The 144179-nt window shown below is 32.4% G+C and overlaps 1 long non-coding RNA gene across 4 annotated transcripts; it reads right to left on the reverse strand.

The window, feature by feature from the left end:
- Positions 1 to 3117: 3117 nt before the first annotated feature.
- On the reverse strand, positions 3118 to 81381 carry LOC143253240 (uncharacterized). Of its 4 annotated transcripts, XR_013029468.1 has the most exons (5): positions 81218 to 81381; positions 80468 to 80569; positions 22288 to 22339; positions 4293 to 4435; positions 3118 to 3420 (listed from the first exon to the last, which is right to left on the reverse strand). It is a non-coding gene; the product is annotated as an uncharacterized LOC143253240 (long non-coding RNA). The 4 variants fall into 4 exon arrangements; XR_013029466.1 differs by lacking the exons at positions 80468 to 80569; positions 81218 to 81381 and adding an exon at positions 59619 to 59839; XR_013029469.1 differs by lacking the exons at positions 22288 to 22339; positions 80468 to 80569; positions 81218 to 81381 and adding an exon at positions 5370 to 5784.
- Between the last annotated feature and the right edge of the window lie 62798 nt (positions 81382 to 144179).

Raw genomic sequence — 144179 nt, forward strand, 5'->3', positions numbered from 1 at the left:
CGAGGGCTATCTGTGCTAGCCGTCCCTAACTTAGCAGTGCAAGACGAGAGGGAAGGCAGCTAGTCATCACCACTCACCGCCAACTCTTGGGCTACTCTTTTACCAACGAATAGTAGGATTGACCGTCATATCATAACGCCCCCACGGCTGGGAGGGCGAGCATGTTTGGCGCGACGCGGGCCCGAACCCGCGACTCTCGTATTACGAGTCGCACGCCTTACGCGCTTGGCCATGCCAGGCCGACAAGATTAATCAGTCCAATTGTACATACTAAATTATTTAAGTTAAAATAAAACGTACCCATTACAAATTGCCTTACATTTAGTTTAAATTAATATGAATAAATTATCTTATTTACTGATTTGAGTTTTTAAAGCAGTGTTCAGTAATCTGCAATACTCTGAAAGGTTACCTTTAAGGGTAACGAGTTTACAAAAAAATTATACTATTAGTATATTAGTTATAAGAATGAAACAACAAAATTGAAATAAGAGAAAATACTGCATCCAAAATCAGTTTTTTACAGCTTTATAGAAAAAATCAAGAGTCTTTGTTTATGTAAAATAATGTTTAAGCATAGTACCAGCATTGAAACTTTATAATCAGTTTTGGATACTAACTAGTTGATTTAAGTTTAATTTAAGCATAAGTTACTTAAATGTGAAAAGCGGAGTTAGAAAATATCTTGAACTCGAAAGCTGGTAAATCTAGGAGCACAACTTGTTAAAGGCAAGTGTTGGCACTGTTGTTGTGCTTTAGATTTCTAAGTTGACAAGCGGTGTTTAACTCTATTCAACTTCACAAAAATTATTCTGACACTTTACTAAAAGCTGTGAGTGCGTTATAAGAGTGAAAGTAAATCCCTTAGGATAAATGGTGTGTAATAGAGTGTTATTGACTGACTGTCTGCCCTCTAATAAATAGTTCAAAATTAGGAACGACTTAAAAGCTTCAACATAAATACAAATACCGAAATAGACAAAAACCAAATTATTGCAGTATTAAAGTAAATAAATGCTTAAAACCTAAAGATATAACTAAATTTGAAAACATGCAGTTCGATTAAAAGTATTGGATTTAAGTAATTAGACATTTAGAACCGCTAGTACCTTAAATAATCTTCTTGTATATGTTCTATGTTATTTATCCTTTACTTTTACTTGAAGACAAATATAATTAAAACCGCATAGGCGACATAAATAACAAAACTAAATAATAGGTTGAACAATCACCAAGTTTTTATATATTTTTTTATTCTTATAGAAGAATGACGTTTTGAGCTAGCGATCTTCGTAGAGTTTAGAACATAAATCCTAATTAATAAGTCTCTCCACAATGAGAAAGTTGTGGATTGCTTGAGCCATAAGGAGTAAATAATGTAAGCGTTCTAGATCGTTCTGTTTCTAGTAGTGTTTATATACAGAAAAGATTTCACCGATCTCACATGTGACGGAAATAAGAACCACACATGTTTATTATAAGCAAGTAAATTATGTTTTATCACGAGTATAACATGAATAACCTATTACTGGCTGAAATCCAACCATGATATTTGATATCAGATGTAACGTCTTTTAGTTATTATAATTTTTTTATTTTGCTTTCACTTATAAGTTCTTGGAAATAAAGGCTATCTCCATTTGAAGCTCTTACATCAAAGCAGGAGCTGGTCACCCAATATGTGACTGGTATTTCCAATGTCACACTAGGAGCAAAGGTAGTGGAATGATGTAATTATCGTACATTTGTTTTAAGCTTAAACTGTCATCATATACGAGCAACATGTACTTGAAGAAGCTTGTCAGAATTGGATAATGTTGATAATAATTATACATGTCATTAATAGACAGTACTGTAGATTCTTTGGAGTACTGGATAGCTCATCTAAGGCTAATATTTATTTCAAATAAATGTTATGTAAGGGTTGCTTTTGGTTTAAGCGTAACGCTACTCACTCTATGGGCTATCTGCGATATATTCATGACGAAGAAACGAACCCCGGACTTTAGTGATTCCAGGCATTAAACGTAACGATGGCTTTCAGGGAGCCACTACGTAGGAAAAACACACATTCACTGCCTGTTTATTTGGCTAAAACTGTCACAAGAGAATATGATTATGCAAACACTTTAACTTAAGACCATATGAGCCAATATTCAACTTTTCTTGTATCTATTTCAGTAATAATCAACACATGATATATCATGTACTAAATTAGTGGTTCCTATACGCCATAAGCATGTGGCGTGTTATTAGAAATTTGTTATACTCCTCCTATATTTTTGCAAATTTTCTTTCATATTTTATAGAGGTCATTATTGGCACAATCCTTTAAATTTCATCCATTTTTTTTCTTTCAAAGTTACTACTTCAAAGACTTTAAGAAAGCAAGCCACATCGTTTAGGAAAGTTTTAATCTTAAAAATGTTCATAATTGTATCTTAGTCAGAAAATTTTTAACATTCAAAACACCTTTTGAGTAGCTTTAAAACTACTAATTACCTTTACCCAGAAGGTATTGTCTTCAAACCTCGAAGACAATAGTATGTTTATCTGACACACTGAAAATGAGTTCTCTTGAGCCCAATCTTCCAACTGTACCGTAGTTTAATGTTTACTAAAATACGTGATTATTTCAAGTACCTTATATTGTCTTCCTGCTTTAAAGAAAAGTTTAATTTAAATTAAGTTGTTTTCTCGTTTCTGAGATTCCCACTTAACTAATAGTACTTTTTAAAAAAAATAATGAGCTGGTTTAATTACAGTTTAATTGCACACGTGAGTTGTAGGAATTTAAACATGACAATACGTGCCACTAACACTAAAAGACTTAAGAACACACGCTTGTTAATGGTAATTCTCAAGGGGTAGGTGACCTTGCTTTTAGAAAGTAAACAAAATCGCTTTGTCATCAAAGAAACATGATAAATTATTACTTCATGATAACGTTAAATAGGTTAAAAAAACAACATGCGTGTGTTAATTTTTATAAATGATCGATTGGAAACATGAATAATTTATTTGAAATGAGAGAAAAAATACGGATACTATTATTTAAGGCATATATTCAGTGTTAAATAAAAATAGACAATAATATGACTACAAATGTTAATTAACTGAAAGAATAGTTCAAACTTTCAGTTTTATCTGCTTCTTTTTTATTATAGAAATACTGGGACAAAAACAATAACTGTATTCGACAAATAAGGTAATTACTATTGTTAGGTTTCAATTTGTTTTCCTAAAAATTAATTAAATTTAATAGTATATTGGAAGTTCAGTCAATAGAACACATTGTAAATATACAATACTGTAACAGAATCCGAATTGAAATGAAATCAATAATATTGATTTCTAACAGGCATATTTTTGTTGTTTCTCTTCTCTTTCTTTCGACAAATGGAACAAAACGTGAGCCAGCTATGGGGATAGAAAATTTATTAAAATCACCTAAATAAATAAAACCAACAGAAGCACATTAATAAAATTAGTAGTCTCTGGATTAATTAAAGATTAATTCAAAAAGTAAAGAAAAACTCTGCAAAGCAACTAAACAAATAAAACTAGCAGTCTTTAGATTAATTAAAGATCAATTCATCATAAAGAGTACAGGTATAAAAATATAATGGTACTCTAAGCAAATAAAACTCATCAAAATAATTTAAAAACTCATTAAATATAAAAGGTTGCTAATTGTTAGAAAGAGAAATTAAAATGATATGCTACAGTTCGTTTTTATACTATGAACAATCAGATTCTCAACAACTTGACTGAATTCTTACTTGTTATAAATCTGGCTATTTAAAATTTAAGCAATATATAATGATACTTTGGAAAACAACAACATTGAACAAACATTAAATTATTTTGAAGTTATGATTAGATAATGTTCCTAAAACCCTCATCTGTTCTCATCAACATAAAATAATAATATTTAATATTCTCTCATAACAAAACACACCTAAATATGTACAATAAAAGGAAGATGAAAGTATTTTTAGTAAGATATCTGTTACAAACGTTTTTATGGTTGAATAAACATGGGATGGAATTTTTCTAGTTTGTTTGTTGTTAAGCATAGTGTATGTAGATGAAATAGTAGTTTGAACACAGAATAACATACGAAGCAAAAATTTCGATATTTTAATGAGATTTTTATTCACGATTTTAAAAGATAATTAGTACAAGTTTGCTCGTTGTTAAGCATAAAACAACACAACGGGCTATCTGCGTTCCGCTTGCTGAGGATATCGAAAACTAGTTTTTAACGATATGAGCCATCTTAGACTTACCGCTAAGCCACCGGTATAGAATTATTTTCACGTATCAGGAATTACAGCTTCCCCAGCGGTACAGCGGTATTTTAGTGAGCTTCCAACGGTGGAAAATGGGCCTCGATGGGTTAAGCACAGATATCCCATTGTGTAGTTTCGTGCTTAAATCCAATGCAAGAAAAAAACAGCAAAAATTACCATTATTTCAATTATTGGCTATTATAACTCAAATATTTTAACACAATCCATGGGGCGTTATCAAAAAATTTAAATGCACAAGAAATAAGAAGACACAAATGAACACTTCAAGTGAAAGAATTACAATTTTAAAACTTGGACGTACACTTGAAAGTAAATTTAAAATGGGTTATCTGTTGTAGAAGGAACAGGTAAATATGTTACACGAGCCGCGTCTTTAAAGATTATAATATTTCTTGTGATGTGTTACTAAAAACGATGGCTTAACGGCTTACAAAGCTAGAAATCGTGTTTCAATATCGAAAGTGGACCGATAACAGATATCTAATTGTGTAGCGGTGCGATGAATTAGAAACAAACTAAATAAAACAAAAAATGTGTGCGAGAAAACCTCATAAAACATTGTTTTTTTCTGATTAGTTTAATTCGTGTTTTTTGTATTTCAATGCACTATGGTGAAGTGATATAAAGATTTACATTACTAAGTTCTTTGTTTATCAGATTTACCGTAGATTATATTTAACATAACGCTGTTATTATAAATTATTTATTTTACATTCTATATTAAAGCATACTTAAACCGATTTCAAGATCGCTCATACTTACCATTCGTAAGACGCTTTTAACTAATGTAATAAATAGCAAGAAATATGATGTGTGAAGTCGAGTTGCTCAGACTTTAAGTTAGGAATCAGCAGAAAAACATTCTAAGCCAATATTTAATTTTTTGTCTTTTTTAGAGATTTGTATTTAAGAGTTTAAAAGATGCTTAGTGCTAGAAAACAAGTGCATATTTATTGTTGTAGCGTCGTTAATGTATTAAGTATGTTCGAAATTTTTAAAGTTACCAGTCGCTGGAATAGAGGAACCTTCGTTAACATTTACTTCTGTACTTACATATATACATATGAACGAATTATATTTCTCCTAACTTCAGAAATAAGGATTCATCAATTAAATCTTTCAGTCTTCCTGATAATCTTCCTGATGTACAAACATGTTCTCGAAGACGAATCAAAATTGCGACCGGCAGTAATAGCTGCACGGCAGCCAACATCCAAGACACTTCAGATCAAGGTTAAAAAATGAACCAATGCATCCCTTAAGTAGACAGTACATACGAGCCGGTGCTAACTCTAGATCTTCTCACAAGTAGATGAGGGTGTTTCCACATTTCCCATACATAAAATGCCCTTACATGACAGGTTAACCCCCAGTAATCATCTGGTATAAATTTTACAGCTGGGTAAGCTGAAGCAATTAGGGTAAACTGTCTTACCCAAGAACTTGACGGCTTGCCGCGCGAAAGCCTCAATCCTGCAAACTTTTGCCTATAAGTCCAAAGGCCTAGCGACTAGACGATGCCGACTCCCACGTTTTCACTCTCCATATGTATATTAGTAACAAGAAACAAAGAAAGTGTCAAAAGATTTGTATCCAAGAGAAGAAATATTTAATGCAAAAAATATCAACCCTTCACACACTTATTTCTTTTCGTACCTTAAACTGCAAAACGCACTTTACTTTGTACAGGAAAACCAACCAATCCAAAACCACCAGCAGCTTTGAAAATTCAATAATTCCTAGTTTTTACTTATTAAACGAAAAAGCGTATATTTATTTTCCATGTAAAACTAAAACCGTCACTTTCAATTTTTTACCGGTACTATAACTATAACTGTTTCAAGTGATATTAAGTCCTTTTATAAGAAGTATAGAACTAATATTTTTACTTCATTTCATGTGGTATATTAAACTAGTTTTGACAATATGCTAGAGAAAATGAGAGTTGTAAGCACTGTGTCACAGATGTGGTTCCCTGCTGATCAATATCAGGTAAAAAAACAAAAAAAGGGTTAACTTCTGGAGAAAAGTTGCAGTTATAGAGTTAAGCGAAACGTATTGATGGCGAATTAAACGAGAGAAGATAATATGGATAAGTTGGGTACTTTTTTTTTCTTGTAATAGAATTACCTCAAGATGTCTGACAGTTCGCCCCTAGTTTACGGTGAGAATTTCATTCTACCCTACTTTTATGAAACTTGGAGGAGTTGCTTTTCACTACAACATCTGTGTTGGAGATTTCTGGTCGTAACTGTACTGTGAAAACGAGACAGAACAAAGTAATTTTTGCTGTATAGTAACACTTCATTTGTTTGCATGTTTTGTTGAATTTCTAACAAAGCCTTTGTGGACTATCTGTGTTAGCCGTCCTTAATTTTGAAGTGTTTTATTAATAGGGGTATAGCTAGTCAACACCACCCAGCTAACTCTTAGACTTCTCGTTATCGATATATAATGAGATTGATCTTCACGTTACAACGCCCGCTTCGAAGAAAGGATGAACGTGTCAGGTGAAAGGTTTCGATCCCCTGACTTACAGGTTGCAAGTCGACAACCCTCAAACATCAAGTTATCCAGGTCCTATTTATACTTGATATCTTCTTTTGAAAATATTTTTAAGAATCTTAGAGTGTTTGGTGTTTTACTGGAAGTCGCTGTGGATTATAAATATATATATATATATGTTAGATTCCTTGTTATAGCAATCTGGGTGGCTCAAAATAACACAAGGAAGAAGCAGGTACAATAAATAATACGGTAAAACAAAAACATCAACGTAACAAGAATTCAAATTATAAGTCCTGCAACCTTTAAAACACTTAGTTCACCTTCTACACACATAGTTGTTTTCGAAATTCCAAAACTCTTAGAACACATACTTTTACAAGTATTTTATCTCACTCCTGGCTACAATATACTATTTTCGTAAATACGAGATCTGGAGATTTGTTATCATTTAATATATAACTCTATGTCGACGAGTGTCATCTGAATAGCTTTATTTTTAAGAAATTCCCACACCTTATTTATTTATCGTCCTTTTACTTGTTTTTTTTTTGTATATTATAGTGTTGCGGATATTTAACAAATCCCTAGTTTTGGAAAAAAAAAAATAGTGTACCCCAAAATTAAACGGTCTGTGCTGTTTTTAATATATTACTTTTATAATTTATTCGGTCATTATCAAAACCAAGCATTTTCAATTTACAAGAAACTCGGTAGACATCTTCTAGTAGATAGTTTTATTAAATTGTCTATCATTTTGGAAGCCCAGATAATAGCTATTCCAAATTCAAATATCCAGTACTATTATTTACATATTACTTTGTAATATTCTTAATATAATTACTAATTCGTCACTATTAACTTTGTTGAAACTCAGCGTAAATCCATCACACTTAACTGTCTATAAACTTGTTCGAAGGCATGTTTATTGATAAAATAAAGAACAATCACAACAGAATTAATTAATAAGAAATATGCCTTAAAACTTAATCCTATGAATTACTTCAAGTTCTCTTAATCACAAAATGTTTGTCAACTTTAGTGAAACTCATAATATATCAACCTCTTATAACAGTTTGTCGTCGTGTTTAATTGCTTAGCAGAGCAAGCTATGTTTACTTCAAATCAAATATCAACAAATGTTATTCATTATTCTCAGTAATTCAATCGGAGTATTCAAATCACCTTATCTCCGTTTAATCTTATTAAAGTTACGCAAATATCAAACACATTTCATAGGAGCTACGTGCAAAACAGCTTGGTAACATAAGAGATAGCTCCCCAAAAATAAACCTGTTCTTCAAATGTTTTTCTAAATAGTTTATTCTAGCTAGTCTAGTTGATGATATATGTATATATACGTACATATCTGAATCTGACAAATAATTTTAGTATACATTCTTAGTACGTTGAGTAAAACTATCTAAAAGTAAGGTATACGATCGATACTCAATATAATTTAATTCAGGTTTAAATAAATATTACTTTCTGAATTCGTTACAATCTGAGATTTTTGTTTTACGTTTGTAATTGATGTAAATGTTCCACAATCTATAAGTTATTGGCAATAAAAAAATTAATCGACCAGAGTTGCGAAGATGGTTAAATACAGATCACCGATACCTCATGTAAGCAATTAATTGTATGAGATCTGAAAAAGCGAACATGTGATTCAGTAGGATAATAACTATCAATTGTACCATTAACATATTCACTTGCGTGAAGCTAACATATATTTTCAATCATTAAACTAAACTATTATTAAGTTAATAAGCTTATTTTTAACTGAAATTAATCAAGTTTCAATGAAATGTTACAATGTGAAAGGAAAGTACAACCCATGTTAAGAGATAAAATTATAGTTAAACAACAGAAACTCAGATTGTGTTTCTTATAGCAAAGCCACATCGGACTATCTTCTGTGTCCACCGAGAAGAATCGAATCCCTAATTTTGATGTTGTAAATCAGTAGACTTACAGCTATCCCAGAAAGGGGACTTAACTCTGGGAGTTTGTTTTCTTATTAAGCACAGAGCTTTAAAATGGACCATCTTTGCTGGGCTACCACGGGTTTCGAAACCCGATTTAGTGGTTTTAGTCTTCAGATTTACCATTGTGCTAGTTCCGAGGGAACTGTAGAAATGAATATCTATTTCGTATATGTCTAGTACTGAAGTAATTTTTAAAAAAACAATCACGGTTGGTATGTCACAATATAAATTTGTGACATGATATTAGTTTAGTAACGTAAATGAGAAGCTAGCAGTTAAAATTCATTGTGGTAATTAGTTGTTATGAGAACAGTGTACATCTTTGCAAAAATCAAACGTTTCTGCATTGCAGTCAATACTTTACTCGAGTATTACAAGACATTATTCTTAAATCTTTTAGATCACACTAAACCATGATATAGTAAAATACTGAGTAATAGAAATTGCTGCATGTAAAATGAATAAAGTTTTTCATAGGTTCCAAACATTTGTTTATTCATTTCCTAGTTAAAATAAATGTTGGATTCTTATTAAGCTAATTGTAAATGGAGTGTTTATTCGTGTAAAAGTGTATTATGTTGCAAGATACGTGAATTATGTTTTATAACGAGCTAGCTGTTCACTGATGTCTCTACATCCCATTTCTAATTAATGGAAAATCGATTGAGGCCATAGTGTACTCAAATTACTCCTAGCTACATAAAGTACGAAAAGCGTCAAGTATCAGACCAGCACCCGTTGATGTCACCAATATACCAGCATTCATTATGTTTTAGGATTTTGTTTAGTGAGAGGCTTTCCCCGCTGATACAGCAATAAGTCTACGATTTATAACGCTACAATTTGCCCGATGTGACTTTGCTATAAGAAAACACTCACACATTGATGAAAACCTCTGAAAACAAATTCTGTAAGGAAACACAAAACATTCAAGCTAACAGTAGTTTCTATGTTCATATCTTTCAGTTTCTTTTAAGTGATGTCACTGAGATGGTTACTTAACTTATCAATTACGGCATACCTTTACGAGTATCTGTAACTGTATGCACAGTTTAAAAGTATGTATTGAATTTAGTACATTCACACAGTGTAAACAAGAAAACATTGAATTATATAGTAATGGATCACGTTATTATTGTGCAAAATCTTTTATTACGTGTGAAACAGAGAAACTGTTATCTGAAAGTTATGCAAACTTAATACATTTAAAGATGTGTCAAACTTAAAAGTTTTGAGAAGCACGTTATTCTAATGGTTTGCAGTAGCGAGATTATATTGAAATAAGGAGAAGACTCTAAAACTATAGCTCTTTTTATTTTAATAATGTATTGTTAGAGTTACAAAATAACGGTCTATTAAAGACACATAAACGGGGTACTTTCTTTGTCTCCAACAACAATACCTTCATTTTTCAGTTTTGTTACATAAAAATCTGCTTCTGTACGTATTAAATCCAATAGCTGCTTCTATTATTGTTTGCATCCAGGCAACAATGTCAGTTAATAGATGGATATATGGTTGTAAAACATATTTTGTTATTATAATACTAATATATGTGTGTGTGTGTAGACTGTTCAGATTGCAAGGCCAAAAAAAAAACTATTGCTTGTAAAAGAGACGCAATTAAAACTGATGTATCTCTACATTTTCTGATAACTGTCTTACTGATATAAATTTTACCTTGTTCATATTGTAGTTTGAACGTTGGTTTTACCCGTGTGTTTTTTATGTGGAACGCTTTTACTTTCTAGGCTTTTTGTCAGAAAACGTTGTTGTAAAATATCATCCAACGTAAAGTGACGTTTTTTTCAGAGTTCATCTTCTTTTACGCATGTTTTAACTAGCAAAACACTTGTATATATGCATATCATAGCGAATGTTCTTTTTTATTTTGGTGTCAATGATAAATACTCAAAAATATTTTAGTGCTTTTGTGTGGCCTTGGTCATTATTTACAGGCATTGTATCTCATATTGATTGTTTTTATTTAACCAATGGAGGTGTTATTTTACCCGAAACTAGATGAATTGCATTGGTAAATGCGGTGAATAAAACGTCAGTAATAAGTTTACTCAAATTTCAACAGAATAATTACATTTTAAACGAACTCAGTGTTTATGCAGATTTAAGACACTACTGGATAAGTCTTATTTCACCAAAACATGAAGCACATAAAAGTTTAGAAATTATCAGCAATAATTGTTTTCAAGTTTATTGCTTGGTATTCAACGAACTATTTCACTAAGCTATTATACCGTGAATTTCCTTGACGCTGAGAGAACGTCACCAACAGCAATAAAACTCATAAAATCTCGTCCTCTCTACCAATTATCTTGATAAGATGTGTAGAAAAGCTCAAACCCACCATGAACATAAATTTATAATAGCTGGGGTAGTAAAATGCCGAACTTCACAAACTAAATATATACAATTTCGAACTTGTAAAGACAGAGTTGCTAATCTAATCTATTTTGATAGCAAACATTTTGTTTACTTATTTTTTGGTTGTTTTTTTTTTCGTCTCTTTCAAAATCCTCCAGTTACAATATTTGGCTTGAAAATGTTGGCGAAGTACATTGTGGAAATAAAAACACAATTTATGACAAAGAATATACTACAGCGTTTAAGGAGAAATTTCTAGCACCCAAATTTACTAAGTTAGGCTTCCCACAACGAAATGACAATATGATTATAAATTACCTGACTAAAAAGATATATGGCACAACCTGTTTCATTTTGCAGAAATAGCTTCATCAGTTCTGAATATAATCTACAATGCGCCAAACTTGAATAAATCACTTAATACTAGATATTCGGTGAACTTCTCCAATAATGTTAAAGTAGTTTTCCTGTGTGAGGGATATATTAATCTAGAAATCTCTATAGTATAAAAAAAAAGCTCTTCAAATGTTTTAAAATCATATGTTTCTGACTTAGTGTCTGTGACGAATAAAAATTTTATCTTTTAACTAGCCGTTCTGGAATAATAATTGCAGTGAAAATCCTAAACTATTTTGGCTTTATTGTATTTTTTGTCGCCAGTATTTTCATATGAGGAGCTCCTAGTATTGAATTTCATATCAAATAAAAAAATCATAATGGCCACATCCATCTTTAATATAAACCAAAGTAATCGTGTATATTGATTGCTTCTTCACTTTTTCAAAGCCCCATGCAACTAAACTCAACCTAATGGGTCAGCGGTTATTTTACGAAATTATAATTCTACGATGGAAAGTACGATTCCTCCTGAAGAACACAGCGGAATGAAATACACAAATGAGAAATTTAAGGCTCTGACTACCACAATTACAATGTGTTATTTTTTTATCCACTCTGTTCTTAATATAAACTGAGATACAGTTTCTTTAATAGTGATTATTTTTTCGTTTTTTTTTACTGTATGAATAAGAAATCAATATTTCACAAAGTTTAACACAACTAAGCCATGAAAGAGTTTTTTACTTGTAAAGATGTTTTAATATTAGATATATGTATATTATTATTTTTTGAATATTTATAGATGTTTTAATATTAGATATATGTATATTATTATTTTTTGAATATTTATAGTTTTTTTAGTAATTTGCGGTAAAAATAATATCTCAGTTCAAATATTGAAATACAGTATTTATAAAATTCATCAATAATTACAATAATTTTACACAAACTTCAATCTGTTTTCAAACATTCCATTCTTATCTTTTTATTATTAACTATTAATAATAATTCTTAATTTCTGGTCAAAAAAGATAAGACATAGTAAAGATACAGATATAAGAACCTAACATATTATGAATTTGCTGTGTACCAAATTGAAAGTAGTTTATATAAATCGTATAAGTGATAACTAGCATATCTTGATTACTGACCGGTTACCACCTTGAGATATATGAAGGTCGTTTTGAGTTTCAAAGTGTCTCCAATATATAACACATTTTATTAAATATCTCAGATTCTAAATATAATCGTAGACATTCTCATGTAGTCAACGAATCCCTTGTAAGTAATGCCAATTTTCTGCAATGGAAGCCATCTTGTATTTCAGAATGGCTGTCAAACATCGACAATGCTTGTAACGGTCATTATCATATAATCCCTATCTTTTTTTAATACTTATTCTTTTAGGTCAGATTTATTTATAAGATCTTAATTTATTTATTCTTGTGCTTATTTTTGGATTTCAATATAACAGCCATAATTAGAAGGAGACTAAAAGATATATGTAATGCCAGTAAAGTTGATTTATCTGGTTTATTCGTAACATTTGAGCACAATCCATAAAGAAAATGTAACACTTAATAATTAATATATAGCATCTAGTAGCTGATATCTAGCATTTAATAGCTAATATCTAGCATTTAATAGCTAATATCTAGCATCTAGTAGCCAATATCTAGCATCTAGTAGCCAATATCTAGCATTTAATAGCTAATATCTAGCATCTAGTAGCTATTATCTAGCATTTAGTAGTTACAAAAATTGGAAAGTGGGAAAGGTTCATCACTCTTGATGAAAATAAAAGAAGTCTCAAATTTTTCCCTGTGTAAAGCTTGTATAGAGACATCTTGATGTTCCCAACTAAGAATTAGTTTCTAGTGTAGGCTTCATAGAAATCCTCATCTTAAACAGATATGAATGCATCTATCTTGATATCAAATCATGAAGAATTAAATTCGCAGATTCTGCGCCATATCCAACATACCAAGAATTGTTTATCTTCATGAGGTAAACTTCATCAACTGTTGCACTGATGCTGTAGTGCTTTATAGCTTATATTTCAAACCTTTGTTAAGATGTACTGATGCATGAAGTGATAAAAAAAGAATCGCTACATTAACAAACTCATAGTTCAAATTAGAGATACAGTAAAAGCATTGTTCATAGTCTTCCATGCCTTAACTAGGTGTGGTTCAACAAACCAATCTTTTGGTTTGTTCTGATTTGAATATACTTGAAAATATTAGTGAATACAACTCCCCAAATGAGAATGTGCTTTCCAATACAAAATATTTATCTGCAAACTACAACACTCATCAAGTAAATCAACACCCACATTATTATTTTATGATAATTTATTTTATAAAGTTAAGAAATATCTTGGCTCACTATCATTAACCAAATATGCATTGTATAGTCGCCTTCCCACTAGTCTTACACTTCTAAATTAGGAACAACTAGCACAGATAGCCCTCAAGTAGCCTTGCGCGAAATTAAAAAAACAAACAAACAAAACAAAAATATATATTTTTCATAGTTTATTCAGACATTTTAGAGGACTCTTGAAGCAGTAGAACACTACTTTTATCTTTAAAGCTGAACCAAACAATTATACATGATGGCCACCTTAAATTACTCTACTCAAAAGTTTTAGCAAGATATATAAACATATTATACCGTATTTTGTCGTGACTAATTTATTTCAGTTTGAAATTTTCTAAGTAAATATATTTTCAAAAAATTGCTAAATGCGAAACTAATTCTTGCCTTTATTTTACTGTTATGTGCCACACCATTTTTCTTACTCCTAGGCGAAGTAATATGGATTTAGATTTTCAAATATAAAAATTTTCTGATTTTTGTTTCACGTTAATCACAATAAAGAACAACAGTAGTGTCACTAACAAAACTAAATGATTTTATCACGTTGCGTTTATGACTTGGTCTGTATGGCTTAGTGCAATATAACTATTTCTTTTCTCTATTACAATTAATATATTTTAAAGTGTTACGCGACAATATCTGATATAAACGTTGGTTCTGTTCCATCTTACCAGATTCGTCAATGTAGTAACATCATTTTGCATTTGCTTTTGGCAAAGCTGCAAGATATTTTTTCAGAGTCACGAAGCCATTTTTCCTTCTTTCCTAAGACGCAATTTACTACGGTTATAAAATTCGAATGGTTCCAGCATTTGTATGTCTGAACAATCTGTTGAATCATTTATTCAATCCTAATGAAACATGCAGAATGAACAAGGCCGTTTTGTTTTTTTTCATATGTTGAAAGAATCATTTTAATGCTCCTTTGGGACATGAGCTATTAGCAAGGAAGAATGAAATAAAACTTTTTCGTGAATTATTTACTTAAACGTTTTTCATACAAAATTACTTAATAAAACATTTTCAGGTGACAAACTAAAATGAGCAGCAATATTTGGATCAGCCATTACTATTTGTGCAAACTTTATTGTTCTCATAAGTGACCCATTATTTAGCAGCAAGAATTACAGGATATTATGTTTTTCATAAGGCTAAAAATCTAAAGAGGAAATTATTATTTTTTCTACCTCACCTTATTTATTATTTATGTTTTGAATTATTGAAGTGAGAGAAAAATAATATAAAAAAGAATAAATTTAAAAAATATCATTCAAATTTTAATTTTTTTGCATTTCAAAATGTTTGTTTGTTTGGAATTTCTCCCAAATCTATACGCGGGCTATCTGCGCTAGCCGTCACTAATTTAACGGGTAGTCATCATCACACATCGCCAACTTTTGAGCCATCCTTTTCCCAACAAATATTGGGATTTACCAAAAAAGTACAAAGCCTCCATAGCTGAAAGGACGAGTATGTTTGTTATGACGGGGATTCGAACCTCAAATTACAAGTGAAGCGCCCTAATCACTTGGTCGGGCCGTTTCAAAATGAATGGCACAGGCTGTAGTACTTTATTTATTGCAAAAATTATATTCGTGGCAATATTATTTCTCTTTCAAAAGTTGTTCTTACTTATATATCTCACCTATTCAACTATTTAAAACAAATCGTACATAAACCTCAATATTTGATAGCAAAAAACACAGATAGTTTATCAAATTATTTCTGAGATCCACAGGTAAAGTTTAGTTCACCTTGGTTTATTTAACTTAAACGTATTTATTGCGTATTTTCATAAAAATATGTAGCATTAGAGTCTCTGCTAATGTCTTAAAAAAAACCGAAATACAGTAAATTATACGAAAAGTACAATGAATGTATGGGATTTTCGATGAAAATTGCTTCTTTGATTCTAATTTATTTTCCATGAAAAATATATAGGGTTTATTATTTGAACTTACTTGAATAACGTTTTAAATTAATTATAGCTTTGTTTCTGTGCTCATTTATGGTTAATTATGCTTCACAAATGTCGACAAAATTGGTCAAACAAATAATAATAAACAAAGGCGCGGTAGAGCAATTAAACAAATACTGACAAAGGAAGAGTACATCTTGCGCTTCTTTAAAGTAAAGTTAAATCTATTAACACGTCTGAAAGGATCTAATTTGTCCAAAAACACAGTTGTTTTATATCTACTTATTTAAAGTGGAATGGAATAATGAATGTTATATACATTACATAGGCTCAGCTAAATGAATTCTACTTTGAAGCTATTTATACCTTGATAAATGTTTAAATCTTGGATAAATACTTTCCTTATTACACTAGAGTATTTTTACTACACTGTACTGTAATTCATGTATAATACAAGTTTACTCATATTATTACAGTGATTTCCACGTCCCGATTTTTTCGTTTCTTTCTCTCTTTTTTTTTGAGCTAGTACCTCATCATTAAATAGCATTTACGCTATTAAGTTTGTAAAGCTAGTATCTGAACACCAAATAGCATTCACTCTATTACCTTTGTGGAACTAGAATCTAATCATCAAGCAGCATTCACTCAATTACGTTTGTAGAGCTAGTGCATCATCACCAAGTAACATTCACTGTGTTAGGTTTCTGGAGCTAGTGTCTCATAACCAAGTAACATTCACTGTATTGTTTGTGGAGCTAATACCTCATCACCGAGTAACATTCACTGTAGTTACTGTACTTAGTATTATTAGGTAGTCAAGTTATCCTTATATCTTGAGCAGGGTTAAGAGAATTGAACATACTTCTCCGAACACCCAGATTACGTTTGGCTATGGGCTATTTTTTGAGCTTAATATCAAATGGTTTAAAATCAAAACACCTTCCAAGGTATAGCATAGTATTACATCGGGCAATTTAAAAGAGAAAAATGGAACTTGCAAATATGAAAGGGTGCTTCACAAGAACTTCGAAGCTGAATATACACTATGAAATTATAGTATTCAAAACTACAGTATATGGATGTATTTGCAGTCCACCAGCAATTTTAAATAAGGTAAAACTGCGTCACTGGCGAATAAGCATCGAGGCTAATAGACAGTTAGTTGCATTGTAAACCAAGCAAACAAATAAATGTGTAGATGGAACGTTAAAGAGGAAATTTAAGTGTCAAGTAAAAGTCTGACAGATGACTGAAATTACCATAACTTGAACTTATACAAAGTTTACGATCTATAGAAACGTAATTGAATAAATAAACGAATGAATACATGAATAATATACAGACAGCTGGAACACGAGTTTACTTTATTGGTGTAAGAATACGTGTATGAAAGAAAACATTTAAAGGCACTTAAGGTTGTAATTATTATAGTTTCATGTTTGGTAGGACGAATGTAATTGTGGATACTCAATGAGCTAAATTACGGAAGGACATACAGCTGGAAGACTGACAAACAAAGTGATAAAGTGTGTACACCAAACAAAAAGTTACTTGTTCTGTGTAAGTACGTTGGAAAGCTGATTACAAACAACTACAATGGAAACAACACAGTCGAAAAGCCTGATGGAACAACTACGTAGCTAAATAAAGGGAATTTAGTTGTATTAAGGATGGATGAACATAAATATGAGGTGGGTAGTCGACTAATGACCAATATGTTTCGTAATTAATAACCTAATATATTTTTCTTTATGTCTGGTTTCGTCTAATTTAATTGATTATAATGAGTTTTGATTCTGTTTTTTTAGTTATAATTACAATTATGAAAAATATTTCGCAATTTAGTTTAATGTACGGGATTAGAAATAACTTAAATTGATTAAAATAGTCGACTTTCATGGGATGCTAGTAAAACGGCAGCTGAAAATGCAGTTCCTATGCCGATAATTCTGTACAGTCGAATCATTATTGGTTTTCTGGTTTATTTATATACAGCACTAATTATTTCTAGTCACTCTGTTATGCGAAATTGTCTTCATTAATGCCATTTTAATTTATCACATTTCTAATGTATCTAATTAATTCACTTTCGGTCAAAAACTTTTGATAATTTATAGGTTTTGTATATTAATATCTAATGTAGCCGCTATGTAAACCTATTACGAGAACTTTGCCTAAAGCTTTGTGTCGTTCAGAAAGTGTTTATAACTTTGTAATTTATTTGTTATCTATATATTAAAGTCCCAGAGTAAATGAGTAGCAAATTTAATCTCAGTGAATATGCTACAGTTTATCGGTTATTCACCACCAGTTAATATAGAATAAACTTTGACCAAGGGTTAAATGCCAAAAATTATCAGTTACGTCAGACAATTTCAGTGTTTATCAGCTGTACACCAAATGTTAGCCAACAAAGATAATTACTCGTGAGACTGGTACTAACAATTATAATGTAAACTGCACACTTGTAACATTTATGATTTATGTTTCTTTACACAATATTTGTGTACAAAAACAATTCATAGACAAATGAAAATATTTGTAAATGATAAAGTTTATATCACATTCACTACTTACCAAACCCACAAAATTAGGTCGTAAAATTATATCACAACTTATAAAAGGAAAATATTGAAACATCAGCTGACAGGTAATAATGCTTACAGAGGTTTCTTTCGTTTTATTAAGATTATTTTGCAGCCTCACCACGTCCTTACAGACCATGTCGCCTTGTGCAGTCATTCTCTATCTGACAACGGAGCATCTTGAAGATAGCTCTTTAGCGTAGTTTTCACTCCACAATGCTCCTTTGTAAGGTTATTATGTCAAAGTGCATGCCTTCCTCTCTGTGTGGTTTTTATAAGTCATCTAATGTACAAGGATTGTGGTTTCTCAGTTCCTGCTTCAATGATCTGATCTGATTTAATCGTTTGTTTGGAATTGTGACAAAGCTACTCAAGGGCTATCTGTGCTAGCCGTCCCTAACTTAGCAGTGTAAGACTAGAGGGAAGGCAGTTAGTCATCACCACCCACCGCCAACTCTTGGGCTACTCTTTTACCAACGAATAGTGGGATTGACCGTCACATTATACATCCCCACGGCTGGGAGGGCGAGCATGTTTAGCGCGACGCGGGCGCGAACCCGCGACCCTCGGATTACGAGTCGCACGCCTTACGCGCTAGGCCATGCCGGGCCCTGATCTAATCATACAGAAATTTATAGGAGCTTACTGAGTCCAGCGACTTGACTTGTACGTCTAAGTATGGAATAACATGAATACCTGTATCATTCTCCAGGTGCATCAAGTAAATTGCAGTCGAGCAAATATATCGTGGAAGCAGCTTGTGTCACTTTTCCTTATGAAGATCTTTCTTTATTATGTAACGTACTATTACCTCTATATAAGCGAATAACTTATGCCACTGGTTACTTTTATATTCATGTACTCTCATAAGCTACAAGACACCACTTATCACGACTTTTTACAAGTTTCTTTCTGTATTGTCCTGGTGTCCCAAGTTGATCTGTATTCATTCCTTTGTTTTCCAATATCATTAAGTACAGAGGATATCTCCAGGTTAAAAATTATAAATTTACCGTCTCAAGATAACTTTTTGATATTATTGTATGCTTAAAATGCATCTGGAAAAACTGTTATAGATCCTGTCCAAAAACGATGATTTCCGACAACATCGCACAACGTAACGCCAAACAATATCAAATTGTAGTTCTGATACATTCCGCTCTACTGTGACTTTATATCGGCTGTGATTGTCATGTAATTTCCTTAATGTAAATTCAAAATAGTTTTGATATAACGTGCTAAACCACGGGCATACAGCTGTTTATATATATTTGTTTGTGTGTGTGCGTGTGTGTATAATTGCGAAATATATACCTAATTGTCACGTTCTGTATCCTCTAAACAGTTAACTAACAAATATATATATATATACACCAAAATGCTTCTTTTCAAGAGCACATTAGGGGAAAAGTATTCCTTTTTTTTTTTGCAATTTCAAAAATTGTATATCAACTTCGTTCCGTCAGTCTTCGCAAATACTGAATGGCCAATCTGGAAATAAATTAAGAAAAATGTTTCTTTTTGTAAGGGAATTTCGCGAAATAAAAAATAAATGAGACTTCTTCTGTCGACTGATTGAAAGAAATATTTCATAGATAGGAACGAAAGGGAAAAAAGCATAGAGAGAGGAACATATTTGAGTACATATTTGTTATTGTTCAGTTTAAAGCTGTTTTTTCATGTCGGTATTATATGCATGCAGGGATCTACTATGCCATTTCGAATAGATTGATTTGAATTGAATTGCATATATTTCCTTTGAAACTTCTTACAGGTATGACAAATGTCAAAAACAATCACTTTGGTAGTGGTCTTTTCTTGCACTCAGTAAATGACAAGGATTGGTGGCATCCGGAACAAAATTCCCTTCTGCTATTTATTAAACCTGTACGCAAGACTGTGTTGGCTGCACCCATTGTCTCTAAACCTAAATATTTTTGACAAAAATGCATTGTGGTCAGTCTCCTTTGCTCAAAAACAAACGCAATGTTAATTTTCTTTATTCGCAAAAATAACACAACACATACAATGTAAACGGTCCACCAGACAATGATATTGCATATACTCGAAGGATTAGGTTGACTGCACATTCTATATTTATTCGTGATTATTTTTAGGAATATTAACGTTGAATTGTTTAAAAGGAAATCTGGTAGATAAATTTAAAGGTAAACAAATGCGCATAATTGCTGCACACAACATTTGTATCTTTTGTTATTTAACACATTAAATCAACTCCCTGTAAAACATAATAGCAAGACTGTGTTTCTCAATGTGGGAAACTGTATGTACCTTACGTAATGTGTCCACAATTCAATATACATATATTACACGCACACATTTATGTATATCTACACACAAACACACATATATATTGATAGATAGGTGTACCACACACACACATACATATATATGAGTGTGTGTGTTTTTTTTTATTCCATTTGAGTGTTATTATTGCACAGGGTATCCATATTTAGTTTCATCTGGTTTGACAACAAAATTTTTATGATATACTTTTCACAACAGAACATCATAATTTTGTCTTTATCAGGATTATAATATCAAGCGATAAAGTATGTCTACTGAAACAATAAACATTTCAGAAAGTGTTTTACAAATAAAATCCTTTTAACTGTAAGACAAGGTGAAAACATTTTCAAGATTTTCCACCTACCAATCGCTAAAATGTGCACTTCTGCTTCGTGTTGATGGATATTTTTTCTTAAGCGTGTCTTACTCAAAATTAAGTTCATCTTCATAAGCTTACGAGTTGAGCACTCTAACCACCTGGCCATGCCAGGCCATTTGTGTTAGGATTACCAACATAGTTTACGAACATTTTGTTTTTAAACTATTTTACAATTTAATACTACTCAATAATTAGATGCCGTTAGCATACGTAAAATAGTTTTTAATTATTGTGCTATTTAGTAGTTTTGCCATTATTTTGTTTTTTAAAGGTTTTGAAGTTTTACATGGTTTATACTCTTGAAAGCTATGAACAAAAGGCTAAAATCATCCCATTTCTTAAAAACAAGTAAATAAAAATTTACAAAATAAAGGAAGTAATGTAGGGATCCTTCAAAAACAATGGAAACAATACCGTAGGGACAATATTTGCATCTTCCCTATACAATAGCACCGGATCAAGATGTACTAGAATGTTACATACAAACATAGGATAAATTAAACTCAGTTGTAATTGAATAGTTTTATACATACATAGCTATATGTTAATTCGTACCTAATTTGTAGGGCTGATGCGAATGCCATATCTACTATCTTGTTTGAATTGGTTTTGAAGGAATGATATTAGCCATCCCTATATTTGCTTCATTTTTGAAAATTTTCGTCTTTACTTGTTTTTAACTCAATGTTTCAAGAGACATAGGAAGCTTATATTTATAACCAAGTTCTAAATACAATGAGGTTCGAACTGTAATATTTATTGTTTATCTATTATTGGCTGATAATTTCTTTTTCATCCTGAGCTTAATGTTCATATTAAAACATCAAATATCTGTAAAAAATAAACTAACTTCAAGGAGTAATGATAACATCACTTATATTAGAATTATGATTAAAAAAATTACTGGTTAAAAATGCTTAGAAAAGTAGATAATCCGTTTGAAACAATGTCACCGTAATGAAACTGGTTCACATCAGTGTTTTGGTTTTTGGGTTGATATTTAATAAAAAAAAAAAGAAGCAGAATAAACAAGAACAAGAAATTCAAACATTTTGTTTGATAGTTGCAAACTTTCACAGAACTTGTAGCTCAGTCATTACATAGATATTATTATAAAAGGAAACTCTGTCTAGCAATTTAAAGTTTTGTTGGCCCATTAAGAATATATTTAAAATACCATTCCAATAAACAGTTTGAGTCTCCTCTATTCCGTCTGTGGTATCGCCGACCTAATAAAAGTAAGAGAAAAAACAAACTACATTTATAATAATAAGAATCCGGGGTGATGTATAAAAATTAAAACAGCTTTAAATTATGTAATCATACAGCTATCAAAGCATCACATTTTTAACCAGTTAAGCACAAAGTGATACAATGGGCTATCTGTCCAGCACGGGTGTCGAAACGTTGTATCACTGGGACAGAAGCATTGAAAAAAACCTAATCTTTATTTTATGACGCCATTGAATCACTGACTAACTCTTATTTACAGACAGCTCATTGTGTAACTTTATGCTTAATTCCAAACCATCAACACTCCTGCTGCTCTTATGTTATTGTAATACACTTTTAGTAAGTTATTTATATTATAAAAAGTTAAGAAACTTCAAAATGATTTTTATGTTTATTACGTTTTATACTTATTTTGATATATTAAGCTCTAAGTAGTTCGTTACGTTCAACTTAAACGAATATATAAAATTTTATGAAAGGGGTTCCTGATAGGCAAAGATTTATCTGCTTATCTCTTTCTATATATTGAACAAAGGCCTTAAAATATCAAAATCATAATTTATGCAAAGAAGTTGGAAGCTGAGATGGTAATTATTTTGCAAAGTGATAACCCAAAACTAAAATTTATTTAACGAATATTATTCTGATGCTGTCAAATTATTGATTTTTGTACACTTGTCACTTCGTGTCGCTAAGTAAGTTTAAGAGTAGCAACAGCACCTTTCTCTGACAATTTGGTGTCATCTATGCCGTGTAAGCAGTTTTTCTTTGTATGACCATGAGTAATTAGGACGTAACGTGGCCCGGCCATTGGTTAGTATGCCAGTCTGTAGATTGGAGACTCCATTAGTTTGCACACAGTTGCCGCCAAAAATAACAAAACAAAACATGTTCAGCACTTTATGGTCCTGGATACATTATAAAAGTGGCAGCTAAATCCCATTTTACATATCATTTCGTATCATAAAACTGAATTTGCAATTAACCCTTTTATCTTTCAACGAAGCAAACAGTAATTGAGAATGTTAATTTACCATCTCTTTTTCGTTGACACGTATGAAGCAACGACCCTCAAAGTTTAACTTTTTAATGATTTCAATCAAACAAATTAATAGGAGGTGTAAAACGCCTTACGTTGGTTACAGACATGAAATCCCATCAAAATAAAATAAAAATGTAATGTTGGATTCCATTGGTTAGATTTAATATGGGAGAGCAAAACTTTATTTGAGTTATAACATTAAAAATAATTAACAATGGCATTTTTGTGGTTTCTTTCCTCAGTAGATCATACTTTAAAAAGTTATAATTAACCTTAATTATTTCTAATATCTCCATAAGGGCCACAAAAACAGAGGCTTTTTCTATGTAATACGATCGAACGAAATATTAGTTTGAATAAATATAAATCTATCGTATAGATAAATACATTCAATTATATATCTTCTAGTTCACGTGCAATGTCTAATAATTGTTATCGAAAATGAACAAAAAACGCATAGTATTGTTTATATCGAAAACCAAATCCTCATCAGGCATGATTAAAAATATAAACGCTAACAGCTTTCAAGCAGTGAATATCATATACAATTTATTCAATTTAATCTTCTTTTTTTTATAGGAGGTCATTAATCTCTGTAAGCTATCTCCGTTCTGCTATATTTTATATAAACAAATCATAAAATTCGCTTCATATCCTTCATATTGTTTTTATACAAAATACCTATTTTGTTTATTACTCTCACGAACAAAGTGTATGTGTGAAAGAGAAATTGCCAAGTAATAAGTCTTTCTTATATAGAAACGATCTCGTAGGTAGAAAAACTCTTTGTCCACTGTGTTGAAAGGCTTGATAATTATCATTTTGAGCATGTCTCGAGCTAATTATTACGTTTGTCAAGCCCACTGTTGAGTGAGTTCGAATGTTACAACTTCTTTTTCTTTCTTTCGTATTGAGACAGCTTATCTCAAACGGTTTTATTTGATATTTTGCCACAGTTCTTTCTTGCTGATTCATTCCTTAACCAGAGAAAGACAAGTAATTACTTCAAACCCCCAATCTCACTTATAGGCCAACACATCACACAAGGATGCTAATGAAGACAGATCGACCAAGAGATCAACCGAGATCACCCTGACAGCTGACAATTGGGGGAATTTCCTAAGTCCTAATTCTTGAAATTACCAAGCAAAAACTTCCGAAAGATTGGTTAACGTTATATCTTTTTATCATTATGTGTTTAACACTGTATGGAAATGGACAAAATAAAAGTGTAAATAACTTGACTTTCTTATCACTTTTTCGTTTGCCGAAGTTCTCGTATTGACCGAGAATTTATTTTATATTTCTTTTTCACCACAAAAGTCTTTGCTGAAAGCCTAAATCTGATATCCAGCTTGTTATGTTATTGTCATGTTATAAGTATTAACACTAGTCTGCTTATTAGTTTGATTGTAATATTTAATTTATAAATTATGACAGACTACAAAAGTGCAAACACTAGCACAGCACTATCGTGTATTAGCGTTATATGAATGTATCTACAAACAGTACAAATGTAAGAGTATAATAAATAGGTAATACATTAATATTAAGTATTAATATTAATTCTTATGTTATTAGTAGTTTTTAAGTTGTATGAAGTTAGTTTTTATATTTATTTCTTGCCAAATACTGTATTATGTACACTTTTCTATGTGTGTAAATTATTATTTAGGCTTATGCAATGTTGATTCCTAATAATAAAGCAAATTTAATTTTGCGATTTTGAAATTAAGTACAAAAGTAGCTACAGTTTGATCTTGTCCTCACAAATGATGTATTTGTTGTTTTTTAATTTGTCATGGCGTGAACCCTAACAGCACTACTAAGTCAGACAAATGTTAGTACAAATATAAACGCAGTTTATTTCACCCTTTGATTTCCCTTTTTATTCGACTGTGCTCAATATTCCCAGGTACACTAAAATAAAGTAAAAAAATAATTTTAACTATAATAAATATGACTACACTAATTAAAACGACTAATTGGTTTCCGAATCAGATGGGTTTAGTTATAAGCATTTGTCTTTTTTCTTTCTTCTGAAGCGAAAATTTACTTTAGGTTTTATAACTTAACCAATCATAGATATACCATACGGTCATTATTATTATTAATTATCATAATATTATTCTGCATTATTCGTGTATACTCTAAAATTTCTTCTGATATCTAATCTTAACTCTGGTTTCTCACTAAATGAGTTCAAAAGTATCCTCCACAATAACTAGAACTACGAAAATATTATTTTCTACGATTTTTGCTTATCAATATCTGTTCATTGTAAGTGAATTTAGATTAAATATACAACTCATAAATAAATAAAAATGTCCATTAGTGAAAACAGTTTGATAGTCTTTATTAGAAGCACATAAAAAGTAGTTTTCATTTTCACTAAAGAAAAGTTACTTTCCCTTAGAGGTAAGACAAACAGTCAATCTTTCAAGTTTTTATCTTGAGTCACAGTTGAAACTTGTTCTATCTCTAAAGACAGATTGAAGCAATAAACACTCACGGAAAAATTAATGTGGATGTAAGAAATGTAACATATTCTTGTTTATTTCAGTTCGTTTTCTTTATTTTTTAAATGCTGTTGTGAAGTATCTCATTTGAAAATGTCCCTCCAGCTGACAAAGACATCACAGCCATCAGGTTTCAGTGCTTGTTAACTTTTGTTACTAACGCTTTGATTGCCGCGAATAATTTATTCGCGTTACTTATCAGGCCAAATCTTCAAATAAATATCTTCATATTTTTAAATTTCTAAATATTTTGATAAGTTTGATATTTAGAACATCGTGACAAAATTTCTAAACTTTTTATCATGTTAAATAGATTTATCTGACCGATAATTTATTTACAACCAATAATTTTGCACTTTCGATAACGGTGGTCACATGTGACTAGCACTCGTAAACACCTTCCGATGTAGTTTTCACATTCCTCCTGTTACATGTTATTATTTGTTTCTGACGAGTCTCCGATTTATTATTCTGTTACGTAGGATATGTATTATTACTTCAATAGCCCGCAACTTTGAATTTGAGCTTAAATGGTTTGTTTTGAATTTCGTGCAAAGCTATACGAGGGCTATCTGAACTAGCCGTCCCTAATTTAGCAGTATAAGACTACAGGGAAGGCAGCTACTCATCACCATCCACCGCCAACTCTTGGGCTACTCATTTTACCAACGAATAGTGTGATTGATCTTCACATTATAACGCCCCCACGGCAAGCATGTCTGGTGGGATGGGGATTCGAACCCGCGACCTGTCCATGACAGGCCTTGAGCTCACTAATTAATTAAATATTAATATGTATTAAATTTTTGTTATTTGCCGACAGGATTGATAACACAATTTTCTTTTTTTAACACAAATGTATTTTAATATACAAACATAAAAACAATACAATTTATAATAAAATTATTAGTAGTAGTTATTACAAATGATGATTTATATACAACAGTTTTACAAACCTACAAACAACACAGAGTTTTATATCCGTTCTAGAACTGAATATTTTATCGAAGGTCCAGGTCCACGACGAGTAAATTAATTCTGAGTTGACATTGTCACGCCTCGTCTGAGCTAACGCTATCTTTTTCTTAACTAGCCTCACATCGGATACAATCTGATTGCTGCTGACAAAAATATTTAATGTCCTCTTAGAAATACTAGCATCCGAAGTAATTCACTGAAACTGAACGGTTATAATGTTCGAAATGTATAACATTCCTGGTCAAATTATACGGTTTTCCGATTAACCACAATTATAGCTTCCTTGACCTATAGCGTACTAATTATAGCTCTCCAATAATATTATCTTCCGTCCCTCTACTAGCCACTTTTTATAAGAATCACGCGAGTTTGTAGAAATTTAGACAAAACTCTCGCGCGCTTTGGTCAAATAAGTATTGTTTATTTTTACACTAAAGAACGTTCTACACATTTCGAAAACAGGCGGGAGTTGCGCAATACACCGTTAAGGATATACGTCACAAGCGAAAAAAGTAAAAAACTATACAGAAACAAGCGTAGGAACTAAAATAAATGTATAACTGTAAATCTGTAACAGTACAGAAACGTTCATTGATAAAAACCCAATAATTACACTGATCAGGAGTGGTGGTGCTGCAATTTCGGAAACATCAAACCCAGTATTTTCAGTAAGTAAACATATCTGGAAAGGATTAACATTCTTAGTGTTTCAGTCGATTATTCTGGTCTCATGTAATGGATCTACAAGTGATCCATTTGACTTACATGATGGACACACCGAATACGTTGATGAAGATGATTTTTAAATATTAATGTAGAGGATATAATTGATATTAAGTGGATGCATCTGTTCAACAAGACCTCCCATGATCTGACAACTAACAGTGGACTATTTCGGAACACTTTCTCCTTACACAACCCAATACCATAAGATGTATACGTGATATTTCTTGAACTGATGAGGTTCATCAAATTATGGTAAATGAAACTAATAACTATGCTGCAAGAAACCTTACAATCCACCCACAACTGAAGCATGCATAATTGAACAAGCGGGTGCCGACAACAACAAAAGAAAAAAAACTCTTAATAGGGTTGTTGATGTATATAGGATGCATTAGTATGCCTTCAATACAAGTCTACTGGTTACGCTGTAAACTGTACACTAATAAAGTGAATGATGCAACAGTGAGTCGTAATTACGGAAAGGCGACAGGTTTTAAAAGTGCAATAATCTAACCGTTTTGTTACTTACAAATTTTCAAGGTGCTAATATCCCTGGTCATACTATAACTGCTGACGAATCTCTCATGCTATTTCAAGGAATACTAGTCTTTCCAGAGTATATACCAGGAGGAGCTTACTACAGGGTGTTCGGAAAATCACTATGCACTTATATATTTATTGCGATGTGGAACAAGTGTATCTGTGAATTTTTCAGCAAATCGCTGTAGCACCACCTTCTCGGAATACGTGTTTGACGTGCCATACACGTTCTTCAGCTGTTAAAACCATATTGGGATCAAAATCTAAAATATAATAACATATTATTACAAAACTGCACAGAGACTTTCCGAACACCCTGTTGTATGGAGTTAAATTTCTTAACTAATATGATCCTTGTGGATACTGCTATTCTTGGATAGTGAAAACTAGCAGAAATACCGTTGATACTTCTGAATATGGATTATTCACAGAAATTAATCTGGATTTATCTTAGAAATAACGTAGAGAGGGATGGTATCTTCATGTTGATAATATCTACAATTCAGTAATTCTTGCTTAACTTTTGTTAGAAATGAATTGCTAACTATACTGGAAGTTTTCGATTCAGCAGGAAGAGTAATCTAAAGGAGGTCAGAAACAAAAAAAACGAATAAATGAGAAGCAATTTCCAGAATAAACAGTAAAAACGTCGCTGTCATAAAATGAAGAAACAGAAAGGATGTTACAGTAACATGAACATATCACCATGATGAAACCTTTGCAACTGGGAAGAAAAAATGAAAGAGAGATGACATAATGAAACTTGACATGATGGTACTTTACAACAAGGTTAATATTGGTAGTTATATAGTCGATGAAATGTCTTCCTATTTTTCCCTTAGTCAGATGGTAAGCTTAAGTAGCGATAGAACTATTTTTCGTATTACAGTTGTCAATTCGCAAGGAATTTACAATGAACTTTGCATAATTCAAGAAAATGAGATGCAGATTGGAGTTTCTGTATAGAACTAGTTGAAACACTGATGGATTTAGATGGGAAAGCTTTTATATCCCAATAACACCAAATCAACATATGCTACATGAAAATGAGAACATTTCGGCTAATGAAAAACTTTCTTCAAACTATTGCAAGAAACTGTTTGAACATCACGAGCGAAAACATACACAAAACTATGATGGAAATCCATTAATTTGTTGAAGAGAATCATTAAGAATAAAAAAATATCATTTATTGCATATGAAAAACGTTTATTTGCGTTACAATTTCATTTTAATTCAAAACATACAGTTAATAAAAAAATAGGTTACTGATGTTATTTAATCTGATGTAATTATACTGTTTGTATTTAAAAATGCGTTGTAAATGTTCAAGACTAAAAATAAAATACTCTTGAATAACAGCCTCGTTATTTATTTATTTATCTTTACAGATACGTATGATAAAATCATGAGCCATATTGGTCCCTTGTGACCAATAATCACAAACCATATACAAAAACTTCAGTGAACATGATTGGTAGGCCACATGCAAAAACTGCATGCCACAAGCAAAAGAATCCTTTACATATACAACATTTCGTATTGGACACGTGAGACCAACGCCGTCTACTATCATGGAACTGTGTTTGGTATATATAGCTAACATGATAGTCAAAGTATGAACTCAAGTTATTTTAAGTTTTCATAATGTTTATCATATCTGCTTACAGAAAATAATCATTGTTATCTATATTTTCGTCGCGCACAATGATCTTTCGACATTCATAACTACATATATTTGCCACAATTAGCCAAGCGAACTGTTTTTAGAGACTAGCTCTTCAAGGCATCAAGCAGATGCAGTTATTGGTAGTAAACAACATACACACATACTAACAATAAATCTCCTTTTTTATTTTACAGAGCAATATCTATAAGATAAAAGAGCAGCTAAACGAATGAAACTATAAACCATTTAGTTAAAACTTTTGAATGAATTTGACTATCCTGTTATTTTTGTTTGTTTTTAACGCAGCATCTTTTGGTATCAGTTATAAATAGTTACCTACTTAGGTATCTAAGAAAATTTATTTTTTAGAGCAAAGTCACATTGAACTACTTGTTGTGTTAATAAACTTACCAATGTTTACAGCTTTCAAAATCAAACAAAGGGACATACACCAACTTCAGAACTCCTGTTTGAGCAAATTATATTAAACTTTTTTAAGTCTTAAAGTTGCTTTTTGATTCAAAACATCAGTTATCATTTACTGTTCATTTCACGATTCCCTGAAAAAGCTTAAAAACCTAAAGTTAGGTATACCATTAAAAATATTTTAAATACAGTATAATGAATCAAGTTTTAAAATATCAGAAAACCAAAAATATACATTTTTAAAGATTGTTGCGTGCATTCGATTTCAATATATTTTCAAGTAAAGGAGTATGTGTTTGGTTACTCATATATAAGCAACCAAATTAGTAAAAAAGAAAGAGAAACCTACCTTATTAAAAAATTAGATCATTAGATGGCACTTCTACTAAGCATTTCTCAGTACATAGTATTTAAGATGTTAGAAAAACAAGTAGGTTCAAGAAGTCTTAATAGACATGAATAAAAACCATATAACCCGAGCGCTTTCGAAAAGTAGGTCTTTCTTTTTCAGAAGCAAATTGGGGATAGGTAAATAATGCGTTATATATAAATGAATGTAAAGGTTCACCACATCAGTACAGCCCTATATCTGACGACTGTGTGTCTTAGCAATAACCCTACATCGTACTCTCCATTACAAAAGATTCATTCGTAAAGATGTCATGTCCAAAGAATATCACTCTTACCTGCTTTCTTTCCAAAGGCTTCTAGTGTACAAGGATGTTGATGCCCAGCACCAATTTCAGCATACCGAACGTACCAAAGTCTAAAGACGTTTCATTATCCAGATGGAGACGCTTCTGTATTATGTAGTTTAATGTTGCCTGGGGCACATGTACGGTTAATGCCAATGACTTTTTTGTTCGTGGATACTCAACTGTTACAAGATGCCGCACTTTGTTTAGTTCGGCTAACATAAAACTTGTTGTGGCTCTTTTTTTCTTTTGATGGTCTTGTTGCCCTAAGTTGGTTTACATTCTTTTGTTTCTCAATACTGTAATGTAAAGTATATTCTAAATCACCTCTCTGACACATCTTTACAGTCTAAAATGATGACTAGTATGCGTCTGAAAGTGATGTTACGCCCTTCTTAAAAGCGATCAGTTTCTAATAGCATCACTAATTACGAACGCCAAACAATGTAAAAAATCAACGTATGATATATTCCGTGCTACCATGGCTTTATATTGGCTGCGGTTATCACGATACTTTCTGATTTCAATATTTAATGTCTTTTTAACATAAGGCAGCTCGACATGGCTTAGTGGTTAGAGTGGTTTACTCGCAATCCGAGGGTCCCGCGTTCGAATTGCCGTCATACCAAACACCCTTGACCTTTCAGTCGTGAATTATAATGTGACGATCAATCCCACTATTCGTGGATAATATAGTAGTTAAGAAGTTGTCGGTGGGTGGTGATCACTTATTGCTTTTCCTCTAGTCTTACACTACTAAATTAGGGACGGCTAGCCAAGATAACCCTTGTGTAGCATTACGCGAAATTCAAAAACAAACAAATAATACAAGGAACTCAACTTTTATCTATTGCATAGTCGATGATAAGTTGAATGTTTTCCGGCAAGTTCATGGCTATAAATTTGAATAGAAATACGAAAGACAAAAACAAAATAGCCAAGTGGGTCGCGCGTTAGAATCCCCGTCGCACCAAAGATGCTCGCCCTTTCGTTAAGTTCCACTTCCTCAAATACGTTTAGTAGTTTTGTTTAGAAGTATCACTTAACCTTGGAATATGATAAAGTAACAGAAATATTTAATATACGTAGCCTTGGGCTAGTAAATGATTGTGAAACTAAATATATAAGTGTTTTTCAACAGTACTTAGGTCTGAAGTTCGTAGTTTCTACCTTTCGAGAGTGCTGATACAGAAAATCAATATCTTTTGTTAAGCTGTGCTATTCCTTGTTACTAAATAATTAGCACACAGCTATAAGACCATGAAATGGGAATTATGATTTGGCTGGTGAAATCTGGTATAAGAATCTATGGTGGTCGAAAGAAGAAGACAAAATAATTACTCTTTTGTTCATGATTACAAATAACACAAATGCATGTTAACAAAACATTGTGGGTAAATTACACTTACAATAACTGAATGAAATGATTTCGTCTTAAAGTAAACTGTACGCTAAAATAAATTAAGGTTATATCACTTACTTTGACAAATAAACTATGTTTGTATTCCAAAATCGTTATCCAGCTGGTAAAGGCCAATAGTAGTTGAGTCAACTACTTTAATTAGTTTTATTTCAATAATGACCACTCAATCTTCCTACATAGTTAATTTAGTGGGCAACAAAGCTAAAATGACCAATAAAAAGACAAATAGTTTAGAGTGACAACAGTATTAAATACGCCATCTCTGAGGATTATATCTGTTGAAAAAAAGAACTCCATGCTTCGAAGCAGAATCAAAGAAAACTTACAAAAGTTTGAAACTTTTTCAATTAAAACCATGCAAAGGTTTAATAAACGATATTATATACTAGAACATACCCGAATGATGTTTTTGCTTTCTCTTTATATAGATTCAGCATCAATGTAAAATTGAGGTTTATATAATTTGTGGGAAAATGATAGAAGTAACAAGTAAATTTCAAAAATTCAGATAGCTAATTGTATTCCATTATAAAGTCTTTTAGGCAGAAATAGAGTAAATTAATCTATAAGACGTTGGGCACGGTCAAATATATCAATGGAAAGAGTTGACCAACTGAGTACAAAACAGTAATTATATTTCAAATCTGTCTAGAGATGACGTAACTATGAGCTAAACGTTTGTACGTGAAAGACAAAACAAATTCAGAGCCAATCTATGAGCAGCTATGCCGTGGCTGAAAAACAACTAAAATTACAGAAACAAAACTCAAAACAATCTACATTTTTCAACTGACCCAATCGATCATCATTAGAAATTTATGTATATAAATGCACTGGCATGTCTCCACAGAAACGATTGATAATACTTTAGAAATATATACATAAAACTATCCAACCTCTTCCAAATAAATGTTGCTAAGAGTATATTATTGTTAGAAAGAGAAATATTTCTGAATAAAAATTTTCAAACAACCAAAAGCTTAAATGATAATGGACCACGGACATTTTAAAGGACATTATACGCACACACCTGGACAAAAAGCAAAATCAACTAACAAAAGTAAATATATCCTACGAATTACAAAATTACGAAACCGTATACTGCTGCATATCATATATTCCCATCACCATAAAAATAACCAACATTTGGCAAAAACTGGTAACAAAATATGACATTCCAGTTAATACCAAATTTATTCATAAACCAGGCACAAAACTGAGGTCTATACTATGTAAAAACTATACTGGCAAACACCACACCAACATTATTTATAAAATACAATGTGATAACTGCCCGACTTCAAAATTGGAGAAACAAGTAGAAAAATAGAAATCAGATTCAAAGAACATTAAAAGACACCTTCACACGTTTTCAAACCCTGCAAATCAAATAAACACAACATAACCAAAGAAAGCACCCAAATATTAAATAAAGAAACAAACTTAAACAAACGCAAAATTAAAAAGCCTTACTTATACGACAACTGATGCCCGAAATAAACGAATACAAAGGAACACCTTTACACCTATATTAATAAATATAATCAAACATTTAGGCTCGCTCTCTACATTCCTCTTTTTTTCCTTTGTGAGCCTGACGATAACCGAAGAAGGTCGAAACGTTCGCTGTTCGCTCCTCTACATAAATTTTTTTTAAAACCAAAACCAGCCGTTTATATATATATATATATTAAAGAAATAAACTTTCACTTTTTCCACTCGAGTAAGAATTTTGCGTAACAGAGTATTTGACAGGGAAACAAGCAGCGAAGCCAGCCTATAGGAAAGCGCTCATCAACAGTTAAATTAAAATACTCTAAACTCCAAATAAACTATTGTGATGAAGATAATAATATTTTCTGACACTGTTAACAATAAATAAAAAGTAGATGGTATTCACGCAAGCTTAAACTTTCATAAGTTTCCAGCAACAGCTCTAATTAGGATCTGTTTTCGTGAGAAAGGTGGCTCAGAAACGATATTTCTAGCAGCTCCATTCAAATACAAATTTCTTTGAACTTCAAAGCACATTTAAGATACTTCTGTACTTTTTATTTGCTTAATTGTGTTCTTAAAATCTGACATCAACGTACAGTGAAAGATCTGTGAAACATATTTCAAGATGTAAGGTCCAATACTGACTTTACAATCCTTCAGAAAAGTTGATTGAAATGGAAACTGTATTCATTGCCATCATACGAACACAGATACCTCAGCAGCTGTCATTAAAATTACTGATGATAAACTATTTCTTTATATTTTTCATGAATTCGTTTTAGTTTATACAGTATTGCTTTGATTCTAAACTTATCTTCTTTGCTCTTTGGAATAGTTCTAGTATATCTGTCCTCAGTTTGCGTTCCTATTTCTATTACTTGAATAACTTCTAACCCAAATGTATCTGAACACAGTTCATTAAAGGATCTCTGATAATTTTATTGTATTTTTTTAAATGCTATATTGGTATTTTCTGTATCTCTGTGTCAGCAAGTTAACTACCCTATCTTTTTGGTCTTTTTTCTCTTCTTCCAACTCGAACTTAAAAATTTCTCTAAAATCAATTGACTATTGCTATGATTTAATTTCTGTTTACACACTTACTGGTTCAGAGGGTATTGATCCATACTGTTTGAAACTTCAAATTCAACTCTTTTTACCTTATTATTAGGTACTTCCTCTAATACGTCAGTTCTTTTGTTCATTCTTTCCAGAAATTCAACACATCTTTTTTCTACTTTTTATTTTTTTCCAACTCTTTTTAGCTTCTTTTATCATTCATGGTGGACAAAACTAGTGTACGTCCTCTCTCTGACGGTAATAATTTTATGTTCAAAAGATGTCAAATTGGTGCACTGACAAACAAATATGTCCTTCACAAAGGTCACATCCTCTCACCTGGCTCTTACTATTACCACGTTTTTTGTATCGCCCGTTTTTTGGAACAGCAGCAAGTTTTTGGATTTACAACGTTAAAATTAGGGGGTTGATTCCCTTCTGTGGGCACAGAAGATAGCTGGATGTGGCTTTATTATAACAAAACACACACACAGAGATTTCTGATAAAAATATGATGTATCTAAATATTTATATTGGTGCCAGAATCATCCGCTGTTCGCAAATTTTTCCGAGTCTCATCCTTGTCATTTTTCTTTGCTAGTGATATTATAAACTTTTGCTTCCTTTCACATCAGTTTTACTTTCAGTAGTAACCTACATTCTTCCCCTTACTTAATTATTCTTTAATTTTTTCAGCAATTTATGCAATAAATCAGTTATCAGTTATTTATGATCTATCAAAGACAAAGCTGTGAAATAGAAGTAATAAAATATGTTAAACTTGAAAATTAAATTGATCCAACGTTTCCATTTTTCACATAATAAACAGTTAACCTGAAAATGATCTAGGAAGATAAAAACATTGCTCTCTGCCGTTCTGAGATACATAGAAAATATTAAGATTTTAATTACTTCAATAAAATAAGTAAAAAAAATGCAAAACATTTCATTATTATAATAAAAACTAACACGATTCAAGTTTCCGTATTCGTTTGTACATCTTAATAGTAATTCACCAGTTTCAATGAATTTATTTCAACGTAGAAAGTTGAAAAATTGTATATATGTAAACATTTACGATAATTTGATTGCTCTGCTAAATCGTATGATATTCACTGTTTAATGTTTCATTCTGCCTTTGCTTTTTTTATTTTTCCCGATTTATAAATATCTTCAACATTCAGATTGTTTTAAACTTTCTATTGTTTTTTTAATGTTATACATGACTCAAATAAAAAAGTGAACCGTACTCAAACATTTTATTGACACACAAGCTATTTTTGCTTAAACGTGTAATATAAACCACTGCACTCTGTTAATTAGCTCTGGTTTTTTCAAAGATCCAACCTTGTTTTCTTATAACAAAGCGAGCTTGTGGTTATTTCCTGTTTTCACCAAAATGGGGCAGGTTTTGTTGAAACACAAACTGACCTTGTCCCTGGCCAAGTACAAGACACTAGAGCTTGTTCGACAGAATATCATTTACTGTTTTTGTTTTAGACATGCTTAATGAGATGTACAGTGTTAAGCTATTTCCAGCCCTCAACGTTACCTCTAGGGTTTCACATGTTGTAAATAACAACAAAAATGACATTACTTTAAATACCTTATATTTAAATAAAATATAACATAAATTAGTAGCATCTATTCTATTTATTATCCACATACTTGTGTAAGCATCTGGCTTGCAGTGAGTAAAAAGAAAGTTAAAACCTTACAGAGAGAAAATATAGCTCTGCTAGGGCGTTTTTAGTAAATCAGCTGCATAAGTATCAGAAACTAAAATACTTCTCATGGTATAAACAAAAATACAAATTTGTAGTTCGATATGTACTTGTTCAAAAGTAATTTAGTGATATTTGAGTTTGCTGCTTTGATTTAATTATAAATATTTAAATTCAAAATGATTAAAAATGGTTTTATTAGTAGTGTTGTCCACATCAGGTTACTCGATGATTACGATAATGTGAAGTTCAAAATAAGAAAATATCTTGATAAACTACACTAAGGTTGAACCGCTACAAGTTTTTTTTACGTGTACTACATGTCTATATAAAACAGTTCAGACTGTTTTCTATATTATTACTTGATCTTTATACATATGATTAGCTACCGTCAACCCAATTCTCTTGGTTTGTTAGTTCTCTCGTGCTCAAAGTAATTTCATGATATAAGAATACAACTTAATGTGGTAGTGCTACGGATTTACAGACATTGGACCAAATGTCAAATAAATTACTAAACCTGATTTCATTTACATTTCGTAGATCATTATAATTAGCTTAGGGTTAATTTAGAAAATTAATATCATTTTTATCTTTAGTTGAAGTCATCGTTCATACCACGTGGAAAAGCGCTGGTTCTGGTCATCGAGTGCAGACGTGTGTTTTTGAGCTCCGTAATTTGCTACTGCTTATATTTTGCTAAGCCTCGTTTTTTGAATATTAATTGTTTCTTGTGTTACTAATTGTTTTTGCTGTTTATTCGCCGTGTGGTAGCGATGTCTTCTAATGACGTTGATGTGCTTGATGTTATGCGACGTACTGTTTTTGTTGAATGTTCTAATGCCAGCCATGGTAAAGTTATCCATGCAGTTTGTTCAACTTTTGGAGCGGCTTCAGTAAATTCAGTTGTTCCATGACCGGGTGGCTATGAGGTTGTTGTTTTTTTTAACTGCTGATGTCGATATGGTGACTGATTCTGGTTTATTGGTTAATGGAGAGCATTGCTTCACGAATGGGGTTACCAAACGTACAGTTACTGTTTCTTTCATGGATGTACCTGAGTATATCGACGATGCTGTACTTTTACAGAAGTTGAAGGACTTTGAATGTGAGGTTAAAAGTCCTCTTGTATGGAAACGGGACCAAGGTATTTATTTAGGTGTTCGCCATGTTCGTGTTTCGTTTAGTGACACATGTACATCTTTGCCATATGTTGTGGTTGTAATGCTTAAAGTAAAACATGACCGTCAAATGAAAGTGTGTAATTTGTGTTTGAGTGCGGATCATCTGTATAGAGATTGTCCCCAATTAATATGCAGGAACTGTCATGAGCAAGGTCACGTGCGTCATCGTTGTCCTGAGCTTGGGGTTTCCCTACCTCTTCCTCGCGATAGTGCTGTAGTGGCTCAGGCCCCTATTGAAAGTGTACTCTCAATTAGGGGTGATCGACCAACTGACGTTCCACGACAAACAATGGAGGTTCCTCTCCCGATGAAAGAGGTGGCTACCCATAGTGTCTTACAGGACAAGTCTTTTCGTCGTTCGACTGTCTATAAAGGTGCGAGGGAACGAGCTAAAAGTCAACCCTCTGTTGGACGCTGACATTTGGACGGCCACTTTCCGCCCTTACAGGTTCGAGGTGAGTCTGCCACCAGTGCTGTTGTGGAACCTGTTTCTCGCCGATGGAAATATGCTAGTGTGGTGGCGATGGACAGTGCTGAGACCACGAAGAAAAGTGGTGGACGGAAACGTTTATCGTACCTGACAGTAGTGCGTCTCTCTAAGGCGAAGCCTAAGACTGTGTCTCAACAGTAGTTACCTATTTGCTAATTTTCTTCTACTTTTTGGTGTCATTATGATATTGTTCACGTGAATAATGTACTTTTACATAGTGCATTTTCTACTACATGTTGATGTCTTTGTTCATATTTTGTACTAGATTAATTTGCCATGTTTTTTTATCTTAGCATGACCCAATCACTTGGGGCATAATGTCAGCAAATTTTCTTATTTCTTGGATTACTTTCTTACTAATTTTGATGTGAAACTTTTTTTACGAAAGATTTTATTGAAGTGGCTATTTTGTAACAGCGATATTTGAGTGGCAAAGTTACGCTTGATTTCTCGGAGGGGGTTGGTCGTGTGTTAACGTTAAGATTCACATATACGAATTTGTCCTTCAAATTGTTTATGCACCATGTGGTTTTTTCGTTAATTAGAATTTCCATTAGATGATTGTTCGGATACCTGTTATGTGCTTTATTAAGATAAAATATGTTCTTTTCAACAATTGAGTTTTCTTCTTTATTACAAGTGGTCCATTGTTTGCTTTGTTTTATTAATGTTTTTGGTGAATTTTGATTTAATACTTACCGCTAATTATTACTTCTTTTATATCTTCTAACACATTTTATACCTTTTATGTAATATTTTAACAAGGTGGTATCTTCCAATGTTTTCTTTCCATATGCTAATTATTTAACTAGTGTTTTATTTGATGTATTTTTGTTTATACCCTCTCTTTGAGGTGGGATGAGTAAAGAGAGAAAAAAAAAGCCGGTTTTCGTCCGATCACCGAAGCTAAGATACGTCGGGCCCGGTTAGCACTTGGGAGGGTGACCACCTGGAAATACCGGGTGATGATGACATTTGGCCAAGCATGTTAAGGCGTGCGACTCATAATCTGAGGATCGCGGGTTCGCAATCCCGTCGCGCCAAACATGCTCGCCCTTTCAGCGTTATAATGTTACGGTCAATCCCACTATTCGTTGGTAAAAGAGTAGCCAAAGAGTTGGTGGCGATGACTAGCTGCCTACCCCCTAGTCTTACACTGTTAAATTAGGGACGGCTAGCACAGATAGCCCTCGAGTAGCTTTGTGCGAAATTCAAAAACAAACAAACATTAGTTAAGTCAATTTGGAACTATGTTTTATAAATTCTTTTACCATAAATAACAATTCCACTGTATCGTGGAGATATATTTCGATTATGTAATCGACAACTTTATTTATTAATTGATTAGATTTTAGTTTTCATGTGAATTCTATAAATAATGTGTGTAGGTTTTTGCAGAAGTTTTTCTTCACGTCATATCATGTCTGTAATGTTAAAGACCTGGAAAGATCAATCCGATGAGAAAGATCAGTTTGAATCACATTCTGAATATAGATCTGATTATTTTTCACTCTACACATTTAAAAAATATTCAATGATGACAGAATATAGCATTTTATTAAAATTTTGTTCGCTTATGTAAAAACTACTTGAAAGTTTTCATTGCTTTTTTAAACAAATAAAATTGTTAAAGTCATTGTAAAGGAAAAACAATTACGAGATCAACGATCTGGACTAACAACCAATTTTGGGACTTTTATTTGCCACTTAGCAGATCCTCGATAGCACAAGATAATCTGTATTAATAGCTACTTTTACAATAGTTGAGCTACGAAAACTTAATTGTTCTATTAATAGAGTGTTTATTATTACTATTATTCTGAGGTAACAAATTCAGAAGATCATATTTTAATTCAACAAAATAACATCAAAACTAATACGATTGAAATGAAGAAACATGTATATATATATATATATATATTCAAAAGCGTAGTATCAGTACTTATATTTGTTTATTCATCACTGGAAGTTAACTGTTATAGATGGCTGAAACCAGTTGTCATAGCATTTTCTTAAATACATATTCCTCCAGTGCACCTCTCAGTTGAAAGTATTTAGTGAATGGTAATCAAAAGGCTCCATCCAATTTAGAGGTAATAATTGGGGAGTGAGATATCACGTGATTTTACAGTTCCAGAGAACCAAAAAGCGGAAAGTTCCATGATGTACTATTAGAGGAGAATAGTTCCAAGGTACGTTTCTAGGGCGGTAAGTGATGTGGTTATTACCAGCTTAATTTATAATCTATTTTTCGTATTAACATTAAACATTCAACCTCTAGATATATAAATCGCATTAAAACATTAAGTAAAGTTATATAGCCAAGATAAAACAAACAGAACCATTGCGTATTCAATTTTTAATAACAAAAAAATGTTTAAATAAGTAAAATTATTATTCTGTTTCATCGAACTGTGTTATTGTTTGACTGTTGCAAATTGAAGTTAATTCACAATCTATGTATTCCCCAGCTGAAACAGCGGTAAGTCTTCGAATTTACAACACTAGAATAGCGGTTTGATTCCTGTCGGTGGACACAACATATGGCTCGATGTGTCTTTGCTGTAAAATAAAAAAAAAACCCACTTAACAGTTTAATAGGCCTAAAAACATTTATGTATACATATTTTGTCCGAGTTATATAAACTATGAGTAATATAGTATATTGCAACTCAAAATATGTTGTAATAAGATTTATTGTTTGTTTGTTTAGAATTAAGCACAAAGCTACACACTGGGTTCTCTGTGCTCTGCTCACCACGGGTATCGAAACCCAGTTTTTAGCGCCGTGGAGGGCGATTTATTATGACTTAGATGTTTTCAATATTATTACCTGCGAAAATAATGTTTTTATTACAGTTTAACTATGTGTTTAGTCTCTTTCAAGCTGAAACATATATCAGTTTAACTTAAATACATTTAGTGGACTATTCTCCATATTAATGCAAAACATCATTATCCAGCTACATATCATATAAGAACATTAACTATAATTGCAAGTATAATGAAACTCGGGCGTGCTATTGTGTATTCAGTTTGTCAAATGTTGTTTTATACATAAATTGTCCAAACTATGGATATTACCACTTATATCATATGAACTAAAAGTGCCACAATAGATCTAAATGGAAAGTAAACACTGCAACCGGCATGTACTTCCTACGTAACTCAGCTTTCGTTTTTCTGAATTTACCCTATTGTTATTAAACTTTATATGAACGTTTTGCTCCGACTAAACGTAGTGAGGATGCAATTATTTTCTTCAAATGTCGCTAGCACAAATCACAGTGGGGATTTGTAAAGCACGATTCATTCCAGAAATAGCGATCCAATGATAATGCAAAGTGGTTTTACTCTAATGTTTTTCGGCATAATAATTCCACACGAGTGATACTACAAAGTACTTCAGTTCAATATGGAAATTATTTTCTGCACTTGTTGAGTATTCATCAAATTCTCCATCCAGGATAGGCCCTCATCTACAAGATATGATGTCATTTATTTATAGCTCTAATAGTTAACTAAAAAGGTATGTTTTAAACAACTTCCCAAGATTCATCCAGATGCTGGTTTCAAAATGATAACAATATAAGGAGTAATGAAATTTGTGTTACAATATCTTCTTTGTTTATCAAAGTTCTAGTTTCGAAGTTAAGCAGTACGTACATATAATAAGAGAATGATAAAAGGTGTAACAGAATACTTAGGGAATTTCAAGAATTTCTCTAATTTATAGCTCTTCCCTTTTAAGGATTAATGTTACCATCTCACCTGGCATTCTCTTTATTTGGACAACTGAACTTTCCATGCTATTTTCTTGTTAGATGAGTCACAGCTTAAATTTCTTTGCAAACTCTAGGAATTAATGGACATGTCTCTTCAAGTTGGTTAAAACATTTATGACAGGCATTTGTATGTGCAAAAAGAATGTTGTTTGACATGATCTTTAATTTTAACACTTACTAACGCTTTATGTTATACATTAATTTTTACTTTGCATTTCAAAAGATAATAGGTAAGTAAGCTAAATATTTAGTATATAGATAAAACTATCTTCATATAACAATTGATATAGAGGTTTTACAGCTTAAGCGCCAATAAAATACTAGAAAACAAGTGATGCTCATTGTAGTGATGGAAATACGATAAGTTATAACACGATGCGTTATCTTTCACTCTAATCAAACAACCACAAAGTTGAGCAGCTCAAGATAATCCTCAAGTGTTCAAAAAAATTAAATTCACTACCCCATCAAATCGTCAGGTAATAATCTATTTTCCAATAATTCTAGGTTTACAATGAAAGATAGTTTGCTTGTGATCAAATTAAAATCTTGATTTTCAGAGTATAAAAATTTGTTACTCTTGATAGTTTTTATGTCAGGTAGGAAATCTTTCTTAAGTGGCAAAGTGCCAGAAAGCGTCATTTTGTAACCTTCTGTAATAATTTAGTTAGTTAGTTAGTTATCACCATTAGATTCCATCTAGAAACATAGGGCCGCAATCGCTTGCGGATTCTTCAACAGGTATTTAAGTGAGCAGGTTGTTAGCCCTCTTCACCGAGCCGTCCCTAATTTAGCAGTGTAAGACCAGAGGGAAGGCAGCTAGTCATCACCACCCACCGCCAACTCTTGGGCTACGAATAGTGGGATTGACCGTCACATTATAACGTCCTCACGGCTGGGAGGGCGAGCATGTTTGACGCGACGCGGGCGCGAACCCGCGACCCTCAGATTACGAGTCGCACGCCTTACGCGCTAGGCCATGCCAGGCCTCTGTAATAATTTATGTTCGAGTAATCCCAAAACTCAAAATGATTGCGATAAATACTATAATAAACTTCAAGCAACACGTTCAGCATTTTTTACTCTTGGAAACTCTGTTGTCCATCACCGGGATAAATCTTGGGAAGTTGTTTAAAATATACCTTTTTGGTTAACTATTAGAGCTATAAATAAATAATATCATGTCTTGCAGATGTGAACTCATCCTAGAGATCGGAAAAATTGACAGATACTCAACCTCTGAAGAATATGATTATGTTTAATCATTGATTTATAATAAAAGGTGCTTTTCTCGGTCCACAAAATTCTTTGAAAGATAATGCCATTAGCAATCACTTAGAGTTGTGAAAGACTTGATAAACTCATTTTTCTGAGCACTAAGGTCGAAGTTCAGTGACGTTATAGATCCGTTCATCAAGGCCCGGCATGGCCAAGCGCGTAAGGCGCGCGACTCGTAATCCGAGGGTCGCGGGTTCGAGTCCCTATCACATCAGGCATGCTCGCTCTTTGAGTCGTGAGGGCGTTATAATGTGACGATAAATCCCACTATTCGTTGGTAAAAGAGTAGCCCAAGAGTTGGCGGTGGGTGGTGATGACTAGCTGCCTTCCCTCTAGTCTTACACTGCTAAATTAGGGACGGCTAGCACAGATAGCCCTCGAGTAGCTTTGTGCGAAATTCCAACAAAACAAAAAAACAAACCGTTCGTCAAACTGTTAGGATAAAAATAATTTTCTTTTCTTTTAAAACATGTTTTACATGAATAGCACAGTATATTAAATGTGATATAGGAATATGTAGAATAATTGTGTACAAAATGATATTAGTCATGTATAAACTAAATTAAAACTGTACGAACTTGCATACTCAGCTGAACACTTTTGTAGTAGTAGTCGTGTAGAATTATTGTTATGTCGAATAACATTAGTGTAGGACTAGACTTTGCATTATCATGTAATCACCATTCCTGGAATGAACTATGCTTTACAACTCCCCACTGTTATATTGTCAGTAACAGTGCCATTTAAAGAAATTTTGAACATAGCAATGTTACAGTTTCGAAGTTTAAATTAAAAGTTCTATAAAAATTCATAGAATTGTCATATCCTATCCAATGGCATGATAAAGATAACATCGTGAGTGTTACAATAAAAGAAGACAGTATCATATGTGGCAGTTTATTGAACGACAAAGAGAACAGAAGACAAACAGAAGTCAACAGAAGACGTACAGATGTGTCCTAACTAGTTTCTCTAATATCAGGACTTCTTGTAATTCTTCTTTATATGTGGTATGTGCTACTATTTATTTTGTGCTCTGTGTTTAATATAGTAAAGGTGATTTTGAAACGTTTACTCAGCTAATTGGATTTATCGTGCAGTAAACCATTCATTTATTTAAGGAAGATGGTGGGTGTCACTATATTTTGTTGTAGTGAAATGTTCAAATAGTGTTTAATAATTAAAATATAAGATCCGGTGAAAAATTAAAACAGAATTATAGAGCACATGTTGAATTGAATGTAGTCGTATAATGCAGTCGTGCTTAAGCATGCAACTTCAATTCATGTTTTTACGTGATGTGTAACTAAATTTTGATTATTTTATCCAACTATTGAAAATTGTCTTCTAAATAGACTGTAAGTTAATCTAATACATTTATGAATAACGTTTTAAAAAATGATAGATTTAATGCAATTGTATTGTTTATACATGTATATTGTACATACTGTATTGCTTTAGTTTTATATGATTCAGACGAAAATAAAAACAATTTGAACATTTTACTCGTAAGACGACACAAAATGTTTTTCGTTTTTTTTTCAAATCTGTCTCTCCCCTGAGACTGTAGTAAGTCTACGAATTTATAACTATCCAATCAGGGGCTCAATTCGCCTCGGTGGACTCAGCAGATAGCCAGCCCTAAGTGGCTTTGCTATAATAAAACACACACTCGGTGGACACAATAGAGAGCTCGATGTGGCTCTGCTTTTAGAGAAACACACACTTTACAGATCTACATAAAATGTGCTTTATGCTAATGTAGAGAAATATAATTATGTAGATTTTGAATATTATACGTTAATACGAAAACAGTCCATTCCAGTGATATGTTGTACATTGTAAATTTAATAAATATATATATAACGAAAAATAACAACTTTAATCACTGAAACACTTTGTTATTACAAAAGGAATACACAATTGTACTATTACATTTTATTTGAACATAGAACTTTAATTTATGCTTTAATATGTAGAATCTCAATTTGTTTTTATCTTAATACGAGAAATAGACTTCTATCTAGGTTGTAAGTTGAAGTAGGGGCTGACATTTAATATTGAATACTTGTTGGTGGAAGTTCAATCATTTTTTTTATATAAGTGTATTTCCTAGCTGCTGCGTTTCTTACGATGGACTAGCGAATTCCACTCCATGCGTGTGTATATGTGTGATATCAGAATGACACGAAACTAAGCAAATGGATATTGTGCTGGCGTTATCACATGTACAGTACTCCCGTTTAAAATGATGTTTCTGCTCACAACATGTTATAGACTTAGTCTCTTGGATTCACTATATCTCTTCAGCTTATCATTATCACGACTTCAGAAGGTTATATAAAGCTTTGCAGCTTTGGAAACTGAATTTATTAGCAGGTCGTTGCACTATGTGCTACTGGCATCAAACTGCTAGCCAGTTAATTGTAAGCCAAAGCATTTTCTCTACAAGCATGAAAAGAAAAAAAAATGCATTTGGAAGACCAACTCAAAGAGACAGATCAGTTTATCCATAGAAACCACATTTACAGAAAACAAGCAAATGCTACAATTATTCAGAAATAGACTCACAAGCTCCTACGATTCGTATAAGAGTACTTACTTTACAAATATGTCTATATCAAAAATTCTGTTCAATGCTCGGCTTACAATTAGCTCCTTAATAAAGCTCGTATAACCAAAATTCAGCCAGCGCCATCTTCATCAGGCAAGAGAACCAATAAGAAGAAACGCACCATTGTCAGTGTGCTTCTACTTGAGATCCATAAACTATGGAAAGCTGATTAAATTAATAATAAGTCAAATATTTATATTGAATTGTGTTTTCAAAGATTAATAAAAAATTAATTTATTGCATACTAACTAGTTTCCAAACATCTTGACGAAACTTATTAATTCTATTTACTTATTATAAATATTGGAATTTAAGTTTAAAAAATTCACATTAAACGTCAATCCTCTGGAGTATAATGATGATCAATCACTCACGTCTTCCAACATCATATAATTATCCATTCCTAGCAGCACAGGCCCGGCATGTCCAGGTAGTTAAGTCACTCGATTCGTAATCTACGGGTCGTGGGTTTGAATCCCCGTCACACCAAACAAGCTCGTCCTTTCAGCCGTGGGGCGTTATAATGTGACGGTTAATCCCATTATTCGTTGGTAAAAGAGTAGCCCAAGAGTTGGTGGTGGGTAGTGATGACTATCCTTCCCTCTAGTCTTACACTGTTAAATTAGGGACGGCTAGCGCAGATAGCCCTCATGTAGCTTTGCGCGAAATTTCAACCAAACCAAACCTAGCAGCACAGTTTGGGACTATCCGTTCTCTATCGCCATTTTGTTGAGCCATGAGGACGCTTTCTGTCTCAGTATCAAAAGATACCCCTGCCCCCGCTGGGCAGCACTCTTTGATCTTTACTGACCGAGATGATTTTTTATGTGGTAAATGAGAATGTTAACTACAAAAGTTAGAAAACTAATTATTAACTGGGCTAAACTGCAGGTTTATTCATGTACATGGATTGCTCTAGTAATGTAAATATTCTCTAAAAACAGTATTTGAACTGTTTATTCGCAACTATTTCCTACTCTCTAACTATCTTTTCTGGTTTCAATCATTGCTGTAGATCGTGACTAAAAAACTTATACAGGTTTTTAGGATCGGTTATTGAGAATGATCTAGTCCATATCGATATTCGATACTTTCTACATTAGATTTTTAATATTTAAAGATCAAAATCCATATCATTTGTAAAACATGATATTATGGAGAATATACTTCAGAATCTATACAAATGATACCATGACTCCAATATCACCATCAGAAGACGAAATTCAAACTTTCACTGTTGTATAAGACTTATTTTTTTTATTCTTAAATCAGGGTTCAGACTAGAAAGAACAGTACAATTATGGAATAAGTGCTTGAAAGACTATCACAATACAAGAGCTTCACCACACGTTATTGAGAGAAATTTGAAGTCTTACCGTATATAACCTTAGAAATATTATTTTGATTTTCCTAACCTAAAAACCGATGCAGTTCGTACCCTGTGTATTATAGAAAAATACACTACACGAGAATAGTTTTTGTTTATTTCTTTAAGAGCAAAACCACATTGGGATATCATAGCGTTGTAAGTCCGTAGGCTTATCACTGCTCCATCGGCGGCCGAGCATTTAATATACTCGTACAGCATAAATTCGATTTCCCTTAAGCTTACTTCATATTAAGATGACAGTTGTCAGTTTTGAAGTGATTGCTGATTTACTTATTTATTACTTCTATTAAATAATTCATCGATGTTTAAATTTATTTATAACATGTATGTTGTTTTTCATTACAATGAAACTATGATTTTAATTTTACTCAAATGTATTTCTATTCTTTTTAACTTTAATAGGATGGACTGGTTACATAAGTATTTGTGTTGGGATAAATACAAACTAAACAGCAAAGTTGACAAGTTCTTAATGTCAGTCCTTTTGTTATAAGGTGCATTTCCAGAAATCATAGTTCCATTATAGTTTGCTTTTCTACCATACATTTCATTCACCAAACACTTCATTTTTCAGTAGCTCAGAAATGAAGGTAACGTAGCTGAATGATTATCCTATTCATGTAAATATTTTAGTGAATGCACAACCAAATGATCCTTATTGGTACAGCGGTATGTCTGCAGACTTACAGCGGTAGAAAATGGTTTAAGTATCTGTGGTGAGCAGAGTATAAATAGCCCAATGTGTGGCTTTGTGCTTAACTTCCAACACAGGAAACAGAATGATTAGTCAGTCCCTCATTGGCATAACGAAATGTCTGTGAACTCACACTGCTGGAAACCAGGTTTCGATAGCACGTGGTGATAAGAGCACAGATAACCTATCTTGTAGCACAAATATATTTTGTGTGTTAGTGGCGTGCTTCACGTTATTGCACTAAACTTTGCAAGTGCAATTTTATCACAAAAATATATAATAAGTTAATTTCGAAAATGTACGTGTAACTTCAGAGCAAATTTCTACAATAAAAATGACATTTTCTTGTAAAACAAAACAAAAAATTTGTTTATTCTTTATTAAGCTTTAGCTTTTGAACACATACCAAAACGTTATTTTTATTATTAAAGTTCATTTTTGTGCTCTTTTAATTTTCTCTTACCTCTGCACAGCTATGACTTCACAACTGTAACATAACCTAAACACGGCCCAGCATGACCAGGTTGGTTAAGGCGTTCGACTTGTAATCTGAGGGTCGTGGGTTCTAATGTCTGTCGCCCCAAACATGGGGGCGTTATAACGTGACGGTCAATTCCACTATTCGTTGGTAAAAGAGTAGTCCAAAAGTTGGCGGTGGGTGGTGATGACTAGCTGCCTTCCCTGTAGTCTTACACTGCTAAAGTAGGGACGGCTAGCGCAGATAGCTCTTGTGTAGCTTTGCGCGAAATTAAAACACAAAACATAACCTAAGCCTACAATAAGTGGAAGAATATCTATCCAGCATGTTGTGTTTATAGTGAGTGTGCAGTGTCTCTGAAATCATTTAATCAGTGATACTTTATTTTCACTTATATCAGCTGTTCAATAACACTGCAATATATCACTGCTACTTAAACGTGTTATTGTCCCAGAAATATATTTAATGGTGCGTTTTCTTGAAAATAACTCACATGCCTCAATTATGTCAGTCCTGGTTACGCAATAGCCTTGGTTTTGATTTTGATTATGAGCTGTCAGCTTCATATTAATGGAAATGAATACGATATTTTTATCAACAATATTTTTCTTGTTTCATTCCTATCAATTATTTTTAAATTAAGAGCACTTACTCATGTTTGTTATATAAAAAATTTGCCACAAGCAGTTCAACCATTTTTTCTCTCATAATTTTGTCAAACTATAGATTTCTTCTTGCTTTATTTTTGTTTGGTTTTCATTTTGTTTTTAATTTTGAAATATTCACACATTAGGTTTGGTGTATTTGACTTTAACCACAAAGCTACAGAATAAGTTATATGTGCTCTGCCTACCACGGGTATTAAAACCCGGTTTCTAGTTTTGCAAGTCCGCAGACTGTGTCACTGGGGGGCTTCTCATGTAGTCTCTCTCTGTCTCGTTACTTTAAAAATCTTTATTTTCGGATTTTAAAGAAGATTATTTTCTTCTTCTTTTTTTTAAATTTACCTAACAGACTTAATGACTTTTATTTTATTTCAGGATTTTAACGCAAAATATTTGCTATAACATCACATGTCCTGTCGCACTTCCATCTTATGAACACCCAGGATCAATTGCAGTTTTATTTTATAACAAACTCTTTAGATCGATCCTAGAATTAGTGATATTATGATCTAACTGATCTCCCAAAACGTTGAACTAAAATCTCTTAATATCTTCTGCAAACAAAATTAATAATTGTATGTAACAATTGTTGCAGTAAATAGCATCAGTTTTATCAAGATTATTTTCTAGTCTATTATTACCAATAAATAACTTTTAAAAAGTTTCATATGGTAATAAAATATATTTTCTTTAGTAACAATTTTTCTAACTTTCATTTGTACTTTGTACTATTCATCGCTCTGATTTATTTTACTTCCGCGAGTTCAAGATTGCGGTATTTAACCTTGTCTTAATTTTAGTTCTATCTTCTGTTTTAAGGCTCATATTTGGATTAAAAGTTAGTAAAAAGAAAATGTTTCTTCTTTTGGTTTTGTCCATATTATTTTACGTGTACTACCAATCGTCGTTTTGTCATATATAAATTTAATGGGATTGCATTAACCGAAGTTTACATAGAATACACGTTATATACAAATTTTCATAACTGCAACCGAGCACAATTTTTGTCCTATCTGTGAAAATGTTTTACATTAGATTTTACGCAGACAACAAACTAAATTTATTTTATAATAAATTTGACTGGATAATTATTTATTATTTTGCTTATAAAGTTTTGGCATTTATAACACTACCAAAAAGATGGACATATTTAGACTAAACTCACATGAATGTAACATACTTTTATTAGCCATCTGGATGTTACTGATATTTCATTTCAATCAATGAGGATTTAATAATGTAATCTCCTTAAGGAGATTCTAGCCTGAGTAGCTTTCTAGTAATTATTGCTGCTACATTTGAGATTACGATGAAGATTACATCGTAAACGAAAAGTCTTATGAATTATAATGTTGAGAAACATCATACAAATGATTATTAAAAGGTAAGTCTTCAACTACTAATTCTCTGCTTTTTAAATACACGTCGTAACTGTCATGTCGAGCCTGGGAATAAATTATTATGAAATGGATTGGATTTCGGAACTATATTTAGTGATAAAAATAAATTTTACTATATTTTTGTTTGGTTGGAATTAAGCACAAAGCTACACAATGGGCTATCTGTGCTCTGCTCACCACGGGTATCGAAACCTGATTTCTAGCGGTATGAGTTCGCAGACGTATCGCTGTGCCACTGGGTGGCAAATGTTACTGTATACGTTGCTGATCTCATTAGACAGTGTTTATTTTATCACACCTCAAGAGATAATAATGTACCATTATTTTAAAGTAATTTTAGATTTCTTATTGAGTGTTATTCATACCGTGTTTTCACTTTTGTGGCTTTAAGAAAATGAAAGAGGCATTAGAAACATTGGAACTTATAGTGCACCGTATGGTAACATAAAATATGATTATATGAAATTCCTCTGATAGATTGTTTAAGCAGAATACTCATGATGAAACTTTGTAGAATGGACGGCAACTGCCTAATGCCGTCCATTCTATAAAGTTTCATTATGAAATTCCTTATTTACGAATTATCAATACCATCACGGCCGTGAGCTGAACGATATAATAAATATAGGTAAATATCGATGCCGTCGTGATTACAGGCCAATAAGACAACACTGTAATATTTGGACTTTGAATGACTTTTAAATTAGATTCTTTATGATGTTTTCTATAATATCTAGAACGTACTACTTTGAGAATGTAACATGGGACAAATAAATAATTCAGATGTCTAACAACTATAGATCTATACAACTATACATCGATTCAAAAATTCGTTGTTTCAATTCATTTCTACTCTTCAAGTTTATCGTGTACGACTTCGACCACATTTCTCTTCATTTTAAATCTTTACTTAGATTCAAATCGGTTTGAATGATTTTTGTTCGAAAATTCCTTTCCATAATATTTAACCTGCCTGGTTGATCTTTGTGTGAAATTTATTAGTTTCACCTAATTATAGCAATTTTTTCTGCTGTTTACAGATTCCTTTTAACTCTGGTTTTATATTTCATTTCTTTAATCCCGGGGATTTAATTTTATATTTAATTATAAGGAATTTCTTTACAACGTTTTATGATAATGAAATATGCTGCTACACTAATGCTAAGTCAAACACGATCCGTATCGAAGGCATCTTGAGTACATAAGAAAGAATAAACCTTCCAGCATGATAAGATGTCCCAATAACAAGTTTAAAGAGAACGAACAGAATAAATATATCATAAAATAGCAAAACTAGGTAGTTCTTGTTTCTTAAGTTTGTTTTTTCAAAGTGGCTGAAGTTCACGTAAAATTAGGAACCCATGTGTCAAGTTCTGAAAGATGGTAAACTTGTGTAGCCTTCTTCACAGTTTCCTGCTAGCTTCGCCTACTACACGGTTTCTTCAACCAGCTGCTTTATTTAGCAAGGTTTGCTAGCTGGACTAGTTCACTCAACGAGATACTTTGTGCCTTATCTCCGAAACAGCCGGTCTATACGTTAGTTGGTTCTTTATATAATCAAGTAGCTCTTAGTAATTCAGGCTATTTCAAAGAAAATAAATAATATTTTCTCTGGAAAAAAAAAAAAACAATTTTAAACTTTTTCGCGAAGGCGTATTATAAGAGGGCCTTATTTAGATACAATAATAACGAAAAACACGTGCCATTCTGAGATGCAGAATATAGTGAATCGTTTATTTAAAACAGTCTAATGTTTGAGCTAAAGTCTGTTTAAGTAGAAATACTTTTCTGACTTAAACAGTTAACAACTATCGTGCGTCTCTTTTTCATTATTTTTAACTCTCTTTTTTCGCGTTTTTCTATTTGGCCTTATTAGTTTTTGAATCATAACCGTTTGAAAGTCTGAATACAATCTAAAAAACCTTTTTCAGTTCAACGTCCAATAATTTCAAACGATGCAATATGACATTTCTTAAAATTTACTGGCCAACTAATTAGGTAAAACAATATTCTAATTTTGCTATTTAACAACAATATCAACTTTACTCCTCTTGATTAGCAAGAAAGCACAGTGAATTAAAATCATAGTACGCTCTGAGGTATTCAGCACGTTAAAAATAGGAACTACCTACAAGAAATTGTTCCCATTAGCTTTCGTAAAACAGTTGTGTTTTTTTAAACTCATAGCTCAAAGATCTTTTATCGCTTAAATAAGCAAATCGAAAATTCAATGCAACAAAAATTTTCAGTACGTTGTTTAGATTACATGGTTCTTTGTGACGTTAATTTCCAAGAATGTTTCAATGCATATAACACTTGTGACTGTATCAGTATATGAGCATAACTGAGAGAGTTTGTAAGATTTCTTTTTGCAGACTCAACTCATTTACATATAAAATGAAGGAAGCGAAGTCTTTTCTGGATTACCGAAACCCGCAGGTTCTGAAAACAAAGGAGAATCATTAGCTGTTTTAACGTTTTATGTTTGGTCCAATTCATATCCTTGAGCACGATCCGCTACCATTGAGGAACATTATAGTGTAGAGAGTGTGATCTAGACTACAGCCACTCATTCCTACTACATTCGGATTCTGAGCGAGATTACAAGCATTGTCTCTAAAGCTTTTCATTACCCAAACGAAACTATACTATATTCTATAGAAAACACTCAAATAACCTAAAGAATCAAATACACACACACACATACATTGATGTATATATTCATTTGTTTACAGAGTAAGGAGAAAATAACTTGCCCCAATTATTGGAAAATAATAGTTATTTGAATCTGTTATTTATTGGAAAGTATTTGTTTTTGGATATTTTCGTTATTAATGATATTTTGAGCTGTAATAGCAATGAGAGCTTAGACGATTTAGGCTAGTCCTAGGTCCACAGTCTAAGCTAGCAATGAAAAACAATTGTTTAAAGCAAAAGTTGATAATGAAAATAATATAAAATTAGACTAATATGAAGTATCCGACTTATGAAAAAAGTGGTTTATTAAAATTTATTATCGGAGCAGAGAGAGAGCATACAAATAAATCGATATAAATAATATTATTTATTTGTTTTTGAATTTCGCGCAAACCTAAACGGGAGCTATCTGCGTTAGCTGTCCCTAATTTAGTAATGTAAAACTAGAGGGAAGGCAGTTAGTCATAACCACCCACCGCCAACTCTTGGACTACTCTTTTACCAACGAAATGTAGATTGAGTGTAACATTATAATGCCCCCACGGCTTAAAAGGCGATTATGTTTAGTACCACCGAGATTCGAACCCGCGACCCTCAGATAACGTGTTGAGCGCCTTAACCACCTGGCCACGTCGGGCCTTTGTTGGTTTGAAGTTAAACACAAAGCAATACAATGGGCTATCTGTGTTCTGCCCACCACGGGTGTTGAAACTTGGATTCTACTATTGTAAGTCCGCAGACATACCGCTATGTCACTTGGGGACAATATTAGAAATTAACCAACACAACTAAAAAGTACTACGAAACACTATGTTAATCATTGCGAAGAGAATGAAATTAGTCGATAACATTTTAATACTATATTATTTTTGGGGCAAGCTACGTTTTCTTTGCCCTATATTTGAGTAAATTCATTTTAAGATTTTTACGTATTTCTTTATTATAACTGTTTTTATCGCACCGGCTTTATTTTCCGGTATGGATCAGAATGTTGTTCCAATTTTCTCAGATAAAAGTTTTCATCGATCTTAAAATTTCTAATATGAACTAAATTACTAAATTCCTGGCACTCCTTTATCCACACAGCGACCCAAAATAGTCGACTAATATGTCATGCCCTGATTTGCATTCGTTTTAGTCGGGTTTTAAACGAAGTCAGAATTTCCTCTACTTTTTAATCAGGGCTGTTTTTAATATTGAATATTTCAGACGAGAGAACGTTGGGATTCTATCTTATCATGTTTCATCCAGTTCCCAGTTTCCAGATCAATGTTTTCAGTAATGCAAAGTTAGATCATGCAGACGGCTCATTCGTCTTACGTCGAGCTTCTTTTGCTGAAAATCGATCATTTGAAATTTCGTGACATCATGCATGTGCAGTGTTCTGTGCTTATGTTTTTGGGTTTTATTTTTATTTTGTGAAGATGAGGGATTTAACTTCATAACATTCTCTTCAACAAGACTTTTGTTTGTTTGTGTTTGTTTATTTGATTATTCGTCCGTGCTTATTTATTGTTCCAAGTTGTGAAGTGAGTGACAAGCGGTTAAGTATTAAATTAACTATTTCTTAAATACAAAATAAATCAGCAAATAAGACGAATATTGATTTAATGATGGCATTAACAATAGATCTTTATATGAAAACAAAAACAATGAAATTGTGCTTTTCACTTATAAATCAATGAGAAACAGTAACATGGAACTCGTTTTAATCCGATTTTCTTCACTATCTACTGTTTTGACAAAGCAGGTATAAATCTATTTCACGTTATATGTTGCCACACATATGAATATTTAAAACTTAAGTCGAATATTTCTTTACATACGAGGTCTGTTCAGAAAATACGCGGACTGTTTGAATTGCGCGGCTCCAGTTGGTTCCAGGGGAATCCGCTTGGTGTCGCTAGGTTTGCACAGATCAGCTGATTACGACGCCATTTCCCGATTGCAGATATCTTCATTTGTGTATTAGCTACGCGGTTTTAAGTGAAGTGCGATTTTTTCGTTTGGCGGATTTCAGAATGAATGACCTGAAGGAGCAACGACTTGCTGTGAAATTTTGTGTTAAACTTGGAAAATCTGCGACTGAAACTTTTGCTATGCTTAATACGGCTTACGGTGATGTTGCTATGAATCGTACGGCATATTTCAAGTGGCATGAACGTTTTAAGGATGTTTGACAGTCCATTGAAGATGATGAGCGTCCTGGACGTCCTTCCACGTCAACTGACGACCCACACGTCGACAAAATCAACACCCTGGTGCGGGCAAATCGACATCTGACTGTCAGGGAGCTTGCTGAAGAGTGTGGGATATCAGTTGGATCTTGTTACGAGATTTTGACCGAAAAATTGAAGATGCACCGCGTTGCTGCGAAATTTGTGCCTCAGAACTCGTGAGTTTTTGGCCAAATACTCGATCACTGTTCTTCCCCACCCCCCCCTACTCACCTGACCTTGCTCCTTGCGATTTTTTCTTGTTCCCCAAACTCAAAAGACTTTTGAAAGGAAGAAGATTTGAGATGATTCCCGAGATTAAGGCAAATGCGACGTTACAAAAGAAGCGTACCAGGACTGTTTCAACAAGTGGAAACGCCGTTGGGATAAGTGTGTGCGTTGGGGAGGAGAGTACTTTGAAGGGGACCCAGACCTGTAACTTCTAAATAAAGTACATTTTGTTTTATGACGTCAGTCCGCGTATTTTTTGAACAGCCCTCGTATTCAATATATTAGAACTGCATTTTTTCCTATTTAAGTCTTCAAACCCCAAGTAAAAGGAACTCAAACATCCTGAATTATATGTAACATATATATAACTGCATATATTTTTTTCCGCAAGTTTAATCAGTTTAGAACATGTACTATGTTATGCTGCAAGATTCCATGTGTATCGAAAGATGGATGTTTTTATGTTTATTGTTGTTTTGAATTAAGCACAAAAGCTACACAATGGGCTATCTCTGCTCTGCCCAACACGGGTATCGAAACCCAGTTTTTTTCGTTGTAAGTCTGCAGACATACTGCTGAGCCACTGGGGAGCTCTTTAATTGTAAGCAAAATATTTCAAAAAATTATTAACCATAGATTTTTGAACTTCATTTTCAAAGATAAAGATTAGCTGTATAAAATCGAATTATACTTAGACACGTCTATCAAAATGGTCTAAGGTGTAAATGATATAAAAATTGACTGGGAAAATATATGCAAACGTCGTCAATTACAATAATTAAAGGAATTTATGCATTTTTAAATCAATATACATGCTGACTAATTATGTTACTGTTTTAAACCTCAGAAACTAGTTTCTGCGAAATAAGCCTAAAAGTTATAAAAAATACCAAATTATCTTTTGGTTTTATGCTCTAGTAGAGCTGATATACATTACAAAAATTAAACATTCCTTGAGTTGTACATCTTGAAAAGATTATTATTCTTTTCAGAGAAATACACACAGGTCTATTTTAATTTCACAGAGTGCAATTTAAACATCTATTATTGGGAGACGGCCCTGTATCTTCACTAAAGAATAACGTTGGATGGGCATTCAGTATTATCAAGGGAAGAAACTAGCTTTCCTCGTGTAACATGTCGTACGTTTTATGTATTTTTTTCTTTATCCAGAGAGAATAGAATCACATGTTTCTTCCTAGAAATACCAACTTCAAAGTTTCTTAACTTTGTGTATACTTAATAACAAAATCCAGTTTCGGTCTTCGAAACGGCGATGAGAGTAAAGACAATAATGTTGTAATGTTCTTATTACGTCATATCTTCTTTTTTAAAACTGCAAAAAACATGAAGATAACTTTAAATATATGGATTCATATGATATGCAATTAGTTCTTCTTCCAAGAAGCATAATAATAAAGCAATATGACAATTAATGAGGGTAGAACATTAATATTTGTTTCTTTGTTTACTCACGCTGCTAGAAACTGAGTTTCGATACCCGTGGTAGGCAGAGTACAGATAGTCAATTGCGTAACTTTGTACTTAATTCTAAACAAACATATGTTCAATGAATTTTTTAAAATATATTTCTTCTACGCCCTGGTGCTCTCGCTGATAACAATATTTTCGTAATTCCTAATACATCTCATAGGTTCAGCTAACTCAGAAGATTTAGATACAGATGTCAACCTAACAATATCTATATTTAAAGAACGAAAGATAAATTTACAAAACTGAAATGCAATATCATTCAATAACACTATTTAACAAAATTTTTACATTCTCTTGTTATTTCCCAAATGCTTACGCTAAAAGTAAATGGAAAAGACCTATTTTTTCTTCAAACGTTGCTTTTACGATCTGGATAATGAAATTTTAAAATTTACCCATTTTTCAGAACATTCCAGGTAGATTCAGTGCTAAGTAGCTGATAGAGAATTTTCAAGAACTTTCTAGAATGTTGTAGAACTTACAAGAGTTTGCTAAAATATTGTAGAACTTACGAGAATTTTCAAGAACCTTTAAGAATTTTCTAGAACTTTCCACAGTAATATATATATATATAGTGGCTCACCACTTCAGTTTAGTTTTAGCTGCCTAAGTGAACATATAGACTTATCTGATTTTATCAGAGATGGCATCCAGAAGCTGCAAGCACTATCCAGACGCATTCTGCTATGTATGTGGCCAATTTATCAAGACAAGAGTAAAAAAGTACTTTGTGACAGCATTTGCTGAAATGTGTGAAGCCTACAAAGCATATTTCGGCATGCCTGTCGGGAATGAACACAAGCCCTAGGCACCTCACTTTACTTGCGAGTACCGCAAAAAAAACTCTAAAAGGTAAAATGGACAATTTTTGCTTGCTTCAATAGTAAGATTTTATATTATATAAATTTTAGATCTTTTAAAATTTAAACATCTTTTTTTGATTTCCAATAGTACAGAAAAAATATTACATATAAAATATTTTTCATGAACATATAACACATTTGTTGTGGATGAAATAAATTTATTCTTCATAATAATACTTTTATTTTGCTATTATTCAAGATGGTACAGGGAGGAAAAGAGAGCCATGAAGTTTGCTATTCCAAGAATGTGTCGTGAACCCCACTGATCACTCAAAAAATTACTACTTCTGCATGATGGACTCTCCCAAACGTGGGGCTGGCAAGAATGCATCTGTTATCATGTATCCAGACTTTCCATCATTCAATACCCAAGTGCCATACTGCCCTGAGCTCCTTGTACCCACTCCACCAAAGAGAAAGCAGCAATCCTCAGTAGAAATCAGCAAATCATAAGAGGAGGTAGATGTTGAAAATCCAGATCACAATTTCAAAGGTGCAGCTGCTGAGAGAAACCCATACTTTCCCAACGAAAGAGACCCCAATGACTTGTTTAGTGATCTTGGTCTAACAAAATCGAATGCCGAGCTTTTGATATCTGGGCTCAAGGAGTGGGATTTGTTAGATGAAAGTGTGCAAGTCACAAGTCAGGGAAAGCGTCACCGATATTTTTCAAGCTTCTTCATTCGTCAAAATGGGCTCTGCTTCTGCCACAATGTATCCGGTCTGTGCGAGGCAATTGGAATTGCCTGTAACCCGAACGAATGGCGCCTCTTCACTGATATCTCATCCAGAGGCCTCATATTTTTGCTGTTCCATAACGGGAATAAGTATCCATCTCTATCCCTGGCTCATTTGGTGCACATCAAAGAGGAATACAACAGCGTCAAGACCTTGCTAAAAGCCTTGAAGTATGATGAGTATGGCTGGGAGGTTATCGGAGATTTCAAAATGGTGGTATTCATGATGGGTCTCCAAGGAGGCTGTACCAAGTTTCTCGAAAAACTACTCACTTCTAAACATTTTTCAATAACTCTAGTATAAATACATGTAAATCTTGATTAATATGTTGTTCTATTCAGACCTTATGTAAATGAAAATGTGCAAATTTGCCCGTTTTTACATAGAAAAAAGGAATAATGGCCATTTTCTGTACTTTTACAACATAAGCAATTAAGAAATAACACATACTATCCAGGAACAAAATTTGTGTTACATAGTGTAAACAGTTGACTTGAACATTTTTTTTTCATTAATTGATAATAAAGTTAAATATATAACATTATTGCTGTATTTGTGTTACTTTTATATTACGATGCGTTTTATTTTTTTCCAACGAATTAATTATTCTCAATATAAATACGCCTTTTTGATATCGTACACATATTTTTATTGTATGTTCTCTAGTTTTGTTTCTCACTACTACATAGATTGCAATCAAACTTAGAAGAATTCAGATAAAAATATATCTGGTTAAACAATAACCATGATAAAACATTACCTATTCCTATCATTTCTGGTGCTCCTGTCCTGATGAGTGGGCGTTTTTCTCTCTAACCATGAATCCGATAGGATTTACTAGAATTAGTGCAGAAGAGCAACATATATATTGACCAACAGCTACCAAGACCTTATTTTTCCAGTGAAGAAATACGGAAGCCCCATCGAGTCTAAATAATTCTCATTTGTTGTATGGCTTCTCATCTCTATATATTTACTAGGACAAACAAAATGAGTACATTTTACGTGAGGAAAAAATGCTGACATTAATTCTGTGGTAAAAAACACACGTGTTAGTAACACTTTTCAAATCATCCATACAATTACTTAATAATGCAAACTAATTACTTCCAGCAATACTTTACATTCATATATATATATGTCATGTTAAATTATAGTATTTTTAATAGCTATTCTCAGCTTATATTTACAGGTAATCTGTTTTTTAATGCATACCAAGAGTTTTCTTTGAGAAAAGATCAGGTAGAAGCCTTTGTAAATATACAAAAGCACCTAATTTAATCATCACTAAAATACGAGACAGGGACCGCTTTTTGTGTTTATGTAGCACGTGAATGCTTAATGACATGTCATGCCACAACACAGCATAAAAATTCAATATTTGAGAATTAATCAAGAATTCATTAACGGATTGATTGAAGTGAAACATGTCCAAGAAATTTATTTAGTTTCACCAAATACTTGTGACGTCTCTTCTTGAGAAGTTACTACGAACTTCTAATTACGTAATTGGATTAAAGGAACGTCGGAACTCTTTTGATCGTAGGATTGTTTCAATTTGAGAAGAACAACGCTGTTTGTTCCTACTGAACATAACCTGAAGGAAGTTAGAACATTCACTTTGTATATAGATGACTGAACACATTCGTTCATCCTACGAAATGATCTCAATTATTTTGTTTTCTAATAAAAACGACTGAAATTATAATCGATAGAATAGAAAACTGAAACGGTATATGAAGAGATACGCTCGTTTTACAAGTAAGATATAATCTTTAGAGCCAACAACTTTATTTTTACCAAAAAGTGGCATCTTTAAACTTAATATGCGATTTTTTTAATCTGCAAAATTCTACGTTAATACATGTTTTCAGTTATATATACATAATCATTCAAAGTAAACTGACTTGTCGTTAAGCTAACATGTTTTGTTTCTACGGTAATAGCATGATAACATTACTTGAAAACGTTACTAACAGATACACTTTTGGAATTAATAAATACGTATGCATAAGTTACTATGTGCCAGAAAAGAATTTTAATAACTTAATTACTTTCTTTTGCTACTTAACAGTGGCTCTAATAAGCTAACAACATAAATGTGCTCAACTTTTATAACCAATACGTTATTATTTGTTTGTAAGCACGAAGGTAAACATTAGGCCGTCTATGGTTGCCCACCACATGTATTGTTTTTTCTTTCTTTGTTTTTCGAATCTCGTGCAAAGTTACATGAAGACTATCTGCGCTAGTCGTCTCTAATTTAGCAGTGTTAGGTTAGAGAGAAGACAGTCATCATCACCCACCATTAACTCTTGGGCTACTCTTTTACCAACGAATAATGAGATTGATCGTCACATTATAATGCCCCCACGGCTTAAAGGGCGCTCATGTTTGATGTGACGGGGATTCAAACCTGCGACCCTCAGATTACGAGTCGAGAGCCTTAATCACTTGGTCGTGCACACGTATTGAGAAATGTTGTTTAACGTGATATACATACAGACTTAATGCTGACTCCTGGGAAGCATTAACCCATTCATACATATTTAGCTTCAATAAACTATTGACTGTTCTTCTAGATTTCCTTTTTTTACATTAAAAAATAAGTGCTGCAATAAAATAATGAAAAATAGAATATAGATTTTTGTGAAATTTAACTAAAAAGTAATTATAATATGCTTTGTTAAGAAAAATGGTCATAAACGCTTTAAATAATTTTAAACGAAAATTAGGAAATTAAAAATTGTAAAATAAATGGAAGAATGACCCAAACTGAATATTTTTCTCTGTATTCTTTATTGGATGCAATTATATTTAATGAACTTTTCCTGTGACATAAAAGTAAGATACACAAATTAAGATAATCCTTTGTTTATTGGTCGATCCATTTCCCTAGCCATATTTAATGGTTTTTATTACACATTTTAGTACACATGCAGATTTTTTTTATATTCCTTAGAACACTATTTCTTTCAGAATTTAGGCGTCATATTCTGGTTCTAGAACAAAGAACAAATAATATTTTAAGATTTTCTAGTAACTATTCTCCTAGAGACAGAGGCGTAGATTTTTTACACCCGATGGGGGGGATGATTTTTGCAACCACTTATGTGAACTGTTCAATTTGCAAATTGGTAATTTCTGATTACGTGAACTTGAAAGCTGTAAATATGCAGTTACAGAGTAATCTTGTTGCCACGATACTTGCATGTACACTTAGGCCTACTGACTGATACTTACGAACTATCGCTTAGATGGAAAACCTTAAAAGCACGCCTATATTAAAGATTGTCCAAACATATTCGCTCATTCTTTCTTAGGGACATCTAAAATGTGCCTGGCAATCCCACTGTTCGTTGGTGAAAAAGTAGCCCAAATGTTTGCAGTGACTGCTGATGAATAGCTGCCTTTCCTGTTGTCTCACATTGCTAAAGTAGGGACGGCTAGCCCAGTTAACCCTCGTGTATCTTTCCGCGATATTCAAAACAAACCAATACTTTAACATGTACATATTTTTAACAATTGGTGTCGTTTTGAATTTAAACTAAATATAACAATTGTCCATTACATTTTCAACATATATAATTTTTATCACTTTTATGTACCATTATCATATGATACGGAGAGTTGTACTGAGCGGAAAAATTATAATTTCGGCATTTGTATGTAAAAAAAAGTAATTTTTGTTAAGAAATCTAATCTTGGGTTTTAGCATTTTAAGTTCGTAAAGTTACCACTAATTCATCTAGTTACCTACTAAAAAATTTAAAGTTTGGTTCCATCTATTCTTTCCTAAGCAGTTTGATGTCGATTTTAAATTTCGTGCAGCCTATGCGAAGAACTGTCTGCTGTAACCGTCCCTAATTTTGATGTGGTAGACTAGAGAAAAGACAGCTGGTCAACAACATGCAACGACCAGAGACGTTGACAGTCATGTCATAACACCCACACGGCTGTAATGGCGAAAATGTTGGGTCACAGGGTTTTATCCTAAGACACTGATTGTGAAACAAGCGTTATAACCATTAGACCTACACACAAATTACGAGAAAAGCGTAATAACCACCAGGACATGCCAGAACTCTCGATAAAATAGCTCTCGTATCTATATGTGTGTGTGTGTGTATGTGTATGTACGGATGTATGCATATCTATAGAAAAATTGTAGTTTACGAGCCCACCTTTCACGCCTATATTTTGAACGAATTCAACCAACCTTGGCATGCAATCTTAGTTCCCCTGGAGAGTATTTCACTAGGTTGGCATTCGGAGCTGACGTCCTTAATCATCACCTGGTGGGACGTATATTTTCACTATGCTTTTCTATCTCTAAAAAGTTACAATAGAGGTGGATTTTTGTGTTCAGATCTTGCTTCTTTATATCACTCATTGGGGTACACTGTGCCTTTCCTGTGCATGAGTGGCACGTCAGCTAATTGTATATACTTTTCTACCTTTAATGCAGAGTGTAATTCTAAGAGCCTTTGTGTAAAATTAAAAAAAGAATATATAATTACATGTCAAGGTAAATTTAAACAATTCATCTAACTGTATGGGTTACAAATAGAGAACGGACAGAATTTTCAAAATTTATTCAATCAAAATATATTGTTGTAACAGCAGCTTGAATGTAGTTTCAATATATTTTCATTCTTACGATAAAAGCTGGATACCTCGTTTACGTGGTGACACCTAAGAGCTTAATTTCATTATTTATTTCCATACTACAAGATGGCCGAACCTGTTTCAATTACCAAACACATGGGTATTCTTGTTCTCGTGCGTTCAATTTCAAACTACGTAATCTTTTTTAGGAATATAAAAGCTGAAAAAACAAACAAATGAGGTGAAAAAGTTCATACAATAATTTTTTCTTTAGTAACAATTTATACAACACTTGCCTCTAAAATTGTTCTTAAATAAACATTGAACAACAGTTAATTTCATTAAACTAAGAAGTAGTAGTTTTTTCCAATATATAAATAAATATAACTCATTTATGGCCAGGTGGTTAAAGCACTCGACTTGTAATCCGCGGGTTCGAACCGCCGTCGCACCAAACATGCTCACCCTCCCAGCCGTTGGCAGTGGGTGATGCTGACTTGCTGTCTTCCCTCTGGAATTACACTGCTAAATTAGGGACGGCTAGCGCAGGTAGTCCTCGAGTAGCTTGCGCGAAATTCAGTTTTCTGTCTACGTACCAACATAGCAGCCCTGAGGTAGAATACTTTTGTTGATTTCTATTTTCTTTGTGTATAATGCCTTTTTTTAATCGTTTTTTTCAGGATCATGTCTGAAATATCGTTAAATACACAAGTAACATTTCAATAAATAGCTGAAGCTAATCCAAAACCTATATTTGAAATTGTGAAGTTTCCCAGGCTTTTATGTTTCTAATAAATTCCATTAAAATAAACTTTATTTATTATTTTTGTTATCATACTAAACGAGGAGATAATCCATAACGTAGTTTAATTTATCGAGACACATACTTTTTACAGCTTGCTAAACTAATTACAAAATACGAACCTATTCAGATTCAAGCAAACAACATTCTTACTGCTCCGCATGCACCAACGACTTAAAATTTGGGAATATAGTGGATTCATGATAACTTAATTATTGAATGGATGGAAACATCGGAAATTTGATTTACTCTCTGCTGAAGTACACGCATCGCTAATTATTTTCACTTTAGTAATTTCAAACTATCACCCTTTGTTACAGAAAACCGTCCTGATTGCGTCTGTCTTAGCGAAGTATAAACGAATAAGCTGTTGAGGACCATGAAATTTTCGAATACATGATAAAGTAGGAAAGAAAATACAAGGTATATCTATTAGAAAATCGCGTCTCAACGCAAAAATAAAGCTGTGATCAGTATGGTGCGACTGAACGCACGTAAGTTTATAAACGGGCGAATAGTAATGTGTATCGTCACAGATAAACTCGTTAGACGCTTAGTTTGTTGCGTGCACCTGACTAACAACATCAAGCTGAGGCTTATAATAAGGTGGTACTTGTTCAAACAAGAACACTGTAAATTTGAAATTGGTATAGCCTGATTCTTATTAATTAATGTTGATTGATCATCACAGGGTAAGTACAAAACGCAGTAAGCCTTGGAAGCATTTCGGCGAACCAAGTAGTCGAAGGTAGTGTTAATAAGTTATATACATCTCTAACTGGAAATTCTGTTTATACATGTATGATAAAATAAATACATAGGAAAGTTGTTGTTCGAGAATATTAATGAGAAAAAGAAAAGGAACAAAAATATTACCGAAAACATAAAAATGGCGAGTGCATATGTTAACCAATAAACTTGCACGTGTCAATTAACTTGAGTTTTTATTTCACCTCTGATAAAGATGTTATGTTTACCAGATGTCATCAGAGGAGCTGCTGATACACGATACGCCCCTATTGCTTTTTGTCATCAATATAGTGAAGTAAATGATGAAATGTGAATATCAAATATTAATATGTTAGGAAACTAGACATATCATATAGTTCACTTTAAAATGTTCCCATTAACGGAAGCTCTAAAATACCTATGTATATAAGATTATAAGGAAATGTACTTTTTATTATAAGTTTCGATGAAAAAAAATATGTCTTCTTAGTTTAACTGAATGTTTCAAACTGTATTCAAAATTAGAATTTGTCTATAATTTAAAGTTGTTAGCAAATGTTCTAAGCCGCAAACCAATTTATAAGTTCTATTGGGATAACTGAAGTATCCACGATGCATAACATTTTCCCCCAGTAACAGAGCGGCATATCTGTGGACGCTGACTTACAACGCTAGAAACTGAATTTCGATACCTTTGACGGGTAACGCATAAAAATAGTTACCCTTGGGACTGTGCGCCTTGTATTAGATAGCGCTACGCAAGTATTAATCTCAGTTGAAGAAGAGAAGGTAGAGCTGATAACGTTGTAGTTCCACAAAGTGCAAGAAGAACACACGTTGATAAACTCTTGTTGCTAGGTGATTATAACAGGTGATCGTAGTATCAGAGATAATGTCTCTCACAACATGTATCAGCATGACTTGTCTTAACATAACTAGATGTAGTACAATCGATTTAAACACTAGTTCATTAGTTTTATGTTTAATTACGTTTCCTAACTATTTATTTATAAATCTTCCTGAGAAAAAAAGCTCAACGGTGATTTATTAGTTTTATATTCAATTACATTTCCTAACCATTTATATGTAAATAGTCCAGAAAAAAACTTTATTTAAATATCATGCAAGAATTGAAATTTACTGTTCTACTACTTTGACTTTATGTTATCAATATAACTTGACAATATATTTCATTTTACACAAGATAATTTTACTTTTATCTTACATGAGTTTCAAAAGGATGTTACTATACTTATGATAACTTCATCAGTGTTTAAATTTAATTATGTTAAGACATTTCTAATTGACGTCATTAACATTCAAACTTCACCCTTATTGGCTCACAGCTAATAGTATGCCTTACTGATATAGGAAGGTGATTACTAGGACGGAAAATGTTATGAAAAGAAAAGTTGAACAACACAAATATAATACCCAGTCGCTATCTATGTATTTTACATTATACTTAATGTTGTAAAAAAAACGGCTCAAACTGCACATAATCATATAGTTCCCACACAAATTTATTGTCTACTTTATTTTAACTAGAGTTTGTATATGTCACTTAGTCAATAAGCAAACAATGTGTGAAATGTATTTGACTTACGATTTTATTATTCAATGCAATGAATTATATGTGCACGTACTCTGATGGTGACAGGGTTAGCTCTTTCTCATTAGTTTCGATACAAGTTCAGACATATCCTTTAAATACATGAATTTAAAGTCCAGTCAAATCTGGATCATTTTTCAAATATAAATATTCTGTCCCTATCACCGTTAATAACCACACTGATGCAGTTCTACTGCATGGAAATAAGAATTATGAACCAGCCTTTAAACATCTGAACGAGACATTTCGTCAAGTACCCGAGTTCGTAGTGTCAGCTGGAATCGTCGTATCTAATATTAAATACCGTAGTAAATTATGTAACGTTAATAGCTAATATAGTGTTTTAACCGAAGCCTTAAAATATTTCCAGTCTACACTACGATCTCGGGTACTGAACGATAGATCATGTGCAAATGTAACTTAAGAAAGTCGTTGTACGTTTAATACTTGTTAAAAATAAGCTTTCTCTAGAACTGTATGATGGGTAAACGTTGATTTTCACAATGTTTGTCTTCAAATTTTATCTGGCATGAGACTTTGACGCTGTCCTCAAACACCAGCTTCCAATTTTGTTTTTCTTTTTGTCCTTCATAAATAACATTGTAGTGTCAGTACTTTCATCACTGTATAATCATTTACCTCCAAAAGAATTATTTGCATCAATACCCACAATATTATTTTAAAAGGTTATAACATTATCTCTTCTATAAACGTAGGTAACTGTAACTTAAGAAGACCATTGTGTGATAATGCGTTATGACTTTAACTTATAACTGATACTACAGTGAAGTTTACTAAATTTTCATATTTTCATAAATCTTTTATCAACTTCATTGGCATTTAAAACTTAAACTTCATTACATTTGAATAATTACACATTGAAAAAGTTAGACTATGACTAGTTCTTATTGGGTTCTGTTTGTAAACACTGTTAGATTCAAACAACAAATATGTGGTTAATCGATCAAAAACAGAACGTACCAACTTATAAACAAAAACTAATTTCCTAGTGTACCATCAAATATTGATAATTTCGAAAATGTACATTTACCTTTCTGTATAGTTATATAAATTACAATACTTTAGAGATAAATCTCATCACGTTGGTGAATGGTTTTATGAGAATTTATAAAATGATTTCCCATAAAAGATAGAAATAGATATGTCTTTTCTTGTAGACCATGCCTTTTGTCGTGAAATTACAAAACTGAGAAAGATATCACAATACTGAAAAAGTCTGCTTCATGGTACTTATATTAACAATGGTAGAGTGAGGTAACAAGGTATTTATCACACTATCTGTTGTTTACATCGCACAAGAGTTAAAGTCATTGCTCTATGTTGTTATATATCAGATGAAGCATACCCTTTTTGTTTTCATTATATTATAGAAAACCGATTGTAACCGCCAATCCCACTATTCGTTGTTAAGAGAGTAGCCCAAGAGTCAGCGGTAGGTGGTGATGACTAGCTGCTGCCTTCACTATAATTTTACAGTGGTAAATTAAGTATGGTTAGCGCAGATAGCCTTTTTGTAGCTTTGCGCGAAATTTAAAAAAAAGCCTACTGCTATACCTGATAAATGGAAAATTCTCTCTCTACAGTGTTAGAATTAATTTAACTTAGCTACTTGTATGTGTTTTCTGTTTCATTGATGTCAATACTCTTGTAATACATAAAAGTTTTTAAACTAGTTTCTTCGAAATAGAATGAATTATATATACAGTTTTACATACTTGATAAAGAGATTGCTAGTGCAACAACTATCATAGTGTTTTCCAATCGGCATTCTTTCTCTTTTTATCTTTACCAATCTAGTCTTTATAGAGCAGCCAAAAATCAAGGCATTTGATGAGTCATGTGACTTACCATAAATGACTTCCTGCGTTTCCTCTTCACCCCCTTGACAGAAAACAGAGTTGGATATTATATCATTCATTGTTAGGAAACTGTTCACATACAACAATCAACTTAGCGCCCACACGCTGAATTAATAAATGTGTAGATATTACGTTGGTGGAAATGTATATATATTTATACACACACATTTAAAGAATAAATATCATGAACGTAATTCATGAACAAGATATAAAGAGAAGACATTAAACCTCTCGGGTAATCTCATGCTCTACTGCTTTGTAGTTTTTTCTCGCCATAAAAATATTCTCCAATGTATAGTTGTTGTTCATGTTGGATTTTTAGCGCAATGCTACACAAAGGACCATATACCTCTGTACACTGCTTAGAATCGGACAATGGATTTTAGCGTTGTAAATCCGAAAACTACCGCTGATCAATATAGAGCAATATAGAAATAAAAATAAAATGTTATAAGTATGACTGTACTTATGGTAACTTTTTAAAACTGTATAAATATGTACGATGTAGGATCAATAAGTTTATAAATTGCTCACAATAAGGACTAATGAAACAATATTGTTTTTGTAATGTCCTACATCATTTGTAGAATCGCCCATTTAAAGTAATCATGTTTTCTAAAGCAGATTTCGTGAAATAGGTTTTCATTTAACCGTCCTATAAAAAAATATATAAAGCACGATGCTCTTAATTAACATGTTAATGAGCTGATACATTCATGATATGCTAAAAATACGTAGGCCCAAGAAGTCTTGATAAAACTGAATTAGAATCTCTTATAACCCGTGTGCTTTCGAAAGGTCGACCTTTCTTCCCAGACGCAATGAACCGATACAAATATTTATTCTATTGTGTGATTATTGTGTAAGAGCATTTTAAACTTTTCTGACTGAACTTCATATTTTGTTTACCAGAGTTACAGATTAAATGCACTTACCAGCAAACTGTACTTATTATTATATATATATAAATATATATCGCATAACTATTACAACCCAGACGCATTATTTTGTTGCATTTCAAAATATCATCTGTATGGTAGAAATACTGTTAGAGGACTTTTGGAATATAAGTCAGTATATATTACATTTTGTGTTATTTGAAAAGATAAAACGAAATTTATGCTACTTACGTCTTTTCTGGTAATTTAATAAATAAACCTTAATATCCAAACGTGTGAAAACTGCGTTTTTGTCTCACTGCTCTATCTTCAAGTTTACTGTACTTTCTGGCTAATGGAGGCAATCAAACTGGAAGCAGGGAAAACAAAATTACGAAAGAAATAAATGTTAGGATTCACTAAACCACAAGAAAGGTCAACGATTCCCACGTAATTGAAAAAGGGAAATCTAAGATCATTGGGCGAATTCTTGAAATATTCTGTACGAATATGTAAGATAATGTTAAACATAAAAGTAAACTGAAAAAGTTTTAAAACAAAAGAAAATAGTACTATCACGGTAGAAAAAACATGTGTGTAAGTAAGAGAGGGTGGGTGATGAAAGTTAGCATAACGTCAGGATATGTCAGAGAATTGTGTGAAATCAGGGAAACATGGCGGTACAGAATATAAATTTTAGTCATCAATGACCTGTCTCATTCCTAACAGGACGGAATAGCTCAAGCTTTGAATGTAAATATAGTGAAAGACAACCCATAGCTACAAATTACAAAAAATAAAATATATGAAATCAAAATTTCTGTGAAGTGCAGAAGCTGTTTATGGCACAGAAAGTAAGACGTCAAACTTAAAGAGACCATGTAACAACATGTCCATCTTTGTTTCCATAAAACGCAAAACTAAAACAAAGCTAAGTATCACAATTGCCTAAGAAAACATACATATTAGCTTCATGAGTTCCTCTTTGCTTTTTTAAGAGGACTGTCAGCACATTCATTAACAGTAATCTTGGTTTGTCTAGAATCCAAATAAACCAGTTTTGTAGTTGAGGCCATACAGCTGGAAAAGTTTTTTGCCAACCAACACCAGCGTTGGTGGGGGAAAGAAAGTATTTCAAGACTCGAAGACAGTAATTAAACTGAAGATGATAAACACATAAAAATAGGCATGTAAGATAATTCAACTAAAGGCATTTTTCATGCAAAGCATATGTGCAAAATTACATGCGTCACTTTTCTAATTAGAAAATAAAATTTATACAAGTATGAAATTTCTAAAAACGGGTGAGGCGGCAAAAATTAAGATGGTTAGCTCGTGGAATCTATTCAACAAGAAATCAGACTAGCAAAGCATTGAGTCAATTACATAATAGGATCCAGTAGCTGAGTAGTATTACTAGATTGTAGCTTGCTATTCATTCAGGAGGAGAAAAATTCAAATTATCTTCTGTCAGTTCTTACAAAAATATCACCATTCATGTATCGTAGGGCCATATGTTTGTATTTACCCACTATGAAGAGAGAGCATATAACATATTTAAAAATTTTCAAAAAAGTGTGTAGTGAAGATTTCAGTTATAACCTCTCCCTAAAAAAAAAAAACAATATTACCGCGCTTTTCCATTCAGTACAAAAACTTACTGTAAAATTACTTCTCATGAAAAATGAACAGAATATCTGCCTGTTTAGCTGTTTTCCTCTCTACTTTAAAATTTTATTTTGACACGTTAGTAACGTGGATAAAGATTTAAACTCCCATGCTCAAAGAACAGAGATGGACAGTTGTATGTTTAACGGCAAAAAGCTAGACATTTGCTTCATTGAGATTCCTTCTAACGGATTCAACATAGAACAATATCTTGATAAAAAGAAAATGTGTAGGGTTTTTTTCGGAAATAGCTTCGCAATACTTATTAAACTAAGCATGAAAAAGGTAAATTACCATAGAATATTATAACAAGAGTAACAGTGAAAAAATAACCAAATTATATGAAATATAGTGAGACAAAGAACCAACTTTTGCCAAAGTTGTATTGTATAGAAGCACGTTCCCTTAAGGGGAAAACAATTATCGTGAAGTCAAGAAGTAACAATGTTCAAATGAGTGTCCAATAAAGTTCTGGCTCTGTCATTAAGAAAAATCAGTTTTTTCTCTGATAAGTCCTTCAAGGAAGCATTCCAATGTCTGATCATTATTGCCTGTAGGAGAATATTCCTACAAAGGACGGTGAGCTCTCAAGTCTTCAAAATTTAGATGTTGGAAGAATAACCTAAATTAGCAAAATTAATTTTCATTAACCTGTTGCCAAGATATTATCTGTACAGTGTGCAGCAAAACACGATACAATAGAGTGAAGCAAATATGATAGCAAGTAAACAGATAGTCGTGATAAATTTTTCTACGAAATACACTAATTTCGAGTCATATCCCTCAACTCTTCGCGCTTTCTTTTGTAATATACTGAGAAGAAATAAAATTGTGAATGAATGCTTTTAAGCTGCTAGAGAAATTATTTTACCGTGTTATGAATGTTGTGGCCCTTGAGCAAATCTATTATTAGCCTCTGCAAGAACATTTGCAAATTTCTCCATAAAAGCTTGTCCTTCCTGATGTGAAAGTTCGTGGACTTGTGTATTAGAATCGATCACTTTAGTTTTACAACTAGCATAGTTGGTTGAAGACTAGCCTAAAACAGCCATTTCTAAAAAACAAGAAGAAAACCTTTGGAAATCATATTTCAGACCACTTTCATCAAGTCTTCAATTCAGTAGCAGTGGAGGTTTTGCTTCTCACTGAAGAGAGTGATGGAAGAAAGAATATCTGCAGAAAACTTGAAGGACTAGATCAGAGAATCATTTTGCAGTGGTAGAGATACAAGATGAAGCAACAGCAAAGTCCATATAATCACCTATAAAATTATTCTTAAGGATTAGCTTAGAAGATTTACCTATTAAAATTACGTAACAACAAATATAAATACAAACCAATCAAACGTCAAGAAAAACATGCCAATGAATAGTGGGGCTGATCCTCATGTTATATCACCCCCACGACTAACAAGGTAACTATGTTTGTTCGAAGGTGATTCGAACCCACGGCCTTCAGATTAGGAGCCCATCGCTGTAAGCACCTGGCTATGCCAGGTCATTTCATTTCTATGGTTATTAGTTAGGTATACGTAAGCTTTCAAATTGGCTTTTGGTATATATATCGTCAAATTCTACGAATCCTTCTTTCAAATTTTGATTTTGCCAAGAAATAACTAAAACGTTTGTTTTACTTTACCTTTCGCTATTCTAAATTAAATTTTAGAATAATAATTAATTCAAGAGCATCTAAATTAAAATAAACTCTAAACAAATCCTTATTCTCAAAATTGTAGGTCTAGGTGGAAAATCCTATTTCTATCTCAATTTGATTGATTCTTTAAAATTAAGTACACAACGAAATATCTTTGCTCTGCCCACCACGAGTATCAAAAGCTGATTTATAGTGGTGTGAGTACACAGACATTCTGCTGTGCCAGTGGGGCGGGGCTATCTTACGTTCATCAAAAATGTTCACTATTTTTCAAAATCACAATTTGCTAGCGTTTTAAAGAAAATACGTGACATTCAATGTGACCTTGATCTTTGAGCTACATTCATCGAAAGTTAATCAATTTGTTCTTAGAAGTTTAATTTTTGTACAAAACCTGGACAAAATTATGAGAAGCCTTTTTTCTAGTTATACTGTTTATACACAGATAACGCAGATCGGTAAAAGCAATATCACTGTATATCGGTATGGTGATTACCTAAAACGCTTATCACATAAAACTCTTGGGTTTTATGTACCACAGTCCATGTACAAAATTTGATACGAGCATATGACATCTCGACTAATCAAACCTGGATTTATTGCGGAGTTAACGAAGTAAGCATAAGTTGCCTTACACATATAACTGCCTTTTACGAATAAAATGTTATAATAAAACATTAACAAAAGCACATAATCACATAACAGCACGTGCTCTGCACTTTAGGGCGGTCAATCTTTGTAAGATCGAAGAGGTAATCTCACTATTACGTCATACATCAGTAACTGAAGAACTACTGGTGATGGTGACTCTGTATTCTCTGTAGTATATCAGTTGCTCTTACGGTTCTTTGTTCAATAAACAATAATCACAATCCTTCAGAGTACGGCTCAGTTGAAAACTGCGTTTTTAATTGTGATAAAACTTTATAGAATCCTCCACTTTACTAGGGTTTGTAAAGAAACAAATATTTACATAAAACTCATTTTATTTGCATACTTAAAACAGGCTAATCATGTCCCAGGTGATTGATTTGTTACATTTATAGTCACGTTGTGATTAGTCCACAGCCACTGAGTAGCAGCAATAACTTCTCTGACATTTAAAAGAACATAGTGTAGAGGGTGGAATACATTATATTAAAAACATTTTCAATATGCAACCGCAAGCGATGTAAAGCTGCTGTGAAACAGTACGCATCAATACAACATTTTGGTATTGCTTGGCGTTACACAGGGTGAGTGATACCACAAAAATTAAAAATTTTGGGGAAGGTATAAAAGAGGCTCTGGATGGATTATGGAAAGCCTTACAGGAAGATAGTGTGCTTTGGACATTTTTAACCTCACGGCGGAGCCTTTGACAGTAGGGTTTGAGACTTTATAAGAAGTAAACAAACATTGTCTATATCTTTCGCAGTTCTTAAATACTTAAAAATTTAAGTTTATAACGTAAACATTTTGTTCTTAATACAATAAATTGTTAGGTTCAGCCTGTCAATATATCTATACATATATTTGAAACATATTACGTTTTAAAACTATATACATCCACGCTTTGACGTTGGTGCTTATTGTTTGAAAGATAATTATTTTGTGTACATTGAAACGTTATCTGTCCTAGGTTTAAATAGAAATGTTTTAGCATGAAAAAAACATTGAAATCCGAATATCGATGAAGACTTTTCTTTGCATATTTACTTTTGAATGATATAGTTTAAAGACCAAAGAATTGCTTTGTGGTAGGCATTAATAACTTGAAAACCAACTTCTAAGTTGAAAATCGTCATATGTTTTCGTGATCTTATTATTATAATTCCGACATAAATAAGTGAACGGGGTAAACCAAAGATAAATAAATGTTCACAATTTACATATATACATTCGTTCCATGAACAACCTATATTTAGACTCTACAACTAATTATAATGTCATTCCTGTCTCTTTTCATTGAACACTTTAATATTTTTATAGATTATTCACTAATATAAACGCAAATCAAGGTCAGAGAATAATCTTGGTTTGGTTTGTTTTTGAATTTTCCGCAAAGCTACACGAGGGCTACCTGCGCTCGCCATATCTAATTTAGCAGTGTAAGACTAGACGGAAGGCAGCTAGTCATCACCACCCACCGCCAACTCTAGGGGTACTCTTTTACCAACGAAGAATAGAGATTAAACGTCACATATAACGCCCTCGCGGCTGAAAGGGCGAGCATGTCGTAAAATAATGCTTTGACTCAATGAAATTTTAGTCACACCCAAAGAAATATATTACCTTCGATTTACGGTAGACATTTTAATTCTCCTAAGTTAGATGTTTATTAAGTTAAATAAGAAACATCAAGTTTGTACAAGTGTTTTCATTTACAATCTAATAGATATTTAAGATAAGCTTATTAGATCGACCTAAACTTTTTCGTTAATTTTGCTATTTTATGTTGTTAACAACAATTCCGACATCTAAAGCACGATAGACGATAATCCAAAAGCTGGAACGAAGAGATGGTGATCAAATTCCATGTTTCTAGCAAAGTAATTGATTACTTTAAGTTTCAATTTGTCCCACGGTTATATAAAACTTAATTTAACTACCGCTTGGTTGACTACGAAAAATTGGCCTTTCCCATATCGTTAATCACATAAGACTGATATGTGAAGCACGGAGATACCATCCTAGTATTGAATTCCAAGCATAATCAAGGCTCAAACATGTATGTTTTGAATCTTTCAGTAATCAAAGATCGTAAGAACAATATTTCTTGTTGTCCATATGAAACTATGACGTTATTTCGAAACTGATTACTTCTTGAGTTTATGCGATATACCGACACTGTACATTTTAGTAGAAATATTATCTCATAAGTAATATCAATAAGATGTGGACTTAAATGCTTTCATTAGTACCCTAATCATATTCTTATATTAATTAATAATATATTAAATTCTGGGTTTTTATTAGAAAATCATCGCAGAACATAAACTTTCACAACAAACATGAATATGGATGAACAGTAAACACAAAATGTGTATTTCTTCTACAGATCATGTAAGTAGAAACTATTGACTTATTAAGATATAATAAAAATCAGAATGAATATGTACATACATATGTGTGTGTGTATACAAACATGGTTTGGGTAAAACTATCATAATATTTGCGTAATTGCCTCTAAATACGCTTCCTTATTTATTGTGCTCTTTTCACCCTTTTTATTAACTTTAAATTGTAAAATGTATAAAAAAATTCCAGATCTATATTGTTTTCTAAATTTATCCATATAAATATTGGAAAAACAAAATATGATCATCTTTATCAGCATACTTTATATTGTATTTGTTGAACTGATGTTTGTACACCTAAAACTACTTACACAGAGATTAGAAGAAATGTACTATATCTTAAAAGATATGACACGTTTTACTGTTATTTTCAAAATGCATAGCAAAGCTGTCATTGTTGCAGGTGGCATGGCCCGCTCTCGCCTTCATGAATTATATACGTTTAAAATAATTCCGCTGGTGGTTGTTAATCATAGTTGTTATTGTTGTTTATACCGAACAACAATTCTTATCGATTTCGAGTCAGCTGTCATAAAACTAAAAGAAGAGCATTTAGGAAGCACGTAATCTGATATGGGTTACGACTTTGAATGTGTATGTATTTGACCACAAAATACTCTGTCGATAAAAAATAGTAGATTAACTCTTCCATTACTTTGACACAAATGATATAAACCACATTTAACTGTCTGTGTGTTTATCTTACAATGTCCTTAATATTTCCCGTTGACAATACATGTACAAAATAAAACATCCATAAGTCTCTTCAATGTTTCATGATAATTGTTTGCCATATTTCACTATTTTATTAACTGTAACGCGGAAGTATCAAAGAAACTTCAAGTTAATAAGCAGATAAGTTATGCTAGGTTTAGCATATATGTGAAAAGTTATACAAATGCTATTTTTGTTTCCAGAAGTTTGCGATGCATGAAATATAAAGCTGCCTCCAGGCGTGATATATAACTTCAACAATTTTGCTGTGCAAAATTATTGGCGGTTGAGCGTCCAATACTCCATTACATATTCAACATTATGAATGTCATTTTAAAAGTACTTACTGCAATTAACTTGTTGCAATTCATCCATAAATATATTACAAATATGGCGAATTTCGATAAACATATGCAAAGCTTATTTAATGAGAGACAAAACATCTCCAAACCATTTTTAACAATAGTCCTGATGAAGCATATTATGCCTAACAAGAAGCATAAAACAACATAAAATTCAAATTACAAGTATTATGACATAAACATTTTCGAAGCATGTTTATACTGAACTAAGTAATTATCATCGCAAACTAAGATTGAAAATAAGCCCAATCTTGCAACTATAACGCAATTATTATTGCTTCACTGCATGTGCTCAGGTTGTGTAATATAATATCTATTAAGTTATCAATGTGAAGATATTACAAACATTTAAGAACAAATTATGGCATAGTACAGGATATGCTTTGTCATAAAACGATGTACTTCATTAAATAAAATACCTGCAAAAGGTATAACTTACACTAATCTTCTTCTATAACAGACAATGGTTAATTTATTTAATTTTCCAAAGCACCATATTAAGATAGCTCAGTTAACTGCTTGTTTTTTTGTTTTGTTTATGAATTTCGTGCAAAGCTACTCGAGGGCTATCTGCGCTAGCCGTCCCTAACTTAGCAATGTAAAACTAGAGGGAAGGCAGCTAGTAATCACCACCCACTGCCAACTCTTGGGATACTCTTTTACTAACGAATCGTGGGATTGACTGTAACATTATAACGCCCCCACGGCTGAAAGGGCGAGCATGTTTGGCACGACGGGGATGCGAACCCGCGACCCTCAAATTACGAGTCGTATGCCTTAATTCACCTGGCCATGCCGGGCCAACAAGGACTCGAACCCTGGACCGTTAGGTTAAAAGCCTAACGCTCTATCGACTGAGCTATCCGGGCCGAAACCACATCGTGCTATCTGCTCACCGAGGGGAATCGAACCCCTGATTTCAGTAGTGTAAATCCGTAGACATACCGCTGTACTAGCGAAGAGCAGTTACCTGCACGAGATGTATGTTGTCACACTGTTCTCAAATATCTCGTTCATATGTGAATACATTTTAATACAAATGGGCAATCTGACAGCGTAATAAAAAGCTAAGCTTTCTATTGGTGCAATTGTTCGGTTTTTTAAATCGATAGTAAATAATTGGTGAAATTTAATTTGTTTTTTTGAAAACGCAGCAAACGGTCTTACTATTTATAATATTATGCCAAGTACCCCAAAATACTTACTGGTTTCGGATAGTGTGATATAACTTGTATTTGGAAAAGTCGTAATTCTCGAAAACAAAAATGTTGACTCCACTGCTAAGTCTCCCACGCTGGTACAGTGGTAGGTGTGTGGATTTACAACGCCATATTCACGGCTTCGATTCCCCTCGGTGGACTCAGCAAATAGCCCAAGATGGCTTTGTTATAAATATCCACACACACCCTCAAAAATTATAAGACAACGCACTTTCATATTTAATTATTGTTGATGTCCAGAAAATAATATTAAACAAGATATTGCTTTTTTTCTGTATTCATATTTAACCTTCACTACTATATTAACTAGAATTAGTAAGTATTTTAGTGTAGGTTTAAGTTGTTTAATAATCTTATTAATAGTAAAAAACCAATCGTTGATTTTTACAACAACAGAAGGTTAAATTAAAACTGCTTCACTTATTTATTCCTGGGTGTTAAAACTAATTCACCACAAGAAAATATCCTCTTTCTTTTGTCAGACTGTCCATTTTTGTTTGGAGATGTCGCCACTAATGAAACGATTTTCTAAAAACGTTCCGAATGCATATACATATATACCGGTCGGAGGCAGGTACTACCGTAATTGTGCAGTCAGGCATTTTTTAAAGTAACAGGTGATTCAACAACTATATGTTATTACGTATAAACTACTGAAATATACTGTGACATTTTCATAAGGAATATGTTTACAAAACGTAAAGATAATTCATAATTAAAACCTTACGTTTAATGCATCGTTGATAAAATATTATATGGTAATCGTATCCTATGTATACACACAAACACGTGCATATATTTGTAATGCCATTATTAATCCAAGACCTTAAGATGGAAAGTGACATCGTGTTATCGCCGAAGACTGATGATTTTTCTGTCCACATCAGGATTAATGTTATTGGAACAGACTAACATCGTGTTCTTTTAAATAGTGACTACGTGTACACTAAATACTGATCTTTTTGTTCTCGGGTACTGTCTTCTTCGTTCCCTTATTCTGAGTTAAAAAAGGGGAAAAGCAGTAACATTAACACTTAACCAAGAGAGAAAAAAAACACACGATAAGTTTGGCATAAAAGACAAGGAATTAGAAATTCCTGAAAGTAATCTTTCTAGAAAAAGGGAAATTCTCTCGAGGCTAATTAATCTCTGTCACATGATAAATAAATTACCCTTCTTCAAACAATGAGCCCTTACTAATTCCAAAACGTCACCGCTGATTGGTTGTTTGATACGTACGTACTTCATACACATCAAAACTATACAAAAGGTTGCACACTTACAAAAATTTATTTATGTGTGTGCATATAAATTTATCTATCAAGATGAAATAACCTCTTGCACGTTTCAGCATGTATTGAAACTTTCGTTGACAGCCTTACTTAGATTTTTTTCCCTTTCACTCGTTTATTTTACTATTTAGATATCGCCAGTTTTATTTCTTAGATCAGGTTACAGCCACTTAGTATATAGTGCAAATTTTTTCTACTGAAAATATTCCAAAGTTCTTAGCAGTAAAAAGTACATCATTTCTTCGAGCAAAAAAGCATGCAAATAAAATATATCGAGTTTATTGTATAACACATAAAGATGTTTCTTTATATACAAAACGATTAATTTTGTTTGTTTAAACAGTTATAAGCATTGACAAAAAGACAAATTCGTTAATACTATGGAAATACAATCATGCATTAGCGTGGATAGGAGAAGGAGGATTTCCCCCTGCTCGTACTTCATTGTACGCTGTATTTGGCAGGCCTAAGAAATGTGGTATAAAGCAAGTTTTCAGACAAGTTGTGTAGAGAAACTCCTCTTGTTTAAATAATTTTTGGATAATATGATTCATAACACCTATTACAAAGGCATTTGAAGTAACTTTTAATAATATTTTCTTTTTTTTTTCTAAAAATCGTAATTATTGGTTAAATTGTATTCTCTATAAACCAATATACAGTTAGTAGTATATTTCTCAAAAAATGTCACTACAATTTAAATTTGCTTTCTTTCGAACAACCCTGGACAGGAGGTAGTCTTGTGTCACTGACGAGGTGCTTGCCCTCTATCTGTACGGAAATTCAGTTTTTAGTTTTGTGTGTTTTTAGACTTGCTTGTAAAGTTTGCGCAAAAATTCGAAGCAAACAAAAAGTAATCTAACAAGACATAACCATGATTTTCTTTAACTTCAACTTTAAAATAAGTTTTCCGATTTTCATTAATTTTATTTTTCGATTTATCCTTCCACACGTAATAAATTATAAATGACTTTCAAGAACAGATCAAGGAAAAAAACAAACATTAAATCACAGCAAAGTACCTAAGTATGTAATCGTAAGTAAAGTAAGTATCTGCATTAATTTATAGTTTAGTATTATTACAGTATATTGGAAAATAAATACCAAAAAAAAAAAGAAAGGTGTTATTTACCTTAAGGCGCACTGAACCCTCTGCAGGCCAATGTACTCCTGTACTTTTATATTTTGAAGTAACACATTCTGAGCTTCTCTGGTTGAGAATCTATATACGTTGCTTTATTTGAGGGAAGAGCAGTCACATATACTTGTCTTTCCACGAAATTTAACACAAATCAAAACGAAAAATTATTCAGAAATGCCACCATGAAATCGTATATTGTTGATCAAACATTATTACTTATGTAACTAAATTTATATATATATATATATATAATTAACGAAACATATGTTTTCAGCTATAAAATTACAGGAAACTGTAAAAAATAATAAAGAAGAGAAAAACAGAAGAGTTAGAAGGTTGAAGTATTTTGTAATGTTGCTATTATTTAACTATTCAAGGCAGAAAATATAGCCAAAAATGATAACAGAGTATTAATAAACTAAAAGATGACAGACGTTTCAATGAATATTGTGAAAGACCCGATAATGATGTATTTAAATATTAATTGTGACTGATACACATATATATACACTCTATCTATACCAGATATCACTTGCTTATGTTTCAAACACTTTAAAATAAAGTGGAAATCAGAAGTGTTCTTTCATAAAATGTCTAAAATCACGTTTTGCATAATAAAAGTTAAATCTTTGGTTCCTAAAATATTTTTATGAGATAAATTCATTCAATTAAACTATAAATATTAATATCATCATTACTTATACTGTAATTTGCAAGTAAATTATTATACATTCAATGAACCTTTGTATCCATATTGTATTCAAGAAAGTCTTGCAGAGTTAGTTTAAAATATGTTCAGTAGCACATCGGTATGTCTGCGGATTCACACCACAAGAAATCAGGTTTCGATACATGTGGGATAGGGGAAGGACAGAGCACAGAGAGCCCATTGTGTAGCTTTGTGTTTTATTCCAAACAAGCAAGTAAGTTAACTACGTAGCAAAAGTTTCTACTTACAGCCACACAAAATAAACGTCGCTCTCATCCTTCTCATGTGGTTATTTTTTTTAGTTCATGTATAATATTTATCCACGAAAATATGGATAATGACATCATCAGCAGTTAGGACACTTTTAAGTTCTTGACAACTTCAAACATTTCTATTATAATGAAACATAATAACATCTATATTTAAGTTTTTATTAGCCAAAAAAACAAAAATACTACTTTGCATTGTTATTTTTTAAAAGAGATTAACAAGAAACAAAGATACGTGGGTTGCTCAGTGATACGATTTTACGTAGTACAATTATGGAATAGGCTAAACTGGAAAAAAGAAAATCACATTGATTGTTTTGTATGTTGATCTTACAGGGAAGAAAAATAGTATAGTTTTGAAGAAATCATTTATTTGTAACTTTAATCTAAATCAGAAAAACGAAAAGATACGATTCGCAGTTATTAAAGTAGAACAAATTTAAGATGTTATAGAGTTTGCCGAAAGAAGAAACTTTGTTAGAGAAAAGAAGAAAATGTATTTTTAATTTTGATACAACATTCAACCTTTCATATACGTCATAACCACTGATGCTACAAACTTTCTTTTATATATATATATATAACCGTCTCAAACATTCATTTTATTCTATCTGATCTCCCATTAATAGCGGCCCGGCATGACCAAGCGTATTAAGGCGTGCGACTCGTAATCTAAGGGTCGCGGGTTCGCATCCCCGTCGCGCCAAACATGCTCGCTCTTTCAGCCGTGGGGGTGTTATAATGTGGCGGTCAATCCCACTATCCGTTGGTAAAAGAGTAGCCCAAGAGTTGGCGGTGGGTGGTGATGACTAGCTGCCTTCCCTCTAGTCTTACACTGCTAAATTAGGGACGTCTAGCACAGATAGCCCTCGAGTAGCTTTGTGCGAAATTCAAAAAACAAACAAAAAACAAACCCATTAATGGCACCAGAATGAATAAGTGTCTGTTACATCAAATATGCGCATCGTCTTTGAAATTTAGTGATTCATTGTTAATACTATTAGTTCAAACAATTCTCTTGAGTTAACAATATTAAAATTAGCAAGTAAAATATTGTAAAGATGCAACTTCTCTAAAAATAAGTAATTTGGATGGAATTTAAAATAAATAATGTTAATCGAATCTTGTAATAATAACTGTCCCCCACTGGGACAGCGGTAAGTCTTTGGATTTACAACGCTAAAATCAGCTGTTTAATTGTCTTCGGTGGACACAACAGATAACCCGATGTGGCTTTTCTATAAGAAAAACACACACATACAATAAAAACTAGAAAATTAGGGTTATCGCGTATGTTGTTTTTCACAGAGATATTTTCAATATATTCTCAGTATGTGAGATTCTGTGGATGTCTCACTTTTCTAGAAAATCAAGAATGTCCTGAGCACAGTAGCAAAGTAATATACAATATATATATGTATTGAATATGTTTCGACATTTACATTCTACCTAAATTTAAACTTCATCTGGACATATTCTTCTTTCAAGTAAACCATTTACTTAAATCGGCCTGAGGAAGCAACATAATATTTTTATAATTAATAAAGGTACTAATTAGTTATACTTTTAGTATTATTAGATTTCCAGGATAAAGTTTTTAGTCCCACAACCGATGTGTATACTGTTACATATTTCATATTATAGTCTATCCCGTTATTACGTTACGTAACACGATTTTAAATAGCCAAAAATTTTAATTTTAATTCAGAAGTTAAGTGAATGTCTTTATACATTAACTTTATGATTTTTGCCAACAAAATTGATACAAACAGTTTTCCTTCTTAACACAAAAATATATTAATACACAAACAACAATATAATTTATGATAACGTTTATTACAAATAATGATTTATATACACATGTTTTACAAAGTTACAAACAATACTGAGTCTTCTATCTGGTCTGGAACTGAATCTTTTATTGACAGTTCACCATGAGCGAATTAATTCTACGTTGATACAAGGTGCATTTCTGACTGAGAGCTAGTTAACTTCTTCACACTTTAGTTTTCACGACGAAAATATCTAATGCCCTCGTGGAAATACTAACGTCCAAAGTTAATTCACCGAAGTTGAACAATTTGTAATGCTCGAAATCTATAAACGTTCGTGGTCAAATATCTGTAGTTCTCCGATTATTAAGCGTTTATTGCACTTATAGCTTTCGAGATTTATTGCATACCAAGTATAGCAAACCAACATTATTCTGAAAACTGTCTCTTGGCTCGTCGATTTATAAACTTTAGACAAAATTCTCGAAATTTCTGCTGGAAATAATGTAAAATACATATTGTTGATTCTTACACTCGAGAACCTTCTACAAATTCAGAGAACAGGTGGGACTTTCACAATACATATTTAACTATAAATTAAACGCATTTTTAAATTTATATTAAACTCACACAAATATCGGTCTTAAAATAAATATATAATGGTAAATCCGTTACAATACATGTTTATAACTTTTAAAATATACGACTTAGATATACATATAAATATGTTAAGGTAGATTTTGCTAAACTTATAAAAAGTTAGGACGGTTTAAACGAAATAAAAAGAAAATGTTTACAAAAATGTAAAAAACAAAAGTTGTAAACTAATGTAAGAGAAACTTAGACTCCGGTGTTTCGTTTCTCAATTATATATATATTTAATTTGTTTGTGTATTTTGCAGTTCTATTTAAATTAAACTACAAATTGTAATCAAATACATAATCACTGCGTTTACCACTTTTTGTTTTTTAAATCCATGCATCAATTTCTAGAAACGTAACATCACCTAATCATATCTTTATGAGCCTAGACTGCATGAAGACTCGTAATACGTCTATAATAACCACACTCTTAGGATTCAAGACTTTAATCACGTTTACAAAAATAAAACTTAGCAATTTAGCATATTTTAAGTCATTAAAATTTGGCCAATTTGGACAAGCTTACTTCGTTTAAAACTCTTTCACATTTTACGTTATAGAGTTCTCTAGTAAATAATTACACTCAGTGTTTTGTTCTAAATTAAGTAGCTGAGTTAGCTCAAGTGAAATCATTAAATATTTTCCACTCTTTGGCTAACTCTCACAATACGCTTTACATTTGCTTATAATCAATTATTTATTTCAAGTTTTAGACAGGTTGTCCCATCCGAACTATGTTTCTGTTTGTTACAGCACTGTATGGATAAACACATAATTTATTATACTAATTATAAACATTCTATTATAAACATTTATAGTTTAATATGAAAACATGTATCACGTAAATACTTTAGACTAACAGCAGTTGTGCATATTTACAATAAAAGTCACAACACTTATGTTCCTATGTGCACAATAGCTTTATTTGCATAATGTTAGAAGAAAAGCACTCTCTACATGTTTCGGTGGACCACGTAATCTACGATCATCAGTGCATGGCCACAGGAACTTGTAGAAAGTACTTCTCGTTGTTTTGAATTAAGCACAAAGCTACACAATGGGCTATCTGTGCTCTGCCCACCACGGTATCGAAACCCGGATTTCAGCGTTGTAAGTCCGCAGACATACCACTGAGCCACTGGGGGGCAAGTACTTCTCTTCTAACAATAAAGTTATTGTTCACATAGAAACATAGGTGTCGTGATTTTGATATTCACACATCAACTTTTGGACAAGCACTTCTGACAAATAACCATTTATAAAGTGCATTTTTTATGCTTTAGCACAGAAATGTCAAAATTAGGTTTTCTCAAAATTAGGGACAGCTAGCTCAGATAGTCTTTGCATAGCTTTGCGAAATATTTAACAACGACACAGAATATGCTGTTTCAAGAATATTTGAAAAATATCAAGAATTTTGTTACAATAAAAATATTGATAAAAATAAAATAAATTCGTTGTATATTATAATAAACTCTGAAGAATTAAGAGAACCAAATTATTTTATTTTATCTGAGACTTTATTATTTGTATTATCTAAAATTTCATAATTTATCTACTCTGGGATATTATCCTTTACCTTTTCTAGAATGTTATTCTTTATTTGCTCCGAGACCTTATACTTCATCTTCTCAACAAGAATATTTTATTATTAACAGATAAATCTAGCACATGGCCAAATATCTCGGTTCTACATCATTTAAACTAATGTTTTTCCTTAATAAATTCATTCCTATTTTACAAGTAATCTTTTAAAATTATATTAATATAATAGTTCCAATATTGTTATTCTTAGTTTTCTTTTACAAGTATTACTTTCGTCAGTATATTAGCAATAATATATATTTTTAACATGTGTTGTCTACGGTATATCCTATTAGCGAATTCTAAAGATATACATGTACAAGTTGGTAAAATACCTTATGAAATTTTAATGTACATTCACCACTAATATGAGTTCAAATTAGTATAAATAATATTACCAGAAAGTTCAAGTATAAAAGCAATAAATATAATTTCAGGTAAATGTAAAAATTTAAGCTGGAATTGTTTATTTATTTTCTGTTATCTTCGCAGTGTGTGTCAGTCATAAGAATGAAAATTCTTATTTTAAGGATTGATAATGATAAAGTTTCCTCTACTTTGATGCTTGTATTCTTATGAAGATACGAAGGTAAAATATTGGTTGAAGAATGTCAATATTATTTCTTTGTTATGTCACAACATTTACTCCAATCGGTATTTAGCTCATTAAAATATTGTGAAGCGTTCGTCTTAGATGCTTTCATAAGCACAGCCACATAATTTCATCAGTATACTTACTTGAATGAATACACATCATATTTTTTTGTTTTCATCGATTTCTCGAGAACTGTCCTTATTGTTTGTTGTCGACAGAAGATACACAACTCACGCAATTCACCTGATGATTGCTTTAGTTGAAAATTGTGTCTATGCAAATTATTTTATTTACATTCTAATGAAAAAAACGTGCACGAACAAAATGTTTACACAATTTTGAAAATAACAAAGTATAATACTTTTAACGATACAAACAACCAGGACAATAATTATCGAACATATTTAAAATGTATTATAATATTAACCAAAGTAAAGTGTAAGATCAGTTACAAGATATTCTAGGGTAGTCAAAATCCTTTCTTATATAAAAGTCTTTTTATTCTGTATCAAGATAAAAACTGAAAATCAAAGAATAAAAGATGACCAGAAACCATAATTAAAATGGTATTTGTTTATTTACTGTGGTAAAATGGGTTGTCTATGCTCTGCCCACCGCAAATATCGAAGCTTTGTTTATAGTATTGCAAGCTTACGAACTTACTGACGATCTAGCAAGGGCTCTTCAAATATTATAACAGTAGATTTGTCATAAATTATGAATAAGTAACCTTATTTGTATTATTTTAATAGAATAACTTTCGTTAAAGTCACGTTACGTCTAAGTTTTTTAGATGATGTTGTTTTTTATTACATATATGTTATTATATTTACATTTAATCCCATTTTTGTTTTGTTTCCTAGTTTCGCACAAAGCTGCACGAGGGCTATCTGCGCTAGCCGTCCCTAATTTAGCAGTGTAAGACTAGAGGAAAGGCAGCTAGTCAGCACCACCCACCGCCAACTCTTGGGCTACTCTTTTACCAAGGAATATAGGGATTGACTGTCACAATAACAACAATATATACTGTTGAATGACAATAGTTCAAATAACAACGATATACACTGTTGAATGATAATAGTTCAAATAACAACGATATACACTGTTAAATGACAATAGTTCAAATAACAACGATATCTACTGTTTATTAACAATAGCTTAATTAAAAGCAATATTTACTGTTTAATAACAATAGTTCAAATAAGAACAATATATAATGTTTAATAACAATAGTTCAAATAACAACATATACTGTTTAATCACTATAGTTCAAATAACAATATATACTGTTTAATGACAACAACTCAAATAACCACGATATATAGTGTTTAATAACAATGGTCAAATAACGTTTAAAAAGCTGTACGTCACTAATACAATCAAATAGCAAATATTGTATTGTTTCTCATTGATTGATTTGGGATGGGGGAGGGATTTCGTGCAAAGCTACCGACGACTGTCTGAACTAGTCGTCCCGAATTTTGAAGTGACAGATTAGACAGATAATCAACACCACTCACCCACGCTTGGGCTACTTTTGTCACAATAAATAGTGGGAATTTAACGTATTTCTCAAAACACACCCACGGTCACGATCTTCAAGTGCTAAGCATGATTTTGTTGTTTTGTAGCGAGAAAGGGGAGCATAGCTCTGAACACCAGTTCCTTGTTCTAGCCTATAAACCACTAGCTGAACTCGGCTCCGTTGACATTAAAACCAAATCAGCTACATAAACAAGAAGGTTGTTTTTTTTTACGGTATAAACATAATATAAAACCAAAACGGCCACATCCACCAAGTCATTTCCTTTTAAATTAATGATAAACATTTCTCTAAACACTCTTCCAACATTCTTTGTTAACAATGTTTCTGGAAACTGAAACACAAATATTTTTTTCCAGCAGCTTGTAAAACGATCTATGAAGTTGTTTCCACCGTTTTAACTTTTTCAAATGTATAAAACCGCGAGGTTGGTCTCTGAATTGTCCTATTCCGAGTAACTGTACTTTCAGCATAAACTATCCACGGCCCAGAGAGAATATGACGTATATACGTATATCGCATAAATCCTCGAAAATCTCTTCTTGTGAGTATAAGGCTTAAGAAGTTCACATTTATCCACAATAACTTTAGTCCTCAAAAAGTTTGGAATAAATTTGCAAAGTATCTTTCGAAAGCACACATATTTAGCTACTAAAGAAGTTTTTCAATATTTAAAAAATAACTGATTTTGCTTCACGATACAGTGGTTCAAAAACAATGGTTTATTAAAATCACCAAATCAACCTATGTATTAGAATCTTTACGATCTTTTATCAAAAATTTTCACCTTACAAATATTTCATAAAAATACAATAATGATGTTAAAAAAATAAGAAGTACTGGTATAAATGAATAAAATCCCTACACCTCGAGCGCTTTCGAAAGGTGGATCTTTTTTCCTCAGAGACAAAGATTCCCACTTTGCCCTTGAAGAAAAAAAAGACATTTTATTAGCTCCTACTATTTGACACACAAAAAAATATAGAAACATTCTTTCAAACCAGCATATTCTGCACAACCATACTTATGAACAGTGTACATTAAAGAAGCAAAACTAATAGTATATTGGTTTCAACCACTTAAATGGAACGCAGTAAATTTTTTTGCAATATATGAAATATTGAAATTTCTACAAGTTTTCGATGTACACCATCTTCTATTTAAATTTTGTTACATTTTTAATGATATCGTAGAAACACTTCCTTAAAATTAACTGCAGAGGATAAGAGGAAATAGAAAATGCTGAAGCGTTCAAAATAGTACTTTTTCCTTACAAAAAAAAAATATTTGTACCTCCAATAATATAAAATGCGTTTTGTATGTCATCCAGTTTGCTTCAACCACTGTTTCTATAACATTACAAAAGTGAACTCAAAATGTTAATACTGCAATTATAAATACACATATTCCCCACAATTTCCTGTTATAAATACACATATTCCCCACAATTTCATTTCTCTCTTTCTATTTGCCCAAAGATCTTTTATATTTTTCTAAGTTCAAAGGTTCTTCTGTTGCTGCCATATACAATTCAACACCTACAAATTACTTTAAAATTGACACGACAACTCAAAGGCGAATAACTTATAAAATGAAATGTGACATGTACAAACTTTGAAATAAAAACAAATTTCACTGGAAATATAAAATCCATCAACACTACTGAATGAGCCTCCCCTATGTACTTCATTCACGTGAATTCTTTTAACATCAATCATTCCCTATTAGAATGTTGAATATTCCTCAATATTAGTCTGTAAAAAATGTTGGTATGTGATAAATGAAACTTACCTAAGCGTTAAAATCCTCAATAAATGAATTTGGTATTTCCTTCTAAGAAATAAAATTCCAACATTATGGGGAATCGCCGGTTTCAACCTACAAAGTTGTGTAAAAAGGTATGACTCGCATCCCAAAAACCTCTCTCACTGTGCTATTAACACAGTTACCCAGTAACTTTATAAAGAAATCACCACTTCTCACATATCAATATTAACGTAATAAAACAATACTTTTCTATACCAAAAATCTTATACCATTTTAATGTCATCCATCTAAAATGTCTGTCTCGAAGTCTTACAATAACATATTTCCAAAAATTATATGAGTTTAGAAAATAGTCACGCTTGCCAACATCCTCTAATTTTCTGACGTTTAACAGGTAATCTTGATAAAGCTATTAAATGTATAGAATTGATGACATTGTAAAAATGATTATGCTCCACTTTATTTTTCTTCTTTAACTTCCTACAACAACAGTCTATTTCTAACAAATTCTCTCTCATCTGTGTTCTTTCTTTTATCTGCATTTACGAGAATCATTCCTAACTCACATTCTACAGTATATTCATTGAAGTTTGTCTGTTTCTCTTTTCTTTTCTTAAAGATGTCTCGTCTTTCATACTAATGTTAGTTTTATTTCCATTAACGTCCAAATCGTTATGTAATTTTGCAGTACACGAGTCCTGTCCTTATCTTCACCACATTCTGTCTCCCAATGCCATTCTGTTCTTTTCCACCCAATAACATTCGATACTCTATATCTCCTACATGACGCCCTTCCGTATGTGTTCTTTCGCCGTTACTCATAATCCTATATCTGTCTCTTCACCCACATTCAACATGCTTGAATAGGGAACGCTAAAATGTAATGCAGTTTCTTGCACTACCTAAACCGTAAAATTGTTATTAGTGTGACCCTGCCCCTTACACCACCCGCAGATAAATTTTAGATAAGCTTGAATTATGTGGTCCTTCTATCATGCACGTGCTACAGATTTTCACTTGGTCATCGTGTTTAAATTCAACAAAAATGTATTTGCTTAAAGGACAAGCGTTTTCAAATATCAAAAACGATAAAATATGAAAAAACTTCATATGTGCATGTGTCTTATACCGACATATACTCCTTTCACATATTTCTGTGGCACATGTCTTTTAATTTCACATTTCAAGCATTTGTAATTCGGTCATCTAAATGCATAATCTACACCTTCTGTAAAATAATAAAAAAGCAAATCTCGTACTTGCATCAGTCTATACACATGGTATTACTTCCTATAATAACCATTCCTAGCAGAAAAACCACACTTGAAGCCATCGTTAGTTTATATTTTTTACGAACGTAATTTATTATCTGTGACTTAAGAAATGCCTCGGAGTAAAACTGTTCGCAACATAATCTCAAGGGCAAACTCGACCAGCTTCCTTCAAAATTCAGCGCCATCATGAAAATAATGCAAAACTACTTTTATACACTAAATAATCAGCTTAGCTGTAAAAAAAAAAACCCAAAAAAAACGAAGGCTGCCCAAGGATTTTTTCATAAAAATAGAATAGTACTGTAACACAAGAACACTGTTAAAGCACATGCACAGTGAGTTGTTTCATAGCTAAACTTGCCGCCGAGAAACCGGTTACGTACTTGAAAGGTATATACCTTCAATTATCGTTTTAATTCAAAACTCTTTGGTTTACTTTTATCGTTAGAGAGTAAAACATCGAATTGCGTGCTATCTTTGTTCTTGATTTTCTTATAATCCATGACCTATAAACCTTATTTCATCTTGCCTGTATTTTATTGTATATATTTTGTTACTCTTTTATGATGAACCTTATGTTGTCTTTTATTGAAAATATTTCAGTATTTACAATTGGTCAGTTCTAAACCAGACCTCAAGCGGTGTATTTCATTTTATTTTGTTTATACTTATCAGCATGTTTCAAGATTTGTAATGCTAAAATTTGTTGTTAATTCCTCGCAGTGATCACAGCGTAGATAGCCCTTTGTGTAGTTTTGTGCTGAAACAAATAAACACATTTAATAATATGAATTATATTTTTACAAATGGAGAACTGTACAACATACCCTGCATTGCTTTCTATTGTTCATTATTCGTATTAGGGATTTGTACACCTAACCACACGCAGGATGACGTTGTTTATTTGTTTGTAAAGATACACAAGGGACTGCCTGTGCTCTGCCCGCTGCAAATATATCGAAACCCGATTTTAAGCGTTTTAAGCCCTCAGAGTTACCGTTCAGCCACTGGCAGTGTTTTATGTTGGAAATTATTGTTTCATGTTTGGAAGAGTATCAACTAAAACTTATATTGTTGTTGTTTTTTTGTAATTTCCGTTTTATTTTATGATTGGGCAACTTTATTTATGACGTTTTTCTTTACTATTAAAGCTCTTTTTATTTGTAGTTATTTTGTGTTTGTTCAATTTTATTTATAACTATAGCTCTTTTTAGTGGTTCAAAACTTCATTATGTCGAAAAACGGCGTACAAGACCTCATCTTGTATTTTGTTGTTTAAAGTTATTTTTAAGGAATTGGGTAAGAGACTGTACGCCAGATTTTCACATCTTTTTATTATTAATTTTTTGTTCTTCGCCCATGGTATTTCAGAAACAGGCTTCAAGTTTGCTTTAACTAAAATTACTTTTTTGGAGAAGCAAAGCCAATTCAATTTCCAGAAACGGAAGTCCTGCCAGAGGTATACATCGTAGAAGAAATACTCTACTTTATGTCGTCATTTTTTAGTACTGACAAAGTATAAAAGTTTCATTTAAAAAGAAGATTTTGATCAGTATATTAAACATCTACGAAAGTTGATGTTTAAATAAAATCAGTTATTTCAACTATAACTTTAATTCGCTGCACCAGCTATTCCCTAGCAGTATAGTAATTATTGGCCATACGCCAACAGTAACAATGCAGATCAACGGTTAGCAACTAAACGTGGCAAGAAAGACACACGCATATATCAACATCGCCCTTGAACTAACAGTATTAACAATGAATAATTAAATTTCAAAAACGATGCGCACATTTGATGTACCAGACACTTATTCACTCTGGTGCCATTAATGGGTTTGTTTTTTGAATTCCGCACAAAGCTACTCGAGGGCTATCTGTGCTAGCCGTCCCTAATTTAGCAGTGTAAGACTAGAGGGAAGGCAGCTAGTCATCACCACCCACCGCCAAATCTTGGGCTACTCTTTACCAACAAATAGTGGGATTGACCGTCACATTATAACGCCCTCACGGCTGAAAGGGCGAGCATGTTTGGCGCGACGGGGATGCGAAACCGCGACCCTGAGATTACGAGTCGCACGCCTTAACACGCTTGGCCATGCCGGGCCTAAAAACAGATAAAAAAATCGGAGAGGATTCATAGCTTTTAAGCCTGATGTAATGAACATTAATTTTTTCCTTCATTAAAAACAAATATCCTATCTTTAAGCGATTAAATATTTATATTTGTTTATGGCTGTGGCCAAATTGTATACTTTGTGAAAAATTAACTTTTATGACTTAACTGCTTAATAGATGTGTGCATTGTGTTTCAACTATAATGGTAATGCTTTCTTTGAAAGAATTAAAAGTTCTTTTATCACTGTTATTGTGTTGTTGCGTATCTACCATACAACAAAAAACGCTCGAAATTAAGTATTCAATTAGCACCATTTTATCATGATATTTTTATATCTAAGTCTTCCAGTAATACTTAATGTAACTTAACTAAAACTAAAAACTTGTTAGATTACTTTCTTTATTAAAATGATTTCTAATAAAACAATATTTTAAGAAAAAGTTTGTATATTTATTGAACAAGATCATAAGTAGGCATACAACGATAAATTTTGAAAATACAGTGAATTCATTTCGTTTGGCAATTATTAAACTAAGCCAAAAGTTAGAATACAAATACAAGCATTTGGGAAACACGCCATTTTTCACACGTAAAACTAACAATTTGTATGGTAGCTATTCCAAGTAAACAATGAATGCAAAGCTACTTAAGCTAAAACCCGTATATTTACATACACACAAAAGTTACAATTGCTTCTTACTAATGTACTCTAACAGTTATTATTATTTTACTTACGAATTATCTACTACACCCTCGTTTTCTCGAACATACTAGCTAAATGCTTTCATGGATGCCTTTTTCGTTTCAAAACTCATTATGACGATTTATGTTCACTTGGACCTTAAAAGCAAATTTCTATTGTTTCATTCTGATTATGTGGTATGAATATAGTTTTGCAGATAACCAGATATTTTTTGCATTAATTCACACTTCTTATTAGAGGTTTTCTCCTTTCTTGAAGAAAGCGGCCATAGAGCAATATTTTCAATAACTTCTACGACTTTTATCTGGTTAAATTGTGGACAACATGGCACAAAATTCAATCGATTTTTGAAATTTTTCACCAAATGGTATATTTTATTTACTTTAAAATTATCTATAATCAATGTACGACTTCCGTAAGTTATCGCTAAAAGTATTATAGTTAAATCATTGAAAATTCGAAAGAAAAGCAAATAACATTATTTTTTCTAGAAATATTTGGTGTCTCTTAAAATATGTACAGAACCCTTACATACCTTTTGGATAAGTGCACCTTAAGTACTTATTTATTGCGTCCATATGCATCGCTGTTTCATATTTTATTCCTGATATAAATTGCAAAAAAAAAGAATAATATTCGAACAAACCTATCTTTATAAGTTGTCATTTTAAGCCTAATATATAGCCGAGATAAATGAAAATAATTGTAAATTAACAAACTGCGATTTATAATCATTATGAGTTGTTTTATTTTGAAAAATGTACTATATGTTTCAACAGATTAATATGTTTCACAAAATAAAACCATTTCATTAATCTCGTAAATCGATGTTTATCTGTTTACTATTATATTAGCATAATGTCCTCTGTGCTATACACAATAAACTAAGGTCCCTTGCCACCCTTAAAATTACTTCATAGTCAATGTGATGGACATAATTACGCACGAATGCCCAACTATACTTATAAATAAAACTTTGTACTGGCTCTCTACTAAACATGGACTTCACAGTACACAGTTATTAGTTTTAAGCACCTCAATGGCACAAAGGTCGATTGAAGTTGCATTTAACAAATTGAAAGATATGTGGTTGAATGCAGTAACTTTAATACAGTTTCATTGATCACTTTTCTCGTGAAAGCATTTGTTTATATTAAGGTGCGGGCCAAAGCTTATGATCCTTCAGCAACCTTAAAACCTTGTCTAGTTTTTCTTTTAAGTTTTCGTGAGATTTACCTCACTTCACTGAAATGTTATTTTAAGCCGGTGAGTTATCTTTCTTAGCCAAAGTTTTCTCTATACGACTGGGAACTTTGCTTCTGAGTGACTAAAAGTACATGGTTGCATTGCTTGTTATAGTTCCAAATTCTCTATTGTATTACTTTTTTTTATTTTTCTGCAAATATTGAATGATTTCCTCTTTAAAATCTTGTGACCTTTGACTTTTTAATAATCTCAATCTATGAACGTTTCCATTCTAAAAATGTGTGATTGCTTTTCTAAAATGTTCGCGTCAGGCCACACGAAGGATTATCTGCCCATAGCCGTTCCTTACCCTGGACTGATAGACTAGAGAAAATGCACTAAATCAATAACATTGTCTGATAACAAGGATTTCTCTAGCTGAACAGTAGAATCAGAAAAAAAAACACTTATAGCTCATCCAAAATACGGTTTTCGTTTTAGCAACAACGGGACAAGAACCATAAACCCTTTAATTTACAATCAGAAAAGAATAACAGCCAGGCTACTCCTGGTCTTATATAGATTCCTCGAAATCATAAGCCTACACATTGTAGTCGTTCATCATTTTATGGCCAGGTAATCGCCGAAAGCTAAATATATGTAAGTTATTAGTTTTTAGCGCAGAGCTAGAAGACTCACTGTCCATCACGAGCAAACAAACTCCAGAATTTAGCGCTGTAAGCTCGTAAACCTATCAGGAAAATAATTATAGGAGTTAATATGTCGCTCATGGCATCAATACGCACACCAGCATTACCGCATCTGCTTATAGAAATCGTATTCATAAGGCTGTTGTTAACCGTAATATTGAACCTCGTTTCTGTGTTTTTAGTTTTCAAATAACATTAAAAAACGTGTGTGTTTTTTTCTTATGACAAAACCACATAGAGCTATTTGCTCTGTTCACCGAAGGGTATCAAATCTCTGATTTTCATGTTGTAAATCCACAGACTTACCATTATCCCAGCGCGAGACAACACTAAACAAACGATTTACTTTTAAATTTGTTAGGAAATAATCTGCTGATACCGTATTTAGTGTGTACAATATTGAAACGTAGTATTTCGATAAATATTTTATAGTGACCAAGTTTTTATAAAACATAAAATTATTTTAAATTAAATTTTAATATAAACAAAGTTCGAACTAGTAAACATACGGATTTCAAAGAGGTATTTCTTTTATTTTTTACTAAATATTGATTGGTTTGTTTTGAATTTCGCGCAAAGCTACACGAGGGCTATCTGCGCTAGCCGTTCCTAATTTAGTAGTGTAAGACTAAAGGGAAGGCAGCTAGTCATCACCATCCACCGTCAGCTCTTGGTCTACTCTTTTACGAATGAAGGGTAGGATTGACAGCCACATTATAACGCTCCCACGGCTGAAATGGCGAGCATGTTTGGTGGGTCAGGGATTCGAACTCGCGACCCTCGGATTACGAGTCGAGTTCTTTAACCACCTGGCCATGCTGGGCCGCCGACTGTATAAGTAATTATAAGTATACTTTAATAAGACATAACTCAATTATTTAACAAAAGGTGCAATTTCTGAGAATGCATTACAACACAAAATTAGGTCGATTTTATTTTCTTAATTAGGTAGTGCTATTTCAAAACTATATAAACAATATTTTTTTACACTATTTAATATCATATTTTCTAATGATTTCATTCATATGAAATATAGTATAAAATACTGGAAAAATTACCTTTAATGTTACGATACTACTCACAGTACAGAGAAACTTAACTGTGATCTAGTCATTTCATCACAATTGCTAGAGTCCCCCTTTAGTACAGCGGTAAGTCTACTGATTTACAAATATCGGAGGTTCAGTTCCTCTCGGTAGGCTCAGCAGATAGCACGATGTGGCTTTGCTATAAAAAACACACACATACACAACTGGTAGACAAAAATATATAAATAAATGTCTTGATAAAACTGTATTAATAAATTCAAATTCAACGTTTCTGTAATGATAATGCCTATCCATATTTTTTTTTCTTTTTGCTATATTTTAGTGGTATCTAAGGTTCTATTTCAAAGATGAAATATGTTTTTACTTTGAAAACAATTTTTCAATGTTTTACGATGCTTGGTTGCACGAGTTGCTCATTACAAGCATGATGACAGGTTTTTCCACGACATCAGAACGTATCCAGCCACGAAGAGGGGTCACACACAATATCCGAAAATTCGGACCAGCTGATACTGAAGAGGAAACCGTTTCTTGTTGATGCCAAATGTCCCATGCACTCTCTGTTCAAAGAAACTCTTACCGCTGAGATGAATAGATTGCCTTCAACCCGAAGAGACGGACCCGTTTGTACATTTTCAGTGAATTTCATGCCTGGATAGACGTCACCTCTGCTAAACATAAGCTGGCAGCTCGAGCCAGCAGCTGGAAACTACGGTGAAAGAAAGAAATAAAAAAATGGACTGACTCAAAAGAGAGAGAGAACTAAAAAATACGAGATACGTCACATACAAATGTATTATTGTCCATGGTTCGACGCACTGATAAAAAATATGTCGATGCACCCTTATAAGTGAGCTCATTTTTCTCAAAAATAAACGAAGGTAAGAAAGGGACATAACAAACAAATTCAAAAATTAAGGCTAGGCGTAATCAAAAGATACATCATACTCATTTTAAATCTGCAAATTATAATGTATTACTTCATTTAACCTATATTTACAGGTGAATTTCCTTATAATCTCGAAACACTTGGAATTTGATAAAATCTGTAATACACTAGTGAAGCAGTTAGAAACTGACAGCAATTTTTCATTGAATTATGTTATTGTACTTTTCCGGCATATCTATCTTAAATCAGCAGTTAATAAAACATCTTATATTGCATATTTATCATCTAAAAAACATCAACATACTTTTGAGTAAGCTAAGGCTCACATGCGTTTATTTATTTATAAATTTATAAATCTATACCAATTTTCTTACTAGCCTGCCCATACAGTAAAATAAAAAATATTTGTTACTTAATTGTCCTATACACATATATAAAGAGAGAGAGAACGTAAATAACTGTTTTCATTTTTCTCAAGTTTTTGACAAGTTTTACAAAAGCGATTCGCTGTTGTTTGTAAATATAAAATCCTCGAAAACACACTCCTTCTGAAACAATAAAATAAGTTGAAGATCAGTAAAATATAATTCATGGTTACTTTAAAGATTTAACCAACATTTTTCACGAAATCTGAGATAGAAACTATGAAAGTACAAGGAATTGTGTTTCATAAACCAGTTTCAACTGTTTCGCTACACCCTTCAACAAGCTTAGCAGAAGATATAACACAAGAAGCTAACGATTTTGTAGATATTTTGCTTTTTTTTCACAGGCTTACTAATTGTATTATATAGTACATTCATTTTATTATCTTAGAAATAGAAATAGAAAATTAGACAAATTTTCAAACACAGTTAAATGTGACTGTGTTTTCTTGCATAACATCTTTACAAATAAACATATACATCTAAGCATAAATGAGGCGTAATCTATGTTCACTAGTTTAAAAGAAATATTGAGAATAATTGCCCCCACATCATGAATCGAATTCTATAAACAAGATTTCCTTGTCTTAGACTTAGTTTTAATATTACTTACCTAAAACACTTACATATCATGTTTATCATATTAATCAGTAGTCAGAACTGGAAATGCAAAAGTTACGTCATATTCTTTAGCATGTGAAGTGTTCTTGAATTTACACAGTTGACTAGAGGGAGGGCAGTCAGCAGCATCTTTCACAAGGCCTTATCCAGCTCTTTGAACTGAATAACGATATTGGCTGTTACTTTTATAATTCTCCTCTGGCTGAAAGTGTGTCATTTCTCGAGCCTTGGCCTCTCGATCTATAGCCTGGAATGCTAATCGTTATATACGTTTGGGCTAAATTTTTCAGTAAGCAGATGCCGTCTCAAATTTTCTTCTTACATACAAAATAAAATATTACTCGTGGGAAATAATTATGTATATACGAAACAAAAATAGATTTTCGAAGCCAACATTAAATAAAACCAAGTATTATATATCTGTTCATAATGGTGAACAAAAACTTATATACGTTGAAAATTCATTAGATATAGATAATGTTTGAGATGAAAAAGGATTGAATTAATACCTTTATATGATCAGACATAAAATTATATTGATTCAAGTATAATACAACTATAAGTCTTCTGCTGGGACAGTGGTAAGTCTACGATTTACACCGCTAAAATCAGGGGTTCGATTCCCCTAGGTGGTCATAGCAGATAGCCCGATGTGGCTTTGCTGTAAGAAACGTACACACACACACCTATATATATCTATAACATGGCCTTTTTATGACTTCTCTTCAGCTAACGTATCCAAGTTCTTAAAATAATTATCCTTAACTCAAATATTATAACTATGTGACAAGTTGCATGCCTCTGCATTATCCGAAAACGTTTACTTGGATTTATTGGTGCTATCCTTTCTGCACTAAAACTAATGTTATCTATTTAGATTTATTGATGTTATCTGTTCCTCCTCTACAAATAATATCGGCCCATCATGACCAGATGGTTAAGGCACTCGACTCATAATTCGAAGGTCACGGGTTCGAGTCCCTATCACATCAGGCATGCTCGCCCTTTGAGCCGTGAGGGCGTTATAATGTAACGATAAATCCCACTATTCGTTGGTAAAAGAGTAGTCCAAGAGCTGGCGGTGGGTGGTGATGACTAGCTGCCTTCTCTCTAGTCTTACACTATTAAATTAGTGACGGCTAACGCAGATAGCCCTCGTGTAGCTTTGCGCGAAATCAAAAACAAACAAATAATATTATTTATATCGATTTATTTGTATGCTCTCTCTCTGCTCCGATAATAAATTTTAATAAACCACTGCATTCAGAAGTAGGATACTTCATATTAGTCTGATTTTATATTATTTTTATTATCAACTTTTGCTTTAAACAATTGTTTTTCATTGCTAGCTTAGACTGTGGACCGAGGACTAGCTTAAATCTTCTAAACTCTCATTGCTATAAATATCATTAATAACGAAAATATCCAACTGGTAACTCTGAATCCTGATCGTTATAAGCTGTAGTTTACTGTATGTGTTGATTTGTGTGTTAACATTATGTAGTTTTTGTCAGTCTGTTATAAACAATAAGCCGTACTTACTTTTAAATATGTCTATATTTTTTAATATAATTCATTAATAGTAATAGAATATAAGTCAAACTGACCAGCTGCCTGTATTTTGCAGTTAATTTCGTGTGCGTTATCATGGCATATTAAAATACTTTTTATTGACACCTTAAAATCACAATTATAATTTTAATTTGCTTTTGCTAACTAAATTATAGAGGGACAACTATTACTCCTGGTTTCATATTTCCAGTTGGACAGATAGGAAACGTTATTATATCAACATGGTATATTTTATTTACGACAATGTGAGTTAAAACCTTTAGATATTTCTTTACTGCTGATTTAGGGACGAAGTGAAATTTATAATTCTATCTTCATTTATCATAAGCGCAATTTAAGGGGGCTTTCACGAGCAGACCTGAGTAAAACGTTAATCAAAATTTATACGAAAGATGTTTCTTCAATGTTTCCCTTTGAGCTATTCCTTCCACGATATAATTTTCTTCATCTGAGGATAACGATTAAGCACATTTGCCCTACACTGCTGTCAACAAGCTCGGATGAATGATAATACATCAAGCCCAACCTTATACTAAATATTCTCTTTTCAAAAAGAACAAAATCTCTTTAGACTTTATAGGCTTATCAGGTATATGATCCAATAGGGTGAATGTAATTCCAATTTTGACAAACTTTTCTGTCAAAATAACCGTTAACTTAAAAGTATTACCAAGAAGCTTGTGAGCTTTTAACAATTCTAATTTGTTGGTTAATTATTAAGTAGTTAATGGTACCAAAAGATAAATTCAACTTCTTTGCAATAGTCATCTCGATTGAACAGTTCTCTTTCGTCACCACAGTTTCTGTCACTTTGCATATGAGGACGTTGTTCCTGATTAACAACGTTTGTCCCAAACGTTGTTACAACGAATTTGTCCGTTTCTATGTGAAACATTGAAAGTTCTTTCCTTCGTGGCATACCTAATTGTTTATTAACATTAATGTAAATTTGGTATATTTGTACGAATATTAAACCTGGAAATCTGTACAGTATTTTACTAATTACATATTTATTAATTGTATAGCTGCATTGTTCATGATATCCGAAATCGTTGTTTTAAATAAAGAATTATTCATACGTAAAATTAATAGTTTTAGCCCCTCGGTAACTCATCGGGAAACTTAAAGGCTTATACTGCTAAAAATAGGGGTTTATTACCCGCAGTGAGAATAGTATCAACAGCCAATTGAATAGATGTGCTTAAAATAACACAAACATGTTAGCCAATCACAGTAGTAAACGACACTACTGTCATCTATAGAGTTAGAATATCTTGTGTCTCTGATCAAAATCTTGCCCTCTACAGCTGTGTTTTTTCTAACTTTAAAGATATTGAAAAATGGTTGAGAATAACGACAATTCAGATAGAGTGGCTATCTTATTAACGGCACTTAGATACCAACATCTAATAAATCTAATAACACATTTAAGGAGATTTCAGCGCAAAATGTATGTATGTTTTATATATGTATTAAAATAAATAACCCTATAAATTCTACCTCTTTATATGTATTACTCATGTATTTATAATGAAAAAAAAATAATTTTTCAATTCAAGGAAATACTAGATTCTAGGTATTATGCTATCTGTAGTGCCATCTAGTGAAACCATTCGGCTAGAACAACTTGACCAGAAGTTTACAAACTATTTGACATAAGATTTTTTAATGTTAAGACCGAAACACAATTTGTTTCATAATTAAATCACGTATCGCTAGTTTTCCTAAATCTAACAGGAAACTGAAATGGTAAATAGCTTTATTTTTTTGTGATCCAACTAAAATCAGAATTTTTATTGGTTGATCGAATATACTTTTTAAACCGATTTAAAAAAATGAAGGATAAAAAAATTCTTAAAACTAAGTTGAGATTAACAGAACAATAATAGGACGATCGTACATTAAGGCATTTGGTAATATGAAATGTGACAAAATACTTTAAAAATACATTTTGTTTCAAAAAAATGTGAAACTTTTAGAATATTCATTTTTAGAAATTGTACATCTCTATGTAATTTCATTTATGAGTGATCTGTTTTACAAGATAATTTTTGGAATTATTCATAGAATACCATGAGAGGAATTTTTTTTTTATTTAGTCCCTCGGTGGGACAGCAGTACATCTTCGGACTTACAACTCTAAAATGAAGGGTTCAATTAAAGATGGAGGACACAGCAGATAGCCCAATGTGGCTTTGCTATAATAAAACACACACAAAATCGTTTGTTTATTGGATGCACCCTTTTTTCTTTTCCATCCTTGTTTTCAATTATTATATTTTACCTTATTCTAAGGTTTAGCTTTCCACAGAAATGAAAAGTATTCGATCTAGCACGTAAATTTTGTATTCATAAATATTTTAAAATCAATCTTATTTCAATTATATGTGGTGTTGGAGGAAATTTAATGGAATTTTTGTTTCCGACATGTTTTAAACAACTGCCACGTATTTATAATCAGAAAGCTATTATTAAACGAGTAACTAACTAGTGGTATATCAACATATACTGAACTTACCATTTTTCGGATCTGTAGAGAAAGCAGTAGCTCCTACGTGTTGTAACTTTTTACTTTTATAAATATTTGGAAAATAAGTTTGGAAGTCTTAAGGAAAAACATGTTTTAGTTAGAGTATATAACTATTGAGCTGTTGATTATAAATTGCCAGTCCTGCTCTATCGATAAAATCAAGGAAGTCCCTCATGTACAAAACGGTAGTTAGGTTTAGCTAAAGGATTTCAATATGAAAATTCCCATTTGAACTGTCTAACTATGAACTACAAAAAATGAGTTTAGTTTGTAGACATTTATTCATTTGTATATTGCACTTGTCCAAACCATTCATTTGTCTTCTACCTCTTTCATCTCGAATTTCTAAATCTTGTGATTTATTTCTACTTACTTTCATTTTCGATGTCAGTCTTTCAAAAAAAATATCGTGAGCATAAAATATATTGTTATTTCAAGTCTACACAGAACAGTGGTTTTTACATATAAATATAAAGAGCATTTAAATGCTGACTGAATCGATTATTTGATTGGATATACGTTTCTGCAAACTACTTGGTTGCGATATACATCGGAGTTTTTTGTTTCCAAAGCAGTTGAACCTAGAAATCAGGTAGCTGTTTCCACTAATAAAGTTTTAATTATACCATTTTTTTCTTTTATAATTTAATATTATATTTATATTGCGCTTCATTAGTTACTCCTTCATTGGTTGTTAAGACTTTTTTTCTAAATGGTTGTACCTTATGTTATAGAAGTACAAACTATTAATTATTATTATGTAGAGGATAAAACAAAACGTTTTTAATTCAAAATTGGTAAAGGTATTAGATAGCATTTTTTATTAATGAAACAGCTTGCACAAACTTACTAATACGTCAGCAGGAACTAAATAGTGAATTTCTTTTAAACTTGATACAAAACCTTCTGAACTACATTCACAATTCTTTCACTTTTTATATATCCAGCCAGCTATTTCATTTATTTGATAAAAAAATGAATAGTTGGTTACAGCGAATACTACTGGAGTAAACGCAACGTGTCTATTCTCAGTTCCTTTTCAAAACTTCGAACAAGGAATTACGAAAATTTTAAATATTCCATATAGACATTGCAAAATCAGTAAGATATATTTCTCTTAATTTATGTTTCATTATTTGAGTTTCTCGCTAACACAGTTCTGTTGTTTAACATACATACAGACATAAAAGGGTTTTGGTGCACAGCGTGCTAAATATAAGCTTCCACTTAAAGCAAGTACCTAGGAAAATAAAATAAGCAATTCAATGAGAAGTGAGTAAAACCATTCAAATACATCTTTCTGACGTATAAAAATAATGATTCATTGTTTTATCAGTTAATTTTTTGGACATAAACTTAATAATATCTCACAAAGTTCGGTAAGCTTATAAGAACCATATACTAAGCTAACAGCGCAAAAGATTCTTTATACTAAAAGTGCAATGATAAATTAAAATAAATGTTTTAAGTATTCCTGTCAAAAATGTCAACGAAGGCAAAACATAAGAAAAAAATAAGCTTTACTTGCGTTTAAATTGTGTAAACAATGCTTTTCTGAATTATATACGTAGCGAATAACCATAATAATAAAATTACAATTATAAGTTAAATAGATTTTGTTTATTGAATTGATAAAAACAAACAGATAGACAAGGCATTCAAATCGGTATGTGTAGTTTGTTTGTTTTAAATTGAACGCAAAGCTATACAATAAGCCATCTGTACTATACCCACCACCGCTAGCGAAACTTGATTTCTAGCGGTGTGAGTCCACAAATATACCCTTGTACCACTATGGAGGGAGCGCATTTGTAGTTTAGCGCAAAGCTACATAACGGGCTATTTGTGTTGTGCCCACCACGACATGCCGCTCTGCCACTGAGGGGAGAGTACTAACAATAGTAATAACTCCAAAGAAAGAATTAGATTCATTTGAAGGAACTATCAACTATGATTTTTCTTTCTTTTTTCGGTTTTTTAAATTATATGTTGAAATACTAAAGCGTATATACTGCGGTTATTATTGTAAATCATTTTGACACATTGAAGTATATACATGCAGAACGCTGTTATATTTTGTACTAGGTTTCTTGTGACAATTTAGTAAACTCATTCAGCTGACCCAAGGTCAGCCAACACAACGTACCTCTTTCTCCTTGTTTTATATGCATTGCTAATTATTATTGTTATTCGTTGTAGTTACGCACAAAGCTACACAATGGGTTATCTGTGCTTTTCTCACTACATGTATCAAAACCCTTTTCATAGTGTTGTAAGTCTGAAGACATACTGCTGCTGGGGAGGAAGGGGGAGCTGTATGCACCATCGTATCATTGGTTAATCTACTATTAACTTAAGTGAGACGCCTAACATTATACTTCGCAACCTGTCTCACTCGATTACAAATGAAACTTTTAAACAAATATTTAACGGTTATACTTCGAACAAAATTTTGATGCTTATTATAATTTAAAATTGACATAACTGAAAAGCTGCAAGTGGTATTAGCCCCTATGAACCACTTCTCTTTGATAAAAACGTGTCTTCAACAAATAATTTGTCTTGTGAAGTCACATTATCGTATACGAGGTCTGTTCAAAAAATACGCGGACTGTTTGAATTGCGCGGCTCCAGTTGATTTCAGAGGAATCCGCTTGGTGTCGCTAGGTTTGCACAGATCAGCTGATTACGACGCCATTTCTCGATTGCAGATATCTTTATTTGTGTATTAGCTACGCGGGTTTAAGTGAAGTGCGATTTTTTCGTTTGGCGGATTTTAGAATGAATGACCTGAAGAAGCAACGACTTGCTGTGAAATTTTGTGTTAAACTTGGAAAATCTGCGACTGAAACTTTTGCTATGCTTAACACGGCTTACAGTGATGTTGCTATGAATCGTACGGCATGTTTCAAGTGGCATGAACGTTTTAAGGATGGTCGACAGTCCATTGAAGATGATGAGCGTCCTGGACGTCCTTCCACGTCAACTGACGACCCACACGTCGACAAAATCAACACCCTGGTGCGGGCAAATCGACGTCTGACTGTCAGGGAGCTTGAGGAAGAGTGTGGGATATCAGTTGGATCTTGTTACGAGATTTTGACCGAAAAATTGAAGATGCACCGCGTTGCTGCGAAATTTGTGCCTCAGAACTCGTGAGTTTTTGGCCAAACACTCGATCACTGTTCTTACCCACCCCACTTACTCACCTGACCTTGCTCCTTACGATTTTTTCTTGTTCCCCAAACTCAAAAGACCCTTGAAAGGAAGAAGATTTGAGACGATTCCCGAGATTAAGGTAAATGCGACGAAGGAGCTGGAGGACATTACAAAAGAAGCGTACCAGGACTGTTTCAACAAGTGGAAACACCGTTGGGATAAGTGTGTGCGTTGGGGAGGAAAGTACTTTGAAGGGGTCCCAGACCTGTAACTTCTAAATAAAGTACATTTTGTTTTATGACGTCAGTCCGCGTATTTTTTGAACAGCCCTCGTATAAACTAGTTTCTCTTTACACAGTAGAACACAAAAGTGAGATACACATTTCATGAATGTTATTAAACATATATACAGTTGTTTTCTTAGAACTTATTTATTAGGCTTTTATAGTCCATTTAAATATTTATCTTAATACAACTAAATCTTAGACTATTTTATAATTATAGGAGTGTCATTGACCAGGTTTAATCATCATAACAATTTTAATCAATAATAAAATAACAGCAATAACATTAAAGAATCTTTTTTATCATCAATCTAAAATTCTCTCGTTCTGGTACATTTTGTGTAATTGGGAGATATTATCTTGTTATTTTGTAAACATTCATTCTGAATAAAGACAAGCTAAGCCTTGCTTAATTTCAGCAACTATATCGTGTTGAAGAAATATGTCAAGCTTTATAGAGAAGTGTAGATAATATATGTCAAGAAGTAGTGCGTTAATTTAAACGGCATTTTCTTGTCATCGTTTGTTTCTAGTCTAAAGCTTAAGACTACTGACATTCAGAATTAACAAGCTGTCATTTATTTTCAAAGTACAGATGTTCTTTTATCTTCAAGCGCTGAAAAGTCAAACCCAGAAAACCCAACCCTCAAAGGTTTCACCCGTCTGTTGCAGTATGTAACAGCTAAGTGGCACCGGGTCAACGTGCAAGAAAAACCAAAACATATGGCATCAGAACAAGACACATGTATTCATTCATAAATACATCAGCCATATAGCTCACCTGTCATCATAACTACTAAGACATAGCCGGACTGCAAACCTTTTCTGTGTGGAGGGATTTACGTGCGTAGGTGGGTGGGCGTTAAAAAAAATTGAAGTACAGTGAAATATTTAATTATTTGGACAAGAGGTGAGAAAAAGAGTCAACAAAACTAAAACAAATTACTTTTTGCCTGTTAACAAAAGAACTTTCGACACTTTTTATTCTGAAATTTATTATTCGTAAACGTTACTCACCCCAAATACTTTCAGAGTTTTGTGAATTTGGACAGAATTAATTTAATATTGAAAACTCTTGAACTAAATGCACATGATTTTATTTACATTCGAAAGTTCTGGAGCTTTAAAAATTATAATAAATTTCCGTTTTATACATAGATCTAAAACACTAATCACAGAACAATAAATCAAATGCTCAGAAAACCTTAAGCGCACAAATTATCTAACAAAATTGTAAACTACAGTACAAATAAGTTGCCTTAATCAGCCATATATATCTCTTGATTGTCACGAGATTTTACGGAACCTTCTCTTTTCACCCTGAGAGTCAATTGAAGCACTAGCAACAATATAATACGTTTATGACAAAAAGTAACTCTTCCAAACTCATTCAGTTATAAATACTACACACATAACATTGTCCTCTATTAGAAATCCCGTTTCTAGTAAACAAGGGTAAGCCGACGTTAAGTCAATGTGCAACGGAGAAATTTTCAGTCGACCGTTCTACCAACTTCAACAATATCTGTCTATCTCCAGAGGGCGTTATAAATGCACCACCTATGATGAAGGAGTGCTCTGATGAAAAATCAATAGCTTTGTAGTATAATTGAACCAACAAAACAGCAAGCGTTTTAACGCAGTTGTATAAATAGCTACTAACTTCCTTTTACCGCATGGTCTGTCGCTTTAAGGAGAAAAAAAATACATTTATGTGACTACTACAGTATTTTAGGCATTTGCTTTTATGATGTACGACAAACATACTTGCTACTGTGCATAATTACTAATCAATTATATTATCATATTAGATTGTTACCTCGTGGTTCGTATCCCGTTGTTGAAAAATAAAAAAGCTCCCCATCTTAGAGCCGTGGATGTGTTAAAAGAGTAACCATGAAATCCTACTATTCGATAATCCTATGAGTTGGCATAATGAGCTGTTAACTACTTGCCTTTCTTCTAGGATCCCACAGTAGCACAGCAGCACAGCTGCAGAATTATAAAGCTTCTTTCTTTGTTTCTAGTTAAGCACAAATTTTTATAATGGGCAATCTGTACTCTTTCTACCACGAGTATCGAAAGTACTTCTTACCTTTTTAAGTTTGCAGACATACAAAAGTAGAAACCGGGTTTCGATACCCGTGGTGAGCAGAGCAGAGATAGCCTATTTTATAACATTGTGCTTAACTTCAAACAAACAAACGTTTTAAAGCTATTTATACAATATAAGGGACGGCTAGTGCTGATAACCTTTGTGCAACTTTGTTCGATTATATAAAGCAAACTACAAGAAGCACACAATCTCCTAGCATATAACCAACCACTGGAGCTTTAAAAATTATAATAAATTTTCGTTTTTTATACATAAATTTAAAACACTAATCACAGAACAATAAATCAAATGCGCAGAAAACCTTAAGCGCACAAATTATCTAACAAAATTATAGACTACAGTATAAATAAAAGTTAATAATACAAATAACTCTAAGTGAATAAAGAGCAAACTTTCTGGTAAACTACAGGGTGTTCGGAAAGTCACTGTGCAGTTTTCTAATCAGCATTCATTCAGTCCATTTCAAACCACCAACTGATAGCGGTGTTTAGAAACAAAATAAGAAGGATCCAAGCCTGTATTGATGCCAACGGGGGTCAATTTCAACATTATTTATAATTGTCATTCATATTTACCTCCTGTATTCTATATTGAAACATGTCTGTTAATAAATATATAAGTGCACAGTGACTTTCCGAACATCCTGTATTATTAAGATGAACGGTTTAGAAATACAAGATTCTGATGTCTGATAAGTTGAAATACACTACGATATCACTCATGAACATCAAATCATAATACTTATGACATAAAAAATTAAAGTATACTTAAACTGTTCCTACTGTGTAATATAAACTAAATATTTTGATCCAAGTTTTCAGCACAATATATCTATAATATAACTTAAAACAGTTTAGTATAACAATCTCATGACTTTGCAAAGCAGATGGCTGAGTAGATCACGAAAGCTCTAGGCTCAGTCTTTCGTATAGTTTATATATTTTTTTATTTTTAGTTGTTGTTGGTTTTTGTTGTTCTTTTCCTCTGGTAACTGACTGCTATTTGACGTTTCCTACTCCTGACACTCGTCGAGTGAATCTGTCACGTACTCAAGCGATTTGTGATTGTATTGTTACTTTAGAAAAATCAAATATTTACTCTTTTAAAAAATGCAGATTTCTCTGAGACAGAGATTAACACTACGTGACATTTAACCTTTTGTTTTCCAACACCTAACAATGTCTAGGAGAGATATAAAAAGACAAACATGTTATATAATATGTAACAAGGTAGGAAATGCAGCGAGTAAATCTGAATAAGAATAGATTTTTTTTCGTTTTTAACAGTAGCTCTTAGAATGAACGAAGACACATCGATTATTTTTATCTTGTAAAGTAATTTGAGAAACTTCCTAATATTTTCGTTATATATATATATATAAACTAAATCATTTTACAGGACATGGGAATTACAGAACTGTTTAACAATGTTATCATAATTAATATACTTCCTCTAGTACGACTGTGCTGTATCTCCTAACGACAAAAGGAAAGTACTCTTGACTAAAAGGTTCAGATAAAAAAGCAGTGCCTTGTATGTATGTACTTAGAACAAGTTCAGATTATAGACTTTAGTTAATAAAGCAGTGGAAAAACGGAGAAGGTATATAATATCACATTAGCTACATATACATATATATAAATATGTATAGTAACACCTCATATAGTAATAAAATAAGAAAAGCAGAAAGAAAGAAGGGTATACCTTGAACGTTACATCCTTTCAAAGAAACCTTTGGCAGTAAATCATACGTTGCAAGACGATTGTCAAAGAGCACGATTGTCAGAAAGAATACGACTGGACATGGTGACATGAAATGTAATAGCGTGGTGAAGGTCCAAGATCGTTCTAATATAACGTACTCAGCCTCTATAAAACAGTGTATTTTCGAATACAATCATATGGTAATTATATATTGTAAAATTTTTTTCCATTATAACTTGCTTTAAAATTTGTAACATAATAAGAATGCAACCTTATATTAGTAATACCAATAGTTCATTTGCTAACACTTTTTGAAAAATAATTCATCGACTATCAAATGAAAACGTTTAATCGTTCTATAATAAAAAAATCCATGATATATCATTTAATAGATAATTTAAGATACTAATATGTGCTATTTACTTACAATGAGTGATGTAATTAAAGTAAGATTGTCTGATTCGTAAGATATATTCAGCCTCAGATTGACTCTACTTTTATGTAAAACTAAACAACATAAGCTCCATGTGGACGTCACCATATTCATAAAAACTTCAAGATAAAAAACTACACATCAAGAGACAATACCCTCCAGAAAAACCTTGCTTACAAGAAATTACAACCCCCTCAAAATTATGTTTCCACGTTATATTATTCTGACAAAAATTTTACATGTTTTAAATAAGAATAAAACACAAGGTGATAATACCAGTTTTCTACATGTACGATGATTTCTTTATATAAGGTTAAAAAAAGAAATGTACTCTAAATGTTGTGATATAAAGAACGAACGTTTGGATTGGATAAATGGTATATGAGCCAATATTCCACCATAACCAAATATCTATCTTTTCTCCTTAAACGTGAGATTGGATCCATGTTTTCTGATGGTGGAATATTAATTTAATATTAAAAAGGGTAAGTATTACTGGCTACACTTAGTTTCATGAGAATAAAATAACATTATGAACATCATCTCATATAAGTGTATTTTACTGAATAATAACGCACGTCCTCACCATATGTAACTGGTTACCAATTCCTCTAATAAGAAGTTATTGAACTAATGAAGTAGATAGTATGCTAGTTGTATTTGAGTTTGAATTAAATATTTGAGGATGTCATGCGAAGATATATGGTGACATGCTATTCAGCCTCTGAGCATGTTACTGAACTGGAAATGGGTTTGATATTAGTGAGCCATATAACCTGAAAACTCATTGATTCACGTATTACAAGTGTGTCACATCGCTATAAGCTCTAAGGTGATCATATTCTTATTAGCAAACGTTTTTTGATGACATATTTGAGCCCAGGACCCACACTACCAAACTTGGATTTACAGATACGGACTTCAATTGCAATTTTTTTTATATATTATATCACATAACTGGTATTCCTTTTTGCATAAAAATAAACTCAAGGATGACATTGATATTATAAAGTTCTGATATGTTATGTCCAAAATATAGAAGACTCCGATTCACCCTCAATTGTTCCGAACAGTATACTTATTTGTGATAATTTTTGCATGAATTAAGTTATTTTTAAAAATAATGTAAATTATTTTAAAGACGAACACTAACTAAGTCATTATATAATATTGAATATTTAGGATTAATATTATGTACTATTTCAAAAATGTTTCTATATCCACAAACATCTGAGAATACCTTCGTAACTCGACAGTAATCTTAAGGACTTATAACAATTGAATTTAGACCCCAATTTCCACAAATGGTAAAGAGACAAATAGCCCATAGTGTACTATTTTGTTAAAATGAAGCGAAATAAACACACCTCTGAGAAATGTACAACACATGTATATGGTTGAAGAGATTGGTTTCAAATCTGAATATGCAACTATTACTAACTCAACAATCACAATTTATACAAAGTCAACAATTTATTCCTAGGAACGAAGTTATAGGCTAGAGATATTCATTGATTTGTCACAAATAGGTTTAGTCAAATACCTCTGTGAAAGATTCATTGAGCATTCTCTGTAGTTTTCAACATTTTCTAAGCTACAGGATTGATGCAAGTTTATACCTTTTGTACATTGATTTACAATGATGTCACTAACTACATGCAGAACACTGACACAAAATTTTAAAACACATCTACTGAAATATATTTGTGTTATTTCTAGTTAGAGAAGGTTGAAATTAACAGTTTTCTTACTGTCAGAATATTTCTTCCACAAGAATGACTATGGCTAATAATCACTCATGACTGACCGAGATAAAAGACTACTGGATAGGAAAGCAAAGCTTCATTGGTGCTCAGCGCCAATCTGTTGTTAATAAATGACTGGAAGCATGTGATTTAGTTTGGCGATTCGCATTTTCGTACTGATGTAACGTAATGTACTGATGTAATTTTCGTAACGTGTCTATGTTGCTTTATTTTCTTTGTTGATTCTATACAAATGTATTCGAGAGCAATTCTTCTTTAATCTTGAAGTGATAGACTAAATGGGAAGAAGGCAGGGTGCAAAACCACCTACAGCCAACTCATGAGCTACTTTTTTCCAACAAATAGTAGGTTTGGCTGGGACATAGTAACACCCATAAAGCTGAAATGTTGAGCATGTTTTTCTACAACTTTCGATTCCGAGTGTCTTAACCACCAGGCAATACCAGGCTTCTGTTGTTTTGACAGTCCAAACTGTTGAAGGTTGATATGCCGAATGGTAAACGTTTCCGTTGCCTGGTACTAGTTTTTTGATCACTGTAGATCTACAAATGATATGTGAGGTGTACCTTTGAGTTTTCCCATGATTGTAAAGATCCACACGTGTTTATTTTCCACATTTGATTCAAAGAACATGTCAGTAATTTCAATCATTCTTCTTGATATCCACAGGTTAAACTCTTCGACTAAATGGTCACAATCAAAAATACCATCCAACTTATTTTGGATTCCAGGTAGCCTCTGTTTTTAGGCTATATCAAAAAAATCCAAAAGATATTAAACATAATTCTCAGTAATATAAATGGTCAGTGGACAGCAGTGTATCTGTCAAAATGTGTTTGTTTGTATCACTCGAGATCAAATAAGACTTGTTTCATTGAATTCATATCAATGGGATTACATTATTTACAGACCTACTCAAACCTAATTTTGAACTTTGGACCGATGAGAAAGCAACCAAACAGTATTACAGTATTACCTTCCTTTTGAGTCGTCTAACGCTAATAACGAATTTACAAGCAAATTGTATAAAGACTTTGATAGCACCATGTCTCGATTCCGTATTTGGATCTTCAATCCATTGTGACCAGTAAACCATGCTCGGGCCTCTATTTTAGCTTTTAAGACACTGATAAAAAATCAGGTTCACAAATGGGCCTCGAATGGTATCACTACTGAAAGTGATATAGAATTAAATCTGAATAAAAGAAAGTCCTAAATGGAAGGGCTGAAAATAGTCCTCGTTAAGTAGTCATATTAGATTATACCTATCTATTTTGGATAATCTATTCAAAATGTATGTGCTTAAAATCCTTTACTTTGCATTTAAAACATCATATGATACCATAGAATTATATTTTTAAAGAATATCACATATTCTCATGATCCTAAATAAATTTATGCGAATATCTGAAATTGCGAGGCATTGTTTATACATTTTCTAGATGGGCCTCGAAAGTTACGACGTTTTGTCGAACTATGTAGTTAGAATTTCAAAATTTGTTTATTTTTGTGTTTCTTCTATGGTCGAAACTTTCAACATCATGGATCATATATAATTGAATAGCACACTGACAAAGTAAAATCAAACACAGAACAACTCCTTGACGTCTTTCTAATTAATAACCGAGATTAATGTCTTCATTCTAATTGAATTTAAAATTGTAGATTTATCCATTCTCTCAATCACCTATTAATAATTAAGATTGCTAACAGCGTGATCAATCAACTGAGAAATCAATTAATTCTTCATTATTATTACCATTTTTTTGTTTTATACTTTACATACTCTCACTCAGGTCAACTGTAATAATTAGTGATTACTTTTTCGTTCTGATATATGTAAATAGACTTTAGTTATCATAAGTTAAAAATAATTGTGTTTTGGATGGCATAATTCTTAGATTTGCCATCATTTGTAAGAAGTTTTTAATCCGATTTTAAAATGATGCAATTTTATGCTTTATATGTTATATCCACTCAAGATGTATGGCGCCACCTTCCTAATTATTAAATAAAGCACTAAAACGTAGATTAATAATTAACTCGGGATAAAACTCGTTTTTCAGCATTTAACAGTTTTCTTTTTGTTGTTTTTTGGTTTTGATTTTTGATACTATATTTCGTATTTGTTTGTTTAGGATTTCGCGCAAAGCCATACTAGGGCTATCTGTACTATTTTGCATTTGAATGCCAAAGCGTTATAAACTGTAAAAGTAGTACTGTGTATTTAAAGTAGGTTAAGCAGTTAAGTGACTTCCCTAGATTACTCATGTGTGCATTTTGGTACTTAGAGTTCTGAACGAATCTCACGGCCGTGTGGGGCGTCTACATGACTGCGAGATTAAAACTGTTGCAGAACACGTACCTACCAAACACCTATAGTAAAAAAGAGGCTTCTAGCCGAATGAACTAATAAAACTGACAAACCGTCCAATCTAGCTAGCAAATAACACTAGATCAAGGAACGCCTTCAATACCAAGGCATTTGATTCAAGTAATAAAACTCAACATGGTAACAATATCAGTGCTTATAAACAAATAAAAAAATAAATTCGTACACAGAATATTGAAACATAAATACTATTGCTTGAGATGGAGCTCTGATGGATAACAGAGCCATTAAACAAATACCTCTCTCTTTGCAATATATGTTACTGTCTACACCTAACACGCCTTGTGGTGACGTCATCCGTACTTCTCTACTGTTAATTTCGTTTCTGCGTAGTTTAATGAAGTTTGGTAAGCTTCACACGCATACACACCCAAATGCACGCATACATGCGACTCTTTGAATATATACTTAACTTTTAAAAATATACTGTTTGAACAATATTAATTGGTTAGTGTAATCCTACTAAAATACTTTGTTTTCCATTTTTCTTAATTTTTTTAAGCTTGATATGGTACTCTCATTTAATTTTAAACAATAGCTAGGCCTATTCTAATAGGGTTTTTTTTTGGTAACTAATACAGAAACTATAGTGGCAATGAAATATAATATTAAGTTGCTCGTTTATTTTTAAAGGTAAAGCTACACAATGGACTATTTATAAGGTGTGACTATCACAAGACTCGAACCTCTGGAACCAGATTTCGATTACCGTCAGGGTGGATGGAGGTAGGTCATATTGGTTGCACTGTTTAAATATAGAGACTGAAATAAGTAAAACAATTCAAGAATTGGAAGATTACGTTAGTTCTATTGTTTAAACAGCTTTGAATATTTTCTATAACAGATGACACTTAAAAACGAATAATAATGCACAGTAAAGTTAAAGTTCATTCTTAGAATAACGATAAACTGTATATCAATGTTTATTTACATGTATCATTAGCTTGATCTACATAAGTTGTTCATACAGAAAACCTACAACTGATTACAGTATATTATTCACCTCACATAGTTTTTATTTTAAAATTTGCAACATCTGACTATATATGTTTTAAATTGAATTCGAAAAAAAAGTTGCTTTTAACTTCGACTTTATATCTTAGGATAATAGAGTATGCAATGGGTGTGTTATAAGAAATTACGTTATCCCCATTAACTATGAGGTTACAATCAATGAAGCTGTTTCTATTGGCTAAGTTCAATACTTAACGGTATTTCATCATAGCCCGTGATTAAAACCCTTATTTTATTTTTAACACACAGTAGGTAAGTGTGTTAAATAGCATATTTATTATGATTTACTTTAAAATATATAAATAATATCCAGCTGTAAAAATACACACGAAAACATACTATTAAAAGCAATTAATTATTTTCGTGCTTTAGAGTTTTATTAATTCAAATTTTGTTCCTGCTTGCATTCTTTATTTTAAGAACTAATTAATATACTCTTGTTTGATTTAAGTCGAAACAAGTATCTGATGTATCATTTCAATTTAATTGTAACAAAAGAGAATAAAACAAACAAATAAGCAGCTTATATAGAAAGTAAACAAAACACTTAATTCTAAATGTAGCATAATTTAGGTTTCTTCATTATAAACAAAGTATTTGAAGAATAAGTAATTAGTAATTTTTATCCTAAAATATGATGTAATTAGTAGAGTTTAACTTCAAAAATTCTGGCTCGAACACTGAACATAACAAACCAATTCAAAGTTATCACAAACACATGGAAAAAGAAATGTAACAGTGTAAACAAAGCACTAGTTTTAAATACTTATTGAAAACCTGTCACACACAGTTAACAGGATTTCGATGAACGAATTCAAACTTAATTCCTATTTATTATTATATGGAAATTTTAATATTTCCATTTAGCTACTTCATATTCACAGATAAAGAAATATACTTGAAAAATCCTTGAAACAAAGCTACAAAATTAAGCTGGTTTACTCCAAGAAACTTGGAAGCTCTTTGTGTTTGATCATATAAGCTCAGTGCTTTTATTATAATGGCTTAAAACATAAACTTAATTTCAAATTTATTTTGCTTTCATGAAAGAAATTGTTTAATAATTTACACTGTGATATGCATATATTAGAATATGTCCATAAAATACTTATATAAGGAATTTAAAATATTTTATATATTGTGTGTATAGTTCAATATTTACAAAACTGCTGCACAAAAATTATGAAATTGATATAATGCTATTATGATCATTTGTACAAACCAAACTATTCATATGATTACCAATCATTCCTACATTTTAAAGTTATTAAGTTGTTTACAATCTATTGTTCCAGGTGTTAAATATCACTTAAAAACATTTATTAAAGTGTATTTGAACGTATATAAATTTACATATAATTAAATGCCAAGATGAGTTCTATTATATATTTTGATTAACGTTATGCATACATGATGTGTACAAAAAAATACAACATAAAATATTTTGAAAGACTCAGAGTATTATGTCTTTTATTACAAGTTTTCAATTTTTTTCTTAAGAAAGGCATTTAGATTATCAAATCTATGCCCCAAAAGTTATTTAATCTGTTTACATCTACTATTGCTAAATTGATCGTTGCATTTCAACGTACACTTTATAGAGAATGTGCAATAAAAAATTGAAATAGTTGTAAGAACTATTGCATTTTATGAAAGCGAAATGAATTAAATTATTAGCAGATGAAATGTCATGAAGAATGTAATGACAAAAGTGAAATATTTACATTTTAAGAAAATCTGTTTATTAAAGTCTTAAGATTTCACAGAATCGCAACCCTAAAGTTGTGTATATCATATACTAATAAGTATAACATACTTTATTTTCCATTTACTATAAAATATGCTAGAAAATAAATTTTCTTACGTAAAAACGATTCGACCACTACTTTATGGTATTGTAGATATATATTGGTTGGCAGTATATTAATTTAGAAAGTAGATTTTGGCCAGCAGTGTATACGTGTGTGTATCTTTCTTAAACTATAGTTGTCAATGTATCGTTTCTATTCACTTTTTACATTCTCGTGCCACTATGATACGCCTAAGTCATAGTGCAGTTTTACTGTATTTTTATATTTTATATATAGCTTGGCATTTTTATACCAATCTAATGGAAGATGGTATTTAAAATTTATTTTTGGTGAACTTTCTATAGTTAGTGTGACGATATTTAATGTAATGTATCTCTACGTGAATATCAACTGGAATAATAAAACACCTAAATAAGTATAACACTAGTATAATTGTCCTATTTTAAGTAGGTGGAAAATGCATAATAAGCAATAAAGAGTACAATAATGACACAAGTATAGCTCTGTAAGTGTAATAAACTCAAGTGCCATAAGGTTAATTGTTGATGTATGTAAGCGTCAGCAAGTGAGCAGAGGTTAGCTTGAATTAATAAAAAAATAATATTCCAACTATGACATTTTCATCCTTACAAAGAGGTAACGTTTTAAAAGTTTAATTATTTTATTACATTGTCAGCGTTTAACAGAATTAAGTGTTCCTGTCAAATAAAATACTTATTTCTTTCTTTCAGATTAATATAACCAGAGTCCACGTGTTTTGATGACGTTGACTTTTTTGTTCTTATTTTAAAATAACTTTTTAGTTGGTTTGATACAGACGGTAATTCACTGGCATGTCAAGCTGGGAATCAAAGGCCACAGATGTAGAAACTAATTAAAAAGTTGAGGATTTTTCACGGAATGTATCGATAACAGAACAGCATTAGAATGTGTATGTGAAGAATAATAGTATATCTGTACACACGCATATATATATAAAGTGTGGAAATTTCTCTTTAACTTCCAGATTGGTAGATCGCATAAAGCAGAGTATACAAGTATCGCATCTCTTCTTAAAAATACACTAAGGTAATCAAATTTCATATTACTTACAAATTCCTCCAAAATACTCTTATTATTACAAAGAAAAGAGAAAAAACAAGAAAGATTATTTCCTTATGTGTTGAATACTACTAAAAAACAAGTAAAAGTACCCGTCCCCAGTGACTAGAAAAGTTTAAGCCTAACCTAGTAAAGGCACCCGTTTTCAATTACAGAAACAGTTCAAGCTAATCTGATAAAAGTACTCGCACCAATGACAGGAAAAGTTTAAGTTAATGTAGTAAAGTTACCCGTCTCCAGTGACGGGAAAAGTTTAAGTTAAACTAGTAAAAGTACTTGTCACCAGTAACAGAAAAAGTTAAACTAGTAAAAGTACTTGTCCTCAGTGACGGGAAAAGTTTAAATTAATCTATCAATTTACGTTATTTCATGGACTTTAAAAAGTTAAGTTGTTGTATTTTTAGTTTCACTCAGAACCAAAGCTCAGCTACTTATACTGCCCACCGGCAAAAGTAATTGTTAAACATTTCAGTCATGCTAAAAGCTGCTCAACATTAACATGAGATAAATTTACACTTGTATTTTTTACGTTACATTACGTTACGAAATATGAATGATAATGTGGTTAATTCCTAACAAAGTATGTAGAATATCCTGTTTGTGAAATAACATTTGACATCAACATTATTCATGACTGTTCGGCCCTCATTTCAAAAGTGAATGTTGAGCTTTGCCTATGAGGGCGGGAATCGACGGCCGTAAATATGAGACAGTCGAATGCTCGGACAGACACCCCAGTTCGTAATAAACATAAAATTGTGCTTGATAATGATCGTTTTAAGAAAATCAAATGTCCGTCTACTGCTTCTTCCATAACACAATAAAGCAATATCCTATCTTGCTCTTATATTAATTCTATAAATGACAAATTGAAATGGACAACACTCTCTGTTATGCATGCAGTTCAGGCCTAAGACAACTTTAATTCAATTGTTGTCTTCTTATGCATGGTTAGTATGCATGAACAATACCTTAAAACATTTCATGTTCCTGCAGTAGTTGTGAGCAAGTGGATCCATAAACCACACTAGCATTTATCAACTTCTGATCAGAACAAGCGACTCCCTTAGATCAAAAATAAAAACCAACTGTCTGTCTGATATAATTAATTAAATGTACTGTTTTTACGACCTTACTTATAAATATTAAATTTATCACTTTGATCAGTGAGGGTTCTCTAAAGTTGAGAGTGCTTTAAAGGATGGATGAAATGAATCATTCTCGACGAAGCTTATTTTGAGAATTTATTCTCGGTCACCCATAGCTTCATCACAATACTTCATGTTTTTATGGTAATAGTTTCGCCGAGTTGCTTCTAAACATATAAAAAGAAAAATATAATTTTCCATATAACATAGACATAGTTTTTACGTTAAAAAGAAATTCTCAGAAAAATACATTAGAATAAAATCAATAAAAATAGCCGACATCGGGCACGTTCGTAAAGTCATCACATATCTCGAATTGAAGCAATAGAAGACATAAATGTACATATACTGATGAAGATCTAGACCGTTCCAAAAATAACATTTACACTATTGTATTAGTTATGTGGGCAAAGTGAGTTTTGAATGTTCTTCCATGTTTAAAATAACATTAATATTTTTTACTTGATTGAACAGAAATAAAACATGGTTTCATCATAGTTTAGTATATCTGTTAGTCTTACTTGTATAATATATAAACAGTCATTTAAAGCATCTAAGCAGCATATACTCGTTTCTTGTCCTGAAGGCCCACCATGACTCGCAAGCTGAGGTTCGGATACCCATCCCACCAAACCTCTTCTTCCTTTCTGCCATAGGGGCGTTATAATGCGATGGTCAATCCTACTATTCGTTAGTAAAAAAGAACCGAAGTGTTGCTGGTGATGACCAGATGACTTCCCTCTAGTCTTTCTCAACTAAATAATGGATGGCTAGCACAGATACACTGGTGTATTTTTGCGCAAATTTAAAAACAAACAAACAAATCTTACCCTTAAAGAGTAAAAATTAACAGTGGCCTTATTCGATAATACACAGTTTTGTGATTTTATTTCAATGAACAACTTAAAGAATATTTAATTGAATCCCCATTACACTTAACATGCTCGCCCTTTCAGCCGTGGGGTGACGGTCAATCCCACTATTCGTTAATAAGAAAATAGCCCAAGAGTTAACGATGATTGATGATGACCAGCTGCCTTCCCTCTGGTCTTAGTGCTAAATTAGAGACGGCTAGCGCAGATAGCCCTCGAGTAGCTTTGCGCAAAATTCAAAAACAAAGCAAACAGTATCTAAAAAAAATCATAAACATTGTAGTTGCTTTAGATGATTTAAGTAATACCACACATAATTCAATAAATAAGTTAGTCTGAGAATGAGTTTCGTAAATTATTTTATAGAAAAACCACTGGTTCTGATATGCAGCGCATATTACTACAGCAAATAAATGAATGTCATAATTTTGATACACGGAGAAAAACTTAATGGTTGAAATTAGTATATGACTGGCCGGGCGCGTGACCAAGTGCTTAGTGCTCCGAAATGTACATAGGAATGTCCAAGATTTAAGATCAAGATATGCAACTGAATAGATTCCTCGTATTAAATTACTAATGTACTATAAATGTGGCAGCCATTCCCACTATTCGGTGGAGAACAGATGCGCAGGCGGTTCTTGAATGCTGCTAAATAGTTTCCCTCTGATTATTCTTGAAGATAGTGGTGTAAGGAGTGGCTAAGTCTGAGCCCATGGGTCATGTGACCTAGCCATTTAAACCACGTCTCATAAGGAGCGTTCAAATTAAAAATATTTAATGTAAAATCGGGATACGACTTTTTACTAATAAATAGAAGCCATACAACCATTTTATCAGCGAAGTCTAGTGTTAAGACTCTGAAATAATAATAATACAATATATAATATAATATTATTATATTAGCTAGAGTACCCGTCCCTTGGACGGAATTTTTGTAAATTCATGATTAATGAAAGAATATCTTAGAGCATAAAAAGTTACATTTCTTATACGTAATTACGAAAAAACTAAAAGGCCTATAAAAACAGTAAAACACAAAATGTGAAACTGCAAATTTTCATGCATTTCTGCATGGATCCATTGAGCCTCCAAAACAATTTTGATAAAAATCCATCAACACCATGGAAGTCGTTACAATAACATATAACATACAGTACTATTATATTTATATATATTATAATTACTAAAGTTAAAACGTTTACTAGAAAAAAACAGACAGATCAACAAAGTACTGAAAAATGACAACGAACTGCTATGTTAGAATGCTAGTTATATTCAGTTTGATCATTTGTGTTTACTTCTTGTTGTTTTTCGTTATACTTCAAACAAATTAAAAAATTTAGGATACGTAAGCTGTTACTCCCAGCAGATTGGTTAAAAATTTCTGAGATCCAGGAAGTGCAGCTGATGAATAAAGTTATACGTTAAGATGAATTTTGTTTCACACTTACAACATCCAAGTACTCCAATAGCATGGACATGGGAAGCCAAGTAACTAAGTGCAAAATGGTAAACCATCCCATATTCAATGTCAAGTAAAGACGTTTCTTGTGCATAGGCTTAGTCAGTTAAGACCGTGTTTTTCATTCTTTACTTTCATCATAGTTGATCGTCCCTGGTGACAGCTGGATATAATGGAGATTCATGAAGACACAGGTATATTATCATAACTCAGTAAATATTACTCAAATGAAAAACACCAGGGAAAATTTTATTTGCTGCAATATTCAATATTATTTGTTAGGATGAACTTAGTAAACCAAAATTATTGCGGAAACATTATATAGTTGATATAGTGTCACCCATAATGTCATTTCTCACGCTTGTATGTAAAATATCACGGCGGCACGTTATATGGTTTACCCTACAATCTGTTTTAGATCACAATGTTTATTTACTTTAGAAGTGTCTTATAGATACATATAAAGCACCTGCATCTCATCGGGCCCGGCATAACCAGGTGGACAAGGCACTCGACTCGTCATACGAGGGTTCTGGGTTCGAATCCCCGTACATCCAAACATGCTTGCCCTTTCAGCCGTGGAGGCATTACAACGTGCAGTAAATCCCACTATTCATTGGTGAAAGAGTAGCCCAAGAGTTGGCGGTGGGAGGTAATGACTAGCTGCCTTCCCTCTAGTCTTACACTGCTAAATTAGGGACGGCTAGCACAGATAGCCCTCGTGTAGCTTTGCTAAAAATTCAAACCAAACCACCTTATACGATGTGACGAAGAAACAAGCGTTAGTACAATTAGCTGAGTTCTTAAAGCAATTAAAAAGCTAAGCCCAGTCCATAACACTGTATGATACATGCCAACGTTAAAATCGTGAGATTTTTAGTATGACACCAATTTTTCTATGGAACTCCAAGTGGTGCCCTCATAAGAACTTATTGAGATTCGAACTTTAATCTAAGAGTTATTAAGTACTTTTGGGTAGTCCAATAAAAAACTAATTACTGAGTTATTGTTTGCGTAACACTTGTAATTACGTAAACACATTCGAACACCAAATAATATCAAGTTGTCTTGAGGAGAGATGAAACTGTAGAATTTTTTAAAATTGTCTCTAGCATACTCATTTAAGTTTCGATTGATTACCATATGCAAAAGAAAAACGTGACATAAATTATAATATCATAATTAATACCCCCACTGGCTTAGTGGTAATCCTGAAGGCTCAAAACGCTAAAAACTGAGTTTCGATACCCATGGCGAAGACAACACAAATAGCTCATTATGTAGCTTTGTGCTTAACAAAAATAAACGAGGGCTTATGTTACTTCTATGCTTGAATTGAATTAAAAATGCATTAAATCTACGAGGAAAGAAAGGCTTACATTTGAATGTGTAGTCTTCAGTACGAAAATAATGAAAAGGGCAATATTAATGCTGTAAATAATATAGTTTTGGAGTTAAAGGAGAAGTGTTCCAAACTTATGAAGTAAAATTAATATTTGAAAGAGTTAGTTTTGAAAAGTCGAATCAAAGCTAGGTGAATTGGTTCAATTTCCTTAAAATAAAATTGAGATACGCGAACTTTCTTGTTTAAATATAGTTGCCAGAAAATATTATTAATATTTCTAATAACCTTAGGTATTGTTTTTTATTTTCTTATAAAGAATTCCTGTTAAAGGATAGAATAGTCTAGCGACTAATAATTGAAAACCTGCTTAATATTCAAAAACATACGAAAAGCTCGATTAATATTTAGTAAAAATAATTTTAAACGTTTACAAGATATGTGAGCTTTAGATAAGTTATTAACGGATGATCACCTGAAAAATCCAATGAAACCATAATGAGAAGAATGGAAACCTTCGGTTGTTTTGTAAAGCACTAAGGGACGTGATAGGCTAACAGTGCTCTGCTCACCGCGGGTATAGAAACCCAATTTTTAGAGGTATAAGTATAATAATTTACCACTGAACCATCGCTGGCGAACATGATGTCTTTTAAATACGTTTGTAGCTTACACATATTTAATTAGTGGTTGTTTAGTATGAATACAGAATGCAGCTTTGCATCCATAGAATTCTAATACAAAAATTAAACAATAAACAGTATGGCTATTTTGGCTGAAGGAGAAAAGGTTCTGTTTTGTATTTAACGTGATATGTCTTGTTGGATATTTTATGTTCTAAGAATTAACCAATATCAGTTTGATTTCAAAATGTTTATGTGTAAATCAAACTGACGTATGTGTTTACCATCTCTGACACTGCACTTTTCCCGCCTGACTTCTCTTTGCCGGTTTGTTGTTTTACTTCCTTGTTCGAATTGCTCATATAAGTTCTCACTTTCACACTTAAGAGTGAGAGGTGCTCGGTAAAAATACTCAACTGGATTAGTTCCGCTATTCTCATCTGTCCAATGTGTCATTTTGATCGGGGAGCTGGGATATGAAATGAAAACATTTTCACTCCAACTCTTCTCAGGCACTAGATGGATGGATAGGTGGTTGGATGAATGGACGAAAGTCCGCGCCACGCGCCACTGCCCTTTTGCTCTTGAGAGTCGTGTTGCTACAACAAGGCACGCACGTCCGCGGACAAGATATGAAACTGTCTCTGTAGCCTTGAGCAAATCACTCTTGTCGCTAGTGGTGCGTAACGGAAAATTTGTCTAAAAGACTTAGAGAAGTCAGAAACTTGGCAATCTCTCCCTTTACAGAAGTTTATTCACCCCAAGTTAAATGAATGAGCCTTTGTGAACCATTGATCGAAGTATATTATTTTTAATGAAAATAATACTCTTTGTGGGCAGCTGTCTCAAAAAATTGAAAACCGACTGCCACTCTATTTTCGATAAAGACTAAAGGAAATAAAAGGTTAAAATACAAAGAAATAAACGTCATGTTTCTTTTCGTGAATCAAAAATTTTAAGATTTCGATTATTTACTATTTCATTCCTTATATACCATTAATACTTATTTGTATAGATTAGCAAATATAGTTTTCGGTATTTTGGCATCTAAATAACATTATTTTCAACGGATACTCACCATTTACAATTTTGCAGTCAGTTTACATTATAAAAATTGAAAAAAGTGCGACATTTGGTTATCCACCAAAACGTTTCGATACTATTAAGAAAAAAATATGTATTTTTAAACCGTTTCATAACAGCAACCATAATTAACTTCTAAATGATGAAGGAAGAGCACATACACTGTTTTCTCAAGATGGTATTTTATGCTTACTTGTAATTATTATTATTCAGTGTTGTTGTGATAAAACTAATATTACAAAATGAAACAGTTAAAAACAACACAATAATTGATTTTCATGTATATAACAAGCCTTAACCATCAAAAACTAAATAAATACGTTAGTGCTTGATTAAGTGAAGGAATATTCACGCAAGGGCTATACATTACTAAAACATCAGCAACAGATAAGAATGTGCATTGATAGGTACAATCATTTAATAAATTCATGTTACTGTCTAATATAAGCAATTATTATCAAACTTTTAATATAATATATTAATAATAAGAAGAAAAGGGCAATCTTTTCTTTATGCCCAAAATTATTAGTACATTTAAACATCAAACTCTAGTTAACTCTTTCGTGCTTTCATTTCAACTAATTGAAACTTTAATAAAACGTATTTTCTCTGATAGGATACTAAGTTAATGACTACAAATATAAATACTGCACAAACAGGCAGCATCTGTTTAGTAATATCAAAATTTGACATGAAGAGATTTCATCAACGGAAACGCTTCTACATTTCCAACAAAAGAAACATTAGTCGATCAAAAGATGAACTATATATTGTGCAGCTATATTTTACAATGCATAATTTGTAATCCTACAATGACGCTAAAAGCTTTGCTTTACTTTTGAAAACAATGGCGTATCTTAAGATTTAACGATACCAAACACGTTCTCCGCATCTCATCGTTATAGCCAGTGGTAGCTATAGCTGTACCAGCAACGTTCTACCAGCCTTATTGTCAGACACCTAGCGATATTTTATCTTTGTTTTTGAATTTCGTATAAAGCTACACGAGAGCTATCTGCCCTAGCCCTCCCTAATTTTGCAATGTAAGACTAGAGTGAAGACAGCTAGTCATCACCACCCACCACCAACTCTTGAGCAACTAACGAATAGTGGGATTGATCGAAATATTATAACACCCCCACGGCTGAAAAGGCAAACATGTTTGATATGACAAGGATTCAAACCCGTGACCCTCGGATTACGAGTCGAGCGCCTTAACTAACCGACCGTTCTGGCTGGACTTCCTAGTAGTATTTATACTAGCAACTTTCTGCCGTTCTCATAGTTACAATTTAAGCGACTGTTGTATGAGCAACATTTTCTCAGCCTCACTGTCAAAAACCTAGTAGTAGTTAGAGCAACAATCTTCGCTAATTTTCATTGTTTCACGCGCGACAATAGTTTAACACTCCTACGAAAATTGTGGCCTAATAGGCCCCAGAGCAACTTGAAAGGTTATTAATATTAGGCTAATAATTTTGTATTTAAATGAAATTGCCATTAACTGACCCTATCCCTTTATATTTTAAGGAGCAATAATATTTTGACTTTTCAGACAGTTGCGAAATAATATTTAAATTTTTTTTAAAACATCCACTAAGGGTATTTTGGGGCCTATTAGGCCCCAGATCAAAAAACATAAAAATGACTTTATTTATTTCCTGAATAATTCTAGAACAGGCCTGGGCAACCGAAAAAAGCAAATTATAGTAAAAATATATTAATTTTACAACTTCTTTTTAAAAGATGGATATTTAGGATAATAACTCTACTCCAACAATAATTTTAGACGGTCCTGATTATTGCCTAGTTTGCCCACGCCTGTTCTAGAACATTCTAGAAACTTTACAGAAGTATTTAGAATAATCTAGAATATTCTAGAAGCTTCAAGAATATTCTAGAAGAATCTACAAATCTTATATATATAGGAGCTGAAATCTTCAAACCGTGTCAAAAATGATATCTCTTGATGAAGCTGTACATTTACTGACAAAACCATCCGACGATGAAAGTGAACATGATAATGTCGAAGGCTACTCTGAAAGTTGTGATGATGATCCTTCTGAAGCCGAAAATGATGAACAAATCGCGCCGTACCCTTCTGAAAGTGAAGAAAGTAATCAAGAAGATCTTACTACGATGCCAGTGAACGAACTTTTGTCCAAAAATAAGAATTTTAGTTATTCAACAACACCTTCAAGGATCAACAGGAGAACCGCAGCTCTCAATATATTCAATGGGAACCCAGGCATTACAAGGCAAGCTGCTCCAAGAGTCTCTACACCATTCGAAACAATCAAAATTTTCATTTCTGATAATATGATGGAACAGATCATTCACTCAACAAACACCGTCATGAAAGAACCAATTTTTAAAGAAGACCTCTGGAAATGGATCGCAGCTAATCTTTTCCTTGGAATAAGCAAATCCAAAAATGCATCGATAGACGAAATGTTTTCAACCGAATTCGGTTTGCCATTTTTGCGAAAACTGATTACACAAGACAAATTCAAAAAAATGTGCTCAAAAATCAGATTTGACATCCACTCTCAAAGAAATAGAGAAATCAAAGATCCCGCCATCTCTGTTTTTTTCATTGAAAATTGCAAAAACAGTTACAACCCAAGCGAATACCTGACAGTGGATGAACAACTATGTAACTTCAAAGGAAGAGATGGCTTCAGAACATACATTCCTATAAAGCCAGGAAAATACGGAATAAAGATTTGGTGCCTAACAGATGCAAAGACAAGTTACCTCCTCAACGCTCAAATTTATACTGGAAAGGTTGGAAATACGACAGAAACAAATCAAGGTGAAAGAATAGTCAGAGAACTGAGTCAGCCATTTCTTGGAAAAGGAAAGACAATAACGACAGATAATTTCTTCACACTTGACACTTGCCAAGTACCTACGAACAAAAAGAACAGGACTTGTTGGAACCATACGGAAATCAAGAACCTTCCTGCCTCCTGAAATAAATGCGAAATCTAGAGAGTTATCACAAAAGTTTTTCTACCATGACGACATCACTCTTCTCAGGCACTCAGACAAACCAGGAAAATATGTGCTACTACTGAGTTCTCAGCATCAGTCTGGTGAAGTAGAAGAGAATGGAAAACCCGAAATCGTCAATCTTTACAATGCAACGAAGGCAGGTGTCGACACTCTCGATCAACTGGTGAGATATTATACAACAAAGAGGCGATCAAAGCGCTGGTCAGTCTGCATATTCTATAACATTCTAGATCTTGCTACGTACAATGCTTTCGTTCTATACTCAACAAAACATCCAGAATTTCTTCGTCAACATAAATCAAGAGCCAGAAGAGAATTTATAGGGCAATTGGTGCTTGAAATCAAATAAATTTACTGCAAAGATAATGACAAAACAACCTCATGTGAACCGCCTGCAAAGAGGGCAAAAAGAGAACGATGCCATTTGTGCAGCAGATCAAAAGATAGACAGTCGAAAATTGTTTGCTCAAATTGTAAAAAAAATGTTTGTCAGAGCCATTCTAAAGTTGTTTGTAATGAATGTTGCTAAATCACTGTGTTTCTATTGGAAAAATATATGGGGCCTGATAGGCCCCAAAATCACTTTAGTGGATGTAAATATTTTTTTCGTAGGAGTGTTAAAAAGCAACTTTCTTCAAAGTTCGTTGTTACAAAGTTCTTTATAGTTAGAGTAACAGCTTTGTCACCACAGTCTCACGGTCACATATCCAGTTATAGTTTCAAAAGCAACGTTCTTTAATTCTTATTGTTGCATTTATAGCCATAGTTATAGTAGTAACTTTGTCACAGTCTCATGGTTACACATCCAACGGAAGTTTTAGTAGTAACGTTCTTCAACTCTCATTGTCACACTTGTAACTATAGTTATAGTAGTAACTTTGTCACAGTCTCATGGTTACACATCCAACGTAAGTTTTAGTAGTAACGTTCTTCAACTCTTATTGTCACGCTTATAGCTATAGTTATAATAACAACCTTCTCTCAAACTCAATATGACACACCTAGTGACAGTTATGATAGCCAGCTACTTCCTCCCCATCTCATGGATTCCTGCTGAGTAATATTTATCACTGAGACAAGTTTCTTTCAGTAGGTGTTGCGCCAGATTACTCATGAAGTCAAAGTTAGTGCTTATGACAAGATTGACTAAATAAATATAATTTCTATAGTGAATTAACTTAGGGATAGTTAATAAAATAAAAACATAGTTAACTCTTATCTGACTGTAAAAAATCAGTTACTCAGACTGAATGAGTTTAATAAAACAAACATAAACTACACATTAGAAGTTTTGGTAATACTATAAGATTATGGTTTTCTACCCCTAGTTTGTAAACTGTATACCAATAATAATATGGCCAAAATATACTGTGTTCTACAGATCAAAATAGTATAATTGTATTAATTATTAGCGTAATGAGTATCATGAATCACTACGGCCTTACATTTAACTGTATTTACCTCAGAAAAGATGCAAAACAAGATAATGTAGCAAGGAGAAGCTTCAACCAATATATGTCACCTCTCGCATGTTATTTAGCATGAAACCCGGCATGGCCAGGTGGGTTAAGGCTCTCGACTCGTAATCTGAGGGTCGCAGATTTGAATCCCCGTCACACCAAATATGCTCACCTTTTCACCCGTGTGGGCGTCATAATGTTACAGTCAATCCCGCTCTTCGGTGATAAAAGAGTAGCCTAAGAGTTGGTGGCGGGTGGTAATGAATAGCTGTCTTCCCTCTAGTTTTATACTTCTAAATTAGGGACGGATAACACAGATAGCCCTCGTGTAGCTTTGCGCGAAGTTAAAAAAAATCAGTATGAATTTTCCTATTACTGAGCTGCTATATCAAATGTTATTTACAATGAAAAATATTTAATAAGTCGGAAACAGCTCATGTTTAAATAAAGTCAATAAAGAAAGTCATAACACTTTATTTACGTCATCTTATATTCGTATAATGTTATAAGTCCCGAAATATTTTATTGTGTATGTTATTCGGTCCCTCGCTGGTACAGCTGTAAGCCTACGGATTTACAGCCCTAAAATCAGGGGCTCCATTCCCCTCGGTAGACTCAACAGGTAGCCCTATGTAACTTTACTATAAAAAAACACACACAGTATACTTAGAAAAAAGCTAAACATTTTTCACAAAATTAGTTAATTTTTCGGCCAATATGGTGACATTAATAGCAAATTATATTAATTATAGCAATGTATGATACCCAAACAGCACTGATAATACCAGCTACGTACAATGTTATTAATTGGTGACGTGCGTTATCATTTTTCATTACGATCCAGGATTTTAAAGAATTATTCTATTTACTCAACTGCATCGTGTGCATTAACTCCTGTCATCAAAATCCTGGTGTTGGTCAACTGCATCAGTTCTTGCTACGCGTGTGAGCAGGATCTAGAAATACAAAAATTATAGTAAAACAGATGTAATATGAACGCAGCGTCCCTCTGTCTTTGCCCTTAAGTAGCATTGGTAGTAATAACTACATAGTGAGTGGTAAACTAATGATGTGTAACTGGAGAGTCAAAGACAACAAGCCTACTTGGCTTCACGCCATTATTAGGGTTTCAACTGTAACAGGTTATTGTCATTGCTTTTAATGAGACAGGAACTAGCTACTAGCGCATAAAAATTATTCTTGAATACATGAATTCACTTATAGATTACATTGATTAAAGCTATAGATAACTCGCAAATGTAATAGATATAAATTATGTGAAAGCCAACCAATGCAGCCACACATTACACCGTCAGGGTGCGTTGTTGTTGTTGTTTTTTCTCATTTCTCTTCTATAGTTAATTCGACTGAAATTTTATTTTCATTTTTATTTTATATAATGGTGAATGTTAACCGAATTGCTCTTTAGTGCAAATAATCCTTATGTTTTCTACAATATAAAGGACTCTCGAGTTAAATATTTCATTAATAAAAGATTTCCTTATTTTTGGTTAACATATTCATATATCTATTAACCCATCAGACCTTGATCACTATTCCAACGTAGTACTGTGATGAAGATTATTTTGCCTTCTTTTAAAAATTTTTACTTTTCGGTTTCAAAATTTATGTCTTGCAATAATTATATGCAAAAGTAAAAATTTTTAAAAGAAGGCAAAATAATCTTCATCACAGTACTAACATTAATAACAAGAAATAAATCTCCTTTTGAAACCATTTCATAAATCGCTAAATGTTTAAAGTTATCATTCTTTTCCAAATGGAGAAGTAATTTTCTTTCTACGACCAAAATATTGACGACTTTTTATCCTTGCATAATTTGAAATTAAAGTTACTTATGGTATGTATTGGAATTCAAGGTACTGTAGCATAACGTTATTGACTGGGGCTTTTCTGGCGCCATTATTTCTTACGCAACTAAGGATGCGTTATCCACCTGAAACATATGAAATAGTACCATTACAGACATGCCTGTTTATGTCTTTTCTAATATAAATACGAGACATGTTAGAGGAATGAAGTTGGAGAAAGTGTAACGTGTGTGGTAAACCTGAGGGAAATGCTTTTTGGTATTTCAATAAGATCGTGATAATTATCGCTACTCAAAGATTGTCAAGATCTAAACCTTGCATTCTCTCGTGACAGAAGTCTCTCACACTATGTGAAAATTAAAAAAATGATAGGAGTCTTTCACACTATGTAGAAAAAAAACTTGATAGGAGTCTCTCACACCACGTAGAAACTAAAGACATTACAGGAGTCTCCCACCCTATGCAAAAACTAAAAATAATAATAAAAAGCCCTACAACTCCCAGTTTTGATAGGTGGAACTATCTTGATCTAGTAAATCCCACGATCTGATAATTTGGGAAGAAGTGTCCATTTTCTGTTAGAAATGTTTCTGAAATAATTTTAGCACCTGAATATGACGGTGCTGACAACCTTTTGCTCCAAGGTGTAAAAATACAAAATGGTTGCCTTCAAGTGATAGTTTATAATATTTAAGCATGTAGACACCATAACAACACATTTTTACTACGAAAATATTTTTTTAGGTAGCATCGCTCATTAAATATTGCATGTTAATTCATAAGCGAAATGGTCTGGAGGATCAACTTGTATATATATATATACGTATATACTTGTGTGTGTGCAGTCGACCAATTATTTAATCTTTGATCCATGTTTAATAGTTACGCTCCCTGACATATCATTGTATTTACTGGTAAATAGTTGAATAATGCAGCTGAATTAAGGTAGTGTGTTAGTTAAGTTACAATACCTTTGATATACATGTTAATACATTGTACTTCTTTTGTTTTACATATGTATTGGTTAATTCATCCACTTAATATATAAGAAGAAGTATACTAAAAATTGAACCATAAAGTATATTATCACAGAAGGTGATTACCATGAGGTTGGACAATTAGTTCCAAATGTGTCACAATACTACGAACTGCTGGAACCATTATTCAGGTAGACTCACTTGATGACAACCAAACTATAACCTTTGAAATTTGTTTTGTTTTACGCAAGAAAGCAAAGTGAAACAGTCTTGAGACCATCTTAGACAAGAAAGGGTTTGGTGACTTAATATCTCCATGCCTAAAAGTTGAACATAAATATAGCTTTATTTACTAAAATACTGATTGGCCTGTGATCCGTGAAATAAATGTTCACAAACTGGTAACTTATTTTTTTTGTTAATTACTGACGTTCATTGGATGTTACTCTACTTTATTGACTCCTGTTGGTTACGACCCTTTTCTTATAGAAGATCAGTTTCAACAGTTCCTTCTCTCAACCAATAGCAATTTTGTGTTTCTACAGCAATGCGGGGAACTTTATCCTCTGAGGAGGTGATCATACAGAGATGTTTTTTCTTCCCCTGACACCGTGAATATTAATCTGGTTTCGCAGTTTGTTCTCAGCGCTTTTGCTTCCAAAGTCATTTCAAAGTCAAATAGCAATTAGAATCACTTGCGTGTTTTATTCACACAAAGAAATCTATGTCCATCCATATGATACTTATGTTTGGTAAATCACTTTCTGGGTGTAAGTTCAATTATAAAACTGCATCTCTGCCAATATGGATACACTTAATATTATGCTTATTTTCCCAATACTACCATGCATAAGGTGGAAGTAAAAGTATACAAAGAGAGTATTTACAGTGGTTTATGATATAATAGATATTCAACCATAGTAGATTCATAATGACACCAATATTTTCATAAATTGCTTCTCCTGACCCTTTTAATATAACCATTCATGAAATGAAAATAGTATTAATTAAATTCGTCGTTTGTTTGTTTTTGTTTGAATTTCGCTGAAAACTACTCGAGGGCTATCTGCGCTAGCCGTCCTTAATTTAGTAGTGTCAGATTTGAGGGAAGGCAGCTAGTCATCACCACCCACCGCCAACTCTTGGGCTACTCTTTTACCAACGAATAGTGGGATTGACAGAACATTATAACGCCCCCACGGCTGAAAAGGCGAACATGTTTGGTGAGACGGGGATGCGAACCCGCGATCCTCAGCTTACGAGTCACACGCCTTAACCAACCTGGCCATGCCCGGCCAAATTCGTTGTTAACGACCTTGTTTATGTGGTTTTACTCTGTTAATAGACCAATACTTTGTCTCTCTTACCATACTTTTTGAACAAAATTTATATCAGTTCATAACCCTGGTTGTACAGAGTGACTTTCTACAAATTAAATGTAAAGCAGTTTTCTTTAAACAGCTGAAGAGATCTTAAAACACATCTAAATACGGCTAAAAGAATGTTTAACAGCGAGGGCACTCAGCTGGTGAAGCATTGTATTATAATATTTGTAATCAATATAGCTTGAACATTATATTTAATTATATATGCTCATTAGCTAGATATATATGTTTAGTTTTGTTCAGCTTGCTTTGATTAGAAGTTAATATTAATTTATTATGTACAAATATATCTATGAACGTTATAAGAGACTGTAAAATAACATGCATACTGAATTATCGTTAAATGGTCGCTAAAATGTCCACCAATCTTTTGCAAATAAATCGTGCTCTTTCTCTTTAACCAAGAAGACGTAATTCACCAAAGGTGTACAAAAAACAAGGGCTTGGGCACACAAAGTATGATCTTTCTCCTGTCAAGTCACTAAAACAAACAAAGAAACACTAGAAAGGTTTCTGTGTGACACTGTCTGCCCATCAATGTCACATGAAACCCTTTTCATTTGGTACACTGTTTACACAAACACACAGAGTGAAAACGGTGACCAAGCATAATTTTTGTTTTTCATATCATATTTTGTCACACGTTATTTCCTAAGAACAATAATGTTTCTTAAATTTTGATGTTATATATCACTATGTTCGTTACAGTACTATTAGAACTTTTATACCTTAGAAAAAAAAGGCAATTAAATATTCTAATATATATATATATATATAAATGTAACATTACTGTCTCTTGTATGTCCATGTAACTACTTCGCAGGGTGTACATAGATCTTCACTAATTTGGTATGGAGGTTCATTAGACCCAACCGTGGATACATACAAATATTCAGCTTGCGGAGATACATGCAGACTTGCGGTTTCACATTTTGTGTTCTGCAGTTTTTATGAGCGTTTCTACGTATTTTACAATTACATATAAATTAAGCAACTTATCATGACCCAAGATAACCTTTAATTAATCGTGAAGTTACATAACTTCCATCCAGGGAGTTAGTGCTTCAGCTAGTAAATAACAAACATCCAGGGAGCTAGTGCTCCATCTAGTAAATAACTTCCATCCAGGAAGCTAGTACTCCAGCTAGTAAATAACAAAGTGATAAAAACACTGTCATAAAACCAAATTGATCTGTTTTACTTTTCTAAAGTTAATCGAAAGAATTGAAGCAATAACATGTTTTTTGTTACATGTTTTGCAAAGTAAACAATAAGGGCAGTGTAGTGTAATCATTTTAATATTCGTGTTTTGAGAAAGTTTACGCAAACATTACATGAAACAGAACTTCTAATCATGCTACAGTATTATTATAACTTTACGAGCTTAAAATTTGGACATACATGTTTTGTTTTTGAATTTTTCGTGTGGAGTGTGTCAACTTGGACTAAATAGTATGTCAAATTTTAACGTTTTCTTCATACAACTATTGCATAAGCTCATCTGAAACTCATGTAGAAATTGTGTTGTTTTATTTGTAAATCTGCAAAATAATTATCAAAACGGCATTTATAGAAGTGTATATCGATATAATAAAGACTGTCACTAATAACTAACTGACAAATTATCCGCCTTAAACCGACAACGACTTTCCAGTGTCGAAGTGTTAATTCTGAAGACTTATAACATTAAGAAGTGAGTTTGATATCTGAGCACAGAACAGGAAGCCAGTTGCATAGCATTGTGTTTAAAAAGAAACAAAACAAACACATTTAATTAATAGAGCCTTCTGCAATTAAGACAATAATTTACCAGCTACTTAAATGTGTATGTTTACTATTTACAGAACTAAATGTTTATTCTTCATTTCTACTAACAACAATTTTTTCATAATCATTCATATATATAAAAAAATAGCTACGTAACAAAACGTTGTATCCCGTGAAGTTAACTATAGGATCCACTTGGTAGCATCTAGCGTTACAAATTTGTATTTGTAAAGAGAGAGTGTGTGTGTGTGTGTTTGTGTGGAAAGTCATAATTTCAAATAAAAACAGAAACAAAACTTAGCAGTAATACTTCTCCATTATAACACGTGCAAATATGAGGCAGAGAAGATAAAAACTATATAGGTTACAAACCCGTAAAGAATTGTTACCGCAACACTTGTTCCCGAAACGTACTAGCCATGTGAGATACATATCTCTTTTCCTGGAATACTTTTATTGTTTAAGGGGAGAGCTGATATAATGCTGAAATCAGTTTTTATATTATTTTTCCTGTATTCATATATTCTTCAGTATTTTATTTGTTTCTTAACAGAGTGCTGAATTATCAATCAACTAAACAATATATTAAACAATACAATAATAAGTATCGTATGAAACAATATTTTGTAAGACATCAAACTATGAAAGAATGTCATATCTCTCATACATATTATTTTCCTTGCATGATACTCTTGCCTTGTTGTTTTATTTTTGATTAGAGGGAATGAATGTATTCAAATTTAATTACTTAATAGTTGAATATTAAGTATTTTGTATTTATTTTACTCTAATCATAGTGATTTAGATAAATACTTTTCAATGAATATGCTAATTATGTATAAGCTAAAATAGTTTGACACTGAAAGTATTTAGTTTAAAATCATGTGGTTATGAATTTTTACCATGTCTTTCCTGTGTTTTCCAAACTTTTCCAGTTACGACATAATTCCATTCATTGAAATATCTTCAAGGTATGGTGTATTTTCAACTCTGCGAAAATTTTCTATCCCATATATATTGATTTATTCTAAGAAATGAAATAAACATTTAGTTGTAAACACTTTTGAAAAAATGTAGTGTATTCAATATCTACCTATGTTTTTAATATATCATTTTCAAACAGTTGTTAGACAGTTTGAATTCAACAGTTCATACTCTTGATTGCCAATTGAAACTCATCTGTTAGAAATAATCTATTTTCTGTTACATTTCTGCATTTTTTTTATGTTGAAATTAGTTATGACTGAGAGACAACTACTAGCAGTTGTAGTTATTCCTCCAAATCAGTTTCTCATTCATTCTTTCAGTAAATTGTTTATTTTACATTATAATTTAAGCTAAATGCTTCCGAAATGTTTATCACTGAAAAATATATTCAAAGAAAAATAAGAACTAAATTGTGTTTCGAATAAATGCAAAGTACGTCGTAATAAATGATTTAAGATGTCGGTACGTTTATTATTCGATCACATACTTGTACTAAAGTATCATTAACATTCTGTACTAAAATCACAAGTCCTACGTATTACCCTGTGATCAAATGTAAGGTTAATCCTGACAATTCCAGACTAGATATCGTAAGATTATTGCCAATTAGATGTAATAATTTCTTGTCTAAAGAAAGTATTAAGATAACATGTAGAGAGTTCTAACCATTTGAGTTATATATATATACATGCATATATATTCATATTAATTTTATTTGAAACTAACTTATATTTCTACGATTACTTTAAAACATTTATACATTTTTTACGTACAAATAATGCATAGAAATATCTTATTTCTAATAACAGTGCATATTTACATTTCGACATCACCATATATAACTTTAGGTAACGTATATATATACATACATTTCTGTGTACATGTTCCGCACTAAACGACTTCATAAAAGCTCGCACACATATGAGGTTGATTTAGCAGTTCTATTACCTAATTAGGTTCATATAAGGAGTATTTGTGATAAAAATGTTTGGAGTGTGAATCACAAGTACAAATAGTTATCATTCATCAAGTTATTTTACCTATAAAAATGATATTAATGTTTTTTAGCAATCCAATAATTAATCCAAAGATACAATGGCAGTAATGTTTACAGTAAAGAAATTTTGATTTTATTGATTACAACGTTTTAACTCATTGCATAAGATTATCGTCGAATTTCATTCGTCGTTTAAATGTCAAAGAACGTGAAAATGTGATTGTAAGGAAACATTTACAGGTGGCGCTAAAGTTTATTTTTAAATAAAATACGGTTGGTAAAATATTAATACAAAATATTTTAAGTAATTCTGAATATTTATTTTGTATTGGTTTTTGTACTTTATTCAAAGTACTTCAGTTATTTATTTTTGCTCATTTCTGGCTCTTTTCCTATCATTTTTGACATTTTTTACAGAGATAATACTTTTAGTTTCTTTGAGATGTTCAAAATCACGTAAATGTCCTTTTTCATGTTTCTCCGAAATAAAATTTTTCACATGAATTGTATTTATCTGTAGATGACTTCGTTGTTTTTATTCTCAGTAGAGTAATTACTGGAAACAAGGTTTTTGATTTTAATATCTAAACGATTTGGATATTTACGTCGAGGTTATGTTTTTTTCAGGACTCGTTTCCATAATCCAATTATATTTTCACTGATGTGTTGCACGTAAGAAATTGTTAGTAGTAGTAATAAAATTGAAGATGTTTTCGTCTTTAAGATTCTAATTAATTGCACTTTGCCTCTTTTTTTGATATGTCAATTATTAACAATTTCTCACAGATTGTTGTTTGCTGTTTTAATGAAGATTTCAAACATTCTTTATAGTTCATCGTTTAAATTGTTTGCAGTGCATATATTAAATGCTACCTGTATAATACACTTCGAAGTTTATAGTTTATGTTTTGTTTTGTTTTCCAATTAAGTTACAGTTCTGAGTTTTTCGACTTTTTATGAACTTAATTCTCAAATTCTGATTGTTTTCCTTAATGGGGACGTTAAAAAGAGTTTATGCATAAATGTTCCTTTTAATATTAATGTAGGGATTTGTGTGATATGAGAGCATTCTTTATCCTGATCAGAATGGAAACCGCGAAAAACTCCGTTCATTTAGCTTAGCTAATATAAATATTATGATCTGGAGACTGCTGAGTCTAAGGCCTTCTATTCACTTGAATTTATTAAGATATCTGCTAGTGCATTTGATACTACACTTAGTAGTAGATTGTAGATCTGAGAATAAGTAATGTCATTGAATTTAAACAAAACTTCGTGACGAAAGTAAACAAGACTAGAAATATTACGTTTTGGGCCTTTGCTTATTAGTTAAATAACCAGTTTTCTGGTCTTACTTTATCGTAATTTAAGTATATTCATTTAGTACATCAAAACTTGTCATTTTTTGTTTATGATCTAACTTTATAGAGTCAGTAAAATATGAGTTATTTTTAATAGTGATATCAGAGTTGTTGTATGCTGAAACTATGCAGGTCAGATGTTTGCCAAGTTTACAGTTATAGAAAAATAGGTTGATATTATTTACATTATTGGTGCATTTTAACCACTTTTTTCAGCTCATAATTTATGCACTTTTTAATGTGCTTTTATCATTTTATACTTTTTTTTTCATTTTTTTAAGTAAATGTTGTTATCATTTAGTCCTTCATTGAACAACGTTTCTTCATGATTAACTTGGAATTGTTTCGTAACTTATCAAATCTTTTTTCTGGGGGTAAGTTTTTTTTTAAATTTTGCATTTAGTGCTTAATGTTTTTGAAGACTTGATGAGGAATTCTTCATGAATTATTTAATGGAATACATTTTTTGATTTGGAAGATAATAGATCTCTAGTGATTCATGGAACCTTGAAAGTAGAGCTACTGTTGAATCGGGGGTTAAAATTTGATTTTTATTTGTTTATATAATTCGGTTTGTTAATCAATGGAATTTAATTGTTTGTCGATATCGCTATTGTAGTTCCTTACGTCGAAAACCTATGCTAAGGGTAGGTGTTTTTGTTTGTTGTAAAGCAAAGCTATGAATAGGTTACCTGTGCTTTCGATATCCAATTTTACCACAGACCCATCAGATGTCTATACGGGTCAAGAAATGGTAAAAAATTAAGATCAGAATATCCCTACTGTAAATGTTGGTGATATTGCATTTTTGATATACGAGGTCTGTTCAATTAATACGCGGACTGTTTGAATTGCGCGGCTCCAGTTGGTTCCAGGGGAATCCGCTTGGTGTCGCTAAGTTTGCACAGATCAGCTGATTACGACGCCATTTCCCGATTGCAGATATCGTCATTTGTGTATTAGCTACGCGGGTTTAAGTGAAGTGCGATTTTTTCGTTTCGCGGATTTCAGAACGAATGACCTGAAGGAGCAACGCCTTGCTGTGAAATTGTGTGTTAAACTTGGAAACTCTGCGACTGAAACTTTTGCTGTGCTTAACACGGCTTACGGTGATGTTGCTATGAAGCGTACGGAATGTTTCAAGTGGCATGAACGTTTTAAGGATGGTCGACAGTCCATTGAAGATGATGAGCGTCCTGGACGTCCTTCCACGTCAACTGACGACCCACACGTCGACAAAATCAACACCCTGGTGCGGGCAAATCGACGTCTGACTGTCAGGGAGCTTGCTGAAGAGTGTGAGATATCAGTTGGATCTTGTTACGAGATTTTGACCGAAAAATTGAAGATGCACCGCGTTGCTGCGAAATTTGTGCCTCAGAACTCGTGAGTTTTTGGCCAAACACTTGATCATTGTTCTTCCCCACCCCCACCACCCCCCTACTCACCTGACCTTGCTCCTTGCAATTTTTCTTGTTCCCCAAACTCAAAAGACCGTTGAAAGGAAGAAGATTTGAGACGATTCCCGAGATTAAGGCAAATGCGACGAAGGAGCTGGAGGACATTACAAAAGAAGCGTACCAGGACTGTTTCAACAAGTGGAAACACCGTTGGGATAAGTGTGTGCGTTGGGGAGGAGAGTACTTTGAAGGGGTCCCAGACCTATAACTTCTAAATAAAGTACATTTTGTTTTATGACGTCAGTCCGCGTATTTTTTGAACAGCCCTCGTATGGTATTGCCTGAATATTTTATAAAATAGACATTTTCTAACAATTTCTAAATGATGGAAGAGCAATTCTACGTTGCAGTAGAATACATTTATGATTTTTTAAAAAATAATTCAACATACTAATCATATAATAATAATGATAAAATATTGTATTTTGTCAATACATAAATACGATCGCTAAATTAAATAGCAGAAAATAATCTAGTATTATTGATTGATCAAACTAAATGCCATGTAAAGCTCCTATATGTATTGCTAACTTGTTGAAGGCTAATCATTTGAATTAATTACTACTGTCAACTATCGTTAATCACTAAGTTAACTTTTCTATGTGCTTTAAAAACTCGGTTATAATTGAAAAAGTTTCACTGTATATAAACAAAATTCACCAACTCAGAGAAAAGTGTAACATTTCACCACAAACTGAAGTAAGAGTTCCAATGCAAACGGTGTTAAAACTTGAAAATATAGCACAATCTGTTCTAAACGTGTGTTATAATTCTAAGTAGTTTACTCAAGCAAGGAAGTAGAAAAATGTAATAACAGAACCAAATAGATTTTTAAAAATATAGTGGGGGTGTTTTTGTCTCGTGCAACGGTGGTTCAGGGGTAAGTTTATGACTAATAATGCTATGACTCGAATGCTTGCAGTGAAAACCACCACACTAAATTTTACTGAGCAATATTTAATTGAAATAAATATCGCCAGGTGGGATGACGGTAAGTCTACAGAATTACAACGCTAAAATTATGTGTTCGATTCCTCGCTGCTAAAACAGAAGATATCCCAATGTGGCTTTTCTCTAAAACAAACAAAACAAAAGTAAATTAAATAAATGAAAACTGCTTATATTTTTAGAGAATTAAATATATTAAACACATCCTTAAATGAGTGCATAAAACGACATCTCTACATAATTAACAATACAGACTAATTAAATCAAAAGAAACAAAGTTAAACTATGTGAATTAAGTAATTGTATGAATATTAGTAAGTATCTAAGACAACAGCCCGAAAGCATAAAGCAACAGAGAATGTTTTAAAGGATTCTTCTTGTTACAGTTCGAACAAGTCAATCAAAGTGTTTTGCACTGTGGGAAGCATATTACAGTTGATTGAACTTCATTGTAGGTTATTAATACTTCTCTTAATAGTTGAAAAATTATAATTATATCTTTAACTAGTTTCCTCAATTTATCTTGCCATTACGGACACAAATAAGAACTTATATCAATAATGCTAAGAATGAAGATGGATGCTTTTTCTTGCTAAATAGTTTATTTTTTATATAGTCTACACACCTTTTTTGAGTAATTCAGTTTTCCCATATCCACCACATCAGAAGATTTAATAAGCTTAATCATTCAATGAAAAAACGTATATAAAATAAAGCAGGAAAAAAATATCATAAGGACTATGTTGATGCTGATAACAATTCAAACTTATCTAAATAATTCTAATTCATACGTGTAAAATGAAAAGATAGATCACAGTATTAAAATATCTTTTAAAGGAACATATTTTTATCCACAAAGATCTATTAAAGAAATACAATAATATAAATCAATAATTGGTTTATTGTTTTAACTAAGACTTACAAATGATAATTTAATAACTTTCTGAAACTCACTTATCAATCTCAGTAATACAAATATAAAACCATAATAGTATTTTCGAAGATGTGTGACATTCAAACTTTATGTTATTCCTTCAACAAAAATAACGATTTGGTTTTCTTCCAACGCATTTATAGAATTAACACTACGTTATTTTCCATCCTTTACCATTGCATGAAAAAAAACTGTATGCAAAAGTTATTCATCTCAAATTATAAATCGTTTTAGATAAAATCGAAATTTATAACTATTCAAAATATACACTAATAATACTATGTAACAAAATTTTTACTTTCTCTTTTTCCTTGGCAGAAATCGTTATTTCCCAACTGCTTATGCCTAAAGTAAATGGAAAATACCTATGTTTCTCTTAAAACTTTGCTTTTGTGACCTGGGTAATGAGATTTTCAAATTTACCCATTTTCCAGAACATTCCAGGTAGATTCAGTGCTAAGTGGCTGATAGAGAATTTTCAAAAATTTTCTAGAATATTGTAGAACTTACGAGAATTTTCAAGAACCTTTTAGAATTTTCTAGAACTTTCCATAGTAATATATATATATACAGGGGTTTACCACTTCAGTTTAGTTCTAGCTGCCAAAGTGAACACAAAAACCTATCTGATTTTATCAGAGATGGAATCAAGAAGCTGTAAGCATTTTCCAAACATATTCTGCTATGTATGTGGCCAATTTATCAAGACAAGAGTAAAAAAGTACTCTGTGACAGCATCTGCTAAAATGTGTGAAGCCTACAAGGCACATTTCGGCATGTCTGTCGAGGATCAAGACAAACCCTGGGCACCTCATTTTACCTGCGAGCAGTGCAAAAAACTCTAGAAGGTAAGACGGACAATTTTTGCTTGCTTCAATAGTAAAAGTTTATATTATACAAATTTTAGACCATTTAAGATTTAAATATCTTTTACTTTTTAAATTTCCAATAGTATAGAAAAAATATCACATATAAAATATTTTGCGTGAATCTCTTACACTTTAGTTGTGGATGAAATAAATTTATTCTTCATAATAATAATTTTCTTTTGCTATTCTTCAGGATGGTACGGAGAGGAAAAGAGAGCCATGAAGTTCGCTATTCCAAGAATTTGGCGTGAACCCACTGACCACTCAAGCAATTGCTACTTCTGCATGATGGACCCTTCCAAACGTCGGGCTGGCAAGAATGCATCTGCTATCATGTATCCAGACTTTCCATCATTCAATACCCAAGTGCCATACTGCCCTGAGCTCCTTATACCCACTCCACGAAAGAGAAAGCAGCCATCCTCAGTAGAGAGCAGCAAATGATAAGAGGAGGTAGACGTTGAAGATCCAGATTACAATTTCAAAGGTGCAGCTGGTGAGAGAAACCCATACTACCCCAACGAAAGAGACCCCAATGACTTGTTCAGTGATCTTGGTCTAACAAAGTCGAATGCCGAGCTTTTGACATCTAGGCTCAAGGAGTGGGATTTGTTAGATGAAAGTGTGCAAGTCACAAGTCAGGGAAAGCGTCACCGATATTTTTCAAGCTTCTTCATTCGTCAAAATGGGCTCTGCTTCTGCCACAATGTATCCGGTCTGTGCGAGGCAATTGGAATTGCCTGTAACCCGAACGAATGGCGCCTCTTCACTGATATCTCATCCAGAGGCCTCATAGCTTTGCTGCTCCATAACGGAAATAAGTATCCGTCTCTATCCCTGGCTCATTTGGTGCACATCAAAGAGGAATACAACAGCGTCAAGACCTTGCTAGGAGCCTTGAAGTATGATGAATATGGCTGAGAGGTTATCGGAAATTTCAAAATGTTGGCATTCCTGATGGGTCTCCAAGGAGGCTTTACCAAGTTTGCCTGTAATCTTTGCCTTTGGGACAGCAGGGACACCGCAGCGCACTACAACAGGAAGCACTGACCACAACGGACCGAGTTTTCTGTGGGGAGGCACAATGTCAAGTGTGAGCCACTAGTGGATCTCCAAAAGGTGTTGTTCCCACCATTGCACATATAACTGGGTCTTATGAAACAATAAGTCACATCTCTTGCTAAGGAGTCTGCAGCCTTCAAATATCTTCGAGACTTCTTCACTAAGCTGTCTGAAACTGTGGTCAAAGCTGATGTCTTCATTGGACCACAAATAAAGAAGATCCTAGAGTGCACAGAATTCCACAAAAAGCTCAATAGGAAGAAATAAATCTTGGACCAGCTTTGTCGTAGTGGTTCGGGGCTTCTTGGGCAATCACAAGGCCGAAAATTATGTGGAACTGGTTGAAGCTCTGGTGAAAAACTTCGGTAAAATGGG

The sequence above is a fragment of the Tachypleus tridentatus genome, chromosome 6, assembly GCF_004210375.1.
Source record: "Tachypleus tridentatus isolate NWPU-2018 chromosome 6, ASM421037v1, whole genome shotgun sequence".
Classification (NCBI taxonomy): Eukaryota; Metazoa; Arthropoda; class Merostomata; order Xiphosura; family Limulidae; genus Tachypleus; species Tachypleus tridentatus.